Below are 144,179 nucleotides of genomic sequence, written 5' to 3'. Positions count from 1 at the left end.
TCCATGTGAATCCAACGCTACTTCTGATGCATGTGTGGTCCATGTGAATTCAACGTTAACTCTGATGCATGTGTGGTCCATGTGAACGCAACCTTATCTCTGATGCATGTGTGGTCCATGTGAATCCAACGTTACTTCTGATGCATGTGTGGTCCATGTGAATCCAACGTTACCTCTGATGCATGTGTGGTCCATGTGAATCCAACGTTAACTCTGATGCATGTGTGGTCCATGTGAACCCAACGTTATCTCTGATGCATGTGTTGTACATGTGAATCCAACGTTACCTCTGATGCATGTGTGGTCCATGTGAACGCAACGTTATCTCTGATGCATGTGTGGTCCATGTGAACCCAACGTTATCTCTGATGCATGTGGGCGGTCGGGTAGCCTAGTGGTTAAAGCGTTCGCTCGTCACGCCGAAGACCCGGGTTCGAATCCCGACATGAGTACAATGCGTGAAGCCCATTTCTGGTGTCCCCCGCCGTGATATTGCTGGAATATTGCTAAAAGTGGCGTAAAACCAATCTAACTCACTCACTCTGATGCATGTGTGGTCCATGTGAATCCAACGTTATCTCTGATGCATGTGTGGTCCATGTGAATCCAACGTTAACTCTGATGCATGTGTGGTCCATGTGAATCCAACGTTACCTCTGATGCATGTGTGGTCCATGTGAATCCCACGTTATCTCTGATGCATGTGTGGTCCATGTGAATCCAACGTTAACTCTGATGCATGTGTGGTCCATGTGAATCCAACGTTAACTCTGATGCATGTGTGGTCCATGTGAATCCAACGTTACCTCTGATGCATGTGTGGTCCATGTGAATCCAACGTTATCTCTGATGCATGTGTGGTCCATGTGAATCCAACGTTAACTCTGATGCATGTGTTGTTCATGTAAGCTCAAGCCGAACTCTTATGCATGTTTGTCTCAATGTCAACTCTCGTCACGATATGGCTGAAATTCTGCCGATGTGACGTTAAATATATTAACTCACTCACTCACTCACCCATGTCAACTCAATGTTACTTCTGATGCATGTTTGTCTCTATGTGAACTCAATGTTACTTCTGATGCATGTTTGTCTCTATGTGAACTCAATGTTACTTCTGATGCATGTTTGTCTCCATGTGAACTCAATGTTACTTCTGATGCATGTTTGTCTCCATGTGAACTCAATGTTACTTCTGATGCATGTTTGTCTCCATGTGAACTCAATGTTACTTCTGATGCATGTTTGTCTCCATGTGAACTCAGTGTTACTTCCAATGCATGTTTGTCTCCATGTCAACTCAATGTTACTTCTGATGTATGTTTCTCTCCATGTCAACTCAATGTTACTTCTGATGCATGTTTGTCTCTATGTGAACTCAATGTTACTTCTGATGCATGTTTGTCTCTATGTGAACTCAATGTTACTTCTGATGCATGTTTGTCTCCATGTGAACTCAATGTTACTTCTGGTGCATGTTTGTCTCCATGTGAACTCAATGTTACGTCTGGTGCATGTTTGTCTCCATGTGAACTCAATGTTACTTCTGGTGCATGTTTGTCTCCATGTGAACTCAATGTTACTTCTGGTGCATGTTTGTCTCCATGTGAACTCAATGTTACTTCTGATGCATGTTTGTCTCCATGTGAACTCAATGTTACTTCTGGTGCATGTTTGTCTCCATGTGAACTCAATGTTACTTCTAATGCATACTTGACGCCTTGTGAACTCAAGGCTACCTCTGATGCATATTTGCCTTCATCTGAACTCACGTTTACTTCTAATGCATATTTGTCGTCATATACACTGAAGATTTCTTTTAGATTCAATGTTATCTCTGATGCATATTTATCATCATGTCAACTCAAGGTTATTTCGAAAGCCTATTTGGCTCGTTGTGATCTCAAGGTTTCCTCTATTGCAGATTTGTTTCCATGTGAACATGTGAACAAGGTTACATCCGATGTATATGTGCCTCCTTGTCAACCCATGGTTACCTCTGAAGAATCTATATGTCTTTGTCAACTCATGATTACTTCTAAAGCATATGTTTCTCCTTGTGAACTCAAGGTTACTCCTTATATATTTGTCCCCTTTGCACTCATAATGCATGTTTGTCTCGATATTCACAAGGTTAGCCCTGATGCATGTTTGTCACCTTGTGAACTCAATGTTATCCCTGATGCATGTTTGTTTCCATGGGAACTCAATGTTGTTTCTGATGCATAATCGTCCCTTTTGAACTCAAGGTTACCCCTTGTGCAAAGTCGTCTCCATGTGAACTCAAGCTAACGTCTGAGGCATAGGTGTGTCCATGTCAACTCAATGTTATTTCTGATGCATATTTGTCTCTTTTCGCCATGTAATGTAAAGGTTGCTTCTGATGCATATCTTTTCTACATGTGAACTCAAGGTTAGCCCTGATGAATATTTGTCTTCATGTGAACTCAATCTTACTTCTAATGAATATTTGTCTCCATTGGAACTCAAGGTTACTTTCTGATACATATTTGTCTCTATGTTAAATCAACGTTTCTTCTTATGCACAATTTTCTCCTTGTGAACTCAAGTTTACCTCCGATACATGTTTGTCTCAATGTAAACGCAAGGTTACTTCTGATGCATATTTGTGTTTACGTCAACTTAAGGTTACATATAATGCACATCTGTCTCCATGTCAACTTAAGGTTGTCTCTAATGCATGTTGTCTCCTTGTGAATATAGTTATCCCTCCTTGATACTGATAGTTGCTCATAATATCAACCACTGGTCTATTTACAGGTCATCGTCATATGGCTTGTTTATTGTTTCGAAGTGGTGCTAAACAACAAGAACACTTTCTTGTTAGTCTCGGACGCGTATTTAACTTCTTTGTGTCGTGGTTATCTCGGAGGCATGTTTACCTTCTTTGTGTCGTGGTTATCTCGGAGGCATGTTTACCTTCTTTGTGTCGTGGTTACTTTGGAGGCATGTTTACCTTCTTTGTGTCGTGGTTATCTCGGAGGCATGTTTACCTTCTTTGTGTCGTGGTTATCTCGGAGGCATGTTTACCTTCTTTGTGTCGTGGTTATCTCGGAGGCATGTTTACCTTCTTTGTGTCGTGGTTATCTCGGAGGCATGTTTACCTTCTTTGTGTCGTGGTTATCTCGGAGGCATGTTTACCTTCTTTGTGTCGTGGTTATCTCGGATGCATGTTTCATGTCCACGGGAACTCAAGGTTATCTTAAAAGTACGGGTCTTTTCATGGGAACTCAAGGTTATCTAGAATGTAGTTATGTTTTCATGTGTTATCTAGAGAATGCGTGTCATATTTCCTTGTGAATTTAAGGTTATCTTGAAAGGATGTTTTATTTCCTTGTGAACTCAAAGTTATCTAGAATGCGTGCTGTTTTTTTCTTGTGAACTCAAGGTCATCTATGATGTTTTATTTATTTTTCATGTAAAATCATGGTTGCCTAGTGAATGCATGTCACATTTCCTTTTGAACTCAAAGTTATCTCGAATGAATGTTTTATTTCATTTTGAATTCACTGTTATGATTCATGAGAATGGTTGTTGTTTTTCCTTGTGAACTCAGTGCCATGTTAACTCAGGGTTATCTAGAATGCATGTTTTATTTCCTTGTTAATTCAGGATTATCTCGAATGAGTTTTTTACTTCCTTGTCAACTCAAGGTTATCTCGAATGAGTGTTTTATTTCCTTGTGAACTCAAGGTTATCAGGATTTCATATTTTTTCGCCATGTGAACTCAAGGTTATATCGAATGCATGTTTTATTTCCTTGTGAACTCAAAGTTATCTAGAATGCGTGTTGCATTTCCTTGTGAACTCAATATTATCTCGAATGAATGTTCTATTGCCATGTTAACTCAGGGTTATCTAGAATGCATGTTTTATTTCCTTGTTAATTCAGGGTTATGCGGAATGAGTTTTTTACTTCCTTGTCAACTCAAGGTTATCTCGAATGAGTGTATTATTTCCTTGTGAACTCAATGTTATCAGGATTTCATATTTTTCCGCCACGTGAACTCAAGGTTATATCGAATGCATGTTTTATTTCCTTGTGAACACAAAGTTATTTGGCATGCATGTTTGTCTCCACGTGAACACAAGGTTTATCAGTATATAAGAAAACCCAATTACCATGGGACCCTTACAATCAATGGGAGTCGACTTCAGAAGACCAAAAGCTCATTGCTACAAAGGTATCTATTACTGATATGAGGTCAAAGCTTTATGGGTCAACAAAACAATAAACTCTTATAAATAATTTAACAATGTATATTGCATTTTTTCACTTCTGCATCGATATTTCCCACCTAAATATGCCCGCGAATACAATGTTAGTCTTAATATCATAAACAACCTACTCTGGCCCACATACTGGTCTTATTATCCCCGTGATGTCTTGCCGCACGATAACCAGTCCAACATATATTGGCTTTTTATCGCTCAATTGCCATAGCAAAAGACATGAAAAAACGAAATTCTCTGCAATAACAAGCCAGACTAAACCGCTCGAGGGCTCGTCTGAAGCAAACATCGCACTCAACAAGCTTACATGATAGGCCTTCGTTCTATGTCTTCTCAACGTCTGAGGTGTTATTTCCTGAAACCTGACACCCTCTCATGCAGAAAACCAAAGTCCAGTGTGCTGAAAAAATCATATAAGAAGCACCCAACGACCTTAATTCGACAGAAATTAATTTTATGACCGACCGAGCCTTTGGTACGCTTTGCCTTTCTATAGTGTTCTCCTTGTAGGTCTCAACAACACGTTGCTGTAACGTTCAGGCTTGTTCCAGCAAGCGTCATTTCTCATATACACACGACTTTATCGCTGAATGCAGGAGACAAATTCAATTTTCCGAGCCTCGACTTCGATACGAATTGGACTGAAATTATTTTACTGGGTGAATTTCGTTTCGTTTCCCTGGTCCAATCGGGGTTTTTATAGGATATTAATTAAATGAACGCAACATTAACCGCGGGGTATGAATCGGCGATCAGAGTTAGTTGATTCGGGAGTAACTGGTGATGTATCTCATGAAGAAATTTGTAAAAAAAATAACGTTTCTTTAGCAGAAACAAGTGACTGGTTTTCTGAGCATAACACTGTCTGAAAGCCGTCAAGGCGGTGATCGCGGGAAAGCAATGGGTCCTGGGCTTCAAAGCGATTTGTTTTCAATCACACGAAACCCTGAAATGGATCTAAGTCGAAAAGAGATTTTTTCAGAGTGGTGAGGGTTTTCGTAGCAGATTAGTTGAGCGACAGAAAGATTGATTCGAATATCGAGGTTAAAATAAACCGACACTAATCCAGATCAGTTCGTTTTTGTTCGTAATTTTTATTCACTGATGAACAGAAAGAGGTCAAGGGAGGTAATACTTGTTCTTCCCGATCCTTGATTTGACTTCTGAAATCAAACGGATTGTTATTTTAACCTGAGGGTGTGAGCATGGTAATATATTCGTGTTTCGGAAAGAACATGTAGAAAGAATTCACACTGGCGTTAACAATAACAATGAATGGTGGCTGACACAACGCATGACTATATAAAGAATTCATTGTGTTTGCAATATAACAACTCGGTTTCATGAATTTTTTTTGAAAACATTTGAATGAGTGAGTGAGTGAGTGAGTGAGTGAGTTATGTTTAACGCCGCAGTCAGTGTTATTTAAGCTCTATCGGTGGCCTGTAAATTATCGACCCTGGGCCAAACAAACTAGTAATTGAAAACAGCAGGAAACACACGACCGTGGTGCGATGACATGCCCTCAAACGTGCCACGGAGCTCGATCAGCAATCACCATAATAATCGATTTAATTCTTTCGACCGACATTTGAAATATTTCAGGATCTATTTTAACCAAGAATTACGGAAGCCGTTTAGGGCCATTTGTTTTGGGGGTTTTTTTTCGATAATATCTTGAAATTTCAAGATACTAAGTTGAAATTTCAAGAAACTAAGTTGAAATTTCAAGATACAGAAGTTGAAATTTCTAGATACTATCTTGAAATTTCTAGATACAGAAGTTGAAATTCCAAGATACTAACTTGAAATTTCAAGATAGTATCAACTTCTGTATCTTGAAATTTCAAGATAGTATCTTGAAATTTCAACTTAGCTTCTTGAAATTTCAACTTAGTATGTTGATATTTCAAGTTAGTATCGTAAAACAATTATAAAACAAATGGCCCTAAAAGGCTTCCGTATGTTGTAGACAACCCATGTTTCATATTTTGAACCTCTCCCTTTTATAAAGGCTGGATCCGCCCTTGGATTACTGGCTGTTAATAATATTACAGTAATACAGTAATACAGTGACAGTGGTTATTTCAAAAGACGTCAGGCTCGTTAGCACTGTGCGTCCTAAAGTACTATTGGGTTTATTAGAAACCCCTAAGGTAAACATCCACGTGGTTGTGTCCCCGACAACTCTCCACTTTGTGAATACAAATACTTTATTCTTTATATCGACTTCCCACGGTCCCTTCATTAGATGACCCGTATTAAATTACTAGTATATCATTTCTTTGTCATTTGATATAATATTTAAAAAATCGTTTTTATCCCCATGATCATGAGAGGTACACAATCATTAATCACTGCAAGTTCTACATTTAGTTTCTTAATTGATCATTGTAACTAATTTCCATCATACTGGTGCAATTTACACTGCTAAACATGTTATATATATGGTGGTAAGGAATGTAGTCTGGCATTTTGTGAGATGCACTATCACAATCAGGGACATGCTTTTGTCTGTAGTTTTGAGTCATCATGGATAATGATCATAACATTTCTTGGAACAAAGGAGCGCAAATCAATAACTAACTGGAAACATGATAAATTAATAACCAAAAATAAATATTACCGTGTTGAGGGGCAAATGAGTGTCTCAGGAAAATGGTGTGACTTTGTAGTTTCCGTTTTTGTTTTACTGTTGTAAGAATTAGTTGGAGGAGGTTTGGTGGATGTCTTTTCAGAATACGTTCTAATCCATTGTTCAAACAAGCTAGTTTTTAAGCTGAGCAGAGATGTTAATACACATGACTGTATAAACTAGAGATCAATGCAATTAACATTAGAGACTGAGTAAAATGGGTCAATGTATGCCACTTACTTTGAAAAGATTAAACCAGATGTTGGCAAGTCATTGTATCACATCATGGCAAATATTCAGCGAGCAGAGTATTTTACATCATTTACAGACAGGCGGCCAGCAGGTGTTCCATGGAGGTTACCCGTACCGGCTCAACGTCAGGCTGCAACGCACTGCTTGTGTGTGCATTCAGGGTGCAAAAGGTAGGTCGGTGCATCAACGGTTGGCGATTTCATCAGATCAACTTCAGAACACAACCATCCTCCAGCAGAGTCACAAGAGCAGCTTCATCTCTCGGGCAGCCTGAGACAACGTGTGCAAGTGGATGTAACACCAATTTATTCGTGACTTTCATTATGTGTTATGGTTTTATTTTATTTCATAAGTGTTTCCCATTGTGCCTACACTGTTGTGTTGTCTCAGTATGGACCAGTTTCTCTCATGTCACAGGTGAAACAGATGACAGTCATGTTCACTCATCCATCACTTTCTGAGCATCAGACCGTATCATTTCATAATTGTACTGAAGGCAGATTGGGACTGAAGGCATATTGGGAATAAACCACGTTAACAGTTTACTATAAGAGGAAATTGACAGTGAATACGAATGAACACCATTTAGATAGGGTGTCTTAAGGATTTTTAATCCTTTCTTTCTCTATGGGAGTCACTCAAACAGTTCAAAGACGACAGGACTTGGCTAGAATCCGTGTTTATTTGTGCAAAGTTGTGTGAGATATTTTCGTGTACTTCACCAGTGACGGATTTTAATATTCATTAATATTATAGTTCGTCAAATTGTAAATAAACCTGTCAAATGCATTATTTATATATTGAATAGGGGGAAATGTCCATGTGGGATAATGTTTTTCGAAGAATGTATTTTGTTTTCATGTCAACATGGTGGGTAAGTATTGATTGAAATAAAATTTTAATTCATTTGTCATATTCGTCCTCACTGAAGGTGATGATGAACAGGTTTATAATTTCAAATTCAGTTTTCTATTTCCTTTATTGTAACGTGAGGTGCCTGCAAACTGGACAAATAACAACATATTTAACCGAGGACCTTGTTACTGTATATTCAGTCTTTATTCATTCGGTATCACGTCATGAGAGTTCTTTACAAACTGCACAAACAAAAACAGAATTAATGGAATATCTTCTTAATGTAAATTCAGTCTTTATTCATTCATGCACACTTTGTAATGTGAGATGGTTGCAAAATGCACAAATAACAACAAACGTTAAATACTTTGTCAATCGGTAACACAACAGTACTGTGTATCACTCGTGACACACCGAAAGGGTATTTTGCATCGGTGAACTTCGACACGGACAGTCCAAAAGAAGGGATAACAAGAGAAACGGCGGTAACTCACATATTAAATATCAGTTACATGTGATCCAACAGGTGAATGTCTTTAAGGGGCATTTAGAGCTTGGAACTGTAATGTGTGTATGTTTATATATTATCTGGTAAAAACAAAACTTGGTCAAGATAAAAAAACATAAAAAACTCAAATTCACTGAGAACTGTCATGGACTTAGCTGTGTGCTGGACCATTTTGTTATTTAAAGCTGTAATGTTGGCAGGTAACAGTCAGATAATTTATTTAAATCAAACATTAGGTGCAGCTGTTATATAAAGAGGTTAAAAAACATATACAAATGAACACAGATCTAGACAGAGACTAGTATATGATAGATTGGTTTTGCAACGTTAAAACACATGTTTCATTTGACATTATAAACCTGCTGCTTAGTGCATGCGAATCAAGGACAAATAAGTATGTTTCTAATATACCCCACTGCTGTCCAGGATATGCTTACCCTTTGCGGGAACACCTGGTGTCATCACTGATTTTCAGTGACACATTCATATCATTTTCAACACTATTTTCCTCGTACGCGCAATGGAATCTGTTTCTTTGGAGAATCGAAACTGGTTGTTCTTTGACGTTTTATATTTTTATTGACATGTGCAGACCGCTGTCGACTGAGTGTCAACATACAGCTCCACCTTCTCCGATAGTTAAAGGGTTAAACGTGTTGATTCATGTGTGTTTGCATTGTTAGATCAATATAACAAAACATCTACTGGAACACATTTCAAGTCTTCCAAACACAAACCCTATCAACCAAAGTTAAACGTAACTATTCTAAAATGACACGGATTGCAAATGTATGTCCAAGGGTCATGAGATATGAGTAGTATGAAAGATTCCACAGATTATAGATAACATGTAGAATGAACACCTCTCCAGAGTGCATTGAGAACTTCAGGCAGCGTTTTGTTTGCGGCAGCTTGTACACTTGTTAAAACACACATCCACTGGTGTTGGATCTTATCTGTTCCCCAAATCCCCAAAGTGACTTTCTTCGAGCTGAGAGTACAATGTCCAGTAACAGGTTGAAAGTATTCAGTGTGTGTTGCTGGTGCTGTTTACTTAAACTAATGGTGTGATTTCGAAGGACAGTGCTTGCGAATAATAGGCACAATCGGAAGTGATTCGATCCTTGACTTGTAAATCTCTCGCAATCCACTATCGTCCCATTTCAACCCCAAATCTAAATCTTTCAATTAAGGTCGATATCCGAAGCCATCCCAAGTGGGACTTTTGTCACGGATATGACCCCGTTCTGGGCGAACCAGCCATTGTCGACTTGCGCCATTTACCACATCCTGAAACGATTGTTAACGGATCCTTACATTTCATTTCAACATGGTCACTGTGAGCTGCGGACGTAGTCTTTGCTTTGGCGATACTTATCACTGTAAAAGATACACGCCATGCCACGTTTCAGCGTCAACTGTGTTTAAATGAGAGTTTATGCAAATAGATGATACAACCTAGCCGTGTGTATCATTACACGTACTGCATTAAGAATAGTTTGCTTGATGTGTCAGCTCACAATGTTTAAGAGACGTACGTCGACGCAAGAGACAAACATGTATATTTGTCAAATGGAAAATGCTGTCTTAGCAACCTTAATGTATGCACGATAACGAGAGACATGGAATTAAACATGGTACACTTTCGCCATCACTAACGAAACATCCCCAATGTATCTTTGGTGTACGAAACATTGCAAGGAACTAAGATACATTATACGAAAGATTGCAAGAAACTAAGATACATTATACGAAACATTGGAAGAAACTGACATACATTATACGAAACATTGGAAAATAATTGAGATACATTATACGAAACCTTGGAAGAAACTAAGATTCATTATACGAAACATTGGAAGAAACTAAGATACAGTATTCGAAACATTGGAAGAAACTAAGATACATTATTCGAAAGATTGCAAGAAACTAAGATACATTATTCGAAACATTGGAAGAAACTAAGATACATTATTCGAAACATTGGAAGAAACTAAGATATACGAAACATTGGATGAAACAGATATACATTATACGAAACATTGGAAGAAACTAAGATACATTATACGAAACATTGCAAGAAACTAAGATACATTATACGAAACATTGGAAGAAACTGATATACATTATTCGAAACATTGGAAAATAATTGAGATACATTATACGAAACCTTGGAAGAAACTAAGATTCATTATACGAAACATTGGAAGAAACTAAGATACAGTATTCGAAACATTGGAAGAAACTAAGATACATTATTCGAAAGATTGCAAGAAACTAAGATACATTATTCGAAACATTGGAAGAAACGGATATACATTATTCGAAACATTGGAAGAAACTAAGATACATTATTCGAAACATTGGAAGAAACTAAGATATACTAAACTTTGGAAGAAACTGATATACATTATTCGAAACATTGGAAGAAACTAAGATATACGAAACATTGGAAGAAACTAAGATACAGTATTCGAAACATTGGAAGAAACTAAGATATACGAAACATTGGAAGAAATTGATATACATTATACGAAACATTGCAAGAAACTAAGATTCATTATTCGAAACCTTGCAAGAAACTAAGACACATTATTCGACACATTGGAAGAAACTAAGATACATTATTCGAAACATTGGAAGAAACTAAGATATACGAAACATTGGATGAAACAGATATACATTATACGAAACATTGGAAGAAACTAAGATACATTATACGAAACATTGCAAGAAACTAAGATACATTATACGAAACATTGGAAGAAACTAAGATACATCATTCGGAACATTGGAAGAAACTAAGATACATTATTCGAAACATTGGAAGAAACTAAGATATACGAAACATTGGAAGAAACTGAGATACATTATACGAAATACTGCAAGAAACTAAGATACATCATTCGAAACATTGGAAGAAACTAAGATACATTATTCGAAACATTTGAAGAAACTAAGATATACGAAACATTGGCAGAAACTGATATACATTATTCGAAACATTGGAAGAAACTAAGATATACGAAACATTGGAAGAAACTAAGATATACGAAACATTGGAAGAAACTAAGATACATTATACGAAATACTGCAAGAAACTAAGATACATCATTCGAAACATTGGAAAAAACTAAGATACATTTTTCGAAACATTTGAAGAAACTAAGATATACGAAACATTGGAAGAAACTGATATACATTATTCGAAACATTGGAAGAAACTAAGATACATTATTCGAAACATTGGAAGAAACTAAGATACATTATACGAAACATTGCAAGAAACTAAGACACATTATTCGAAACATTGGAAGAAACTAAGATATACGAAACATTGAAAGAAACTAAGATACATTATACGAAATACTGCAAGAAACTAAGATACATTATACGAAACATTGGAAAAAACTAAGATTCATTATACGAATCATTGGAAGAAACTAAGATACATCATTCGAAACATTGGAAGAAACTAAGATACATTATTCGAAACATCTGAAGAAACTAAGATATACGAAACATTGGAAGAAACTGATATACATTATACGTATCATAGAAAAAAACTAAGATACATTATACGAAACATTGCAAGAAACTAAGACACATTATTCGAAACAGTGCAAGAAACTAAGATATACGAAACATTGAAAGAAACTAAGATACATTATACGAAATATTGCTAGAAACTAAGATACATAATACAAACATTGCCAAGAACTGAACAATGGTTTAAACATAAAATGCACTGGCACATAACAGACCTCGATGTCTGTTTACTCAATTTCCATCCACATAGAATTTTAGTTCCAGGCACCAGGCACCTTTGGAAATGGAACTATGGTCAAGGTGGCACAATACACAGACACAGGTAAACCCCTTGACAGTCATCTTAGCATTTAAAACAGCAAAGTCACAGAAACACTGAACTGCACTTTTAACCCGCCTAAACTAACCCTTATAGGATTAGACCACAGAGGAGGCAGGCTAACAGTTTCAAATGGATGTTAAAGCATTCGAAACTCACCAGTGACACAAACGCAGTAAGCACCTTATATATTAAATTTTACATATTAGTAGAAAAATCTTGATGAATCATCATGCATCTGTTTTCCAACTGGAAGATGAATCAGTTCTGCTGTGGTTTGATTGTTGTGATACCTAGATGTTTCATATACTTAACAACATGGCAGTTGCCAATGAGCATTTTCCATGGATAATAATTTGCATATCTGATTGCAGACTATACATGTTGTAACCTCATCATCCATCCAGCTGAAACCACAATAACCTCATCATTCATCCCGCTGAAACCACAATAACCTCATCACACTTCCAACTCAAACAACAACAGCCTCATCACCATTCCAACTCAAACCACACCATCACCCACCCATCTCACACTACACTAAACGTATTATCCATCCAGCTCAAACCACACTAACCTCATCACATATCAAGAACACGACGTGACGGCTCTTGGTGTGCTCCCACGACATCCTGATGGTGTAGCATAGAAACAAAGCGTCAGATGACACCAGGGTGAAGTATGAAGTAACAGAGCAACTCTAAAACTGACAATTTCGAATAGCTTAAAGTTTAGTGGGTTAATGATAGAGATATGACCGACTGAGAATGAAGACCTTGTTGGCAGAGGGCCAAGGCACAACGAATTGGCTTGACTGAAGTGGCTGCGATAGGTTGTGTGGACATTGGCACCATGGTCCCAAACGCGGCTATCTGTAATAGGGTTTTGTCTAGAACCTCAACAACTGTATTATCTGTAGTTGTAACAAGATTTGCGAGGATAACAACAGACCCATTATTCAGCTATGCAAGTGCAAAAGTACTTAGTCAGTTGGTACTATTTTCCTGTTTAGATGTATAGGGACATTACCATACCGAAACTACTGAATGTAATTATTATTAAACTCCTTGGTAGCGTGATAAGAACTTTATTTCTGTTAACCGAAGAGGCACAACATCTTACATTATGCTTTAGAAACATCATCGCCTGTCAGAGAATGGTAGTTTTTATGGTTATTAGAGTTGTCGACAGTTAGGATCATTGTCAAAACCGTGTGAACTATATAGCACTGCCAAATTCGCTACGAGTGTATAAACGGTCTTCTGTCACATGTCCCGTCATTGTCGTTCTGCTGTGCTTTATTCATTTCAATCAATGAATGTTCAACCCGAAGCGACAAATGGGATTAATTGCGACCTCTGTACATGTTTCAACACATTCTTACCTGAACACTACCAATAATTGATGGGCAGATTTAACAGATTTGCGTTCCCCAGCGCAAGGCTACATTTGCACTCGGGTCCACTCGGGACCACTCGGGACCACTCGGTATCTTTCGATACCAACCTACACCTCGTGCAATGGAGTAGTGATATTGCACGAAGTCACCGTAAACCGTGTAACACAAGATCACGATGCATAAATAGTTCCTTTAACGTGACGGTCGTTTTAGAAGACTATTCTGTGCTTAAAAGGAATTAGGTATATACTTTGACTTGATGACAAAAGCAAACGATAACAATTCGAACAGTCATATTTGGTACACGTTGTGTCGTGTTGTGTTGTGTTGTGTTGTGTTGTGTCATAAGACAGACACACGCACGAGTGCATATATGGGACGTCCGTGTAAAAGTGAAAAATGATTCATTTGCGATTTTGTTGAGAATGTCAATTTTTGTTGATACATTTAGTCCATTTCCGAGAGAGAGAAAAAATCATAATATTTGTTGAAAGTATTTAAATGTTCAAGTGAAAGTGCTACAATCACACCGTAAGCGGCTTTCAAAACAGACCTTTTTGGGGGCGTGTCCTAAAGCTACAGCCTCAGCGCTGACAACTGCTTTCTTTGGCTGATACAGTAAACTACGGTTATAACGAACACGCTTATAACGAACTGACGGATATAACGAACTAACTTTTTTGGTCCCCACTATTTGCTGTAGTTATGCTGTATATATGCTTATAACGAACTACGGTTATAACGAACTAAAATTAGTAGTCCCCTTGAGTTCGTTATAACCGTACTTTACTGTATGTTTGCTGTGGTTATCTATCTAGTGATTATCAGCCGTTAGACATATGATGTTATGCTACTCAATTAAACCTACAAAAATAACAACATTGCAAACATGCAATGTGTGAAACGAACTTTGATCTTGACATTGTGAATAATTGAATCAACTAGTGTTTAATTACTAACATCCTGTTTGGGTAATAAAACATCAGCTGCCCTCGGCCCTATTCCACACAATAAATTCAGGGATTAATCCCCGAGTAAATAACTGAAGGCAACTTCAGTTGTGTGACTTAGGTGACATAAGTTGTCTACACGATTATCAAATGGATGAGAAGTCAGAAAAAGACGTACTGTACAAAAACGAATCTGGGCAAGAAACAGAAGGACTGGGCGTCGGCCCGATTATCATGTTTTTTTTATCGTCAAAAGTGCACAGCGCGTCAAACAGCGGAACCCGTTTTAACCCCAGTACGGGGAATCCCCTCATTGGCGGAATGTGTCGTTTGTGGGACAATTTCGCCTTCGCTTTTTATTTTCTGTTTTACGCCATTCCCCTTTTCCAAATTTAATTTTGGTCAAACATTTTATGTTAAGTTGCTATGTTGACTTTAATTGCTCTTTGACTTGTGGGGGCGGTCGCGTAGCCTAGTGATTAAAGCGTTCGCTCGTCACGCCGAAGACCCGGGTTCGATTCCCGACATGGGTACAATGTGTGAAGCCCATTTCTGGTGTCCCCCGCCGTGATAGTGCTGGAATATTGCAAAAAGCGGCGTAAAACCATACTCACTCACTCACTCACTCACTTTGACTTGTAAATGCATGCACATATAATTGAATGTTGTCTGTCCACATATATCTTTGAACGGGTATATTTATTATGAAGTATATGTTTCATGGCGTTTGTTCTGACTTAAGATGCATATAACGCCTCATTATACTAAACCTGTGCCTTACCTATGTACTACCCTGGTTATATTTGTAGGGATCCATGCATTGTTTCACGGAAGTGATATATTAATAATTCTACGTCATTATTTAGCCTTCTTCGCTTAGGTATAACAGAAATACTTTTTAAGTTACTATAAGTCCAACCTGCAAACTTGAAAAGGCTTAAGACACATTGTCAGTTACGGAGGCAGGACCTTGTTCCTGTCACTGCATATACTTATACTTTGCACAAAATCCATTCATCTAAATGGGAGTGGGGGAAGGAGGCACGGGTGGCACTGTCGTTTTGGGCGCCGCAATTAGCTGTGCAGAGTTGCGTCCCTTGTATACGCCAGAAACCTATGGTGGTGGGTTCGAATCCCTGTTCGTTCCGATTATGTATCTACCATACCCGTGCTCGCTTGTTTCACCAAGATAGTGAACGTCTGAGACCTGTCTCACTTCGGGCGTTCTTTCCATTTTCAGCTGACACGCCGTGATATATCTGGAATAGTTTTCAAAGCAGCGTTAAACCGAAATTACTCACTCATAAAAACTTGGACTGATGCTATAGTAACAAATATTTACAGTTTGTAATATGTCAAAACCGAAATATTGATTACTGGTATACAAGTGGTACCAAGGTCTCTGACAAAGTAATTATTGTCACTAACAGTGTGTGACATCCCTTTATATTCAACCACAAACAAACTTAGTCGTCACGTACGTCGAATTGGCATCTTCGCTTTCTATTGAACGGAACAGGAGATCTACGTCTAACAATGCTTTATCATTAGAATTTTCGTCCTGTTATCTCATATAATTTATAGCTCTTGTATCACAACTGTCGCGTCCAAAGGACTCCCGGTTCTGCTATACAATATTACCTTTTAATACTACCGTATAATCCCTACTCAGACCACATTACAGTACCCCTGTCTATTGGTCAACTCACATATTTAATCACTGATTGGACCTCATCAAATATCCAGCCCTGATTGGTCAGCTGGACCTCCACAAAGGGTTTGCCAACATCCGCGTCTGGCTTCTGTTTGGAAAAGGGTTACTTGATGATAGGTCAATTAAGGTCCACTCTGCTTGTCACAAGAGGGACTTGTAGCGTTGCTTCTAACAAACATACAAATGGGTACACACTGTGCCATGCTTAGACCTCTTTCCGCAATGTTTGGTAAAACCCTTTGAGTTATCGTATTTGGTGTACTGGTAGAGCAGGGTCGTGATCGTGGTCGTGGGTTCTTGGTATCGATTTGTTGGGAAGCTCAATGGATACGCTTCTCGCCCTCTGTGTGCTTTGGGAAATTGTTAGCGACCGCCAATTGAGAACGTTATGAGAAGTCGAGATGTAGATTGTGTGTAGTATTGGACAATTTTGTGTGGAAATAGACCCTTGTCGTACTTTATTGTAGGCTTGGGAGACTTAGTTTTGAAGGCTCGTGGTTATCGTTTCTTTAGTGGTGTACGGCGGGCTGTTATAGATCTTGCCGCAGAAATAAAGATGTGAAGGTTTAATGAATTTTGTTTATATGCAAATGTTTGGATTAATTATAATGCTGTTTTTCTTCTCAGTGAGATCTGCCACAGATAAGGCAAGTCATAAAACACCGGTTCAAAAGAACGTTTGGATAGTAAAATCAGAACTATAATGAGTGTGGTTTGTTTGACGAAATCGGCCTTACAATACAGGGGACATTTGTTTTAAGGTAAAGTCCGTTTTGATTTTTAAAATCCCGAAAAACGAAATGTAAAATCTGATAGTTGAAATAGTTGGATTTAAAACGTCCCCGATATTATCTTGGGAATTAATCATATCTTTCTTAGGAACCTCGTCAGGAGATTAATCATCATGATAGCTATTCGGTGGCATAGGTGGCTATGTCGTCTAATTTTCCGTAATCCATTATGTGAGGTTGTGTCCCTTTGGCGTGCCAGAATCCTATGATCCTACATTCGACCCAATAATGGGTGACTCACCCAATCACTGACGTCCAGTGCATCCTCTTTTAATGCATTCGTCCAATGTTCGGAGACAGGTCTTTGTACAGTGAAGCTCTCTTAGTCTGGAAACCCTGATTTGCGGGCAATGACATTTTGAATATTTACATATTTACGACATATTACTTAATACCAGTGCTTTGAATATTCGGACATTTGGTAATCAGGACAATTCATATTTCACTTACCATCCGGATAGAAGGGTTACAATTTACTGAAATAATGACCCATATTCCATTTTGACAAACTGCCAAAACTGCATATTCACACAAGGAAAAAGCCTACATTGTGACAAATTATTGTAGCTTTGAAAAAACAGTTTTCGTCTATTCTAATGCTTTTAACTATTGGTGTCGAACCATCGTTGCAGTAGCGGAACATGCATGCCTCAGTCTTAACTCTTTGAAGCCATTTTGGCAGTACAAAAACCGCACAGCGGGGCTTTAACTTGAATTGAAATCGTGGTATCGTGAAGTTTGAGTCGAGTAGGCAGAGACAGACAGTGATCAGAGGTTTCTGGTCGATGAGGTCATGCACTGCGCATCTTCGTAATGTCAGGGCCGGGATGAATGCTCAGCTATAAGGACCGGGCATGTGTGAAAAAGAACTACCATACAATAACGGCCTTGAATTATGCATTCCTTCCTCCTAAAGTTCAGATGTTCCCGTCTAGTTCATGGAATTGATCTTCCTGGACCGGAAGGTAGTTGGAGACCTTGTGTTTGATCAGAGCGGGAGCGCTTTCGAGGTACATCACTCACACCTCTCGCCAAATCCCATAATCTCATTACACGCAAAGGAACGGGATTTGATAAAACCATGCCTTCCCCGCAATTACGGATTCTAGCACCTGGGAATTGTCAGTATAAAAGCCGGCGAGATGCAATGATGAGAGAAGTGGTATCGGTTATTGACCTGTGATTGTTAGAAACGCAGGATCTGGCTTTATACACAGGCATGCGGTAAATGGGAGGGTTATTGAATAAGCGTGTTCCCGTTTTCAATAATGATACCACAAATGAGAAATTAATCTGAGGTTTGGTGTGCTTCTGTTAAATATCTGAATAGCCAGGCGGCATCATTGCACAAATGTATACATTGGTCCTATACAGGTGATCAACTAAACCGCAGTTTGATCAGTGAATTGAATCAGACAGGAGCCCTACGTCTGAAGTTTGATCCACAAGCTATGTCCACAAGTTGCGCAAAAGTGATTGAGTATGGTTTTAAGCCGCTTTTGGCAATATTTCTGCAATATCACGGCGGGGGACAACAGAAATGGGCTTCACACATTGTACCCATTTGGGGAATCGAACCCGGGTCTTCGGCGTGACGAGCCACTAGGCTACCTGACCGCCACAATTTGCGCAAGAAGACATTGGCGACATTGTGTCTACGTTGTAGCACTTACACTCTACAAAAATGTTAAGATCCTAAACACAAACCTTGGCCCATCTGTTTGACATGTTTAGGTTTAAATATGTTTAGCTGAACGTGTTTAGGGGCCAAATGTGGTATGTCCCCCTTGACATTCATTGTAGATGTTTTAAAAAGGGTCGCTTTCTAAGTATGGATGGGCGGGAGTGGGGGTGGGGGGTTTCTACGATAGACCCTCAACCTTTTTCTTAAAAAGGTTAAGGGTCTATCGTAGAAACCAGATATACTTTCATTGTCAGCTGCCGTTTCTGAGAGTCATACTATTAGTCGTAAGGCAAATACTTTTAAACCTATGCTGGATACGAACCTGCAATCTTCTGATTTGTAGTCCTTTGCGCCACGACTGTGCTACAGAGACTCATGACTCAAGATGTCAATTTTCCTGGCCACCATTAACATGGCCTGGTTTATTTGTACATGTTAATCTTGTAGTATTAGCTCATTCCATGTGTTGAGATCCTAACGTGTTTAGATAGAACACACCAAATGCGTACTCCGCTTAGGATTTAAACATATCCCAAAACATGTTTATATCTAAACATGTCTTGTATGTGTTTACTTTCGAAACACATTTTAACAGTGTTGGTTAGATTTCGTGAAAATGAATATTCCGGTACAGAAAGATAAATTAAGTTCCACGCGTCAATGAAATACGTGTTCGTGCATCCGTGACTTACCCGTATAATGTCTTTCAGAGTGGGTTAGGTCAGTTTGTGATGTTCCTTCCTTCCCTGGTCCATGGTGTATTTGTCACTGGGCGTGATGACCACATATATAGGTATTTCTCTATCTTCACAAATTCAGGACAATATGTACAGCAAACGTCATCTGAAGTTTACTGAGGAAACAACTGCTACAAATGATGTGCTGGACTTCCTCAATGATAACGTCTATTTGAAATTGGGGAAAAGACATTCAGGCAAGAAAACGGCAACAGACAGACCTTGCTGATCTGTTTTTCGATCGTATAAATCGGAATTTGATAAAATCGAAAAAACGGGATTATGCCCAAGAAGCTTAGATTATAATAAGCTTCAGCAATATCGATGATCTGATATTGTTTAGTAATGGTCAAATCCCCCTTCCCAGATTTACCTATCTGAACCAGGAACCAAAGAGACAAGAGAAACAGACTCATTTGTTTCATATTTAAATCTTTTTAAAAAGATTGAAGAGTGACAGAAACTATTCGCAAAAAATGTTTGACAAGAGAGATGACGCTCACTTTCCAACAGTCAACTTTCCCTTTAAGTCGAGCAATATCCTAGCAGCTTCAGACTTTGATGTCTACATATCGCCACTTTTGAGGTACAATTGCGTATGCCCTTTCTACAAAGATTTAACAAGCGTCATACGACTTCTGCTCAGAACTTGTTTGATCAGGGTTGCAACATTCAATGCCTCAATATAGTATTTAAAAGGTTTTTAGAGTAGACGCGTCGAGGACATTTCCAAATTTGACGCATCAGTGACGAAAACGACCAAAATGTTTATCGCTTTGATGAAGACCACAAAATGGGGATGCATCATAGACACCAAGGTTTACCAGAGGGGTGAGCGCAAACCTGGCTGCCGAAGAACACAACTCCACCCTTCCAGTCGTTGCACCGCAGATATCAGTTATCCACCCTAACCCCCGAAAAAACCCTGCAAACCCCTGCAAACCCCTGCAAACCTATCATCATCTCCTCAAGCTCCAATGTTTACAATGTGTACCATCAAAACTAACAGTCAGTCAATCAGTTCATCTTGAGTCATGGACCTAGCACGTCACATGTGATGCGTTCATGAACGTCGATTCCAGCAAAACACCAGTATGTTCGTTTGTGCATCGAAACAATCTCATATTTATTTTTAATATGAGTAGTTCTTCATAAATATACCAACTTGTATGGTATTCGCGTTTCCTTTATCCATGAGTACATTGGGGCTGTGGTTAAAGCGTTGATTTGCCTCTATGAAGATCTGGATTCGATTCCCGACATGAGTACAATTGGTGAAAACCATTTCTGGCGACTGACCCCAATCCCGTCGCCTCTTTCACACATAAACATAAAGTACATATATCATTTCTATTGCTCTGTGACGTAGACAGCTGTAGATGCCTTGATGACACACATTGTCAAAGACAAAACCTAATGGGTGGCTGGGAAGCCATAACGCGATAACACCAATGCTGACATTCGTTTCACGCGGAGAGAGTTTAACCAAACCACCCTACATTGTCTCCCTCTAACAGCATGAACATTAACTTTGCAATTAACCACTATCGTTTTATTCCTTTGCGCAAAATCACATTATTCCGTGTTAATGTCCATCTTAATAACTGTTTATACATAAATTGATGGTTCTAATAGGGTTTTATGTCTTATTGCCATACCAAACATTCAATATCTGAAATCGATACTTCTATAATTATCCATCACTGCTGCTGAAAGTCAACGAAATGGACCTGTCATCTCCCTTCAACCGAGAAATGACAGGAAAGTGTCAAAATTTCGTACTCCTCTCACGATAATAGCATCGGCCAGTATGTCGATGTGAATAGACCTCACCTAGTTTATCTGGACATTGACTGGGAAATGCTACTGAACGATACTGCCCTAAGCTATGATACAGAGAGAGAGTATCAGAAACTAGTTGTTGTTGTGATAAATAATTTATTATTGTGAAATTAGAGTTCTGATTAGAATAACAAAAATATAACACGGGCTAGAGGGGGATTCAGAATAAGCATAATTTGATCAAACATACCTGCACGTTGATAGTTAATGGTCTGGATTGATGGGTAGCGGAAAGCATCATTTAAATGAAATGAACATCCTTTGAACACAGCAATGTCCAGTAAGCATGTCCATAGACACTTGTAATAATTATTCAGTAGGTATTGTTGAATGCATAGATACATACATATATGGGTAGATACATAATTCATAGGTGAAAAAAATGAATTTCTCGATCTATGACAGAAATTGAGATGGGTAAACAGAACATTGTAGTGTGAAGAATGCATCGGTGCCTTCATTCGAAGCCGTACAGACAGACGGACAGACAGATATATGCCGATAGAACGACTGATATGAACTTATATGTTGATGGATAGGATGACAGATTGATATGCAGACATAGAACAATAGATGCAGATGGAGGGAGGCTGGGGATGATACATGATACATGTAGGACAGAAGGACGTATGACACATTAATAGATCAGATGGAAAGATGGAGCGTAATGAATCAAATGGAGACACAATATCAAACAACTCAATTGAATTGTGTTGTTTTTCTTGTTCTAACCAAAACAATAATAGTTTGAGGGAGGCTAATAGATTATTGGTATATGTATGACTTAGATGGATTAAGGATACAATTAGGAGGGTGCCTAGCTTTCTGTAATCAGAAGTTTAGATTCTCAAAGTAATTTACTAAATCCAAATATCCCTTAACGAGAATAGTAACCCTCATAATGTTTAAACACACATCCCCTTTCTGCCAGCTCTATCACGCCTTGCTTCAGCAACCACTATGATTAATGCTTTCCGACTCAAAGATGATAACTTTATTTCAAAGCCAGAGGAGGCATTTTGCTCAAATAAGAGTTTATCCTCTATCAAATGACTGGAGAGTGTGAAGAAAAAGCTCAACACCTTAAATAAACCACTGAAAATACTCCAGTCTTTTTTCGAAAATGGAAATCGGTCCACGGACCGTTCTCATTATTTGAAAATTAGAACGCCACGGTCCTTTAAATTGATTTCGTCTGCCTCGTGGACACTCATTCACACCGTTCAAGCGAAGGCAGAGTCCTTTTTTACCCTTGATTTTAGCCTAAGGCAAAGTTGTTTAAGCTCACCGTGTTTAATGACCGATCCCTGTCGTTTGGGCTTGCCATCGTGTTATTATTTGTTGTAAGCCCCATACAAGAAAATTACTTTATGTGGCTTTAAATTGGATCCTGTGTCCGAGTAAGGATGTTTAAGATTGCCTTGCTGGAGAGGAAAACTTTGATGTTATTTGTCAGGCTAAATGACATGAGCACCCCCAGTAATGGAAGACCCAACTACAAATATGACGGTGTCAACTATTAGAGATAGAGTTCATTTAATTCCAAATGAAAGGATATTACTTATACAAATGTATTGGTTATTGCATATTGCTTCATTAATCTAAATATTGATAATTCTCATTCCGTAAACAAGACAATTATTTGTTCTGCCCATAAATTGTGTTATGCCAGTTCAAATCAATAATACTTCATTGACAGTGTAACATAGCATTTGCATTTTCTTTGAAGATGGGTAGGATATCACATTTGCCAATTATTTCTGTTTTCTTTGTAATTTGTATGCATATTTTCATAGTTTAACGCAAGCATGTGCATCAATGGTTTGAAAAGAAGATGTGATTTTCACATTTATGGATTTCACTGGGAGTGTTTATGTATGCTTCGAAATCTTTGATGTGGAAGTGGTCGTGGGAGTGGATGTGGAAGTAGTCATGGAGGTGGAAATGGAAATGGAAGTGGAGTGGTCGTGGTCGTGGTCGTCGTGGAAGTGGAAGTAGTCTTGAAGGTGGAAATGGAAATGTAGAAGCGGAGTGGTCGTGGGAGCAGACGTTGAAGTGGATTTGGTCGTAGACGTGGTTGAAGAAGTGGAAGTGGATGTGGTCCTGGAAGTGGAAGTGGATGTGGATGTGGTCGTGGAAGTGGGGGGTCGTGGAAGTGGTTGACGAAGTGGATGTGGTCGTGGTAGTGGATGTGGTCGTGGAAGTGGATGTGGTCGTGGAAGTGGTTGAAGAAGTGGAAGTGGATGTGGTCGTACACGTAGAAGTGGAAATGGTCGTGGAAGTGAAAGTTGAAGTAGTCGTGAAGGTGGAAAAGGAAGTGGAAGGAGTCGTTAAGGTGGGAGTAAAAGTGGAAGAAGGAGTGGTCGTAGAAGTGAAAGTTGAAGTAGTGATAGTTGCAGTTGATACTGGCAATGGCAGTGATGGTAGCAGGGCGGCAGTTACTGTAGTGGCAGTGGTAGTGACGATTTAAGTTGCAGGAGCAATGATTATTATATTATCAGAGTGGTCGATGAATTTATATGGTTACGGTTGTAGTAATGCGGTTGTAGAGTGTTATGACTTTGAACGTTTTAGTGGTTGTTGTATCACTATTGGTCGTGGGCATTTGTTACGATAGTGGAAGAGTCAATAGTTATCTGATTGCAGTAGTGGTTGTTGTTGCGGTAGTTGATCATGACAGCAATAGCCCATTAACTCTGATAGAGGCAGTGAGTATGGTAGTAGCTGTGACGAAGGTGCTGGAAGTGGTAGTAGCCGTAGTTTGTCGGAACAGTTCTGGCACCAGTTTTGGTTGCAGTGATTATGATAGAGGAAAAATATTGCATGGCATGGCACTTCATATGTACAAAAGTGCCATTGTGTCCACAGAAGCTGACTGGTCCTGGTATGACGGCGGTACTTGCGAAGCAACGGAAGCAGCGGGATAATTGTGATTGAAATGTCTTATTTTTACAAAATTCATATCAAACACTTTACAGATCAGTTCTCAAGGTAATAATTAGGAGATAAACATACTGTGTTTTCAATGTAGAGCTAGGTTACCTGTAGATTTAACCCCGCTAAATTGAATTTGGAACCGAACGCGCAGCGTGAGGGTTCAAATGTTAAATTTAGCGGGGTTAAATCTACAGGTTACCTAGCTCTACATTGAAAACACAGTATGTTTATCTCCATTTTACCATGACTAAATAAAATGCGAACTCTTTGGTGTTAGCAAATATACTGAGTGAAGCGTCATGGGTTGAGTTCAGTGTTTTGAGTGCGTTATCGATCTGAATTACGGAATCACCGAAAAAAAAATATGGTGCTGTATATCCTCAAGCAGTTTGTTTATACCGTAATACTTCAATCGAACATATGACAGGCATTGAAAGCATATAAGCACGGCAACTTGGTAAGCAAACATGAGGTGGGCATCCGTAAAGAAAACAAAGCAAGCTTTGCAAGGCTTTCGCTCTACATCGCACGTCACCTTTATGACGTCATGCCGCTCATTGTGACGCAAAAGATATGACGTCACAGTCATATATAGAAAAACGCCAAAATTCCAAGCTCTCTGTTGTCTCCAAAACGTAAATACATTCCCTTTGTTGATTTCTGTCGTGTTTTTATGCACAAAATGTATTGCCACACATCCTTTGTAAATTGTATTAACCGCATCTGTGCATTTTGTAACCTGTAATTGCAGATATAATTATTTTTATACGCCTACCGACAATGACTGAAAATAGTACCATTCTACGAATATTAGCTTCCGCGGTGAAGCGGCCGTCAAACCAGCTGTTTCAATCAGAGGGGGTTTATTGTGATTTAATAGCCTCTGATTGACCAATCAGAATCGAGTAAATTCCAAATTCATGGTAGAATGAATAATAAAGCGACAAAACCTTTTGCATATCCAATAGAAATCTCTGCATAAAGCAGAGTCGATTGTACGATTCCGACTATATCATGAGCATGTATTTATGAATCATTGTCAAATAGTAATGATACCAGGTGTTCGCGAAAAGGTGAGCGTATCCTGCCTCATCGGTTGCACCCGTCACAAACACATGCAAAGGCAAGTCACTTGTTTACCTGAAAAAATATGGGAACATATGTCACAAGTCAAAATAGGGAATTGCATCGGACATAGTTTTTGTCACTGATGCGTCAAATTTGGAAATGTCCTCCACATGTCCACCATAAAACTTTTTGAAACCTTTACTGAGGCGTTGTATGTTGTAACCGTGATCAAACAACTTCTGAGCAAGAGTCGCATGAGCTCTTTGAAATCTTGGGAGAAAGAGCATGCTTGATTGTATCTCAAAAGTTGTGAAATGTAAACACCAAAGGCTGGAGCAGCTGGAATATTGCCCGACATGAAGGGAAAGTTGACTGTTGGAAACTTGAAGTCATCCCTCTTGTCATACAGTCTTGTGGAGAATCGTTATCTTATGACCAGATATCTGGTTCCTAGTACACGTGTTACTGCTAAAATGAGTTCTACGAATAATCTAACTATGTAAGTATTTGTGCACCATACAATAATGAACAGAGTCACTGATCTAAAGGTCACTTCAGTGATTTAACACCGGACCAGCGATAATTATAGTGTATGCTGAAGTTCGGGTAGTAGCCTCCCCAATAGTACAAAACTTTTATTTGTTCATCGGATTGATATCTGAGCAAACCCACAAGCTCGTCGCTCCTTTATTCCCTAATAGAATTTGATAAAACTCACCCAATCATTTCCCCTTCAAATCAGCCGCCTCTTCCCCAGTGGGACAACCTTATCTTCAAGCAATTGACCTACTGGACATTGGTGGTGGACACTGGCCAGACATTGGAGGAACGCCAGTTTGGCCCTGACAACTCTTAGTCCAGTACTGGGAGGGGTGATTAATTTATTTTCTAACTCCTATCCAAGCGGTCAATAAACTTTGGGCGTGAACAGAAAGAGAAATCGTGCAGACAGTGGCATCAAATCTATTCTGACGAAATATATTTACTTTCAAGAGACTTTAAGCGACAGGTGGCCTTCTCTGGAGCGTTTTATAAGTGTCACTCTTTATGCCTTCGCCTCATCTGACTTACGTTCCACAGAAGGCAATTATAAAAAGGTTCATCATTCCAACGCTGCCACCCCAGGGGGATTTCAGGCGGAGTAGTCCTCCGGCCAATTCCAATTTTGTGTCATTAATGGTTAAAATGAGTGGGGTGATTGCTGAGTGTGAGGGTAGAATGACGGGTATATCTGGACTTTGACCGTGTCGATTACATGTTTTGTCCTGCACCAGGGTTATGTATACACCTGGATACTGATGGGCTCTGCATGATCAAACTGACCAGTGTGTCTAAAACTATGCGAAACTGACCAACAGAACCATTTGCTACACAACGCTAAAAAATTGATCAATCTTAAGTTACCTGAATAATATCACTCGTACATGAGGGCACTAATAGCTTATATTAGTTGTTTGTTTGGGGACAGGACATGTATGCAATAGGTATGCGTTCCCCATGGGCACCTATTCTGCTGATCCGCTTATTTATATATACGAGTCAGAATTTCGTCTCGGGTCGGCAAAATCAAAGCAAGGAAATTTTGCCAAGAAGTTTAACCAAACTGATTCATATATTTTATATTTATTTCTATGCATATATATAGTGATGTCTTAAACTTTCTATCTGTCAACTTTCCGTTTATGGTGAGCAATATTCCAGCAGCTGCACAGGTACAATCGAGCATTCGCTTTCAACTTTAAAAACTCACACGATTCTTGCACAAACGTTGTTTAATAAGGGTTATAACATTCAAGGTCTAAGTTAAGCTTTCAATAGGTTTGATGGCAGTAGACATGTGGAGATGACACATTAGTGACATGATGTTCGAGACAATTCCCTATTTTGACAATTACCGTTATTTTTCAGCTGAACAATTGACTTGCCTTTGCAAGTGTTTGTGATGATTACCTGTTCGCGAACACCAGGTATCATCACTATTTAATGGTGATTTATTTACACATTCAAGGTCATGATTTACTCGGAATCATACAGTGGACTATGCTTTTAGTAGATATTTCTTATTTTGCTTTTATTTATAGATAAGCGCCAAAGAAAAGTATAGTTATTGGGAGGAGAAAGTAAATTTTGTTTAACGTAAATTTAAGTTATATCACGGCGTGTCAGCTTGATGTGGGAGGGTAGCCCAAAGTGAAGCAGGTGTTAGGCATGCACTGCTTGGGTAGGTTGCCAGCGAAACTAGAAACATACTCAGGGAGAAACTGGGATTCCAGTACCTGAAAATAGGTTCCTGACATGCCAAGGGGACGCAACACTGCAACACGTAGTGGCCCTGAATTCTACGGAGCCTTCGCAAATAGGTCAAACTCTATTGTGAGTGAGTTCGGTTCAACGTCATTGTGAACAGCATCCCACCTACGTCACGGCTTGGCCGCTGACTGTGGGAGAAGTGAAATGGCCCTGTCTTTTGCTGCTCTAAACCCATATAGATGTGATACATTGAACATTTGACATCTGAGACATCTTGAGATATGCCACATCTACACCCACATCCACACCCATCATCATAAATGTCCTATAACGGTGACTGATATGGTAGCCGATTAGCACGTTCGTCACGACACGGACTCAAGCTCGATTCCCAGTTTAGTATCTATTCCTCAAGGTATTCTTGAATATTACTAAAATCAACGTGCCGGAAACGCTAAACTCTTCATTTAACATAATATTGAGTTTTATCAAATGTAGCTTAATGAAATAGCATGAACGTTAGTTCCTAACACCATGTTTCATTGTGATTACGCTTTGAAAAACCTATCTAAAAAACTACCCCGACAATACCGAAATACGTTAACGTAACAATTCCTTTTAGAGCCAAAAACAATAACTTTCCCACTGTCTGCTGATTGTACCGCCAAAGGAGGGAAAGAAACCTTTCGCGTCTATATGCTTGATCCGTTTTTCATTTATCTTTTACTATTAGCTAAGACGCTTTATCTACGAAGTCTCCTCTTAATCGATAGATTCGTTTGGATTTCATGAGTCGTTGCATCGTCTTATCAGTCCTTGGTAAAAGTACCGAGAGCGGGAGAGTTGTGGTCATTCTCGCCAACTCGAAGTAAGACAATAATAAACGAGCAATGGGGAGTTACGGATTATTTCTCGCGAGCGATTCAATCTCGTAAGTCTCTAGCCTTCGCCAAAGGGCTTACAGTCATATTTCACGAGGGTCACACACTATGTAAGTCAGAGTAGGAGTGGGGTGTTTATCAAACCAGTCATAGTCATCTTTAGTAAGAAGATGTAGGAAAGGATCGCGAATGACGCCCTCACACTGGACATTCACCAGCTGATCATCTGATAATGTAATCTTCTATCACACACCATCAACCATTATGTGACTTCACGTAGCCAACATGTCTGACAAGCACACCCTTTGAACACTAATAATAGGCGTCGCTTGTCAAGTAAGCGTAAACTAGTTGTTTTTCAGATATAACAACGTTTGGTATAGTCGTTGTTCCTGTGGTCAATGATTCATTGTTGCATTCGTAAGTTCCTATGACACGTAAGTGTCATGTTTGACCTAATAGTGGCCATAGAAACTGCTATGTATAGCAGACGGTCAGAGACAAAAATGGCACTGTTACAAGAAAACATTTCGGACTATGTCCTGGTCATGAAATTACTTTTGGCTTTTTACATGCATTCTGCAGAATTTTATAGCCACTCTACCTTTGACTCAAAACAAGTTGGACATTGTTCAGCTCGCTGTTGAACAAGGAAGTGATAGGCGAGATGTCGAACAGGACGTTTCTATGCTAGCTGTTGGACAAGGAAGTGATAGGCGAGATGTCGAACAGGACGTTTCTATGCTAGCTGTTGAACAAGGAAGTGATAGGCGAGATGTCGAACAGGACGTTTCTATGCTAGCTGTTGAACAAGGAAGTGATAGGCGAGATGTCGAACAGGACGTTTCTATGCTAGCTGTTGGACAAGGAAGTGATAGGCGAGATGTCGAACAGGACGTTTCTATGCTAGCTGTTGGACAAGGAAGTGATAGGCGAGATGTCGAACAGGACGTTTCTATGCTAGCTGTTGGACAAGGCATTTTCAGGCTAGCTGTGGGACAGACCATTTCTTGATATTGGATAGGATATTTCTATCTTATGGACAGATCATTGCTTTGCTAGCTGTTGGACACGACATTGCTAGCTGTTGGACAAGAAAAGACTACCTGTTGGACACGACATTGCTAGCTGTTGGACAAGAAAAGACTACCTGCTGGACACGACATTGCTAGCTGTTGGACAAGAAAAGACTACCTGCTGGACACGACATTGCTAACTGTTGGACAGGACATTGCTAACTGTTGGACAAGACATCGCTAACTATTGGACAGGACATCGCTAACTGTTGGACAGGACATCCCTCACTGTTGGACAGGACATCGCTAACTGTTGGAGAGGACATCCCTCACTGTTGCACAGGACATCGCTCACTGTTGGACAGGACATCGCTAACTGTTGGACAGGACATCGCTAACTGTTGGACAGGACATTACTCACTGTTGGACAGGGCATCGCTAACTGTTGGACAGGACATCACTCACTGTTGGACAGGACATCGCTAACTGTTGGACAGGACATCGCTAACTGTTGGACAGGACATCGCTAACTGTTAGACAGGACCTCGCTCACTGTTGGACAGGACATTGCTAACTGTTGGACAGGATATTGCTAACTATTGGACAGGATATTGCTAACTGTTGAACACGATATTGCTACCTGTTGGACAGGACATCGCTAACTATTGGACAGGATATTGCTAACTGTTGGACAGGACATTGCTAACTGTTGGACAGGACATTGTAAACTTTAGGACAGGACATTTCTGGGCTTGCTCTTGGACAGGACCTTTCTAGGCTAGCTGTTGGACAGGGTATTACTAGGCTAGCCGATGAACAGGACATTACTAAGCCAGCTTTTAGACAGGACATTTCTAGTGTCGCTGTTGGATAGGATATTACTAGCTGTTGGTCAGGACATTGCTACGGGTCGGTCAGGGCAATGCGAGCTGTTGGTCAGGACATTGCTACCGGTCGGTCAGGGCAATGCGAGCTGTTGGTCAGGACATTGCTACCGGTTGGTCAGGGCAATGCGAGCTGTTGGTCAGGACATTGCTAGCTGTTGGTCAGGGCGATGCGAGCTGTGGGACAGGATATTCTTGGCTAGCTGTTAGGGACAGGACATTTCTAGCGAGCTGTTGGAAAGGGCATTTCAAGGCTAGCTGTTGGTCAGGACATTGCCAGCTGGTGGACAGTGCCAGGCTAGCTGTTGGGCAAATCAGCCTTGATCAAGGAGGTGCTCACGTTCAAAGATTTAACACCAAACGCTTCATCAAAACCTCTGTTGAAATGTCCCTTGATCTTATTCGCAGGAACATGTCTTTCACAAGAATTTCTAAACGTTTTTCCCATTTCGTAATTAATCCAGATCCTGTGAACCATAAAAGGGTAATAAATTACTCTTTTAACATATTTTTTAAATGTGTTAAACTAAATGCTAATGGGTACTGTGTATCCATAAAGAGATCGTGTTAACTGGAATATCTACTACAGAAGCCCATAACGTTGATTTTCTATGAGGTTCAAGGCAAGCTAGTTGACAAAACTCCGTATAGCTGCCATAATGAATTCTCACGCTCCACGGCATTTTCTGATGCACTTCAAATATCATTAACGTAATATAGACAGCATTGCTGACGTAATGTCTCATGACGTCATGTTAGTAATCACGTTACTTCGTATCAACATTCCACTGTTCTAAAAACAGAAGAAACTCCCCCACAACGCGCGTTCATAGTGTGTATATTGGGTATGTACCTTCGTGTGTGAATTCGACTGACTTTACTGCCATCGTGTCAGCATTGATTCATTTCGTGATCTGGAGATCTAAAAGTGTTGATTAAACTTTAATAAAATCAGTCGAAGACAAACCCCCATGTTGTACTCTCTCTATATATATTACCAACACAGACACGGATATCAGTTCATTTATCTCCATTATTCTCACGGAGCCTATTGTTCTTTACTGATTTGATATCTCGCGCTAGTTGTGTAGACTGGTTTTCTGTGTGAAGTTAGATAACGTAACGTCATAATAACGCACATGTGTACATAGTTTGTGACGTCGTTCCAACAATCGATTTTTTTAGGACAAGACTTTTTTTTATAATTTCGTCGAAACATTTGCGTCAGGACAATCTTAATTCACACAGGCCGGATAATCAGTGATTCCTCTTTATATCAATCTCGTAGTTTATGCTGATATTAGGTATTATATATTGATTATGTCACAGTGTGGAAATGACGTGGGTGGAAATGACGCAATGTCCACAAAATATGACGTCACATACCACATCGACTTTTTATCTACGCTGCTCACAGAATTAGCAGTTCTTACTGTCTTGGATAGCTTCATATAGAGAATTCAAAAATAGAAGGTTTTCTTAGGAAACCTTATTAAGTAAGAATCGACGAGTTTGTGCCGCAGTTCGATTGAATGACAAAACGTTATTGAATGGAATTTGATACCCGGGATGTTTCTTGACTATTCACTGCGTATTAATGCTTTATCTTACAGATATATTTTCTTTAACCTCCTGATATTGATATAATTATCATAGTTTCACAAATATTGGCAACAGAAGAAATACGTACTATTTAAAGTTTTCAGTAGCATAATTATATTGAGTCCACGATGACGCTAAAGCTTCCCAGTGTGACGACAGGACTGTACATAGCAGTACCACTGAAAAATTCCGATAAATAGTACGATGAGTTTGGACGTGACGCATTTCAAAATGAAGCTTCGAATACTCAATAGACTTAATGAAGTCCTTTGTATTCTACGCGAGAACAGTTTGATATTTAACACCCTCGGCTGACACTGTCAGTTCTGCGGAAATTTCAGTGTATAAATAGTCAATAACAACCGCAAATCGAAAGAAATCATGATTTATCTCCATATTGCATGCGATTGTACAGTAAACCAAATCTATAAAAAAAATTAATATGTGAACTTGTTGTCAGATAAACATGTCACATTATCACTAGTCACCACTCTGTCACCGTTATCTGTTGTTTAAACAAGAAGACATATGCGTGTATGTTATCTGCCAGACGGTTTTCAGTGAAATCAAGGATGCTTTAAATTTATTATCAAGGATGCTTTAAAATTATTAATACAGATCCTTTTTAACAGAAAAATCGATTTCCGTCACAACCGCGTGATCCCGAGTATCGTCCTCGACTCGGTGCTCGTATCGCGTCAGGAAACAGCCGGCTTTAAACCGATTTCTAGTACAATTAACTGGCACACAAGAGCATTCGAGACAATTGGTCGCCTGCAACTATGACGTGAAGCTACTAATGACGTTTATTAACTTTATGCTTGACAGTTTGTCTTGACTTGGGCACGAGCTTCCTCGCTCAACACACGTGTCTTCGACGTAGGCCGAGAGACACGCTCAGAGAAATGATTGCATCTCATTGGCTGATTGAAGTGTCATGGAAAGGTCACGGAGGTCAGCACACCCGGTGTCCTGTCAAAGCTGTACATGTGTTACGTCTATCAGCTGAGGGAAATCGTGTCGGAGATCCATTTATTATTGCTAATGTGGTTTTGATTATAACTAATTTTCACTTTTATGTTGATATGAGACTACGAAATCGTGATATTCCTGAAATATTACAACAGTCAATAAGAGAATGTACGTGATCATTTGCAACACGAATAATTCATGTTTCCCTAACTGTAACATATTTATTCTCTTTTATCATGTTTTATCACAACAGAATAACATGTTTCACGCATTTTCCACAAATAATGCTGCACATGTTCGTATTCCGTAAATTAATTTTGTTGTAAATGCAAAGATGTTTTGACGATATTGACAAAATTCGGTTTGAATGGTATCATCTGACATTTCTATTAAGATAAACACACAGTTATTTTTCATTGTCACTCCTTTCTTCTATACCGACACTTTTCCAAATCGTACCTGAAGATGGTATTGATGTATATGTTTCATCAAGTTTATCAAATATATGCCACAGCGGAATTGACATACTATTTAGCAACTTTGGCCCCCGAAATTCATTTCTATACTAACGATTAAATTGCATTGTCCATTAGTACTTTTCAAAGAGTATTATGGTTAAATGTGATGTCATATGGCAGTGAGAAAGTACTAGGGTTGTTGAATTCTATGCCGCTTTTAGTAATATTCCAGTGGCATCATGACAAGACAAATTCAGAAACCAGAAGCTCTGGCGTGAACCTTTTAACCACACGGGTATCTCGGCGCTCCAAGTAGGTGAAGTGAAAACAGGATTTGACGTCGCGTCACTTGATTGGGGCGTGCATGCACGTGTATGTGTGTCTGTGGTCGTTGTGTATACACCATTCAGACACTGTATACTCCGAGCCGACCAGTTCTTGTTTTTTTCCAATCAATAACGAGCCATAGGCAGGGTAACAACAAGTACTATATTTCGAAATCATTGGGTATGACGCGTCCCGGGTTTGAACTATCGAACTCTCTCCATGCATATGTTCTTATCCACAAGATCACACAGGTGGCCGCTAAAAACATATGAATACCTATATACGGATGACGCTTTTCCCCCTCAAAGAACAGTGATATACAGATGGTGGTTCGAAAACAAAAATGATTAATCTACAGTATCCATTTGTACGTACCTTAAACATATCCGTTGCCGTAACATAAATGGGATCGTCCTTTGGCAGCCGTATTGTTGACATCAATGATTCAGACAGCTCGGAAAACACTTTAATTTAACACCGAAACATAAGTATCAAATTATTGCCTTTTCTACCATGTTGAATCTCAACGCTCATCAGTCATCATCTAAAATTGAAACATGGAGATTATTTCACAGGAGCCAAAACGAGCATGTTGAAGACAAAGGGAAAATAGTAAAATAAAGAACTTAACAACGCATATTTTGTCGTTTTTATGTAACAGTTGTAACCCTGACCCAGCATGCCTGGTATAGGCTCCCATCACGTGTATAGATAGATCCAGTCACAATTACATACAAACCCTTTCATTCAATTTAACGTAGCGGATAGCTTGTCACGTAGCGCGACTGAAGCAATTGACGATGTTGTTGCAGCCCACGTTGCGCTATCCAATGGCGTTGATAACTGTCCATGTCGACTACAATTCTAACGGTTAATTCGTGACAATCCCAATTTTCAGGCAATAACAATTTACATAATCGTGAGCTATAATGCAGAAATCAAGGAAGGAGAACTTTCGTAATTCAAGTTTTTCCTCCCCTGCAAACAATACAACCATGTTGGAACGTGTTGCCCACGCAAATAATGCGCACGCATTACCTTAAAGGTCGTAATGGGCCTAGAAGTAGACTCGAGAGTATTTCTTTAGTGTGGTTGTTAATTTTAGTACCACGTACACGGAGAGAAATGGTATTATCATATTGGAGATCTAGACATGTATTGAAGAAGCGTTTCTGTCCATAGACTATCCGGCTTAGGCTATCTTGCAGCTGCAGATGATAGATCAAAATAATATTTTCAAATTTATTTTCTGTAAAACGGCATCGACAGATTGTAAATATTTCTATTTTGTTTCATACAGGGTAACCTTTGCACATTTTAGTAATACTATCATTTAATAGTTGCACACATGTATCATTTGTCGGTTGCATTATGGGATTACACAAGTATACGTAATATTGTCAGAATCCATTTTAATTTCATTAAAATCAACTCAAATCTTTTTCTGAGATTTTCTTTCTTTCCACAAAACCGATGCAGACCAACTAAAACGCCAACAGGAAAATTCCCAAAGAGTAATTGATTCAGTGACAGATTCCAATACTTGACAATCTTGAAAAATAATTAGTACTTTCAGAGGTGTCAATTCCAGCATTAATCCCGTGCTTCTGATAAACCATTATTGATTGTCAGCATTCCTAATGAAAAGTCACACCTAACTCTAACTCTGCCTTCACCAACAGCACGGCTGAAGCACGCGTGTTTATAAAAATGACAATAACGTTAGATACGACGAAAGGCATTCGCCATAGAAAAATCCTTAATGTGTTTGTCAATAATTGTTTATAACGTTCTCCGTCATCCCCATATTTCTGAAGCCAACAGATCCTTCTCCCAGCGCTGTATAAAGTGTGTATGGCACAATTACCGACCCATTACGCGACTAGAAGGTCGAGAGCGCCTAATTTGGACGTTACAATGAGGGAGTCTTGCAACAAACTTCGAATCTCAGAGGACTTTGAAGCTAATTCCCGCGCATGCGTGCATATGCAATAAGGCCCGGCCATGCCTTCCGCTGGGGCCGACTTGTAATGGTTTTCACGCCGACACAGCCGATGTTGGCGATCTTTTCTCGAACGGAGTATGGCGTCAATCCCTACTGTTAGGATTACACCGGCTGGAAATGTTCGACCGGGAGATAGAGTGATTTGCGTTTAGCTGGAATGAACGTCGATTTATAGTTAGCCTCCATTCTCCTTTGCCGTGATGTCTGCAGTCGAACTCGCCATGAGCTGGGGCCCTGTCTATTAGATGCCTGACTATCTCTGCCAACAGTATTCTACCACCGTTACTATGCTGACGACAAATTCCTCGTCTTGGTGTATGCAAAGGCACGGATCAAAACGTTGAAGCTAACCCGTTGGGAGATTCATCGAGTGGTACTATTTCACATATGAACAAGAGGTAAGGCCCTACCCCTTTGTTTCAAGATACACCGATGTATTGGCTTCTGTGGATCGTAAGTGGCCAAATTCGAACGGATATAGGGATATGCATTTCCCCGGTATCTGAGGTGTGTCTAGAGATATCGCTACTTAGACGATGGACTGTTGTTCTAAGAAAAGACTACTAACCGTCATGACGAGCATTTGTGCGTGTGCGGCATTCGGCTTACTTTGCATCGCCGTTGCCACAGATTACTGGCTATATACTGAAGAGAAGAAAAAGGAATCCGAATTTAACACAACTACCCCCTTGTACCGGAAAGTTTACTCAGGACTGTGGAGAAAGTGCGAAGGTAAAGGTAGGTTCTAACGCCTTCTGTGGCCTCGTTATTTCTTCTTTCCACTCTGAGGTGTCTATGTGTAATTTCCACGTCTCCTTAACTCAGTACCAGTCATTTCGACTCGCTGCCAGCAGTAATTCCTGCCGCGGCTGCATCCTCTCATCCCTCGATTCATCATCTTTAGTACAGATAAAGACTTGTAAACCATGATCAATCATCTTCAACATACATCTTCTCACGCATTAAGGCATTAGTTTTTTTAAACCAGCCTCCAGTAGAATGAAAATGTTACCACCTTCTCTGAGAAAATGTTAAACGGTTTCTTTAGGATTCAATTACCCACTGTTCGGTCTTTCGCTACTGCTGAAGAGCCTGTGATTCTTATCTATCTAGTTGGGCGTAAAATTAGACCATTCGTGCTTTGCTGAGAGCTCTACAGAAGCGGTAATCACTCTATCAAATGTCGTGAGATGGTTGGGGGTGGTTAGGAAAAGCGAGAGCATGACCTGCTCTTGTTTGTAACCAGAGTCGTAGAGGATGGTTGACAATGTTTGCCTTACATCAATCATTAATGCAGAGACTTGCAAGCGTTTCACACAGACGAACCGGTCTATCTGAAGCAAACGCCTCAGCGCCGTCAGTGCGATGAATCTTTTCAAATGATCACGTGACCATTCTGATTTATCTTCTGTGAATGGAGAGGCAACATTCCAGTTTCGTGTACCCGAATGGTTTCTTGATAATCGCACCGAGGGCGTTAATATATATGTAAATGGTTGGTTTTATGTAATGATGGAATAGTATCGAAGAAACAGCACCGATGAAATTACCACATCTTCGAAACATTCGCCTTCGCCGAACATAATAAGGATATACGTTTTGACACACGAGACTCGTAGCATTATTGATTGGAGTTCTTTCTCCATTCACGACTATATGTTCGCACCTGCAACTAACCATTCGCATATAATTATCATCAAGTAAATCCTGCTTCCTGCAGTCAATTTAAATAAAGACTTCACCACCAGAGTATAATCAGCCTCGATTAACCTCTGAAGCAGATTCCACAGGGCGTAAAAGCTAAAATATTGTTGAAAATGATATGAATGGGTCACCGAAAATCAGTGATGACACCAGGTTTTTCGCAAAAAGGAAACACATGTCCTGCTCTACCGGTAGTTCAAGTTCAACCGAACACTACATATAAAAGAAACCCAACACCCCTCTCCGGAATCCCTCTGGTTTGCAGAATTTCTGTAAAAAAAGTCATTTTTAAATGCTAAAGCCTTGTAATGATGAAATGCATTCAACATCATCAGCAATTTTGTTGACTAATTAACCAATGTGGTAACACAACCAATGCATACACACACAATGAAGGTGAGTTCCAATCAGGAACTACAATAACTGAGTTATAAATCATATTCATGATATGCATGCGACTCAAAGATATCGGGAGGCTGCTGATGGATTCCCACCAGAATCCCTGATCACGCCGGTTGGAAAGGTGAACGACCTGCAGACTATCCAAGTTACTGGGGAATCTTCGTCAATGACCAGAGCGTCGAAGAGGGCATTGATGAAGTGTTCGTCTCAGCTGCAGTGTATGAAGATTGACAATGGATGACCACAGAGCCTTCATTAAAACAACACTCACTGGCATGTACTGTGGTTTAATAACGATAACGAATATTTTATGTCCAGAATTATTGGATCTTATAATGGATGTTTTAGCAAGACGTCATATCAACGTATATTGACTTGTGCGTGATTACTTTGGAGTATATAATGTTACATGTATTTAGGTATGCTAATGAACCCTGTAACATTAGAATGGATAACATGAGTATATGATTAAATCATATTTCATAATTAATAAACACACATGATTACTATAACTACAAGTCAAAATCATGACGGTTAGGTAAAAAAGGGACAGAAAGTATTGATATTTTATTTAAGGAACCATTTTAGACGCCAATGTCTTAAAATATTCACTTCAATCACTGTCTGCAGCACAGGACCACCTGGCCCCAGAATCATAGTCTTGCGGTATGTATATGGGTTATGTGATGGTGGGGTTATATAAATGGACATACTACAGCGTAAGGAGAGTTACATATATTGCCTAGTATAAGCATGGCAAGATAATGGTTAGATATACTAATATCTACACTTACCGGAAATTCTTACAGGGGATATAAGGGAGTCAAATGATAAATATATATCATATATATCAGGTGAAATACAGCCAGTCGGGTCTAGGTAAAGGTAGTTGGTGAGTTGGGTTTAACGCCGTTTTGAAAAGTATTCCAGTATCACTGCGTGTCAACTTAATGATGGAGGAAAGCCCGAAGTAATGCAAGCCTTCGACGTTCACCAATTTGGTGAAACCCACGGGTATGGTGGTGACAAATCAAGAAATATAATCGGAGTAAATCGGGATTTGAACCCACAATCATAGGTTTCGGGCGTTCCCAATGGAAAACAGCTAATTGCGACTTGGTCACCCGTGCCATCAGCTTATAGTAATACATCACTACAATGATTGTGACACCCTTGTTTATTCCTCAGGTGCGAGGGGCGCTTGGGTAGCGTTATGGTGTAGCCTAATGGATTAAGCGTTCGCTCGTCACGCCGTAGGACGAGTTCGATTCAACATACACATACGATGTGTACAGGCAATTTCTGTTGTCCTCGCTGTAATATTGTTGGAATATTTGCTAAATAGCGGCATAAAACCATACTCACTTAATTGCGACTACATCAAGTTCAGATTTAGACATATTTGTCGTGTACCTGTCGTACGCTCGACTTTGTATTTGATAAATACAGAGCTGCATTGAGCGTCCGTAAAACTGTCTCTCGTGAAATCTGTACTGTAAATTATATTAGGGTATTAAGGCGACTGCTTGTCGTAAGAGGCGACTAACGGGATCGGTTGGTCAGGCTCGCTGGCTTGGTTGATGCATGTCATCGTATCCCATTTGCTTGGATCGATGCTCATCACATCAGTCACTGGATTGTCCAGACTTTATTATTTACAGACCGCCGTCGTATAGCTGGAATATTGCCGAGTGCGGCGTTAAACAACAAACAAACAAACAAGTTAACCTTATTTTATAATAGTTCCATAGTATAGTAAGACAAGCATTATACAACACACATTGTGCACGAAGCAAGTAACCTGATGACGCAAAAGGAACTTATAACGTGATGGAAGAACTGACCCATATTTTGTGAATCAATATAATAATATAGTGCTAAGAGGTGCCCATATACATACTCCTAATATGCATTGTACATGACTTCACATGGGGTACGATATGGGAATACATTTCACAAAGGTGCTGTACACATGGGATGTCTTGTTAAAGCCTCGATGACTAGCTATATTAATAGATAAAGGGGAAAGGCAATTAAAGGAAAAATACGGATGAAGTTTGTTTAATTATTTCATGTGCATTAAGACGTGAACCACCATCCAACACATAACGCTGTAAGACAAAAAATACCTGCATCTTAGCTGGCTATTGTACGATTTGGATTTACGGGTGGCACAATTGTCTAAGATGTAGTGTACGTTAGGGATATATGTGTCCCCAGCTGTGCAAGTGTCTCTAGTGGTGTGTTCGAGACAAGATTCACCCCGATTACAATCCAGTGTTTCTCAGCATCTTGTGGATTAAAACCGTCACGTTTTAGATACCTACAGTCTTAGTTTTCTAACGACATGACGCTGATATGTACAAACATGGTGGAATACTGTTAGCACCTACCTTAAGACCACAGTCCTGTACTGTGAAATAATCACTGAATGACACCTAACAATAAGAACCGCTTAAAATAAATTGTTACGGACTACCTGAACGTTCAGGAATAGAATCTCATCAGAGACAACAGTCCAGTGGATACCGAACAACGTCTTCATTGGACTGAAGAGAGTGCAATGTCCCAAGAATGGAGCATGGCATACATTAGTATCTTTCAAATGTGAACCAGAATAAACCAAAGACTGTCACGACAATCAGTTTTATTCAGCAGGTTAATGTGTTTTGTTTTCCTGTAATGGCCAGGTTGTTTTGTTAAGTAGCATGGTGTCCTAATGTTACATTCTGCCTTAATTATCCTTTAATCGTATATAGACGATAATGTATATACAGCATAACATCTATTTTAACATATATTATGTAAGGAAGAAAATTTATGGATGTCTACGTCTTTATCATGAGGAACAGAACGTGTCGGAGTTCTTACTCCTTCAATGAAAAACGGTCATGCTCACAGGATGTCATGAATATTACTAATGACGTCCCTAAAATATACAAAAGTAGTGATAATAATTAGGACCATTTGATACGTAAAGGCCGCGGACAATTGTACTAATACCAGCTGCTCAGCAGATGTATTGAATCCATTTGAGTGTGTGTGGCATGTGCAGTGTGACCTTCGTGGTGTAGTTACCTTTGCACAGTAGTGTTTGTTTGTTTGTAACGCCTCCGGGCCGCACAGTAGTGGATTTGGGACAGAGGAAGGGGTGATCATGGAACCTTAATGGCGAATATGTGGCATGGATTTGTTTGCAAATGGCAAGATGCATACTGGTTTGATTGATTAATATGTTTGAACATACCAGTGGTGTATTTCGATCAGACAATACAAATAATGTCTTTGAAATGGGTGAAATGGACTTGACATCCAAATAGTACAAACGAAACTTGTTTATTATTAAAACATGAAACATATTTTAAACATGAAATAATTGACCTTTGAAAGTTCGACAGCAGTTACCATCTGCACTGTACATTTCTAAATGCTTTCTATTAAGTTAAGCATGAATGGATCTGGCGGAATACTTGTTAAGATTTGGCGATAGCGTAGCCTTAGAGATGTTCTGTGATTAACGAGCAACTACTTAATGGGACCGAGGGTAACGTGGACTATGTGATTTACAACTCTGAACACGATCGTGATTAATCTCTGCTGATCCCACTCACTGCCATCGACACAATGTCAGTTGCATGTCAATTGCACGTTTGGTGCAGGAGTTAAACAAGTCATGTGATGTATATATCATTTATCACAGACTGCATTTCACAGTTCTTGTACCTACACAGTAACGTAACATTAAACTTAATATAATATTAATTTTCATTCATGATAATGACAACAGGCGATGAATATCTAGATTAGCTAAATCGGCATGACCTTTGGACAACCTGTCGTCTTAACTAGAGATACCAGAGCACAATTACATCCAGTCATTTATGTTGACATAGTGATTGAAATGGCGGTATTGTGGCACATGCATACATTATACATGGATGGTGATGTTATGTCTACATGATTGGGAACCACTTTTACAATATTTATTCTATTCGTAACATTTGTAACCACACGTTAATTCAATCCCTAAAGTGAGCATCCGAACGTCGGTGTCTGCACAACGTTGATCTGTGTGTCAATCCTTAGAGACATGTTGTAGGTACGATTAACGGGCCCACATTACCTCCCTTCAATAAGATGCTGGGTTCAAGACGTAGTTTATGCTTAAACGCATGTATGGTAATGCTAATCCTGGTCTTCTTAATGGCATCGATTTTGGAAGAACTATAAGACTGAGTGTTTATAACCGATAACAGTATTTGTAGCAGATTTCTATCGGCTTCATTAAAATGGTTCAACATTCAATTTATTGGATAGCCTCAAGGCAAGTCAAGGGTTCAATCGATTTAGGACAAAAATAAATAATCATGCCAAAAACAGCCTTTGAATGGGTTTTATCATTCTTCAGCGATGATAGGCCCAATTCAGAATAATGCGCTATGATAATACATGAATTCTGAAGAACTAATTATTTGTACGTGTCATAAATCATATATCACACGTCCCATGCAAAATTATATTGACTTAAGCCTTCCTGTGCCGACGTAAATACACTGTGATAATGTGTCTTGATAGAAACATGGAACCTTGCAGCGTGTTAAGGTGAACATGACCTACAGTACGCTTGGACTGACGAATTCAAGGAAATAATGTTTTCAGAGCCATCGACAGGTTTGGTCTGGAATATATGAATAGTTAACCGGAAGCTGACGACAACGAAAACCAATTCAACAGACTTTGTGTGTATGTTAATGCAAACAATATCGTTGCATTAACACGTGTAATTTAATACGGAACCGATATTTGGAATATCAGTAGCAATGATTACATCTCCTTGCCAATGTCATTACGGATGTATATTGTCTGATTTTATTCAAGAAACATCGATAAAAAGATAATTTTTCGGAACATTGTATAGTCATTTGTGTGCTTGTTTGTTTTACTTGAAAAGACGCATTTGGTTTTATCAAGATAAATGACAACAGATGGCAAACACCAAACTGTACTTAATTGTTTAGTTATATTAACATATCAAATTGAATCAGCTATTGAATGAAATCCATTCAGCCTCCAAAGCATTACTTCAGATGAATTATGGACAATAAAGTGTAATGTTATCGGAGATCGATCGATGTTCACCACGCCAAGGTGAATTTATGATATAATGAATCGAAACTTGGTGTTATATCGATAATGATGTTTATTCAATAATTCAGTTATATTCTGTCCATTACCATTTGACAGAGTGAAATATGTCCCAGATACCACGTGTGTGTCGTTACACACATGTATGTCACACCATGATAGTACCATGTCCATATTAGGTTAAAACTAACGTAATATGCATTTCGTCATTTCGTATAGTATTAACACCATATTTGGGTATTACAATTTTGCAATTAAGGACTCAAATGCGTCAGAGAGCTTCACTGGTGCCTTATACGGTTATTGCATAGAACGTTTAGAGTGCAGGGAAATATACAAACGAAATTAACAAGATACGTCGATGGTCGAAGTGTGACGTCAGTTTAAGGCTACGACACGACAGCGTACAGCTAAACCGCTTGCAGATTTGTCTCATTTAGACACAGATGCAAAAATACCTGTCACATATTGATAGCGAAGAGTCGTCGCCCACGAGCTCTTTGATAAAGCAGCCACTGGCTTTGTTCCAGAAGAACACTTACAAAGCAATTTGTTCATATTGGTATGAACGTGAAGTGGAACACTGACAAAACTCTTTCTGTTTGTTTAGCGTCCTTACAAAGCGTTCTTTTTGTGTTTAATGTAAATACATTTTATTTTATTATTTTGAGGTAAGCCTGGTGTTCTGGTGGAACACGTGCAGAGTAAATCTGTTAACATGGCAATAAGCCTGCTTTTCCAATGGAACCCTCCGAATTATGAAGTGTAAATGAGTATTGTTTTACGCCGCTTTTAGCAATATTCCAGCAATATCACGGCGGGGGACACGAGAAATGGGCTTCACACATTGTAACCATGTGGGGGACCGAACCGGGTCTTCGGCGTGACGAGCGAACACTTTAACCACTGGCTACTCCACCACCTCTTATTAATTGTGATTAGCCTAAAGGTGTAATCTAGTCAAACACAAACAAGACACATTGCGATATATTTGTCACTCAACTGATTGGTGTACATTATAGTAACGATTAAAGTTTAAAAAAAAATTGCATGAGTTTTTCAGGTAAAATATGTTGTGTATCTTGTATGTAATGTCAGCTGGTGGGCACTTATCCATAAAGAGTGTGGGATTGAGTGAGTGAGGTTTTACGCCGCTTTGAGCTATATTCCAGAAGTATCACGACGGGGGACACCATAAATGGTCTTCATGCATTTTACTCATGTGGGGAATCTAACCGGGGTCTTCGAGCGCTTTAACCACTAAGCTATCCCACGTCCATTATTCATAAAGAAGCCTATCTGATCTACAAACCCCTATCTACAGTATTATGCACCAAAAGCATAAATCAACGAACCATAATATAAGATAAAATATCTGGTTTGAAAAACAAGACGAAAATTGATAAAATAAATTTGTTTAATAATTATTCAAATTAAGGAACCTTTTCTTACATTTTTATAGAAAGAGCAAGTGCACCAGTATGACGTGTTACAGTATAAAAATAATATGATTGAGTCATATTGAAGTTATATATTTGTATAGGTATTCATCAATGTGTTTTTTTCTTTTCTGAGATTCAGCCATGTTTCTGCTCAGAGCAATATGCAGCGTCTGAGCCCTACAAATATACTTCCTTCTGCATTACAGATTCAATTTAGCAAACAAATGTTACAGCTACATTGAATTAGGAGAACAATGATTCCAAACCCTTGTACACATCTAAGCGACGTTTCAGTATCCAGTAGCAAAATAATGATTCCAGTGGAATGGTCATTGGACACACGTCGAAATTGAAGCAATCTCCCTGATAAATGAAATAGGTTTTTGTCTGAATATAAAAGCCAAGGCAATCACGGGCCAAGTGGAATCCGTCACGAACGAACAGAACGCGAACATAACCGGCACTAAGGCATGGTACACTGGGACTCTTTATAGCGGTACTATACCGAGCGAGTGTACCAGTGCTATACATCCAGTACTGATTGATTCAAATACAATGCCTTCGTGCAAGACAATCTTTTATCGTTTTCCTCGTCTGAACTGGTTCGTTACCAAATATACACTGTTCCCGAGTGCGCTCGAGACTGAAACCTTAACTGACCTTTCCGTTACATCCGGGTTGTATTGCTCAGGGTTAATTTGCATATCATTGACTAAGCGTATTGTCTCGCCATTCTATTGTCTAAAGACAGACTAGTGGGAAAAACGCTTACGACCACAAGAGCTGCATTTGGGACAATAGTTGACCATGAGGTCCTTTGACCTTAGGAAATGGTTGGTTGAAATAACGGTTATGTACGCATAGCTTCTGCCGTCGGTGTCTGCTGTCTGTTACATGTTTGGAATGTGTCTGTTACGTGTCTGTTGCGTGTCTGGGAAATATGAACAAAGATCATCTCATTCTTAGCGATCTTGTAGAGTTTCCCTGGGGAGTTGTGGTTGCATATACGAGAGTGAAACGTGACGTAAATACATAAGTATGTTAGCATGCCACCATGAGACGGGGTATATGTCTCTTCATATCCACGTCGCTTTTGAGTTAAAATACGTGGGAGTAAACAATATTGTTATCTGGACGTTTTCGTTTCCGTGCAGTAAAAAAAGACACACACACGCGTCATTGTGTATGTAGAAATCCAAATTGAGTTCATTGTGAAATTTTGAAGTCTTGTAATTTTAGTGTTTTTTTCTTCTGATACAGAGATAAAGTGACAAAACACGTTTCAATAATCATAAGAAATATTGACTCAACACACAGTCGATTGTACGATTAAGATAATATCATAAGCATGTGTTTATGAATCACGATTAATTAGTGATACCAGATATTCGCGAAAATATCAACGTTTCCTGTCCCACTGACGGCCCCGTCACCAATACATGCAAAGGCAAGGCAATTGTAAATATGAAAAAACAAAGGGAGAATAAACCTTTATATCCAGATACCCCACCTCAAGTTACTGATTAGCTCGTCTACATATTTCACTGCATTTTACTAGGTATCAATTATTCGGCAATCCGAAACGTTGCTAATCCAGGCTATGTCACTGTCTCATACCAATTCGTGTTTACGTATTAATGTTTGTCACATAGCTCTGCAAAAATAAAGGTATTTCTTTCAAGTCAAAGATTCTTCGACAATGCTCTTCAATAAATAATATGACTTGTATTATATAACATATTTAGAGAGATCTTGAACATTGAAGTACATATATCACTGCTTTAACCACAAGCATCGCGTATGTCTTTGTTAAACGGGCGACGGTTATCTAGATGTGTACTTTAAATGTACATTAGTAATCTATGGAACCCATTCACATTCACTACCCACGGGAAGATACAACATATTAGGTCAATGGGACACACCAAGGCACGTTGGCCTTGCTAGACGTCATCGCAGGGTAAACTTCGATTTTTTTTCAGAAAACAAGAGTCTTCACATCATACCGTCATAGTTTGATATTTAATAAAAACACTACCAACAATCACAACACAGCACAACCATAAATAAATATTGCATTGAACGTGACCTCATTCCCTACCGAATTTCCAGTCGAACACCCAATTTTTGTAATTTCATCTGTCTAGGAAGATATTGATTATTTGAGGGTACATCTTAAATGAATAATATCCAATTTCTGTTGATACATTTCTTAAACATATCAAACCAAACCGATGATATTATAACCGCGCCTTTATCTAATCTTAAGCATTGGTGGGATATTCATTTCTGAGATTGTAAATTGCCGACCGCGTGGCCTCATGTGTATCCTGGATGTGCCTCCGCTCAGTGGCGTTGCTTAATTACCCTGATCAAGGTGATCTAGTGGTGTTCCTTCCTTGATGGGCCCGAACACAGCTCCTATCGATCGCTTAGTAAGGGTGAGTGTGTGCCTCCACCACCTGGAGAGGCAAAGGATAGAAATTGGCACTGGCTTGTTGGATGACGATAGAGATGGCGGTAGGGGCATTATTCCTTCCCGACGGTGCCTGTGTGTCAGCCATTGTAGATCCAGCATTTAGCCTTGCAGCCTTGGTGCTATACGATCAGTAAGGGCGATGCGTATGTAGCATGGAGATGGAGCATGTGCAATAATAACATATGCAATACCCGTGTGAATAAACAAAATGAGAAACATAATAAATGTAAGAGTGTTATGGAGAATGTGTTTGTTTCTATCAACAATAGTTTTTCAAGGATAGGCTACCTGAACGACCTTTGCATCGAGTTTATGTGCAGTGTGTTGAGATGATAAGCAACCCTGCAGAGTCCTTCGCTTGGATGAAGTCGTCTGACCTGAAAAGTGAAACAGACGGCTTTCTGTTTGCTGCACAGGACAAGTCACTTCCCACTCGAAACCGTTAATGTGTGATTTTGTATCAAAATGTACACATGAAATGTAGATTATGCAAATGAATATAATGAGACTGTCCAACACATTGTCGGTGGACGCCGGGCTTTGAAACAAACACAGCATCTTAAGCGACATGATGGTGTAGGGCCGTCATTTTATAACCGTCTTCGCCATGCTTGTGGTTTTGACACACAGATCCATCCATGGTACGACCCGGAATATGTAGGGGGCGTCATGGAAAATGATAAGTACAAAATTCTTTGGAATAGGCCCGTTTACAGCCTCATACCTGTCCTTTGTAATAAATCCAATGAAATCATTTATATCAATGAATTTTCTGTCCCTTTCGACACTAATGTGAATGGCAAGATTCAGGAAAAACATGGCAAATGTACAGCCCTTTTGACAATCTGGGTAATGCAGAAGGCTGCAGGGTTGGAGAGTCTTCACATTCTCCGAAAAGTTCCGGGTAGGTTCAACTGGGCAGCGCTTCCTGGAAGAAGCCCCATTCGCTGTCTGGGCTGTGTGTAGAGGGGGCTAGGGCCCTGAGCTGATGATGAGCCTAACCAGCCTGACTGTGCCAGGATCACTCCAACCCTCTTTGCTGCATTTATTTTTTATTTTAAACTGTACATAATAGTAATAATAAAAGCGACAAAACCTTTTCCATATCTAAAAGATTCCTCTGCTAAAACCAGAGTCGATTGTTTGATTCCGATTATACCATGAGCATGTGTTATTAATCACTATCATGAGGTCTCGAGGCCATTTTGAGAGTTTGAGTGTAACTAAGTTGCCTTTTCACGGCTATGTATTTTATGAGCTACTGCCAGGTGTGTTACAGTTCAGATTAGTGTATGTTCTATACACAAGAAGTATATTTTTTCACACCGCAGTGTGTATTTCATCACATATATGACGTAAAAACTACAGGACGCTAATTGGGAACCATAATTGTCATTGCTCTACCATGAGAAACCGTAAGTGGAACTGAATGAGTACAACAGAAGAATTCAAAGTAATTTCATAAACCAATTGTGTGAATTTGAATGCCTTTCTTCTGGAATAAACGATGGATGTTTTTCGGATTTCGAGGAGATTTCGAGGCCATTCGCTGAGCGAGGACTCCCGATTAAGAAATTGAAGTGCGGTTCGTGTATGTAGTTAGTTCCGTGTACCACGAAGAACTGGGACAGAGGGTGTCAAGGGTGTTGCGTGTCACAAGTGGCTTATAAGCAGTTATTAGCCATATGATCAAAATAGAAGTTATCTCGGCTCGGAAGTAGTGCCATGCATACTTGAGACGCTGTGACCTCAGATACAAACGGTGCGATGTTAATATAACGTTGCAGAGACACATACATAATGACCTCTTTGACGCAGATGTATTGACCCTTTATGGCGTGATTTATACAGACTTCAGCTGTGTCTGATGTCTGATATGTGTCTGTCATTCTGAGGAGTTCGACATCTGATAGCCATGGCATTCTGATTTTGTCTTATTATCTTTGTCGTCCGATATATATGATATTGCGACATTCGACACAAATATATAATCATATTCATCAACAGAAATATTAGTATGTATCAACACACAAATATATACTCATATTCATCAATAGAACTATTAGTATGTATCAACACAAATATATACTCATATTCATCAATGGAAATATTAGTATGTATCAACATAAATATATACAAATATTCATCAATAGAAATATTAGTTTGTATCAACACAAATATATACACAAATTCTTCAGCAGAAATATTAGTATGTATCAACACAAATATATACACAAATTCATCAACAGAAATTTTAGTATATATCAACACACAAATATATACTCAAATTCATCAATGGAATTATTAGTATGTATCAACACAAATATATACACAAATTCATCAACAGATATATTAGTATGTATCCACATACACATAGATAAATATCCATCAATGAATATAATTTATAAATAGTATAATCAACATACCAATAGATACAGGTATTCATCTCTGGATATATTAATACCATCAACACACAAATAGAAACAGATATTCATCTATGGCAATAGAGCCATTCGTTATCAGGATAAGCATGAATTGCACAAATTGTAAACAGAAAGTTGCCATTTTCCTTGTATGTAGGGTAATGTTCCTGCTCATTGTTCCCTGTTAAGACACAAATAGAGGAAGCCGATAGCCTGAGCTATGTGCAACACGTTGCCTGCCTGAAGACCTCGTCCTTGACATTTCCTCGAGTGATACTTAAGATCCTTAGCAATGCAACGTGGCAAAGAACACCTTCAGCTAGAAAAATAGCCGAACAAATGAATGGGGCGTCTCGATTCTAGTCAATTACCTGCGTCCCCTGTGGACTAGATAAGCCAAGTCACTGATACAGATAACGCAGAGATAGCAAAGTCAGATTCACCCTGATAATAAGCTAATACACTATCAAATGCTACTGGAACTGTTTGGTTCGAGCAATCGCTTGTGAACACGGCCATTGGCGAAATGATCCGCAAGTTTGCATGGGTTTGGCTAGGCTCATCGATTTTAAGCATTCTTCTTCTGTCAAAACTGTCAATTTCTTTCCAGCGGTTTCAGAAATGAGAAGCCACCAGTTCTCTAGAGATAAGGTCGAACCTTGGGAATTTAGGTTGCATGTAGTGGTCAGACTCTAAAAGCAACACCGTCGACTGAAGTCTAATTACCATTGACCGGCTAAAGAAGCTTGGCCGTTACTACTAGACGTTAAAACCATCTGCGCTGCAGCAGAAAGAGGGCTTGAGAAGCGAATTATACCATTCTTTACTGACGGAGCATCTAGTGAAAGCCTATGTTTCTATAGTGATCAAGAAGATAGGTGGTTGTCAGTTGGCAATGTCGTGAACCGTTGGTTGAGGCACATCGACCATGTTGGGCGTCTTTAGGCCTACATTTCACTTTACAGGACTTGAACCTTTGTGGAATTGGGTTAAGTCAAAGAGCAAAGGTGAAAGGGTCCCTCTTCGACACAGAGATGTGGTGAATACTAATTTAGCCATCCTGTAAACCATCGCCGTTTTATCTGAAACTATTGTTGTCTTCTTTCTCCAGTGAGAAAACTGAATTTAATCAATCTTGTGTTGAATTTGCACCAATTGTGCTTACCTCCTTGCTTATACGTTTCTTTATGCATAAAAGTAAGAATTTCTTCACGGATTTGCACAATCAAAATAAGGGAATATGGCCAAGACGTTTGTCTCAGGTTTCAGGTATATCAGAAGAATTCCACGAGCGTCATACTACTCTTGGGCTTATTAAAGCTTTCAAAGCGGTTTATGGAAGACAAGTGGAGCATGAGTAATGCACTTACCTACTTTGACTTGTACAAATGGTAACCGTCTTTTTTCAGGTGAACATTTGAATTGCATTTGCATGTGTTTGTGTCACTGGTTGGGCAGGAACACGTCTACCTGTTGGTAAGCACCTGTTACCATCATTATGTTAATATAGTGATTCATGAACACATATCTATGATAGAGTCTGAATCGCACTATGGATTTATCATTGCGTAAATGTCTTAGCGCTTTCATATATCAATGAGGATCATGACCATTTATTTATTTATTCATTTGCATTTTAAGGGACGTCTTGTACTAGTCTTGTACTAGTCCAGACCAATGTCGGTTTAAAGTGCTAGCCCACTGGGATACCGTGCCAAAGTTTAACATAGATACCAACTCAAACATAGTATACTGACAAACGAATCAGTGATTGTTATATTCCCTTAATACCAAGTACCAGCGAGGGTAACAATAAATACCATCCCCTAACGTCTTTTGGTATAACGCGGCCAGAAATCGAAAAACCGGCCTTCCGCACCCCGGTTTGACACTGTCAACAAGTCCACGGAGGCCTTTCTAACCGTATGAAAGTGAAGTGCAGGTCATATTTGTATTCCTAAATTGCCCCACATAGTTGGTGTGTGTCATGTTGGATCTTAGTAATTCCCATTCCAACATTAATCAAGGTTCACTTTGAAGTTCGTTCATTTAACTCAGAAAACACCAACATTCATATTTGAAACTATTGTTCATATCTGCGTAATACGCCGCAGACCATGACGCCTTCATGTACTTAATCCCCAGTAAAGGGGTGTCAAAATGTTGTCTGAAACCGTAGCAATTATACATTAGCGGATCTGACAAGCTTGCTGTGACCAGCTGAGAAGAGCGTTACTTCGACCAGAGAGTGAATTACAAAATATCGAATTTATCACCATTTAGCCGGACTCCGGGCAATGATGACGAGAACCGTCAGAACCATGGACCCCATAGTGTTAGACTGATTTGGAGGGCCCTGTGAGATGTGGAATTGATTTCAAAGTCGGCTTGCTAGTTTGCACTGTCTTAAAATTAGCTGGATCTCTGTGAGTCTTGAGGGTTGGTGATCAACTCCTTGTCTTAAGCCTGCAGTGTGTGTCTTGTATTCTACTAATGAATTTTACATTATGTAATTTGGATATTCATATTTCAAGATGGTTACAGGGAACACTTCATTAAAATTCTGTGCATAGCGTTTGGTGGTGCGCACCAACTGAAAATCAAGTTATTACCTAGGACATCATATGAACTTTACCAAGTATCTAATTGCAATATGAAGAACTTTGCCAAATGAACTTGGTAGTGCACATTATACAGAAAATGTGTTCAAATGTGTTGCACTTCCATCAAACGATAAAGATTCTTCAAAATGCTAGATAACATTATATGGCTTAAATGTAAGAAGGCGTTTGCTTCTACTAAGTGATATTGAACTGGTGTACACTTTCCATTAACCAGCCACATAGACACCTATAAAATACAACATAATACAACAGTACAACATACATTAAGTCCCAGTCGGTACATGTCCAGACAACTAACCCATAGACTATCATCACGGAACACAATTGTAGAATAAACAACGTCATTTGACAAACGTAGCAGACAAATACTTTATCCAATATCTTAGTACAACACACAAGCTATGTAATAATTTGATTAAAGTACCAAATCAGTAAGTAAGGAAAATGAAGCCGTATCCTTTGAGTTGGGAAAACTGGTTTTATCCCGCAGAATCGATAACACGAGGGACCTTTTCAAAATTGTCAAAATTTGAGAAATGCGGTAGTATGTCTTAACCAGCCCTACTCTGAGGATGACCTTAGATGGATGGCAAAGTCTGGCGAACTTAAATCAATATCCTCATAGTGAGAACTATAGCTTGTTCTGGAAATGTACAATGGCTAGGTGTCTAGAAATTGTCAACGTGTTATGTGGGTATGGAGTCGAATAAAGTCAATTCTCGTTATCTCGAATATTGCGCCTGTATCGAGTTATCCGATGGTTGGGACAAGTTTTGGGGAACATAAATGATGGTTCCATCTGCCAGGTATATCACAATACGTTCACTCTTCATGAGTACGGATGTGTGGCGTCGGCCAACAAACACCTACTTTTTTATGCAAATTATGTGGGTGGCGGGTGCCCCGTAAGGACAGGTCATGCTTACCTTTGTCACGAACATCTTGTGTCATCACTGATATTCAGTGATCCATTCATATAATTTTCACTGCTATTTTGTCCTTTTGCGCCCAATGGAATCTGTTTTGACGGATAGTCGAGAATGGTTAAACGCTTGCGTTGACTTTATATATTTAAGGATATCTCGGTTTAATGAAAATTGTATACTGGATAATTTATTGTTTAATTACATCATAAGATCAGTGAATATCTGCATAACGAAAGTAAAGTTCAGTTGCCGTTTCACGCTTGATGTCGGGTAACTCAAAAGGAGAGACAACTTTCAGAGCTTGACTACACAGACTTAGTTATTTCGACTTAAAGGAAAGGTGGGGGGGGGGGGGGGGGGGGGGGGGGAACCTTGTAATCTTGGGATGCATCTTTAAATCTTCTAAAGCTCATTTCACTTTTTTAGCTATTGGTTTGTATTTCCGGGTTACCAAGGACATATGACTGTCACACGTACTAGAGACCTTTTATCAAGCCAGAAATGCTTTCACTGTGTACGTAGATCGGCCTCACACAATGGTGACCATCAGAGTGAGTGAGTTGGTCACAACGCCGCTTTTAACACAATTCCAGTTGTAGCGCGGGGTGTCAGATTAATGTGGGATGAAAGCCCGGAGTGATGCAAGTCTCAGACGTTTACCACTTTGGTCAAACCCTAGAGCACGGGTATGGTGCTGACAAACCTAGAAATATAATCGGGGCGAACCGGGAGTCGAACCCACAACCATAGGTTTCTGGAGTGCCAAAGGGTCGTAACTTGGACGACTGGGCCACCCGTGCCCCTGGTGACCATCAGAACTTCCGCAATTCTAATTGGCAACTTCTGTCAAAGCATCAAATTCCGGCAATGCCACGTAGTTCTTCTATTACCATTTCACGTGTGTATAATATGTGAATGCTAACACTCCCAGTTTCAAACTGAATTATTCGATATCAATCAATGAAAACATGCCTCTGTTTTCAAAACACAGTCAATTTACCTCCACTTTTGATCATTCCTAGAACACACCATACATCAGAGAAAACAAAGGGACACTTGATATGCTCGTATTTCGCACTGTACGGCCTCCTTCGGGGCTCGGCGTTGTGAGGGCTGGGATAGCTTAGTGGATAAAGTTTTCGTTGGTAATCTTGAAAGCCTAGGGTCGACCGATAATGTGCACGAAGCCCGTATTTATGTCCGGGCAAGTTGTTGCCCAACTGCTAAAACCGGCGTCAAACCTCACTGATCTGATCTGTCCACAAATTCATGGTTTTGCGAGGACAAGAACACTACTTCGCCTGAAACGATCTCTCGACTTAATGGAACTTGTAGTTCGGACAATGTATTGTTGAATTAGATCGTATGATCACTGATTACATGTGTTGGTACAACTAAAGTTCATATCCGGCTGCGGGGTCACCGGTGACCCAGTCGTCTAAGGCGCCGCGATTCGCTGTGCAGAGTAACGTCCCTTGGGCACGCCAGAAACCGATGGTTGTGGGTTCGAATCCCGGTTCGCCCCGATTATGTTTCTAGGTTTGTCAGCACCATATCCGTGCTCGTGGTAAACGTCTAAGACCTGCATCACTTCGGGCTTTCCTCCCACATTAAGCTGACACACCGCGATATAACTGAAATACTGTTCAAAGCGGCGTTAATGAATACTCACTTACTGATTAGATCCGGTTTCCGACTCGACTACGGGTAACACTGGGAGTTCCAGTTTGAACAAAGACTTTAGGTTTGCCCATTTACATAATATTTAAGAGGATATGTATGAAACAATATTGGTCGTCTAGAGGTACATCTCAACGTTATTGATGTTTCAAGTTTTAAGGTTATTGAAGCTTTATTTCAAGGAACCAGTATGGAATGTGCAATTAATCTCATGCCTTATCATCGGCGGTCATATTATACGCCATACGGTAAACTAAGAGAATAAACTAACCATGTTTCTCCTAATATGGTGAGTTGGATCATGTAGGTTCTTATCTTTCACTGGAACTTATAACGGAGGATGTTTCCATTCTTCACGTCGGAAATATTGAAACTTCAATATGCCAGTACATTACGCATCTTTTAAGCATCCTATGCCACAAGGAGTCATTTAGTCCCATTCTAATCCGAACTCGAGGACTAGATGACTACCAAGAGGATACGAAGAGCGGGCTACTATTTCATAATCGGGCCAGACATGTTATTTGATTACAGCGCGATGGAGAGAGGACTCACCAAGTTATTGGGCATCGCTTTCACGCGTAAATAAAGTGCCTCATCTATTATTCTTATATGATTAAACACTTACTTGCAAACGCATTAGAGTGCAGTATTGCATTACCTACGTGGCGCATCAGAGGGTAATAGGGGTCACTCTTCTTCGTGAATTTCCACAACTAGAACTGTCTTATGATGTTACAGTATGTCACGTGGGACACTTGTTGGTGTATTTATGAATGTTAACTGTAACCCGTGTGTGACTGTATTCTGTAACTTTGTAACCCGTGTGTGACTGTATTCTGCAACTTCAAACGCGTGTCTGACTGTATTCTGTGAAATTGATTACCCGTGTCTGACTGCATTCTGTAACTTTGTAACCCGTGTGTGACTGTATTCTGCAACTTCAAACGCAAGTCTGACGGTATTCTGTGAAATTGATAACCCGTGTCTGACTGCATTCTGTAACTTTGTAACCCGTGTATAACTGCATTTCGTAACTTGATAACCCATGTCTGACCGTATTCTGTAACTTTATGACTGTTTTGTTTAACTTTGTAACCCGTGTATGACTGTCTTCTGTGAAATTGATAACCAGTTATGACTGTATCCTGTGACTTGATAACCCGTGTATGACTGTAATATGTAACTTGAAAATTTGGACTGTGTAATGTTTAGTGTGTGTGCGATCGATTTAGTTGAGATATGCACCCAATGATTCTAAGTTCAGCTTGACCATCCCTTGACAACACGGGTGTACAACTGAACTTCGGTTTGTAAAACGTTTATACAAGATTGGACATTGTTATTGCCATGTTCATGGTCTTGTATAAAGCTATCAAATTAATGTACAGAAATGAAGACCTGGTCTAATTAAGTCACTTATGGTACCCAATGTACAATGTTCTTGACGGCATTGCGATTTACAACAAGCAGAACGGAGAAACCAATATAGTTTTATTACCCACAAATTGAGACATAAATCTCAACAGCTTAAAATATGATGAATTAACATTGGTCCAACCACATACACTTGCGAACGTTCCTCTCGCCTTTCTTCCTGATTAAACCCGTCTATGGAAAGAAATAATTCAGTGCCATGCCAAGCAGAAATTCCATTATCCTGCTACAAACCATGGCACCGGCAGGTCTGTAGACGACACGAATTGAGCCTTGCCGTGCACGTGCCAACACAGGCGGGTGCCAAGGCAACCGAGGACCAACTGACCACGAGAATGAACTGACCACTGGGGATTTCGACATGATTTGTAATTTTGTTGTAATGTCACTCGCCATATTGATAAATGAACGGACAAAGGCTTTGAGGAGTAAAATGGGGTTCGCTCTCATTTATAGGGCCTGTCCAAACGTTTCAGAATTCTGAGCTTGGCGGCGTAGCTCCGAGTTGATTAAGTCCCTGGGATTAGTAATTGTGCTATGGGTTCATGCGACTCTATTAGCATGGATTACATTGACAAATTGCTATTGTTGGTGTGTTTAACATCTAAACTAAATCTCGAGAAGACGCAGCAATGGTCGTTAATATCAGCTGAGACGTTAGATCAGTCATGCGCACAACATAAACGCTATCCCCCTTTGTCCGGGTACAGAGACAGAATCCTATCAACGCCTTCTAGCGTTCATAAACAAGCGTCATCAATGGGGCAGGTTCTATTTGTTCCTACATTTGGAAATCAGATTGGTTTGATGTACATAATGTATTCTTGTAGCGTCTGTTTAGTTCATTCTGAACCAATACACATTGTTTATAACAATACGCTCATGGGCTATTTTTACGGTTACCTTGATGTAAAGATTTGACGTTTATCAATTGTTGTTAATACCGACATGCATATATTATTACAGCGCATGTGGTAATCCTGATCGGGATAACGGTAGAATATTGCCACGACGTTTAATTCGATGTCATATTATATCTAGTCAATATTTCAGCATGAAACTATACCTGTGCAATGACCACATGCTCAACTATTGCCTATTTATATTTTTTCAATTCATTTTTTTAATTTCTTTTCTTTCCATGGAAACAATGTAGCCATACTCTCAAACAAATAACATTTGTTTTCAGCCAAAACTGTCCAGGAATACGAATTTCTCCAAGGAAACATGATCCCTCCAGGCTAGTATTTGCTATTATTGTTTTTCGGATTTACATGCCAATATAGTAAGAACATGAACTAAAGTATTGAAGAAGAGGTGGAGACATTTATGAGCAACATCACATTCTAGTTGTTCATGCACTTCCTCCCTCAGGGAGTACCTTCCTCCCTTTTCCCCACTCTTCGCCTGTTCTTCTCCATCGTCGCACTATATATTTGCATGCCTCTATTTTGTATCGTAAAGAATACGGTCATTGGTTCCTGTTGGTCTAAGAAATACTCTCACTTCATTTGCACAGTGATATTAAACGTCACTCGATACAAACCCTCAAGTAATGCAATGGATCATATTTCGGTCCTACCATTACGAACGGCCGTGGCTGTGGTCGAGATGATTTGCCGTTCACAATTACCAGTCCCTAGATGCTACATACAGCCTGTGTGAAGGTCGAGGTCATTACAGGGCAAAGTCTCGTAATGAGTATTGTCTGTGTGTCTCGCCAAGGATTGGAATGACATATCACAGAAAAAGATAAACCTACTAGATATATTATGTTTTCTTTGAAAACGCCACTGTTTTTATAGCCCTACGCTCAAATCTTAGGACCGGTAGTGTTCGCCACATACAATAAGACAGGTGCTATGTCTTATATATATATATTGGTTATCTTTACAAAATGCAACTGTCCGTAAGGTATTAACGAAATCATTACGGCTGTCCTCTGACACCAACGTAAAGCCAAGTATTCTCATCAATTTGAAACAAAAGTGTCCATTTGAAACGTAAACGCGTTTGTCGTGATTTGGACATGGACGTAACACGTCAGGTAAAACTATAATTCTTCTGGTTGCCTACTCTGTCTTACAGACCCTGATACAAATATATATCAAATACAGCCCATTCAAGTCTATAATGTTAGGCAAGTCTAGATCACTGCAGTATCTGAAAATGAAGAGAGTCACTGGGCTCCTTTTTATTATATTTTTATTAAGATAACTGAACAACTGTTTTTTTATGTACGATATGTTCATTTCAGAGACTAGATGTTAGTCTACTGGTTGCCTTACAATCATTAAAGTGTTCTTTACTTCAAAATACAATGGAAGTGAATATGCTTTAACGTATTTATGTTTCTTCTGATTTAGACATCATATCAATGTTAATAAACTAGCGTCCAACATCCAAATTTGAAAACATATTATAATATTGTATACTTAACAATTCGTGTCGCAAAGGACCCTAAATTCTATTGAAAGGGGAAAAGGCTTATGTCAATCGCAATCGCGGTAAATTTGAACCCATTTAATGTGTATATCAGTCGAATTTTTGTGAAAACCTTAAGTACACACAGACAGATTAAAACAAGTGATTATGTACAACGTCTACACCTAGATCGACAACAGGCACCAGATAGCAGAGCATGGTCTACCTTGAAGGAAGTATCCACTCTTAAACAAAGAGTCCAAATGATGAGTATGATAATCTTGAGATGCCAATACGGCGAGGTCTGGGAATTCCCCCGAACTATAGTCCTCTGTCAGTCTCCACGTGGTGTAGGACATGCGACACTATTGGTCTCCAACCCAGCTAAAGCACGTTATTTTAATAAACAGGAAGATGCGATTCCATTGTAACCCCCAAGTCGTGATGGAGGCGCTGATGAATCGGCTTAAACTCACGTTCAATGGCTGCCGATAATGTCTAGTCTCTGATTGACGATCTCTCACAATTGGAAATTTGGTGAACGAGTAACCATTTCGTTGAACGAGATCATGCGCACGTGCTGTGTCTTGCAAACGGGGAAACCGCCTGGGCCAACTTTTAGAAACGTTAGCTTACTCAACCATTGTGAAAAAAAAGTTATTCAATTAACGCTCCAAATTCAATGTTTCTATAACGTTTTCTTGCTATTTATTCTTGTTCACAGGTCAGACTTTCCTGTTTCTCACGAAGCTCGGTATAAGAACACTTTCCTGTATAAAAAGCCAAGGTGCATCAGAATATGATTTACCATTCACATATGTGAATCACGTTGATCCGGCCTGATCGGTTAATCCCGCAAAAAAAGAAACATCGATTATTTCTGTGGAAGCATTGGTTAATCGGTGGAAACGTAAAAAGTACAGTTTTATGTAGCCATCCACTACCCACATCCCAAACATCGCCACCCTAAAGCCATCCCCCCCCCCCCCCCCCCTTCACACACACACACATCCACAACTCTCACCCCTATTATCGCCACCCTAAAGCCGCCACCACCACCCCCCACACACAATTACACACACACAGATCCACAAGCCTCACCCTTAACATCGCCACCCTAAAGCCACCCCCCCCCCCCCCCTCCACATACACACACATCCACAACTCTCACCCCTAACATCGCCACCCCAAAGCCATCCTCCCCCCCCACCCACCCCCTCCACACACACACACACACACATCCATCAACAACCCTCATCCCTAACATCGCCATCCTAAAGCCACCACCCCTCAACACACAAACACACACACACACACTAAACACACATCACACACAAAGAGACACGCACGCACACACACACACACACACACACACACACAGACATCCATCCACTACCCTCACCCCTAACATGGCCACCCTAAAGCCATCCAACACACACAAACACACACACGCACTCACACACAAACACACACACATACACAAATTCATCCACTACCCTCACCCCTAAAATCGCCATCATAAAGCCATCACAGACACACACACACACACACACACACACACACACACACACACACACACCCGCGCGAATATATTTATGCAAAGGTACATTTGTAATAAAATGTAATTCTTTTATGCTTCTGAGGCACGTCTTGACTCGGAACCTTCTACAGTTGTGGATTGAGACAATATTGAATTGTTTCCACGTCCTATACGTCACCTTCGCTAGCGACTCCTTGTCTGCACAACCCAACTGTATATTTTAATCCAACAGTGACAGTGCCCAATCCTTGATCTCTTGCCAACCCTTTTTTTCACCAATCAATGTCCATTTCGAGACTCCGCGATGCCTCTTAGCCTAATTTTTCACTTATTATCCTTGGTGTCATGTTGTATAACTTGTTCCCTATCGATTTTCCTGGTCTGCTGTCTTTATAATGGCACCAGATTCGGAGACCTTTGCGTTTACCTCTGTGCAGTCAATATTATATAATGGACTTCGGTGCATGATTTGATTTATATCAATAGATTAGGAATTATGGATGGGTGACCGTAAATTCTCACGTCTATATTAACTGACGGATCGCATTGCCTTAATTCTGAAGATATACTTGTACATAATTATGTCATCTGATTATTGCTTGCCGTCTTGTTCGGTTATATAATGATGGACAGGTCTATAGTAATGTAGCATGTGCTTTTAAACATTTAGATCTAATACCTAATTTTGTTTGTGATGAAATCCATTTCTGACAACGGCGATAAATCTTGCTTTTGCATCAATATGTACCAATGTATCCGTGAACCTTTGCTCCAGTGCACAGGACCATTGCGTTAGTGTACCAGAGTGAATGTACTGCAGCGAACCGGTACACCAGTGCATTAGTTTATCAGGGTGAAAGTACTACAGTGCACCGGTACACCATTGCGTTAGTGTACCAGAGTGAAAGTACTACAGTGCACCAGTACACCAGTGCATTAGTGTACCAGGGTGAAAGTACTATAGTGCACCAGTACACCAGTGCATTAGTGTATCCAGGTGAAAGTACTACAGTGAATCGGTACACCAGTGCATTAGTGTATCAGAGTGAAAGTACTACAGTGCACCAGTACACCAGTGCATTAGTGTATCCAGGTGAAAGTACTACAGTGAATCGGTACACCAGTGCATTAGTGTATCCGGGTGAAAGTACTACAGTGCACCAGTACACCAGTGCATGAGTGTATCAGAGTGAAAGTACTACAGTGCACCAGTACACCAGTGCCTTAGTGTATCCGGGTGAAAGTACTACAGTGAACCAGTACACCAGTGCATGAGTGTATTAGAGTGAAAGTACTACAGTGCACCAGTACACCAGTGCATTAGTGTATCCGGGTGAAAGTACTACAGTGCACCAGTACACCAGTGCATTAGTGTATCAGAGTGAAATTACTACAGTGCACCAGTACACCAGTGCATTAGTGTACCAGGGTGAAAGTACTACAGTGAACCGGTACACCAGTGCAGTATTGTACCAGAGTGAAAGTACCACAGTGAACCGGTACACCAGTGCATTAGTGTACCAGAGTGAAAGTACTACAGTGCACCAGTACACAAGTGCATTAGTGTATCCGGGTGAAAGTACTACTGTGAACCGGTACACCAGTGCATGAGTGTATCAGAGTGAAATTACTACACTGAACCGGTACACCAGTGCATTAGTGTACGAGGGTGAAAGTACTACAGTGAACCGGTACACCAGTGCATTATTGTACCAGAGTGAAAGTACCACAGTGAACCGGTACACCAGTGCATTAGTGTACCAGAGTGAAAGTACTACAGTGAACCGGTACACCAGTGCATTATTGTACCAGGGTGAAAGTACTACAGTGCACCAGTACACAAGTGCATTAGTGTATCAGGGTGAAAGTACTACAGTGAACCGGTACGTAAGAGCATTAGTTTATCAGGGTGAAAGTACTACAGTGAACCAGTGCATATGTGTACCAGGGTGAAAGTACTACTGTGAACCGGTACTTAGGTGCATTATTGTATTAGGGTGAAAGTACTACAGTGAACCGGTACTTAAATGCGTTAGTGTACCAGGGTGAAAGTACTACAGTTCACCAGTACACCAGTGCATTAGTGTATCAGGGTGAAAGTACTCCAGTGAACCGGTACTTAAATGCGTTATTGTACCAGTGTGAAAGTACTACAGTGAACCGGTACACCAGTGCATTAGTGTATCAGGGTGTAAAAATACTACAGTGAACCGGTACACCAATGCATTAGTGTATCAGGGTGAAAGTACTCCAGTGAACCGGTACTTAAATGCGTTAGTGTACCAGTGTGAAAGTACTACAGTGAACCGGTACACCAGTGCATTAGTGTATCAGGGTGTAAAAATACTCCAGTGAACCGGTACACCAGTGCATTAGTGTATCAGGGTGAAAGTACTACAGTGAACAGGTACGTAAGAGCATTAGTTTATCAGGGTGAAAGTGCTACAGTGCACCAGTACAGCAGGGTATTAGTGGCCCAGAGTGAAACCATCCCAGTGAACAAATGCACCAGTGCATCACGGAAGACAATACACCGGTACCAGTGAAGCAGTGTACTAATGAACCAGTTTACCAGTGAACCAATAACAGGTTCATACACATACCCTTGATGTGACAGGCGGACGAATGTTACATCAGAGATGTTATAATATGCTTCTTCGGGGAAGACAAATAAGCAAATTACAGTCTATAGGGCCCTTCAAGAGGAAGCGGGTCGTTTGCAATGATCTTGTTCTTGTTGCAAATCTTCTTCTACCTTACTTGAGGCGATATTAATGTGATGAATCCGATTATCTTCATCACAGCGTCAGAATTGTTTGTTTGACTGAGTAAGTGTCATAAAACACGGTATTTTCATTTCGACTGCCTGGCACTTCCAACTGTAACTGATTTAGAATACAGAAATAATTGTGCTTCCATGTCACGAAATATGGGACGGATACTTTAAAGGTATGATAAAAAAAATGAAAGTAAATGTCTCTCGATTGTGTGTGTGTATGTATAAATATGAAGAATGATATATATGTTGTACAACATATATGAATGCGTCGTCATTTTGTTGATTTAAGATAATATCATATATACATTAATGAGATGAACGGTACAGTTGAGGGGCGGTGGGATAGCCTAGTGGTTAAAGTGTTCGCTCGTTACGCCGAAGACCTGTGTTCGCTTCCCCACATGGATACAATGTGTGAAACCTATTTCTGGTCTCCCCCGCCGTGGTATTGCTGAAATATTGCTAAAAGCGGCGTAAAACCACACTCACTCACTGCACAGATGATAATCAATTTCATTACATATCAGAGCAAACTGTCTCCCAACGAACAGGTTTCGTCTGTTTGGCTCCGCGTCCAATTTTCTAAATTTGTTAGGTTTCCAATTTGAACATAATTAAGTATATGTCACAGAAAGCAATGGCCTGGTATTGGACATGACGTTACTTACCGTGTTAATAGCACTGAACAATGGAATGGTCAATTATATAGATGAAAGTATTTTTGCACAACTCAAGCACCATCTCATGACAGCGTTGTTACAGGATCCGCTGACCCTAGGTTCGAATCCCATATGATCCCTAGGTTATCGGCGCCACCGTTATGTTGATTGGGTTTTTTTGTTATCGAAAGGGTTAAGAGGGCTTCTGAAACATATCTGAATAACTGTTCAATGCGGTGTTCTACCCAACTGCCACCCACTCTTGCCGTAGTTGACACTCACTAACTGCATCTCGCTAGAATAAGCTGTGATGCGTTACCACTAACAAATGTCAGGTAATTGTCAGATTATTGATTGCGCCCGGTTAACGTTCCCGCTTTCACGAGGCCATAAGCACATTTTACAACCGTTCATAGTTTCGAGATGTTCATAGGAGACCGTATGGTTGGCGATAGATGCTTACTTTTACACTACAAACAATATATATGTATATATATATTGTTTGTAGTGTAAAAGTAAGTATATATATATGTCCTTAAATAAAATGTTGAACGACAGTTGTGATTAATCGTATTATATGTTTGCAAAATGCGTCAACAGCGTATTTGTAGTATATCATTGACACGAAGGAGTGCTGCCAGAGAAAGCACCGGTTGATGTAAGTGGGCGTTTATATTACGCACAAGGGAAACTTATTGGTGTTTGTACAGCTATATGTCAGATCAGGTTGCGTGGAAGGGAGCAATTACATCCGTTCCTTTACGGAGACATGTAATTAGTGCTGACGTGACGTATGTTTCAACGTCATCGGCGATGATGTCACATAGAGACAAACACAGTGTGACAAGTGCATTTATAAATTTTCTTTTATATTATATCTGGTTCATGTTTCCTCATTTGGAGTTGTACACATGGCGTTTTCTTGTAACACGTGGCCATTTCAGTGTACTCTTTGATGATATACGTTGTGTATAAACCGTACTTACAGATATCATTTCATGATAAAGCGGTCAAGGGGTGTCTAACATTTTCGGTACTAGACAAAGAAATATCACCCGCCATTCATACAATTTGCATAAAAAGGTAGGTATATATTGCCTGACGCGGCACAGCAGTACTCCATCCATGCTACGTCAGCCTGTCAACAAACCAGACAATCAAGTGATCAATGAACCAGAAAATCCAGTCACATGAGATTACCATAACTGATTTGATAAAAACGGAATGTTAATATTGAATTACGTCTGCTGTGATTTGGCTGCATATCAGTAATGAAAAACGTTAATATTCGTTTAGAAACCCAGTGGGGAACAGGTTTAAAATCTCGGCCCAAGTTACCAGTGACGATGTTATCAATATACAAATATATTTTGTTTGTTTGTTTGTTGTTTGTTTGTTTGATGTTTAACACCTCCCTCAGCAATATTCCAGCTTTATGACGACAGTCTGTACATAATCGAGTCTGGGCCAGACAATCCAGTGATTGATATCATGAGCATCGATCTACGCAATTGGGATACAATGACATGCACCAACCAAGTACAAATATATACCGCATTGATATTTATTATATTAAATCTTTTAAACGCATAGAAAGTTTCAATTATTGCCTTGTCGAAGAGAACTATAAAGTTAAGTATGTACATATCCCACACATATTTGTATTTCTTGCAAAGTCAACTCCTTATCAGATCAATGCTTTTACACTTATCAGTGTTCCTGGATGATCATGTCAGGGCCTATAGTATTAGCAAATCTTTATCGCATCAGAAGCGCCCATTTCTGGAATTCCTTGACCTTCAAATCCGACTGTAAAACCAGACAGGCACGACTTGATCATATCGTTTCCACGTTTCCATTGATTTTGTCTCGAATAGTCTCATTAGTACATATCAGTTGAGAATGAGTCCTGTTTTCACTTGGCTACGTGTAGGAGATGTAATCAATTGACTAGTTTGGACTCAAACCTACCTAATAATTATTATTCAGCCAGAGTGCAAATATAAACCTTATAGATATCAAATTCGGTCAGTCTCCTTCATAGAATATAGGACAATTCCAATAACTAACTCAGACATCGTGATATTACCAACAGTCTGTGTGTATATATGAAAAATTAGGTTTCGTAATTAACTCATACATTTGATGTTCATGAGGATTGCTATTGCAAAAATTCGAAGGTAATCATTTTAGGATATATTTTCAATATTCATTGTTGTAAATGAACACTGTCGTCAGATAGAAAACCTTTATGTCTTGAATTAAGGAGAAATCATACTTAAATGGTCCTTATAGTGTGTCAGTGGTGGTGTATTTAGCCTATATAGAACACAAATAACATCAAAGACAGAGAACAACCAGTCTCGATTATACGACAAACAGATTCCAAGCGGCGTAAAACTAAAAACAGTGGTGAAATTATATGAATTGGTTATTGAAAATCAGTGATGACACCAGGTATTCACCAAAACTTTAAGATACGTGTTATTTAAGAAGAATACAATAAATAAAAGCAACACGTTATTTCAAAAGAATAAAATCACTTAGTTTGTAGAAATTACTTTAAGTACACGACGCAGTTTCACGTTATACGTTACAACACCGAACACGAAGCCATGGCTCAATCATCGACGCGTGGTCTCTAGAAAGAACCCTGGATCCCAGTACTATTATTCTATTTATTCTGTTTGAGCGACAGCCAAAGATACAATTATACAAATCGTGATCGACTGTTAGCTGTATTCCGTGATTTGACGATGATATGTCAAGAGGTATGCAGAACTTCACTATTCTTCATCTCAAAGTGATTTCAGTGTCTCCATCTAATTTATCACCACGTAGCTTTATGACTTGCATGGACATTCTGATCCTGAAGAAGATAAGGGACTTGGTGATTATCAGTGGTTTTATACTGAGGTCTTGTTTGTAGTCTTTGACCCACTTCTAACACGCATCTCGCCAAGGGACATTTAGAATTAATGTTCTCGGATGAATCCACATTAACACTGACGACGGCAGGATGAAGCTTTGTCAAATCAACACGCACATTGTATATCATGACAAACTAGGATATCTGGTTTAACCATATTTCACCGAGGAAGCAATCACCTAACTGAAACCCAAACGTCGAGAAAACATTTATCACTGCTTTGAGCTGGTGGCAAATTCCGACAAGCAATCAAACGTGTCTTTAATCCACACACCCTTCCCCGTTGTTTCACAAACAGACGGCTGTGATTGTTTGCAGACCAAATGCTGTCAGGGCTACTTCGAAAGCGTTAAAATTGAAGTATTCAGCGACATGGAGTGGTTTTTATTTCCCTTACAAACTAGAACATCAACCCGTAGGAGGGTTAAATACCATGCCGATATTATCTGTTTCTGACAGCAAGGACCTCCAATTGACAGATTCCGCGAGCCTTGGCAGTAACAGGCGAAGCGCTGGGAGTTGTCTGGTATTATGTATTTGATTAGGAGGGAGAGAGTAGCGAAGAAATGACGATTGTTGATGCGATCCCCGAGCGCTGACCTTTGGAATTGTCCAAGATATTGAAGAACCGCGTCCAAGTTAAGTTAAATGTGAAGGGAATATCGCGGTTCTTGACAGAAGCACATTAGACCTTTCAAAATGCATCTAGAAACAAGAATTGACTGGAAGCAACTAGCCGAATAGGTGTTGACCTCTCTCTGCGCAAGATCTTTCGAACTTGCGTGCAGACACTTACGTCGGGTGTTGTTAAATCGAAACTTGATGGCTGGGCTAAGTCTCTAACACACACGATAGAAGGAATACGCTGCACTCGCAGTTTCTTTGATAGACTTCACGGAAATTGGAAAGTAGAGTTGGGATTTGCTGAATTTGACTAAGCATTAATATGCATGTCATTTGGATAGTTTGACTTAGATCACTTTTAGACGTCTTAACTCATATTAGAGCGAGACTGAGTTCTTTATATCTACCATACATTGTAGGCAGCAGAATCTCCATGCGTGTAGACAGACAAACCTCAAGTCTCTTCGTGATATTATGTTAATCACTTCAGGCTGGCTCAGTATGTGTCCATGTTATTAGTTCTCTCCAGCCTCTTCTTCTCTATTGAAATAGCATAGCCCCATTCTTCTCCTGTTCTGCATTCGTACACTAGACATTCATGCATGTCTCTCTCTTTTGTTGAGTTTTGTCTATGTTCTTTCAATTCTCCTAATTTCTCAATCGGTTCTACGTGTCTTTTTTCTGTTATGTTCTCTCTATTTACATTTTCCTTCTTTTTCTCCCTAGAGTCTGTGCGTGTTGTCAATTGTGTCCTCTTGGAATATCTTCCAGATTCCCCCTTCCCTTTAATCCTCGCGACTATTTACATCCTCCGTCGTGACCCTTGGAATATGCAAACCATTGTGTCGACTCACCTTTTCCCTTGTCACCTCTCTCCCTCTCTCTCTCTCTCTCTCTCTCTGCCTCTCTCTCTGTCTGTCTCTCTCTCTCCGCCCCTTCTCACTTTCTCACTGTCTGTCGTTCTCTCTCTCTACCACTTCTCACTTTCTCACTGTCTGTCGCTCTCTCTCTTTCTCTCTCTCTCTCTGCCCCTTCTCACCTCTCACTGTCTGTCCCCCCTCTCTCTCTCTCTCTCTCTGTGTACTCTTCTCACTTTCTCACTGTCTGTCTCTCACTCTCTCTCTTTGTGCCCTTCTCATTTTCACACTGTCTGTCGCTCTCTCTGTGTCTCTCTGCCCCTTCTCACTTTCTCACTGTCTGTTGCTCTCTCTCTCTCTGCCCCTTCTCACTTTCTCACTGTCTGTTGCTCTCTCTCTCCCCCTCTCTCTCGTTATCTCTCTCTCCGCCCCTTCTCACTCTCTGTCTCTCTCTGTGTGTGCCCCTTCTCACTTTCTCAGTCTGTCGCTCTCTCTCTCTCTCTCCCTCTCTCTCTCGTAATCTCTCTCCGCCCTTCTCACTCTCTGTCGCTTTCTCGCTCTCTCTCTCTCTCGTTATCCCTCTCTCCTCCCCTTCTCACTCTCTGTCTCTCTCTGTCTCTCTCTCTCTCTCTCTCTCTCTCTCTTTTCTTTTCTCCTTTATTCCCTTTACGTTACGGTCTTGGCTCATCTCCTTTCTCTCCCCACGTCCACTCTTCCCGGCCATTCACCGCTTAACATCTTCACTTCTTTTTCTTATCTCCTCATATTCACTCTGTAATCATTACCTCAAATCCTGCCACGCCCACTTCCGTCCTTCATCGTTACTCCTGTCCTCTCTTTCTTCTTCATTACAACACTTTCTTTCTATCATTTCTTCTCCACGCTCCTCAGCAGTTTCTTCTCCGCCTTCAGCACACGTTACGGCTAAATCAGCTAGGCATGCAATCGTTGTCAACACATCGCGTGCACGGGAGATGCAGCTCCTTTGTACTTTCTGTTAAGTTAAGAGGATGATAGAAGCGCGGGAGATCATTTATAAGGGGGATGATTGTCCTTTCAAACAAAACAGGACATTTCCCAATAAATACACAGCATTGTAATCACTGATAGTATTAAACTGAAGGTTTCCTGATTTAATTACCTCAAATAAAATGTAATCCATGACATTCATCTATTGGACTTGAATTGCAGAAACACATACTTCTTATGTTAAGGCATATTTATTCATTGTATTAAGAGATGAGAATCACTGTGTTTTTCCACTACAGATATGTTACCTGTGCATGTGACGGCGCTCAATTAAATTAACAACCGAACCCTCTACATTGGAATGTATATTCATCTTCATTCTTTCATGAGGAAATTAAGCGATCTCTTAGGTGTTAGCGGAGATAATGACAAGTGGATGGGTTGAGTAAAAATATAGATTTAAGATTTGAACGTAGGATTACATTTAATCCCTTTGGTCCAAGAACGTTTCGGTATATGTCAATTCCTTTATCGATGTACTGTCCGTGTCCCCGTGAAGATCCGAGTTAAAATTAGTCCCAGCAACGCATGCCTGTCATTAGAGGCGACTAAATGGATCGGGTGGTCACACTCTGTGACAGTACATACTGTGCTTTCGTACCCCAACGGCTTAGATCGTTGCTCATAATATCAATCACTGGTTTGTCTTGTCCAGACTCAATTATTACAGCCGCCGTCACTTAGATGGGATATTGCTGAGTGAAACGTTAAATAAAACAAACACACACTACAGTTTTGTGTCTATATGTGCCTAAATACCACAAATGTCTACAATTGTTTTTATTTTCTATAATTTGAAATAGTATTTAATGAATACTGTAAAGCAGGACATGAAAACGGCATCATATTAATGTCGACCCCCAGACATGCGTCATCTCATTACTCGTCAAACATAAGCACGATTGTAAACAAACACAAGCACGATTGTAAACAAACACAAGCACGATTGTAAACAAACACTATAGCACGATTGTAAACAAACACAAGCACGATTGTAAACAAACACTATAGCACGATTACAAAGAATTCGTTTAATATAGCGTTCTTTTCTCACAAAAAAAGATTATCACGCTTATCTTACCATTTTGACATCAGGAGCAGAAAATAGCAAATAAAGCATAATGATATTAGGTCAACCGAGGAAGACACTGACTTCAAAGTGTGGACCTTTTGAGAGTAAAGATACAAGCATGTGTTTCTTTAGCAGGGCTAGGTTTTGTGGTACCGTACCGGACATGTTCACTGCCTGGATGAGCCGTGTTTGACTTGGATCATGAAATCCTTGACCTGGAGTGTGTTTGGTTTACACCGCTTTTAGCAATATTCCAGCAATATCACGGCAGGGGACACCGGAATGGGTTTCACATATGTAACCATGAAGTGAATCGCATCCGGGTCTTCTGCGTGACGAGCAAACGCTTTAACCACGATGCTACCCCATTGGCCCTTATTGACCTGCTGATGAAGAACGCCTCTATGGCTACTGTTGTACCCGTGTTATTCTCTTGTGTAAATTAAGCGACAAAACCATTTCCATGATCATAAGAAAATCCGAGTTCGTTGTAAGATTCAGATTTAATCATAAATATGTAACCGCATTCTGACCGATCCTGAGGCAGTACCCTGTCACACACACACCGACAAGCGCTTCATTGTTTATCGGGTACTTTGTTGTTTGACAAATGTCAGCATGTGCATAGAAACGGAAATAGCAATATCCATGGAACACATCCAGTTGCACATGTGTCACTATTTGTGAATGGTCGCTCGCATTTTCGCATTAATTTCATGATTGCTTTGTTTTACCCGTTTCAACACACTGGTAAGCTTTGGGATAACGTGAATAATCCATTCTCATTAATATGCATTAATACCATATACAACGACAATAGCTACGATGCCCTTTGAGACAGAAGCTATGTGTCTTTTTACCATTCTCTCTGAAGTCCACAAATATCAGAAACATGGAGACACCTTCAAAGGAAGCTGTCATATATTCACATTGGAAACATGGAAACACATTCAAAGGAAGCTGTCATAAAGAGTGCCTTTAAAAAACTGCTCCTGGCTTCCTGTTTATGTTTGGTCTAAAACACATACTACACATAATTCCAAGAGGATATTTAGAATGTTTGCCTTGGCTTTCACGTATAAATGCTAACAGGGCAAACTTTCTCAAACCTTTCATGAAGACTCGTGTGTAGCGGTGTTTGAAACACCCGGAGACATCTTGCGCGTGTTAAGGATTTCGGACATCTTGGTCACGTGTGTGCTCATATATGCTCGAGCAACCTGTTAGTTAATCTTCAGTCGAATAAGCCAAACCCGTAGACGTTCGTCTTTAACGTACGACAGATTTTAAAAATATAAAAAATTAAATATTTTTAATTTAATCCAGAAAGAATCTTGGTACATGTAGTTTCCAGGGTCATCATACTCGACCATTAACGTTAGTGATGGCGATACTTTAGCACAACATTGTTGGTAATATATTGAAGAATCTACATAATTGGGCGTCCAGAGACACCACCATTCCGTACGATTCCTACCTGCCTTTCAAAATGAAATGCAAATTGATTAGATTTTTGAGGAATGAGGATCTCCAAATGATAGACATGGCCGAGATTTGCGACTATACATTTCACCGAATTTATTCACCTATACACGGCCACTATGAACTAGCTATGTTTATCTAAAATATGTTATGACACTAGCGTATTTTTTTATATGAACTTTTAAGGCGAACGCGTTTTGTATCCTTGTTTGTAGATTCTTTTCTCAGATTTGGTGGTGTTTTGTTTCTATTTCATGCATGTATGTTCCATTGTTTGTATTACTATGTTACTTGCAAAATTCAACATTCATGAAAAATTATATATGAACGTACGACCGTTTTATTCAGTTTCGTTGACGTAAGGATAACAGTCGTATTTCTCGGGTTTCCACGGAGGGAACGTTAGTTTCTTAAGGATTTACCTTTCGTTACCTTTATTTACATTAAACTGTTCACTGTTATATCAGTTATATTTTCAAATCATTATATCATTCAAATAACACCTCCAGATCACGTTTTCCTACAAATACTCAGAAATAAATTAATTTAGTCTCCTATTGTTTCCGAACCATATCACTTAATTTGGTCTGAGAACATTAACTAGAATCATACTGAAGTCAGTTCCACTCCCAATGGATAATACTTACCGGGCATATACAAATCAAATTTGCAGCCCTTCACACGGAGACGTGTGCACAACATTAAATGTGTTCATCACCATCTTCTAGTTGTCAAGGCACCGTCGGGGAAATGAAAAACCAAGCAAATATTGTTTTATTTGATATATGGCACGTGCCAAGGTTTGTGTGGTCACCCTGGCAACGTTTTTACTGTACAAGGACGACAATGTCCGCGGCTCTAGTGGACAATTACTTGTGTAATACACTGTGACGTGAAGGTAATGCCATGCCTGCGCAGGTCCGTTATCAAATTAAACGAAGATGGCTCGTGAAAACTGCGTAGCTGCAACGCCATGTCGTTTCTTGTTCAGACAGTGATCAGACACCATACTGCCCTATAACGGCCCTGATACCGTTTAACAAGCTACATGTCTAGAACAGCTGACCTTTCAGTGACGGTATTAGGACGCTGTGAGATTGCCAAGAGTCACGGTCACACTGGGCTGTTTTCCTCACAAACTGTCCTCGTCTTTTCCTTTAGTTTACAATTTTAGGGTATTATTATTTACAGATGAACATTAATAAATGCAGCAAAGAGGGTTTTGGTGATCCTGGCACAGTCAGGCTGGTTAGGCTCATCATCAGCTCAGGGCCCTTGCCCCCTCTACACGCAGCCCAGACAGCGAATGGGACTTCTCCCAGCATGCGCTGCCTAGTCAAACCCGCCCAGAACTTTTCGGAGCATGTGAAGACTCCCCAACACTGCAGCCTTCTCTATTACCCAGATTAACAGAAGGGCAGTATTCCTGGTAGCAAACCCGCTACTCTCCCAATTTCAAACAACAGATTGGGAGGTAAATAAACTAAGGCACCGAGAACAATTGGGAGTCGGACAACTTGGTATTTAGGATGCAAGCGTGACATTTCGAAAGCGAGGTCTGCATATTTGCCATATTTTTCCCGAATCTTGTCAATCACATTAGTGTCAAAAGGGAGGAAAATTCAATAACATAAATGATTTCATTGGATTTATAAAAATAGGACAAGGTTTCAGGTTTCAGGCCTGAATATGTCTGAGGCTGTATACAGATTTACACCCAAAAGATGCATCAAAGTGTGTTTGGGTGAACCTGGCACAGTCAGGCTTGTTTGGATCATCATTGGCTCAGGGCCCCTGCCCCCTCTATACGCAGCCCAGACAGCGCATGGGACTTCTCCCAGTCAACGCTGCCCAGTGGAACCAACCCATTATTGTTATTACTGTTATTGATAATATACGATTACCATCATATTAGAAACGGAGGGGCGACCGGGTAGCCTAGTGGTTAACGCGTTCGCTCGTCATGCCGAAGACCCGGGTGCCATTCCCGACATGGGTAAAATGTGTGAAGCCCATTTCTGGTATGCCCCGCCGTGATATTACTGGAATTTTGCTAAAAGCGGCGTAACACCATACTCACTCACTCACTATTAGAAGCGGCGCAAAGCAATATACACTCATTCATTGTCTTGTACCCGTGAAAATCCGGGTAAGAATTGGTCTTAAGGGACTCCTGCTTGTCGTAGGAAGCGACTAACGGGATCGTGTAGTCAGGCTCCCTAACTTGGTTGATTCATGTCATCGTATCCTATTTGTGTAGATCGATGCTCAAGATTATTCATAGACCTCCGTCGTATAACTGCAATATTGCTGAGTGCGGCGTCAAATAACAGACAAACAAACAAACAAACATCACCATCCTCATCATCATCATCATCATCATCATCGCCATCATTAAGATCATGTAATGAAAAGCATCGAAAAGCTTGTTTGTTTGTTAGTCAAGCTTGTCACTTAAGATAAGCATCGGTTGCTGAAGACCTATCTAACCCGGATCTTCACGGGTATGGTTGTTAGAAGTAGTCCTGGTAGTTGTAGTAGAGTTTTTTCGGCCATATAGCGACGACGTAGTTGTAGTAGAAGTAGTTATAGGAGGTACTGTATACAGTCGCCACCGTCTTCGTCATCACCACTTTGCTAAAGTCCGCGAAAGACCATACTCACTCACTCAGAATATTACTGAGTGAGCGTTGTCAAAACAGTCCGTTTCAAAACTTGAAAAACACATGTCAAGAGTGTCAGGGCGTACGAGTCAACATCAGCTGCATGATTTGCACGTGCACAATCAGTTATGATCAAGTGTTCATCCTGCATGTGAGTGACAGATCGGGTTTTCTTACATTTGTTCTTGCATGGGTTCGACGCTCCTTTGTACAATACCTCAGTTTGAATAATGGCTTGTCAGTTTCGTGGAGAACACCCCGCGGTGACCCACGTTATAACTGTTTACCACTGCAGTGTCACGTGTAGTGCATGACTCTGACAAACCACGGATCATAAATGGAGCGAAACTGGGATTCGAACCAGCTACCCACATATCATGGCACGCCCATCCCACGCTCCGATGCACCGGAAGTCATGCACTAGATCACTCGTGAACCTTGAGATGTGGATAAAGAATACACTCAGCAATGAGTATCAAATCAATCTTAATCTAGATGTTTAACACTCCAAGCACAGTTTATCATAAATTTAAATGTAACGTTGCTACAACAGACACTTTGTGCAGCCCCGCTGGCCTATCACACTCACACTTGTGCTACCACCAAGTACCGACGCCCTTCCTTCTACAGCAACCGAGGACGTTAAGCCGTGTGCCACTCTTGCCAGATGAACTCTGCAATTGTGAGCCTGGGCAGTTGTTTTCTCTTGGGATTCCAATAAAACTTTCCCCTATAAATCGTTTTGCTAGAATCTCGTAGTGATAACAGCCGAAACGGACAAAGTTTATTTCTCTTAATGCACATACACTAACCGACAGTCGGTGAAGTGAAAAATTAATCGTGAGATTACTTTAAGGATTTGCTACCGAGTAGTTCAAATATATGCTTTTCTCATGTGAATTGAATCGAATTGGCTAGGCCTTCTGGATGATTGCCGCAAATCGATGCTTATGTCATTTGTTTAAAGAAACGCTGATTTAACTATACATTAATTTAGTATCACTGTGTCAAAATAAATGAGTAAGTGATTTAGGACAGTTTTATTAAATTGTCTGAATCTTATCCATATTGTAATTATTGTTTTCATGGACAAATATACAATAATTATCGTCAATATGAAGCGGTGTTTGAATGGCAAGATCTACATCCACACGAAACCCATAATAATGGTTATACATCATAACCACTCTCTGTTACATACCACAAACATTCGCTTCTTGTAGATCATGCCTCTTAAACATCGTTTGTTCAAATAACCGTTTTACATTTGCTGAAAGTGATGGTGCCGCTCAAAAGTAGGCCATCATATCCAGCTCTTCTCCCAGTCTCGTCCCAAATCAATAAATATCGTTTGACTTCTGTACCCATTCTGTCAGAAGGCACTGCAAGTTAAATTCATGGGTAACTATCTATATGAAACTTTTTTTATAATTTGTTTCATTCGGATTTTTATATTTCCACCATGCACTTTACATTGTAAGGGTGCCAGGAAAGGGTTCCGAACATTGGAAGGGGATATTGGTATTTGATGAACAAGTTTCGCGATGGTTCAAAAGCCGTCAATTTCAACAGCCCAGGCATAAAACCGGGAATATTATGGGCATTGGCGTGTTAATAGGACCTTTCAGGGCCCATTATGTAGCATATATGAAATAGTTACTGGTGGCATGGGACATAGTTTTATCTTACTTCATTTCCGACCAGTCGACAACCAGTATTTGCCTAGACTGGGCATGTGGGTGGAGGGGAACGGTAAGGGGTAATCACACACGTAAATGCATTAGAGAGATACTTTGTTCTGGGGGATGATGAAGAGGCACGTGTTTCCAATACTCGATTTGTATGGCGAATTGGCACTCTATATTTAGGCACTGTTGATCCCCGTAGTAGGATGATAACCTGGCGTGGTGTGTAATTGTTTTGACACTTAATTTGCAGCTACTATACAATGTCATTTAATGTGCTGAAAAAAAACTTTAGTAGAAAACGATAATACCAGTTGAATGCTTAAAGTAACTGTTTCGATGATTCTATTATGAAATAGCAATTAGGCATTTGTTCAGATGTTAGTATAGTAACATGAATTGTAAGACACTGTTTCAGAGGTTATACAGTCATATATGGACACAGATTTTTCTAAAAACAAAGAACAAAATTTCTCATTTTTTAAAGTTGTTGAAGATTGACAGTTAGTGTGTGGCCGAACAGATCCCGAATAAAATTTATCCTTGATCGTTTTAATGACAAATATATTAAAATAATATCATATTTCAAAGAAATGATAACTTAGGGCTAGACGTATGACAAAACATTTATGCATATGTTGTATGTAACTTCCGAGGAACCTTGGGTAGATACTGTACATGGCTTCATGTAGAGTAACTGTAGAAGCATTTGTGCTTTGTTTATTTGTGGGAGTTTTTTTCTACGCCGCACTCTGCAATATCCCAGCTATCAGGGAGGTTTGAAAATGATCGAGACTGGAAAGACAATCTAGTGATTGATATCAGGGAGCATGACCACCCGATCCATTCACTCACCTCTTACGACAAACATAGTTTGCTGGGGACCTGCATGCTTACCCGAAATCCCCACGGGTCTGAGATCTGTATAATCGATTTGTAAATATATGTATGAACACAGTCCACTGACCTTGGGAGGTTGAGAAGCCTGGTGGTTAAAGCGTTCGCACTTCACGCCAAAGTCCCGGATTCGTATCCCCACATGGGTACAGTGTGTGAAGCAAATTCCTGGTGTACCCCGACATGATAATGCTTAAATATAGCTTAAAGCGGTTTCAAACCATACTCACTAACCCACGATGTCATCGCGTTGTAGTTTGAAAACTATAGTCTCAGTGACAAACGAACAAACAGTTTTGGTTTGCAAATGACCATCCGTTTGGACAGATAAACATAGATCCTTAAAAGAATGTTTGATTTTTCTCACCAAAACGACCTTCTGCATATTGAACAGACATCAGAAGTTCATTGTAAATGGACCATCTACAAGCGTGGCATCATTGACAATTAAATTCCATATTTCATCAATCAGGGGAGTACAAATTGTGACCTGCTTAGCCTCCCTGCCGTGGAAATCTCCAAGATTTCTTCCAATTACAAGGGAAGGCTGACGACCTGTCATATATGATATATTTGATGTGGTGAAAAAATCAGATAACGGCTAACTATTTGAAGGATGCGCCTAACGGTGAATATTGACAAGCCAGAGTCTAACAAGCAACACACAGAAACTCTGCTATTCATCACCATGGTTATCAAAGGTACTGTTACAATCATTCGTGCTGTAATCCTGATGTGTTTGACTTGCTTGACTGTTGGGAGGCGAAGAACTTCAAATTTCATATTTATAAGAAAAATGTGGAAAAGATGAAAGGAGCTTAAGAAACGGAGCTGCATGATTCCCATTCCGATTTCATGTCAGTTTGCAATTTTTGATTTAGTCTGTCAGAATCACTTTGTAAACTTGCAAATTTAGCTCTTTGTGAAGTAAACCCTTGGCCTTTAAGGATGTATTTATGCAAGAAAAACATGTTAATTTGTTGCCAAACCTGTTTTCTGTTTTCACTATTTACTGTCTGGCTACTGATCCAATCAATTGATCTTTGGCATGGCAACATGCGTAGCAATAAGCAGTAGGGGAGACTAATGCTGCTTTGAAACCATTTAGTGTCAGAATGTTTCTTCGAAATCGGTAACCCCTCCTTCTGAAAGGTTGTGTGTTAATCCTTGATTTTGTTAACATGTACCGCATCATCAAAATACTCAGGCATGTGTAAAAGCTATGAACCTACGATGTCACTGTTTTGGGAAGTATAAGGAAAGGGACGGGAATGTATATGTAGAAACACCGAATATATGGTGACCGCACCGCAACGGATTTGGTGAGTCTGTGAGTCGCGTTTAACGCCACTTTGAACATCATTTTTATGTTATATCGGCATGATGAGGGAGGAAAGGCCGAAGTGATGTAAGTTTTAAAAGTTTGCCATTTTGGTGAAATCTACGAGCACGGGTATGGCGTTGGCAAATCGAGAAACGTATTCGAATCCTCAAGGTGTCTGACACACCAACGGCACGCAGCCCTTGATGTATATTAGCCAAGAGACAATTTGATAAGAAAAACAACGATGAAATAATCCACGTTCCCAAGAGCTTCGACTGACGCAGGATCGGCGGTTTATCAGTATGATGTTGGATCCAATGTAGCAACTTTATATCGGAAATTAATTGTTTGTAGCGAATCACATATGGGTTTAATATAGGCTTAATTCGAGATAAACGATCTGTTGGTAGACAAATCTACAATACACTTGGGATGAATAAACAGGCGTAGGTTTCGGTAATTCCATGCTCGATTGCATGGTCAAAGGGCCAATATTTAAACGAATATATGCTATTAAAAATCTAATTAAATATGTTCCAACAGAGGTGGCTGAAATGTTCTGATCCTAACCATGATGGACAGCGCAGATGGAGGTGACTGCTAATTAGTTTTCAACTTAATCCCCTCCAAGGTCCACATACTTCTGCCAACGATGCTGGTGTGCCTGGATCCCACTGGTGTAGAAGGATCTCTGGTGGTGGTGTATGCAGTCACAGCAGAAATGATGTGTAATGTCCTGGAGGAACAACACACCTTTAGTGGGCATTGGCATTCACACGCAGTTGCCTAAGCAGATTAGCATAATATTGGCCATTAATGATCTGACCTTTCGGATGGTAGTCCACAGTAGGTTTCCTTTGGCATCCCAGAAAACCGAAGCCATCACCTCGCCAGCTGATGGACCACACTTTGCATCTTCAGAGGTGGAGATATTAGATGTTCCCAATGCTTTGACTGTTGTGTGTGTAGTCTTTGGCTGATAGTGGTGAACTCAAGACTCATTCATGGTTACAAATCGCTGTACAAAATCACCTGGGTCTGCGCCAAAACGACGTAAATTCTCACGAGAGATGGTGAATCTGGAGCGTTTATTTTATCAAAAGTCATGGTCCTTGGAAACCTTTGTCATGCCCAGTCACAGAAAGTGTTCAACTCCCTCATTGGATATGCCTACTGTTTTGATTAGGTGACGTGTGGCGAGTCGTCAATCGTCCATAATAATATTATGTATTTAATAACGTTTTCCTTAGTGGTGGCAGCTGAATCCTTACATATCTTCGATCATCTTCGCGGCTCTCTATCCCCCTCTTTGACTCAGCTGCACATCTCGTAACAGTGACATAGGAAGGAGCATCATCCCTAAAGTTGAAACCATGTCTACATGGATGCTGTTTAAGCTAATCCTTTCGGTGGAGATTCGTGATGATAGTGCGGTAACCAATTTTGTCCATTTTCAACAGAGAATACCTAGTTACATATGCCTCCAGACATAAGCTGGTTGTGCATTTGGTTCAATGCAGCCTGTTAGCATAGAAAGTATTGTACTTAATACATGCAAACTGTTCTATACATCCTTCATGGTTTGGCTCAGAACTTGTCACCCACCATCATACATGTCAATACGAAACATCTTGTGGTAAAGAGAACTAAACGAAAATAACTTGTTCAATCATTAAAACACTGTTTGCTCTTACAAAACACGCGTTGTATATAGCTTACTTGAAGATGCATATAAACGGATGCTGTCTGGTTCTACAAATAGGTATCATGTCTAGGTTTACAATGGTTACACATTCTTGAAATGCATCCTTCCATTTCACTTTTGCAATCTGGATTTGAACTCTGAGAGATGACAAATCAGGATAATGGGATCTTTTTTGACATCCTTCACAAGCTTTTCAAGGTTAATAAAAACGAGAAAACCCTTTCCATCATCAAAAGAAATATCTGCTAAAAACAGGGTCTGACATGAGGATGACTATATCATTAGCATGAGTTCATGAATAACTGTCAAATAATGATGATACCAGATGTTCGCCAAAAGGTGAGCGTATCCTGGCTCACCAGTGGCAGCCATCACAAATACATGCAGAGGCAGGTCAATTGTTCACCTGACAAAACATGGAAAGATATGGTACAAGTCAAAATAGGAAATTGCGTCAGATATAAATTTTGTCCATATGTCTGCCATAAACATTTTGAAGGCTTTACTAGGGGCTTGAATGTTGCAATCCTGGAGTTAACATGAACCAAAGGTAATGTCAGCTTGTGTATGCCCCTAACCCTTTCCGCGAACACCTGGTGTCATCCCCGAGTTTCAGTGACCCATTGATATAATAACTTCTTTGGGAGGCATTTAGTAGTTGGAGTACTAAGTAAGGATACGATATATGGATGAACAACTTCTTGAGGTAATATTCACCGCTGTTTGGCCTTATGCGCCATGTGGAATCTTTGAAGTAGAAAACTCAGAGACCATGGCCCACTTGCACAAAACGATCTTAGCGCTAAGACTATTGTAAACCTATGTTAAAGTATGAGTTAAGATCATCTTAGCGCTAAGATCGCTTTGTGCAAGTGGGCCCAGGTGTGTAATCGTCTATAGCTTGTCAAGAATGAGTTCGAATTTGTATCTAAGTAATTTAAGAATTATATAATATACTTGAAAGGGTCCGTGCACAGCTTGGCTCAGTTTATAAGAATGATTTTCTGGTAGCCTTCGCGTTCAAAGTATTAAGACTGATTTTTATTTTTGTGTACATGCGTTTTACGCCGCTGTTATATATCAATTCCACAAATTGTAACCATGTGAGGAATCGAACTCAAGACTTAAAGACTCAGGCCCAACGATTTAACCACTAGGTTACCCATCGCCGCTCAATTTCATGTGACATTCCAAGATTCGTAGAGAAATGGCACCATGTAAATACACAATAATTTAAAAAATAACTACATCTTAATCAAATTGGTTCATGTACCACGTGATGACAGAGCCGTAACTCTGTTTTGTATAGTCATCATTTAACAAATAGTGATACCATACTATTATGCATACAAGGAGACGATCCACTGTTATAATCTACTCCGAATTCATTTCAACGTCAAACAGATAATGTAAATACACATTGGGATATTCAGTTCGTTGACAAGCAATGGGCATTGCAACAAGGCTTTGTAATGAACTACATTAAGGACGCATTCCTCTTGTTCTTCGGTTGTTCAATAACGTAGAATGTGCCCAAATCTCTTTTCCCAAAGATAAGTCACCCGGCACGGCCAATAGTCATTTGATTACTCACGTGGTCAATTTCCAGAACACGACAAGACAAATATGAAATCCGATGGTTAATAAAACCCAGTTTCTCATTAATAACATTAGCACCAAGAAAGGCGTTGAATGGCAATTTGCATCTCGTGTCGGTAGCCTAAAACACAGTCCAAAGCATTGAGCAGAGAACAGTCATCCATTGAAGAATTGCTGTTTTATTGGAGAAGTGACCATATTTTCTCGCATCACAAATCGTTTGGATTACTTGTCCATGTGACGAAGCTCAGGGGAGTAAGCCTGACAGTTTGGAAACGAAGTTGTTAATAATCAATAGACGCTGGTTTGACTTCACTTGAGGACGGAATGGGTGGCTTTTTGCCGCGATCCGTCTCTTCGCAGACACTGTGGCCGTGCGTTAAACACAGGGTTAAACCGGTATCAAATGCAAAATACCTATGTTAATCCGATACCAAATTAATTTGCGTGTTATTAGAAAAAAAGGTTCGCGAAACGAGAACATTTTCTGAGCACGGACACGAGGCAGTAATTATCTCGATGTAACCTACGATCCTCACGAAGGTATACTGCCGGGGAAAAGAAACGCAACATGTAGCATGTACAGAGAGGGTCTTAAAGTTTGAAACTTAAGTTAATTGTATCCCACACTAAACAGAGATAGATGACTTGTGTCTGTGACAATACTGTCACCATTGCATGGCATCCCATTCGATTCTGACACCGTACTGTGATACCCATAACCTGGAAACTCGGGGGGGGGGGGACAATCGATGTTTGCGTTGTTCGCGACGGACAGCATACCACCGACAACGATTCTCAGTTCGTCAACGCTACATCGTTATCATCGTGTAGGGGTGTTGGTTGCGGGGTGTTCCCGCTTTGGGAGAATTTGTGCTTTTGTTCATATTATTTATTCAAATGGTTGCTCGTGTATACTAAACAACACAGTTAGGGATCATGCATATTCCATGATATATTTGTGAAATTATCTGTTCAGTTTTCACTTCATAAATATCTCAAACACTATTTATGATCCCTAACATCTTTTGTTCAGTATATAAAGGATGCTGTGTTCTCGTACATATATCAATTTCTTGCAACTATGTCTTTCGCCGCTGTTATGCCTATCGCGCCCAGTCGGGTCCGTTGCTGTGGGTGTTTCGAGTTGAATGTCCCTTGCGTTGGCGTTTTATATTTGGATTTTGTACTACCATATTTTAATGTTTTTTATTGAAAACATCATGTAATATGAAATTATTTGAAATTAATACAACAGAATTTGTCAACGACTCAAATAAGGTTCAAACACCGTATCATGGCTTGTAATGTGATATACTTCTTTCAAAATGTCTTTCTTTAATAACGGAATTCCAATATTTGTAATCAATGGAAATTTTTCAGTTTAACCAAAACACTTATTTTGTTTTGCGTCACCAAACTCCCGGTATTTCACGTGTCTGGTCCGCCTAAGTAGAAATGAATTAACATGGCCTATCACCTTTCGTTCGACAACGCCTGATGAGCAACATGAGCGTTTTCTCTACAATGTTTAAAAGCTCTCTCGTCTCCCGTACACAATCACATTGAACCACTGCCTTTTAAAGCACGTCGCTAGGTCAATAAAACCAGAGTCACTAGAGATTGAAAGATTTTAAGTTAAAAGCGAATAAAAATCCCATTGAAAATTTGAAATCACGAGCATGCATTATAATCAGCCACTGAGTGCAATCGGTGTTAGTCTGGAATATAAAATCGAAACAGTTTTACCTTGTAGCACACTGTCAGTAATTCTCAAATTTGTCGATTCCTTTTTTTTAAAGAAGTGGTTGGCCTTAACACAACTGGGCCAAGCAGGCTTTTAGAGAACAGAGACTCCTGCCCTCGTCAGGTTCATGGTTAAGTGAAGACATCGTGTATCTAACCATCAGGGCATTGATGTATTGTGATTAACAGTTAATGTGTATGTCCCTTGATTGATATCAATATATTTGAATTCAGTTTAGGGCCCGCTTCGCTCTCAGTTTTAATTTCTCGAAAAATGTAAATTGTGTACTTAAATGAGTTTTCATGTGAGGGTCGAATGTGGATATCTGAATGATGGGCAATGAACAGCGATCTACGCCATTGGGATACGCGGACATGCATCAACCAATCAGCAAGCCTCACCACTGATCTCGTTTGTTGCCTCTTACGACAAACATGGGTTGCTGAAGACCAATTCTAACCCGGATCTTCAAGGGTTTCTTGATGCTATGGATACGGAGGTCATTTATGAAAAGCCAGCCGACAAATACGTGTTTACAAATCCAAAAAGCTGGGGTGGTCAAACAGGGTTTAATATGTTTAGTTGTTGGGGTGGCTCAGTGGTAGTAGTGTTCTCCTCTTTCACCGTGACTACTGGTTCGAATTTCACGAAATGATCTTAGGCCTAATAATCCTTGGTATAGCTGGACTATTGCACAAAGCGTCATAAAATTATACTCATTTATTTGGTTAAACCAGCTGAGAAATATGACGACAGGGGTGACTTAATACAAAAGTTGAAATCGTTGGGTCATTCCCTCTTCATGGGTATTACAGCTTCTAAGTTGAGAATAGGGTCCCTGGAAGGTCTTCTACACCACCCTTCCTGGTCCCGTCAGCAGTATTTATCATATGCCCTCCCAAAGCTTCACAAGACGCATATAGATTGTTTTTAAATTTCGTTGAATTTCGGATGACGTACATCTTTGTCTGATTCTCGGTACTAACGAACTCTCCCTAACAAACGATGCACATACAGTTTATAGAACAGAGGGGGCACAGATGGCCCAGTCGTCTGAGGCCCCGCGATTCGCTGTGCAGAGTTGCGTCCCTTGGGCACGCCAGAAATCTATGATTGTGGGTTCGAATCCCGGTTCGCTCCGATTATGTTTCTAGGTTTGTCAGCACCATACCCGTGCTCGTGGGTTTAACCGAAGTGGTAAACGTCTGGGACCTGCATCACTTCGGGCTTTCATCCCATGTTAAGCTGACACGCCGTGATTCACTCACTCATGGAACAGAAGCGTAATGCATTATTGACAGGCTAAATTGGAGTGATAATAAGTTGATGGGCTGTATGGCCTCTGTCCATCGCACTCTATCTTAAGATAATTCAATCCACCTCCACCATTTACGCTCGAGGACAAAGCATGGGGAGAACCTTTCATTTCAGCCTTGTAATTACGCCAAGTAAATTTCAGTCGTCTTAAAAATACCAGTTATTTTAAGAAAATAGTAAATGCTATTAGACGATGACCAAAGAGAAGAGAGAGAAAAAAAAATAATATTAACTTAATTTTAAGAATTTACACATAAAATCGTTATGTTGGGTATCCTCATAGGATACGCCGAAGAAAGATTTAAGATCGTTATATAATGTTCTTTTTAGCACATTAGGACTGTCGTGGTAAAAACGTTATTTCCGAGTTTGAAAACCTCCACGACTTATGATATACACATAACGTGATATGTACATGGATGTTGCCAGTATTGATTATAACAAAACCGACGGAACCATTTCCATAATAATAAGAAACCTAATTTAAAAGCAGAGTTTATTCTACGATTCCGATTATGTCATAAGTATGTGTTTATGAATCATTATGAATGATGAAAAGTGTTCGCGAAAACGTAAGCGTATCCTACACCAGCGGTGGCACCTGTCACAAACACATGCAGAACCAAATCAATTGTTCGCCTGAAAAACACGGAACTTATGGTACAAGTCAAAATAGAAATATGCATCGGACATGATTTTTGTCACTGATACGTCAAATTTGGAATTTGTCTACCATAATACTTTTTTTCACTAATGCCTTACATGTTGTTACCCAGATCGAAGATTTCTTGATCAATAAATATTCATACGAGACGCTCTTTGACATTTCATTTAAAGAGAATGTTCTATTGTTTATATTTAACGTATTTAATTTTCTCGAAAAATGACATTTGTATCTGAAATATGAGTGTTGTGTTGTGCATGAGGCCATGGTGGCTCTAGTACATCCATACAGAATGTCTTACAAGGTATTATAACGATTGTTATAATTATTATATTATCATACTATACATTTATATACCGCAGGTATCCAGGTACTAGTATCTGCTCAAATGTCGTTTTTATTTGTTCCCCGAACCAGTGAGTCCGTGTGTGCATTCCAGTTTACATTCTCTGTGGTTGTGTCAAGATGTAATTCACACTTTGTTGATTGACTGTGCATGTGTTTACTGGGCACTGCAATAGTATATGAATGTGTAATACTATGTAAACGCAGCTCTAGCGAGGCAAATGAAACAGCGATGGTCCAATTCATGTATGAATTCCTTTTAAGACAACAAATAATTGAACATTATAAAAGCGATAAGACCTTTCCATATTCATAAGAAATTTCTGAAACACATCACATTTTTGTTTACAAAGTCACATGCTCATTTCAAAATACACAAATCGAAATCGATTATTAAATGACATGTCTTGTAACTGTTTCGAGACAATATTGTTATCTGATTTCCCTTTTAATTGTTTTATCATATGGAAGGACCATCTGAAGAAACATATAGTGTTTCTTGTACCAGTGTCCAAGGCACCAATGGTATAATGGACATAAATCTCATATGTAGATACCAAAATGCAATTCATATGAAAATATAGAAGCGACGGTGCCTATGTTTATATGTGCCCTAGTTGTTCAATTGATTGTTCTATTATTAGATGCATTCAATGATTCAGGCCTGACCTTTGTCCCATATGACGTGGGTTGATGAAGGGTCAGCGACCCCCAACGTCCTGAAATATATCTTGATTTGGTTTCTATTGGCAGATCAGAATTACGGAGTGCCAAGATGTAGCTATATCAAGTACTTCACGGGGGACGACGATCGGGAAGGACTAGGACCTACTGACGCTATACTGTGTAAGTTCATCACTCTAACACGAACACCTACTGAGCCAAATCGAAAGTAGATCTAGAGGCTGATGGTCTGAGGTGACTCTCAGTTGCTGTACTATGCTTAATTAATGGAGAATGTCAATCAAAAGGACCTGTAGTCCGTATGTGAATGACGTATGAACATGTTTATGAATATTCAAAATACGTCATATCCAAAAATATGTGTTTGTAACCTGAAATGGCTTTCTATGTCTGGCATTGCATCTGTCTATGTTTCTTTACTTCACTAGTAGCCTGTATTTGGGAATAGACACTAACAAACGCTTGTAAAATATGTTATTATTTTATCATATTATACTTAGAAAAAGGTAACGAACTTCGGATTATTTTAGAGAGAGAGAGAGGGAGTAGTTGGTTCTTTTGGTGTATTCGTGCTTAACCTGCGCTTGTAATTCTTAAAAACATAAGTCACATTTGAAAACGTTTATACAGATAAAGTACAAAACACGTTATTTTAATTCACTAATTACATAACATGAGTACGTGTGTAATTATTTTAATTCATTAATTACACAACATGAGTAAGTGAGTAAGTTGTATTTGAAGTAGCTTTGAATAGTATTGGGTATAGTGAATAGTGATGAAGGTCTTTGACCTTTGCCATATGGTGAAACGATCCACAGAATATGTGCTGATGCATTATCATTCAAATGGGATATAGGTATGTGATAAAATATGGTCGCACTATCGATATAAATTTCTTTGTGTGGTCAAATATTTTCTTATATTTGATAAGGGGTTAACATTTCGTGTACTAAAAAAATCATTTTGTGTTCGTCTCAAAAGTGTTTGAACTCATCTGTTATGACGGGAAGAAGTCCCAGCACATCCTCGTTACTTCTTTCAGTGTGAATATTCATGTCTTGTCAGCAAAGGACACCCAATGCATTATCATTCTTTTCCCCAAATACGATAAACCCAAGAACATTTTCCCACTGGTGGTTATGTCCTCATGATTAATAGTGACACTTTGGCATGCACATTTCGTTTAGTTAAGCCGGTGGGGACTCCGGTTGAGAACATGGTCCCTCAGCAACCTGTGCTTGTCCTACGAGGCGACTAAATGGATCGGGTGGTCAGGCTCGGTGACCTGGTTGACCGCATGTAATCTATTCCAATTTGGACAGCTTGATGCTCGTGATGTCAATCACTGGTTTGACTGGTCCATATTCCATCATTTACAGATGGCCTTGATATAGCTTGAAATATTGCTGAATCAAGTGTGAAATAGCAAACAGTTTCGATAAGTACATAAGAGGTGACAATGTACGCTGTCGTCTAAGTGTGACACCATTACACCACAAAGTTATAAAAGTTGAAGGAAACTCAATCAACCCAGTTATATGATTTGAAATTCTCCTTTTGCCATTTTGCGATATTAAATTCAGACTTCATTTTATGGACCATGACAAAATATTCATGTTTTATTAAATGATTATATTTTGTGGACTTGGAAGATTATAAACACAGTTATGGAACAATTACTTTTTTTCATATTATCATTAACAATATTCTTCATAAAAGGTCACGTCAGAAGTTCTTACATCAATCCTTAAGTATAATTGCCACAGTTCGTTCTTCATCCAAACATGACAGAGGTATTTCAGAAATAGACATGTCTTAAAAGCAGCTTGTCAAATAGTGCTTAGGATAGGAAAAGGTAAGGTGACAATAGAAACATTGAATATAAAAGCCATTGCATTACCATATAGGCCAAACCATTAAGTAACACTTTTAAAAGGCCCAATAGCTTCATCCATAAGTCTCCAATGAATAGGGCTTCGTGTGATTGAACATCCAACATATATGCCTCTGCGGCTAAATCTCCGAATATATTTGTTCATGTTCTAACCACTCAGTAAATGTACTTTTAAAAGTAGACAATTATTCAAGTCAGCTGAATCTGAAACCAGTTGTTAGATGTAATGCACCCATGTCTCTTTTGGCCTTCATCATTATCTAAGTAAAGTGTACTTAAAAGGCAGACACAGTATCCAGGTCAACCAAATCAGAAAAGGGCTTTAGATCGATACAGGCACTTAGGATGCACAAAGCGTTATTATAATGAACGACGTCTAATGCAAAACCTGCGCGACAAGACACCCCAGCCTTCGGTATAATTACAAAGCAGATTTCTCTCTAATTACCCTACTACAATTCCCCTGTCCGTCACAGCTGTCAGACATTTCAGAAACGGGGTATATCTACAACGTCGTCTCTGGAAAAGACTATACAGATCGATAGAAGTGCACTAATTTAACGAGGAGACACTGTAAGAGAGGAAGAGGACAAAGAGTAACTGCTTTTGACAAATTACCATTAGGATGACAAGATGTTCGCAACGAGAGAGCAGCATAGCTGGGGACCCTGCAAGCATCCTTCTTGCATGAACTAGAACATGCATATATGCATCATATGAATGCAGCTTTATTCTGTTCTTGTTATCAGCAGTTTGGCATCTTAGGGCATTATCATAGTGTTGCTTTGGTCTTGAACTGAACACTGTGGTCATATGCTAAAATTATTTGAAATAATCAACACTGTCAAACGTTAATATGATATGTTTTAATGATAAAATATAAACACCGTGTATAAACTTATGCAAACAAACAATGTTGAGGAATAACGTGGCTATAATAGGAATATTATGTATAAATGTGTCGAAATAAACCGCATGAGGTTCTTGTAAATAACGTTTACATAATTTAATGAAATTTGATAACATTCAGTTTAACACGTGGTGATATGTTCATTATTCTTAATATCATTATTTTTATTTTTGGGGAAATAATTACAAAAATATCAAAAATTTGTTATTGTATATGTAAATGTATAGATTTATTCATGTTTTTAAATATTTCGCTGCAAATGTGGGTGTTCATCAAAATCATATGAGTTTTATATGATATATATGTTTCCAACAAAGATGCAAGTTGAGCGTTCTATGTTTTTTATTGATACAGAGGTATATCCCATGTAAACAGGTGAAAGCATTAGATTGACTGCAGTTTATACCTGATGGACTTTCTTTTACAAGTGTTTCAGTTGATTGTACTGATGTGAAATGATGAGTATTAATAGCCGATTTGAGTGTTTAAATGTATATACCATTTCATATATGTACGCCAATTGGGAATATCGTCTGTGGAGATACTAGTGAATTATAACATGTCTCTTTAATAAATATACATTCTTTAGAGCACGCATGTATTTTGAAGATAATGAAGTATATATTAAAGAAAAACCATAGAATATTGCCCATATATGTATATCAATTAAGCACAGTTGTAATACAGTATTACATATAGCTAAATTCATGTAACTAATTTTTGAGTATGTAACATTAGGTAATCATTAATCACAATGTAGGATTAGTATCATTTATGTATTGCTGATCATTTAAGTAATCTTGGGGAGCATCAATTTGATTTGTATGGGGTGGGAATCGTTTTTGAGAACGATCTATTTTGCATCCATCAAACTATTTATTTACTGAGCACCATTAGACAATCTATTCATTTTCACTAGTAACACAAAAATTTTGACGTTTGGGTATTTTCAACAAAAAAACACTATTCATTTTCTTTCACCACTGCCAACAAACTATTGATTTACTGAGCACCATTAGACAATCTATTCATTTTCACTAGTAACACAAAACTTTTGACGTTTGGGTATTTTCCACACAAAAAAAACTGTTCATTTTCTTTCACCACTGCCAACAAACTATTTATTCTGGACATATTTCCGAACGAACTATTCATTAAGACATTTTTCCCACCCCCTCACCCACAGAAATCAAAAGGATGCTCCTTTCGTGCTATTTCAGTAAAACATTTGGAAGGCGCATCACACAGCAACTAAACTTATAGTCCGGTCAGGATGACCTGGTCCCGTTTGAAAAAACGTAGAACAATCAACTATCATAATACCTATTGCATCATTCGTACTGCCATAACCTTCCGAAAAGACATCTTTAACTTAAAGTGATTAGTTATCAGAAATATTAGATCAACCGGAGATCGTATGTTTATTCATGCATGAAGAATCCCAAAACATGAGCGTCAATGGCATCAATCAAGTAATCCAAGATGGCTCCGCACAATATATTTGGTTCCATTATATAATTTGATTGGTGAATCTACCAAACGTATCGACGCATTAAGTATGTGATGCATTTAAGGAGTGTAAGAAATAAACCCGGCGTATTTATGTCATGCCTCCTACTACAAATACAAGCAATGAGCAAACTAACGTCTCTCGGTCTTACTGGTGTTCTTGTTTCTCCGTCTTGCACGCACAAATCGTGCCCATGGACATAAGATCAATCATAAACTCTCTAGGGAATAAATGAGTTGAACTGGAGTCGAAAAGATAATAATTTTATAAAGAGCGCAGTACATCATTCAGAAGAATTAGCTAGGGACTGTTCTTACTGATTGAACAGCGGAGTGCCTGAACGCTTGCACTTCACTATGCCTGATTATGCCTGATTATGCCTGATTTCTGAATGGGAAATGTGCAGTCAGTTTCCGTCACAAGGCCTCGGTTAATTTAGGCAGACCTTGAGAGTAGAAGAACCCTATTACCGCCTTTATTACTCAGCACAGCATCCTGGCTTGCGATTCACTGTAGCTATTATAAACCAGCTGTAGAAGGAATTTAATAACCGTCTATGAATTTATACGAGAATTGCCTTTTATTCATACAACATTTAGATTTTTTGAGTAAATGCAATAATGCTGTTTTGATTTCATTCAGAAGTTTGAACAATGCAATAAAACTCGAACTGTAATTATGAATATTGATTTACACTTTCTTTGAGCATATTTGCATTGAGAATAATCATGTTTCGTAAGAAAGCTATACATACACTCGTGTTATTTACGTTTACATAAATACTCCTTGCCTGTGTTTATGTATAATCATTTTGCCTGGAATATCGTTCATTGCTTCTTTGGCTTTATTCTAATGATTTATTTTCTTTTTTTATTTCATTTTCAGTAAACATACGACGGGCGACGATGTTCCCCCTTGTCAGCCTATTAATTCTACTGATCGGAGGAATAATGTGTTTTGTCGGACATTGTAATTCGGGCAGAAAAATTTTAACATTCGTATGTGGAATTCTATTTGTTTTAGCTGGTAAGTAATTTGTGTTGTACGTTGCATACGAATCCTGCATTTCCTGCATTACTGTGAATGTTTAGGGACACGTAATATGAACGTATACTATATATATAATAGAAAATAATAAAGTCCACGTTAGTCCATCTTCTTCTTTATATCAGTTTCCGACATAGTACTTTCGCTGTCTCATGACAGCTCTTCACTGTAACTGACAATGACATATAATATGACGTCATACTTATGACATATATTATATGTCATTGTCAGTTACACTGAAGAGCTGTCATGAGATATCGAAAGTACTATGTCGGAAACTGATATAAAGAAGATGATGGACTAACGTGGACCTTATTATTTTATTATATATTACATGTACACCGAGTGAACATATACCTCATTTTTGTATATATAGTATATATAGATAATATAAAGTCACATGTCAACACATTTCATTTATTTCACAAGGATTATGTATTTATGCATTTATTTCACATATGGACGTGTTCATGTGGTCAATCAATCATTTCATGATAAAAAGGTAAGACTTAGGATTCCATACATACATTTATACATTGTGACGTATATAATATACATACAATTCACGAGACAATCAGAATGGCATCTTCTCTATGAAAACGTAGTACTTACAATTTTGAAAGCAAGCAATCATTAGCTAAACATGTATCATTATTCATAACGTAATTGTTACAATCAGACCGTTGTTTTTTGGTACCCTTGTTTACTCTTACCACTTATTCTCACGATAAGGGTTTTACATAGTAAATACCATGCATGATACTATACCATATACCCTGGTCCATGACAAGTAACAATTCTAAAACTAATCACAGGAATCCAATGGAACGGTTTAGTTAGTAATAGTATGGTGTGGATCATATTTAGTATATCTGCTAGTACACTCACACAAGAAGTACTCGTTTAATCTCATTGCCGTGTGGAGCAAAGTGAACTTCATATTATACCATATGAATTATTTCCTTAATATCTAATTATTTTGTGTATGTTAATTATGCAAAAACATAGCAAATATATGGTTGTTATACAATTATCATGTTTACAACTCCCATTCCATCATTTGATCCTTGATGACTAGCATATACCACCATAACCTTATTGTATTTCAGTTTACTGAAACGGTTGTTAGGTGACCTATTGCAAATATGAGCCACACAACGTCTGGACTTAGAACCTGTTATGTCAGTATATGTAAATAAGTTGGTTCTGTATTTGGATCTGAGATGAATCCCCAAATAGGACAGTTCCACCTTAAAGATCTCAGGGGGTTCTATTGAGTGATGAACTGAACGCCGTCTGCATAAAGGCCAATATATATTATAAGTCGAATGAAATTCATAACCCCGAACATAGAGAGCATTACTTGTGGTCATCTGGCAGTATCATTGCTTTGCTATCATTCTCGAGCCTACTTTGCATGGGAAGGTAGTTTTTTGTCATATACAGTACGTCCCTATGGATTATACGAGTTATCCGAGACACGGTGAGTGTGGATGATCGAGGATTTTGTCTGCACTATACAATTACATCGTCTTAGACGATATATCGCGCTAATTGATTTCGAATTAACGTGTTGCTAACATATGTTATACTTGGGATTACACTTTCTTAGTCTAATACAATTCTAGAATTTGGGGGAGTGGGGGAGTTTGGAGTCCCATCGAACCACACTGTCAGGGTAAGACACCTACTCGCAAGTACACTTGTTGTATGAATGAATGTTGTATTCTAATTAAATCTGTAACATAAAAATTGAAAACGGTAATTTCGGGTTCACATACGTTTGTGATTTACACAAAAATCCAATTATCGATTATTACAGATTTCAACTGCTTTTCAACAACAGTCTTCACCGACGAGGCATCAAATGTGTTTTATATATCCCAATGTGTTGTGAAAGATTGACCGCCCTGACATGTGAACAAATATAATATCATGTATGATATATGAGATATGACTTGATATATGACATGACACGACGTAACATAATATGATTCTCGTTCATTTTTCCCTCACAATATATATTGCAAAAACCGTATACTTTTGAACCACCAAATGAATAATTCTATGATCCATATTTGTGTTTTTTCTTAATTATTGAATTTTAAACAAATACAATGACTAAGAAGAAACACAAATATGGATTATAGAATTATTCATTCACACACATATCTTTGAGCAAACAAATGTTTAATTCAGAAAAAACATGACATTCCAATTCAGAAAACAGCATATCAATCACCATAAATACATAATTGACAATGAATTTTACATTTTGACATAATATATAAAACAATCAAACTGCCTGAACATCAGTTCGTTTTTCAAACATTTAAACTATTCAAGTAGCTATATGATTAGAAGGATTAGTATAGCCCTTCACACTGGAACAGTACGTGTATACTCTGTGGTTTGTCCTGTAGTATTACAACGTACGTTAACACGATGATAAATCACCCCAATACCAAATATCCCTGACACGTGCGTTGTGATAGCGACAAAGTAATTACACGAATGTCATAAAGGTCCGTCCGTGGTCACTACTTACTCATTGTGGGCAGTATGTCGGCAAAGATCAAAAGCCAGTGTGTACTGAGAAAGAAGCCAAGCAGGCTACCGACAACCTTCACATCTAATCTCCTATTGGCCAGCTCTTCGCCGTTGTCATGATAACAGTACGAGCTTAACGGTGACTGACAAATAATTTTCCTAGCAATTTTTCTATGTCGATTGCCAAGTCTTTTTGGTGGTCTACGTTGAACGAGATCGACTGCGTTATTGAGTTTTCGTCTGAGGGTATTTTCAATTTGTTTTGTGCTTTCGACCGTGTTTTTTATCTTCATGTTTATTCATCAACATCCCACGCGCAAAGGTTTAGACATGTGCTTTTAAGGCTTGTACGTATAAGACAAACGTTTTTTTACGAAAGAAACATGTAACGTTGATATGTGTTGAAAGTTTGATTGTAAAATCGTTTTTTGTTCATTTGAGTTCAACTACTACCCCCTGTCTTATCATTTCGATCACAACTGAAAAATTAAACATTTTTAACGCGTTGGAATAATATTGATTTGTGTTGCTATTCAATAATACAATACAGCTAATCGCTTCAAATACAAACATGGTTAAATCCTACAACAGTTGGCATAAGCCAACGATGTCATCACGGATTCGAAATAACCGGAGCATAGATAAAGGCGCGATATGATTAATTCGATTGAACAGCCTTAACCATTGAGATAAGCACGAACGAAGAGATTCCAGACAGAAACATAGTATGTTTATACGCACATCCGGGTAACACAGACCATCTAGACTTAAATGGAATATTGTTCAAAGAGGCGTTAAAACTCAACAAACTCTCTCACTCACCTTACATATAAATTGCATGGTGTTAATGAACTGATATCTTTGCCGGATAATATATATACTCGCGCATCTTACACAGGAGATAGATGTCGTACCATTCCATATTATCACGTGTGCGGGCAAATAGATCAATGTCCTTTATGCCTAAAATCACCTGACACAAAATACATTTAAAAAGAAACTCGGGATGGTATTTCAAATTGCCCTGATTACCAAAATTGAAGATTAACGAACCTTTGTTGTCATATAAAATGTTTTTATGTCTTGGAATGCCTGATTTACCAATCCACCGACCTCACATAATAATGACAATAATTATGACAAAAGGACCAAAGAAGGTCAATATGGGAAGTTGTATAACCATCTGACTTCTCCTGACCCCAAAACAAAATGTTTTCCTTTTATTGACTGCACCTATTCACCTCACAAATATTATTAGACATCAAAACTTTTTTGTCAATTATATTTTCAGGCGACAAATGTTATACTTATATCGTTCTTAGTAAAGCACAAAATCAAGTACTTTTTCTAATTGAGTCCAAACGGATTCGAACCCATACCTAATCGCTAGCACAAAAAGTAATATTTTATTATGTGTTAATTTATCTCCATGTCGACCCTAAAACCTTTCTTGGAATAAAATACGTACACCAAATGATTCAAACAGAGGCATTAGGTAGGTAAGCCCTAGTCTAATAGTGTGAATCTACATGATGTCGTCAGTTGAGTTAATAATATGTTACACACATGCACCGGATGCATTCAGTGAATATCTTTCACATTGTGTTATTGTTGTTGTTGTTGTTTTTTGTCTTTTGTTTTTTGTTGTTGTTTTTTTGTGGTTTTTTGTTTTTTTTTGGGGGGGGGGGGGGGGCTTTTTTGGGGGGGTATTTTATTTTATTTTTTCGTTCACAATGTTATATGTAAATAATATTGATACAGTGAACATGAACAGCATTTTTTTGTTTTATTTCCAGGCCTCTGCACCCTCGTCGGGATTATCCTCTACATCGGCAGCATTACAGAAGAGGTAGGCAATAAGCCCCGGGCCAGTATAGAAGAGCCTAAGTTTAAATACTATTATGGATCATCCTTCATCATGGCAGTCGGTTCGTTCGTTTTAACTGAATTATCAGGCGTGTTTTCAGTGTACTTGTATATTACAAAGCACAAACAATCACAAAGGAAAAAGCTACAACAAGCATTGAAAACTGAAACAAACGACAATAGATCGAACAACTGGCGGTATAGGCGACCTAGGTCTCAGTCTCGCGACCGGTCTCAGTCACGTGACCGATCTCGAGATCCTTCAGTAAGTCGCTCTGAAAGCTACTTCACCTATACGCCAATCTCCGATACTTCTCATGAATTGTCGAACTACACATTTCAAAGGGATGTATCTAGAAATACTATATCCACAACAGCGGAAATGCACGCTCATGCGCAGCATGCGCAGAAGGAGGCCGCTGCAGCGCCCTCTATTGATATTGTAAGGAGGACAACTCCAGTGTGACGGATTTCACCCTGCAACAGCACAGGCTCATGTCAATTGTAGAGAGGTATCAATATCTGTTTTGTTGGATTTGATGTGTTACGTCTCGGTATACGGGACCTGGTGTATTTGTGAGTGAGTGCCGTAGGCATTTTGTGAAGAAATGGACGAGAATTCATTGTGGTTTTTCAAGACGGCAAACCTAATGTTGTGGAATATGATATTCATTGAGTGTGTTTGTCGTCTGCGCCAGGACAAAGCCTGTTGATGGTGGTGTATCTGGTCCCTCCAACGAGACCGGATGTGTATGCGCCCACGACAAAGCGATAACATCGAGGGGAGGAATGTGGACTCTGGTTCTGCCACCAGAGGTCGCGCGGAGAAGGTCAGTATCAGGCCACGTGCTGGGAAAAGCAGGTTGACCTTGTGGCAGGTCAAGGTGAAGGTCAGGGTCAAGGTCGACCCTTCAAGATGGCGCCGCACCCCGTGTCGGTATGCCAATATCATCATTGGATTCCTTTTTTTCTTTTTGATTTTCCAAATAAAGGGATGTATTGGTTTCGTGTTCATATGTATAATGTTTAATATGAAGAAAAGTATAATGTTTTGGTCGAATGTGTACTAGATATCACAACTGCTCACAAATGTTGTTTAATTTTGCTGAGCGCTTTTTGGGAAACTAAGTCATGTTTTGTTCTCATATAGGGTCGCACAAGTTTTCTGTTCTGTCTGTACAAAAGTCAAAAACTTTTGTATGTCCAATTTTGTACAATAAAAGAGAAAACTACACTTATTATTTTCATGTAGTACTTCTTCACATAGAGAGACACAACACTCAACTGACGGATCGCCATAACAAACTGTCCTCTGAAGCTAGACCTTAACGATAGTACATCCTAATATTTAACTTGATCGCGAACAGCCACACTCAAGGATATGAGCACCACCCGCGTTCGTGATGTTCGTTTCGTTGCTGAACCGCAATTTCTACAACTGTACCTGTTGTACTCATCTTCCCGAGGCAAGAGAGTTAACTGACTATAAAAGTCCAGTTTCCACCAAGGGTGGAAACTGGTCTTTTAAAGTCATTTAACTCCCTTGCCTCGGGAAGATGGTTGTACGAGGCTAAAGACACAGCGTTGGGTATCCGACTCATGGGTTCCAGTCCCGTATTCGCCCAATTGTGATCCTTGTCCATAACACGACATATATATCGTCCTTCCACCTCAAGCTGATGCGCCCTGATATACGTGCAATAAATCACTCCTTCACTCACAAAATATATAATTATAACGTGTAGCAGTGTAGAATGCTGCTTGGTATCCTTGTAGTTAAAACATTCGCTTGTCACCCAGAAGACCCGGGTTCCATTCCCCATATGGGTACAATGTTTGAAGCTAATCTCTGGTGTACCACGTGATATTAATATTGCTAAAAGCGGCGTTAAACCATAATCACTCACTATGCCACCAGGGTATCATACCTACATCATTATCAAGTGATAAATGCCATTTTTAAGTGTATCAGGTGGCATAGACAGACAGGTAACTAAATATCAACATTAAACTGGATGATACAAAAGATAGTTAGTTCACTTGCACTGGACTCTTGCCCTGGATATGATACAGTCCTGTGTCCATTTGTCCACGTGCTTCCAATCAAACTGCTGATGAATATTAACATCATTTCCCCAAGGCCAGCCATTATATAGCTTATTAGCTTAGATAACCGGAGGCTATGAGGGCTATCGTTCTCCACTGTTCCTAATATGGGCAATGAGACCCTCTGCACGTTTGGGGCTATTTAGTCACACTCTAGGTCACAATGAGGACTGCAATAATTGAACACCATTTTGCTTCTACACGAGCGAATTTTTTTCCAATTCTCTTGGAATCAAAATAAAGCATTGAGTTATCGTTATCAGCCAGTTCGTCACAGGCGCTGTTTGGGCTTAACGATTCCTTGGTCGTTATTGATGACTATGGACGTCAGGAATTATGAGATTTCCACGAACATGGAAAAATGTTTGTTTAATTTTTGCAATGTTTGGCTTCAAGTGTTTGTTCTCATTAAGGCGAATCATGTTTTTATTGAAGAAATTAAAGTTCAAACGAAAGTATTAAAAGCAATTGGTTATAAAACGTGCTGAGGCTTTCAAGTGGCTTATTTGTTATTAAATAATGAAAATCAAGATTTGCTCTTCACGAGGTAGTATTTTCAATCATGCGAGTAATTAAACATTTAAGCTTTCTGTGAAAGAAAACAGATAGCCAATGCCCTTTGACAATGATTATTATCATGTCGAACGGATTTTACAAGAGCAATAATTCAGCAAGCTTTCAATCCTCTGCATAAATTGTCCCGTTTACACATTTTAATGTCACGATTTAAGAGGCGACGTACTGGGAACCAATGAGAAAGTCCTGGCTTATCATCACAACACTGTTGACGGAATCAATTGATATAAATGATTGCTTATTTTACATTAATGCATTTTCACATAAATGAAATTATCGCTTTCGCTGGTGTATAATATAATGACACTTCATTTCCAAACATATGGAACATTCTGAACGAATAATCTGCAGTATGTCCTAAAACCTCGTTAACCATTGTCCTCAAAGGAGTCATCTCTGTTATGGCGTAGTTTTTTAACTATCATCATACTTGTATTATTATATTACAGTACAATTATACAATATGTCCAGGTAATCGATTATCTAATGTTGGATAGGGGGCATAGGTGGCCCAGTCGTCTGAGGCGCCGCAATTCGCTGTCCAGGGTTGCGTCCCTTGGACACTCCAGGAACCCATGATTGTGGATCGAATTCCAGTTCGCCCATATCCCCATATAACCACATCCTATAACCATCATTCGTTAATTCCGAAATATCTTCATCCGGACAAATTCGGATAATGGAATATGACCGGTTACTTCCACATAACTGAGACTTCCAGATACCAAATAGTGAGAACGAGCCGACCAAGTATGATCCTACATGTCGAAACCTTCATCGACCGCCAGCTGTTGATTCCGATTGTCCTTATCAAGGACATAAGTGGAATGAGCAATCACCATGGTACTTATTCAACACACAATGGTATGTACGTACAATCATTCTAATATAACCAGGTAGGTGGGTACAATATAATATATCTCACACATGTACCTACAGTATAATATATCTAACACATGTAGCTACAGTAAAATACATCTCACACATGTAGCTACAGTATAATAGATCTAACACCTGTAGCTACAGTAAAATATATCTCACACATGTAGCTACAGTATAATACATCTCACACATGTAGCTACAGTAAAATACATCTCACACATGTAGCTACAGTATAATACATCTCACACATGTAGCTACAGTATAATACATCTCACACCTGTAGCTACAGTATAATATATCTCACACCTGTAGCTACAGTAAAATACATCTCACACATGTAGCTACAGAATAAAACATCTCACACATGTAGCTACAGTAAATATATCTCACACATGTAGCTACAGTATAATATATCTCACACATGTAGCTACAGTATAACATATCTAACACCGTAGCTACAGGATAATATAGCTCACACATGTAGCTACAGTATAATACATCTGACACATGTAGCTACAGTATAATACATCTCACACCTGTAGCTACAGTATAATATATCTCACACATGTAGCTACAGTAAAATCAATCTCACACATGTAGCTACAGTATAATATGTCTCACACATATAGCTACAGTATAATATGTCTCACACATGTAGCCACCGTATTATATATCTCACACATTTAGCTACAGTATACTATATCTCAAACATGTAGCTACTGTATAATATATCTCACACATATAGCTACAATAATATATATCTAACACATGTAGCTACAGTATACTATATATCCTACATGTAGCTACAGTATAACATATCTAACACAGTAGCTACAGTATAATATATCTCACACATGTAGCTACTGTATAATATATCTCACACATGCAGCTACAGTATGATATATCTTACACATGTAGCTACAGTATAATATATCTAACACTGTAGCTACAGTATAATAAATATTGCACATGAAGCTACAGTATACTATATCTAACACCGTAGCTACAGTATAATATAGCTCACACATGTAGCTACTGCAAAATATATCTCTCATATGTTGCTACAGTAAGATATATCTTACACATGTAGCTACAGTATACTATATCTCACACATGTAGCTACAGTATAACATATCTAACACCGTAGCTACAGTATACTATATCTCACACATGTAGCTACAGTATAATATATCTCACACATGTAGCTACAGTATACTATATTTCACACATGTAGCTACAGTAAGATATCCCTACACATGTAGCTACAGTATAATATATCTAACCCTGTAGCTACATTATAATATGTCTCACACATGTAGCTACAGTATAATATACCTCACACATGAAGCCACAGAATAATATATCTCACACATGTTGCCACCGTATAATATATCTCACACCTGTAGCTACAGTATAATACATCTCAAACATGTAGCTACAGTATAATATATCTCACACATGTAGCTACAGTATAATACATCTCACACATGTAGCTAAAGTATAATACATCTTACACCTGCAGCTACAATATAATATATCTCACACATGTAGCTACATTAAAATATATCTTCCACATGTAGCTACAGTATACTATCTTTCACACACGTAGTTACAGTATAATATACCTAACACCGTAGTTACAGTATACTATATCTAACATCGTAGCTACAGTATAATATATCTCACACATGTAGTCACAGTATAATATATCTCACACATGTAGCTACAGTATGATATATCTAACACTGTAACTACAGTATAATAAATCTCAAACATGTAGCTAAAGTATAATATATCTAACACTGTAGCTACAGTATAATATATCTAACATCGTAGCTACAGTATACTATATCTAACATCGTAGCTACAGTATAATATATCTCACACATGTAATCACAGTATAATATATCTCACACATGTAGCTACAGTATGATATATCTTACACTTGAAGCTACAGTATAATATATCTAACACTGTAGCTACAGTATCTCAGCCTGCGATCACAGTACACTATATGACGCTCTGTGAGAACATTAGAATTTATCTCACCCTTTGACTATGTATACAGTACACACTATCACACTCAGTAGGCACAGTATAATTCAACTCACACTGTAACTACGTATACAGTACACACTATCACGCTCTGTAGGCACAGAATAAGTGACCTCACCCTGTAACTATGTATACAGTACACACTATCACGCTCTGTAGGCACAGTATAATTCAACTCACCCTGTAACTATGTATACAGTACACGCTATCACACTCTGTAGGCACAGTATAATTCAACTCACCCTGTAACTACGTATACAGTACACACTATCACGCTCTGTAGGCACAGAATAAGTGACCTTACCCTGTAACTATGTATACAGTACACGCTATCACGCTCTGTAGGCACAGTATAATTCAACTCACCATGTAACTATGTATACAGTACACACTATCACACTCTGTAGGCACAGAATAATTCAACTCGACCTGTTACTTTGTATACAGTACACACTATCACGCTCTGTAGGCACAGAATAAGTGACCTCACCCTGTAACTATGTATACAGTACACGCTATCACGCTCTGTAGGCACAGTATAATTCAACTCACCCTGTAACTATGTATACAGTACACACTATCACACTCTGTAGGCACAGAATAATTCAACTCACCCTGTTACTATGTATACAGTACACGCTATCACGCTCTGTAGGCACAGTATAATTCATTTCACCCTGCGATCACAGTACACTATACGTCACTCTGTGAGAACAGTATAATTCAACTCACCCTGTAACTACGTATACAGTACACACTATCACGCTCTGTAGGCACAGAATAAGTGACCTCACCCTGTAACTATGTATACAGTACACGCTATCACGCTCTGTAGGCACAGTATAATTCAACTCACCATGTAACTATGTATACAGTACACACTATCACACTCTGTAGGCACAGTATAATTCAACTCAACCTGTAACTATGTATACAGTACACACTATCACACTCTGTAGGCACAGAATAATTCAACTCACCATGTAACTATGTATACAGTACACACTATCACACTCTGTAGGCACAGTATAATTCAACTCACCATGTAACTATGTATACAGTACACACTATCAAACTCTGTAGGCACAGTGTAATTCAACTCACCCTGTAACTATGTATACAGTACACACTATCACACTCTGTAGGCACAGTATAATTCAACTCAACCTGTAACTATGTAAACAGTACACACTATCACGCTATGTAGGCACAGAATAAGTGACCTTACCCTGTAACTACGTATACAGTACACACTATCACACTCTGTAGGCACAGTATAATTCAACTCAACCTGTAACTATGTATACAGTACACACTATCAAACTCTGTAGGCACAGTATAATTCAACTCAACCTGTAACTATGTATACAGTACACACTATCACACTCTGTAGGCACAGAATAAGTGACCTTACCCTGTAACTATGTATACAGTACACACTATCAAACTCTGTAGGCACAGTATAATTCAACTCAACCTGTAACTATGTATACAGTACACACTATCACACTCTGTAGGCACAGTATAATTCAACTCAACCTGTAACTATGTATACAGTACACACTATCAAACTCTGTAGGCACAGTATAATTCAACTCACCATGTAACTACGTATACAGTACACACTATCACGCTCTGTAGGCACAGTATAATTCAACTCAACCTGTAACTATGTATACAGTACACACTATCACACTCTGTAGGCACAGTATAATTCAACTCACCCTGTAACTATGTATACAGTACACACTATCACGCTCTGTAGGCACAGTATAATTCAACTCACCCTGTAACTATGTATACAGTACACACTATCACACTTTGTAGGCACAGTATAATTCATCTCACCCTGTAACTACGTATACAGTACACACTATCACACTCTGTAGGCACAGTATAATTCAACTCACCATGTAACTACGTATACAGTACACACTATCACACTCTGTAGGCACAGTATAATTCAACTCACCATGTAACTATGTATACAGTACACACTATCACACTCTGTAGGCACAGAATAATTCAACTCAGCCTGTAACTATGTATACAGTACACACTATCACACTCTGTCGGCACAGAATAATTCAACTCATCCTGTGAATACAGCACACTATATGACACTCTGTAGGCACAGTATAATTCATTTCATCCTGTGAATACAGTACACTATATGACGCTCTGTAGGCACAGTATAATTCATTTCATCCTGTGAATACAGTACACTATATGACGCTCTGTAGGCACAGTATAATTCATTTCATCCTGTGAATACAGTACACTATACGACACTCTGTAGGCACAGTATAATTCATCTCAACCTGTGAATACAGTACACTATATGACGCTCTGTAGGCACAGTATAATTCATCTCACCCTGTGAATACAGTACATTATATATGAAACTCTGTAGGCACAGTATAATTCATCTCACCCTGTGAATACAGTACACTATATGACGCTCTGTAGGCACAGTATAATTCATTTTATCCTGTGAATACACTACACTATATGGCGCTCTGTAGGCACAGTATAATTCATCTCACCCTGTGAATACAGTACACTATATGACGCTCTGTAGGCACAGTATAATTCATTTTATCCTGTGAATACACTACACTATATGACGCTCTGTAAGAACAATATTATTCATCTCAACCTGTGAATACAGTACACTATATGGCGCGCTGTAGGCACAGTATAATTCATTTCATCCTGTGAATACAGTACACTATATGACGCTCTGTAGGCACAGTATAATTCATTTCATCCTGTGAATACAGTACACTATATGACACTCTGTAGGCACAGTATAATTCATCTCAACCTGTGAATACAGTATACTATATGACACTCTTTAGGCACAGTATAATTCATCTCACCCTTTGATCACAGTAAACTATACCATACAACACGCACGTCGACTGAGACGCTGCAATGTCGTAGAATGGAGTTGCGTCCATTAATCTATGATCAAAAGTACGTGGGTTCGAATCCATCCCTGACACGCCCTTATTTGATTTCTTCATAATTGATTTCTTAGCCCCAGGCCCCTGGTCGTGGGTATCACCGAAGAGATCATGTCTACGTTCCGCCACTCTCTGCACGGTGTAATGTATCACACTATGTAGGCGTACGTTTCGAATATCGTGCGAAGTAAGTCACTCACTCATGCTGGTAGACAACACTATCATGAAACAACATCAACAGCAACAACACAAGTTATCCCGGAAGCTCCATGGTGCAAGTATTACATTCTACATGTTTCAGTCCCTACACACTGCAGCTGTATCAAAAGCAAAAATGCTATATCATGCAAGTACTGGCAATTATATCATAGAAGCACTACACATTATAGCATGCAAGCACCCCACATTACATTAGTACTTCACATTATATCATACAAGAAAATCACTACACATTATATCATACAAGTTCTACACATTATATTAAACAAGTTCTACACATTATATTACACAAGTTCTACATATTATGTCATACAAGTACTAAACATTGTATCATGCAGCACTACACACTACAGCATACAAGAACTAAACATTGTATCATGCAGCACTACACACTACAGCATACAAGTACTAAACATTGTATCATGCAGCACTTCTCACTATAGCATACAAGTAGTACACAGTATATCATACAAGTACTATACATTATATCATCCAAGTACTAAACATTGTATCAAACAGCACACCACACTATAGCTCACAAGTATCACACATATCATATAAGTACTATACATTATATCATACAAGTACTACACATTGTATCAAACAGCACAACACACTGTAACATACAAGTACTACACATTATATCATACAAGTAAACATTGTATCATACAGCGCTGCACACTATAGCATACAAATACTACACTTTATATCATACAAGGAGTAAACATTGTATCACACAGCACAACACACTATAGCATACAAGTACTATACATTATATCATACAAGTACTATACACTATATAATACAATTACTACACATTATATCAAACAGGCACTACATACTATATTCTGAAAATAACACAAACCATATTATGAAATTCATTATACCATGCAAACACTACACAACATGTGACACAAGCACTGCATGCTATATATGTAAGCACTACTCACTATATCATACACGCACCAGACACTACATCATGCAAGCACCACACACTTCTTGTACACAGCCAGGTGCCATGCATCTATTATGCTGTTATGTCGGATCAAATCTACAGGCCAAACCAACCAGGAATCGAGAAGACCAAACATATAACATAGTAGATCAAAGACGAAAAGCGTAGAGTAATGTCATGTTTCTCTGAAGGCGATATTTGCATTTCCAATACCTACATGTATATATGCGCAAAATCCTGGCTTAAGATATGTGGTCAGTGTCTATGCCGCTATTTCAAATTCAGTACACATGTACTTCTGCCAAGTGTGCGCTGAAAAGCAGGCTTTTCCCGGATGAGGTTGTCGATGGTCTTGTGAAATGGCCCCGAGCTCTGACACCAGCATTGACTGGTGTGGATTCGGCAGGTGGTATTCGGGTCACAGTCGATACAGACGTGATGCCCACTCCAGTGAGTGAAACACGAAGACATACGTCTGTCCAGCACCAGATAACAAACAGTAATTAGTTTTCACTACCGAGTATATTCCCTCGCCTTCCAATGTGTGATGGGTTTACGACCGTACCCCAGAAACCTCTGGCCCCGGTCCGTGCAAAGTACGAGTTTCCTTAAATTGAATTAGGTACTAATACCAAACATGAGTGAGTGACGAGGGTTTTGACCATTCTAACAGCTTGTTCAGCCATACAGCGTGTAAGAACATCATGCCCTTTCACACTCTATCATCCTCAGGGAGCTGAGAAGCAACATAAATGCAGTGGCAAAATAATATAGCAGCGCACGGATACATTTGAATGTGCCAAATACGTCGTTAACATTATTATTAATATAACAGATTAAAATATTTTAAAATAGGCAGTGGGTGATCCTGGCACAGTCAGGCTGGTTAGTCTCATCATCAGCTCAGGGCCCTTGCTCCCTCAACACACAGTCCAGAAGGCGAATAGGGCTTCTCCCAGGAATCGCTGCCTAATCTCAACACACTGCAGTGGTCGATTTGATATGACACGTCGCTTGGTTGACACTCATTTCTGTACCGTCCAAACCATCAACAAAATCAACACTGACATTGAGATTATGTTCCGGATCCTTGGCTCGTTTAAGGAAACTGTGGAATGATTTGTTTTTATCATGAGTCTTGACATGCCTTACAAGAGGATCATCAGACAAATAAATGTTTGCAAAAGTGCACAATGCGATTCATGAAGAGCCTCCACATTATTCAAACCACGCCTTCCCATTATGATTGGTAAATATAAGCGATTGATGGAAGAGCGAGGGTGGCGGGATCTATTGTCTGATGTGTCAGTACCGTGAATTTCTTGTTTCGTTCAGTCAACGATACCAAAAGAATACGAAAGGACGGGCACAGCATTATAATTTGTGTCTTTAACTTTCTTGCAAGCATTCAGCTCTGAACTCCAGATGTTCTTAAGTCTACATTTGTACTCTTCCCTTAGTTTGTCTTTGATATGGGCATTCTGGAGTTTGTCCCTAACCTGTATCCCTAAGTACGTACAGGCCTGACCTTCCACCTTCCATAACTCCCACCTAAACTGGCTGATCCTCCCTCTTCTAACTTCCCATTATTAGTATTAGTATTAGTATTAGTATTGGTGGTGGTGGCGGTGCCACAACATGCTGCTTCTAAATGTTTACGACATGCCGAACATGATACCGGTATCACAAGAGCATCGTTTAATGTACACATCACTTTCAAACTTTAACACAACCATAAAATACACATCTTATAAACGTCAGAGATGTGTCCAATCATGTTTCTGTCCGGTCCCCTGTTATTGGAACACCAACAATATCTGCGGGGTTTCTGGTCACCATCAGCAGCTACAAAGTTACAAGTAAAGTGGTTGGTGCCAAGAGATAGCATACGAGGCCGGCGCTTCCTGTGTAGGTTTAGGTAGGGCCTGTGATTACTCCTGCGCGGAGGTATTGATTCCTAGGCTCCACTTGCATGTTGAGTCTGCCCTTTCGTTAGATACTTTAATACAGTGCCAAGGTCCGGTAACGTTCACCTCCCTTGCTTGGATCAATGGTGTGAATATCCTTTCAGTGTGCTTGAAGCCCGGCAAATAAAAACATATTTGAATTCTTTTTGAATTCATCTTTGAATATTTCCTTTCGAAAAAGGAAGCGATATTTAAATCTCACATATTCTTTTCCTTTATTACTTTTGACAACGTCCATTGTCCTCTCTGCTTCTATCAACTTCTGCTTCTGAATGTGCTGTATATGTCAAATAAGAATTGATGTTGGAGCCAGTGCTCAGACCCTGTGGAAGTTGTCTTTTTTAAATTTTTCATTGCTGATTAAACACGAGGAATCCTCTAAAAGAAGTCTTCTTTCTCAGCAGTCGCATTCCTTCATGAGTGAGTGGCCCCGTGAAGATTTGGGTCAGAATTTATCTTCAGAACCCATACTTGTCGGAAGATGCGACCAACGGGATCGGGTGGTCAGGTTCGCTGACTTGGTTGATGCATGCCATCGGATCCCAATTGCGTAGATCGATGTTCATGGTGTCAATTACTGGATTGTCTTGTCCAGACTCGATTATCTTCAGACCGCCATCATACAGCTGGAATATTGCGTTAAACCAGAAACGAACAAACAAACATGAGTGAATGAATTGGGATTACCGCCACTTGAAACAGCATTTCATTTGTATCACGTCCTGTGGTGGTGGGATGTCTAAAGTTGTAGTGAGGTGAGGTGTGGTGAAATTGGGTTTAACGTCGCGTCCAAGATTATTACACTTATATAGCGACGTGAATGCACGTGTATGTGTGTGTGTGGCTGCTTGTACTAGTCCGGACTGATGCCGATTTATAGTGCTAGCTCACTGAGATACCATGCCGCAGTTTAACATACATACCCCACTCAGACACAGTATGCTGACTCTGAGCCGTCCAGTCCTTGTTTTAGCCATTTAATGCCGAGCGCCAGACAGGGTAACAACAAGTACAATCTTTTAACGTCTTTTTGTATGACGCGGCCCGGGATCGAACCCTGGACCTTCCGCTCTCCGGGCGGACGCTCTACCACTAGACCACGGAGGCGGTCTGAAGTTGTAGTGGAAGTGGCGGTAATGGACGTTGTTTCCACAATGACGTTAGTGACGCCCTTAGTAATGACGAACCAAGGATGTATGACTATTTGTTACTCTGTTACATGAAATGTTGTTTCATTTTTATTTGAACAAAAACGTAGGGTTACTTCAGCCTGTATCCCATGTCAACTTTGAACTTAAAACTTAAACATATAACAATGTGACACGCAAACTTGGTTTGATTATGTGTTGCCTCAGTGGCATTTCTACGTACCTAATATAATATATATAACTTTACAAACCAGTGTAAGTGGTTTCGGGGCGGTATAGGCCACAGACTGCGTGGTTGTAACAAGCGATTTATGAGTGAGTGAGTATGGTTTTACGCCGCTTTTAGCTTTATTCCAGCACTATCACGGCGGGGGACACCGGAAAATGGGCTTCACACATTGTACCCATGTGGGGGATCGAACCTGGGTCTTCTGCGTGACGAACCAACGCTATAACCACGAGGCTACCCGACCTGCCCAATGAGGGTCGGGAGGCTGCAATGTCTGACTTTACTGATGCTCATTAGCTCAACCATTGGATTGTCTGGTCCTGACTATTTACAGGTAGTCGTGCTTTAGCTAGAATAATGCTGATTTACTGACCCGTTAAAAACATTGCCTAATTGTTCTCCATAATCCGAAAAGTCACACACCATAATTCAAAGAGTAAAAACTATTTAATCCCTAATTCGTGATACACGTGGAGTGACTGAGAGGGGATGGTTTTATGTCGCGTTTAGCAATATGGGCTTCACACGCTGCACACGAGGAGAATCGAACCCGGGCCTTCGGCGTGACGAGCGAACGCTTTAACCACTATGCTCCTTAATCCCCGCTTTCTGTGACAGAAGATCTCTCACTGTCACTGACTTCTTTACAACTGATGTAATCACAGTACCGACTCTTGTATCGATCTACTTCGTATGTAAAGATGAGGACCCCCTGTTTCCTCAACTCAACATTCAAATAGATATACAGTAAACTACGGTTATAACGAACTCAAAGGGACCACTGATTTTAGTTCGATGTAACCGTAGTTCGTTATAAGGATATATACAGCAAATGGCTGGGACCAAAATATGTTCGTTATATCTGTCAGTTCGTTATAAGCGTGTTCGTTATAAACGTAGTTTACTGTATTATCAATGCGTATACACAGTCGTCGTTTTCATGTTTAATATGCTAATGTTATTAGGTCAAACGTATCATGCATGAAGTTTCCTTATACAGATATGAAGATCCGGGGTAGAATAGGTCTTCAGCAACCCATGCTTGCCGTAAAAGGCGACAATGCTTGTCGTAAGAGGCGACTAACAGGATCGGGTGGTCAGGCTCGCTGACTTTGTTGATGCATGTCATCGTATCCCAATTGCGTAGATCGATGCTCATGATGTCAATCACTAGATTGTCTGGTCCAGACTCGATTATTTACAGACCACCGTCATATAGCTGGAACATTGCTGAGTGCGGCGTTTAACAAACCAACCAAAACCAACATCACCAGCTGACAATGATTAAGATGTATCTGAGTATCTTCCGCCACTTAAAATACATAGAGGTAAGACTTGCGATTTCCACTCATGGTTACGCCACTCGATAACTTACAGACCGCCGTCATATAGCTGGAATATTGCTGAGTGCGGCGTTAAACAACAAATAAACAAACAAACAAACCTTATACAGATATATATCCCCGCACAACAACGGTTTCTCAAAACTATGGACACGTGGGGCACAGTTCTGTAAGACGTCGCAATTTGCTGAGCTGACATGGGTGTGATAGAACCTACAATGTATGATCGTGGGTTCGAATCCCAGATTCGCCCCGATTGTGTTTCTAGCAAATGTGATCGTGGTTAGACCTCAGTGGTAAAGGTTTAAGATCGGCATGACTTCAGACTTTCCCGTCAAGCTGACACGGTGTAGAATAACTTAAATACTGTTCAAAGCGGCGTTTAAAGAAACTCCCTCACTTACCCACTCCTCCGACTAAAGACACGTTTTGTGCTTAATCTAACGCAATGTACCACGTGTTATATGATGTACCTTCCACATTCTCTAATAGTGACTCATTCTTCTTTCAATATATATGCCGTTTTCAGAAGCCTAACGCCATTCAGGCTGATAGAACTTATTTTAAATCACATTCGTGGAAGTCAAAAATACATTGCATTATATTTTTATACCATGTGACTATATTTAGTTACTTGATGACCCAGCTGTCTAAAACCGAATGGCAAAAAACTATTGGGCCAAAATTAAGTCAATGCCAAGACTCGGAGAGGGAAAAACTAAAGCCTAAAATCAATAATTTCTAATCATTGATATCCTATTAGTTGATGGGATATGAACACCTGCCCAGAGGACATATCGAAATCGCCAAGTCTTCAAAAACAATTAATACCATTTAATTCTCATTGCGCCCCACCCCCATCCCACAATCGCCTCACCCCACCCCACACGGATCTCCACACCAAAGTGACTCTTATTGGCCCATCATACGACCTTTATTCGATTTCCCACAAGGGCGATGTTTATTCCTTACCCCCATAATCCGCAAATGTTCCATTCTGGCTGATAACTGTTGAGAACAGTTATTAAAAAACATTCAGTGATTTAACGTTGCGTTATCTGCCCTTAGACCTTGGGCCTAGTGCCGTGCGATTTTTGTGGTAACTGCTTCAGATTCAGATCCCTTGTGATTTTGGGGGGATTCTGGTCCCTGGTTCTTGATTTATCTCGGGTATAAAAAATATTAATAAACAAAACGATTACAATTGGGATCTCAGCCTTTAAGGCTTGGGGCCATGTGAAGGAGAAGTGATTCAATACCTATGTGTCTTAATCGGCGTAAAATCATATCACCCGGACTGAAAATGGTGATTAATGGTGTTTCACTCAACATAATTCATTTATCTGTTACCTGTGAGTACTGTTACATACGATGGCATATGCTGGACAGCGTTAGGTTGAAGACAAGCGTATCGCTTTCAATACAAGCTCCATGAATTCTAATTCGTCTGAGAAATACAATTACGACCCATAAAAACATCAACGTTCTTCGTTAATTTTACCATCAATATTTTACATCGCACAAGCCACGCTTGACACGTGACCTTTAAGCCTCGTTTTCATTTTGACCTAAATCACACATTTGCCGTAAGGGGAAGCCATTAAGCATATCGGCACTTCACCGGCTAGTCAACGGTTGCCGTGGCAACGTAATTGTAACCCACCGGAGTGTGACCAGATCTCGGGGATATACACCGAGCGAGACTGCGTCTCTTGGCGACGATTCTTGGTAAATGGCGAGCCGTTTAAATTAGTTCTGTCAAATATGTGACTGTCTTATCATCGATTTCAAGCCCCTACTACCTTGGATGCTGGGTAATCTCGGAAATCAAAATGCCACTGGCAATACCACATATTTAGAGGCACCTTGCATTACTGATTCCGTATTTTAAGTTAGATCACAGATCATGACGAGATTTGTTGAAAATTGATTTGGATGTAGAGTATTAAGCGCTGAAATGATCTCTTATACTCTTCTGTCTGGCAATGTGTTGGGGCAATTTGGGATGCGTTAATTCTACTAAATCACTACTACAATTACTGGCTGTGACGCAATGTGAAAACACAGGGAAAAATCCATATTTCATTCAAACAAAGGTTTGTAGTCCTGAATACACCACAGGCTTAGCGCGTCAACAGTCTTCAGCCGGATCGATGTGGCGACGAACGTGCGTTCCTACTGGCCTTTACGTATTTGCAGACTTTAACATATAGCATAAGTAACTATTACGAACATTAATTTTGTGGAGACACATTGATCATTGCAATAAAGTCTTTCTTGAGGCATTTGTTGAATTGATATATGTAGAGCTGACATTTTTATATACATTTTTTTTCCCGTCGTGACTCTTGATGTTCAACAAAATTAATGACAAAATGGTATTCATCTTTAATTTCATTTAAATCACATTTGTCACATATAAACGTTTTTGGTAGAAGAAACTTTTTTACAGACCTTAACACCAGGTGGTTACGAAACGAGCAGCATACCTTGTCTTAAATCTAGCCTTAGGATCATTAGTCATAAATAAGTTCAGTTTCTTTGGGGCTTTTTTTTATTTTACGCCGCAATAAATAAATTGCAAGTGATTCTATGGTATTTGATTGGCTCACCAAGCGATGTACCGTGCGTTCTTGTTACCATAAACCTAAACTAACTTTTGCCACACACCCTAGCGGACTACTTTCTTAGGCTCTGTTGTATTATTGCGCCGCACGATGTCACTGCTTCCGTATATGATTACTGCCTACTTATCATTTATAAGAGTTGACTTCAATTTTCAATATTTATGGAGGTATAGACAAAAATCATTTGAAGTCAAGTCCCAATAGTACTCAACGTTTGATGAATCAGACATGTCATTCTGTTGAAATATACACTTGTTATATCATGAGAATCAGTTATATATCTGATGGAATAATATAAATATCGCTACTGTCTGTGGAGCAGTAATTTTCACGGCGGTCTGCAAATAGAATCTTGACCAAAGAAACCAGTGATTGATCTTGTGAACACGGTTCCACGCCACCGGAGTGCCACGACACGCAATAAACCCAGTCACCAAGCCTGACCACCTGATCCCATAAGACACCTCTTACGCCAAGCATTGGTTTTTGGAGATATATTTTAACCTCGGGAGTCATCCCAACGGTTACAATGTGTGAAGCCCATTTCTGGTGTCCCCCGTCGTTATATTGCTGGAATATTGCTAAAAGCGGCGTAAAACCATACTCATTCACACACTTCCCAACAGAAGAAACATTTTATGAAATTTGTAAATTCACTGTGCAGAATGGTCTATCGGTAATGCATGTTATGTTCACCTGAAGCCTAGTATCGACGACTGACAGATAAAACATGTAACATTATACGTAGGCTACCTACAGTGAGTGACTATAATTTTACGCCGCGTTTAGCAATAGTTCAACAATATCACGACGGGGACATTAGAAATGGGTTTCACACATTATACCCATGTCAGGTAATTGAACCTGGGCCTTCGGCGTAACCACACGGCTACACCGACTCCTTCATTATACACACTGTCGGAATTGCCAGCAGGCTCCGTTCCAATTCGTAAAGTCCTCAAATCGTACTGGGATGAACTGACCAGATTCGTCCACATTATTATCCTTGCTCCTGTTGGAGGTCTTCAGCGATACCTCCGCATGAGATGCGGGCTCGAGAATGTTGATCAATGCCAGCTCATGTCTCCAACAGGCTCTCAGCAGGTGTCTCCAGTGTGTCACCGGTGTATCTCCAGCAGGTGTCTCCAGCAGGTGTCTCCAGTGTGTCTCCAGTGTGTCTCCGGTGTATCTCCAGCAGGTGTCTCCAGCAGGTGTCTCCAGTGTGTCTCCAGCAGGTGTCTCCAATGTGTCTCCAGTGTGTCTCCAGCAGGTGTCTCCAGTGTGTCTCTAGTGTCTCTCCAGTGTGTCTCCAGTGTGTCTCCAGCATGTGTCTCCAGCGTGTCTCCAGTGTGTCTCCAGCGTGTCTTCAGTGTGTCTCCAGTGTGTCTCTAGTGTCTCTCCAGTGTGTCTCCAGCATGTGTCTCCAGCAGGTGTCTCAAGTGTGTCTCCAGCGTGTCTCCAGTGTGTCTCCAGCGTGTCTCCAGTGTGTCTCCAGTTTGTCTCCTGTGTGTCTCCAGTGTGTCTCCAGCAGGTGTCTCCAGCAGGTGTCTCCAGTATGTCCCCAGTGTGTCTCCAGCGTATGTCTCCAGCAGGTGTCTCCAGCAGGTGTCTCCAGCAGGTGTCTCCAGTATGTCTCCAGTATGTCTCCAGTGTGTCTCCAGTGTGTCTCCAGCAGGTGTCTCCAGTGTGTCTCCAATGTGTCTCCAGCGTGTCTCCAGTGTGTCTCTCCAGTGTGTCTCCAGCAGGTGTCTCCAGCAGGTGTCTCTTGTTTGTCTCCTGTGTGTCTCCAGTGTGTCTCCAGTGTGTCTCCAGTATGTCTCCAGCAGTTGTCTCAAGCGTGTCTCCAGTGTGTCTTTCCAGTGTGTCTCCAGCAGGTGTCTCCAGCAGGTGTCTCCAGTTTGTCTCCTGTGTGTCTCCAGTGTGTCTCCAGTGTGTCTCTCCAGTGTGTCTCTCCAGTGTGTCTCCAGCAGGTGTCTCCAGTGTGCCTCCAGTATGTCTCTCCAGTGTGTCTCTCCAGTGTCTCTCCAGCAGGTGTCTCCAGTTTGTCTCCTGTGTGTCTCCAGTGTGTCTCCAGTGTGTCTCTCCAGTGTGTCTCTCAAGTGAGTCTCCAGTATGTCTCCAGCAGGTGTCTCCAGTTTGTCTCCTGTGTGTCTCCAGTGTGTCTCCAGTATGTCTCCAGCAGGTGTCTCCAGTGTGTATCCAGCATGTGTCTCCAGCATGTGTCCAGCAGGTGTCTCCAGCAGGTGTCTCCAGTATGTCTCCAGTATGTCTCCAGTATGTCTCCAATGTGTCTCCAGTGTGTCTCCAGTGTGTCTCCAGCAGGTGTCTCCAGTGTGTCTCCAGTGTGTCTCCAGTGTGTCTCCAGCAGGTGTCTCCAGTGTGTCTCCAGTGTGTCTCCAGCAGGTGTCTCCAGTGTGTCTCCAGTGTGTCTCCAGTGTGTCTCCGTATGTCTCCAGCAGGTGTCTCCAGTGTGTCTCCAGCAGGTGTATCAAGCACGTCTCCAGCAGGTGTCTACAGTGTGTTTCTCCAGCAGGTGTCCACAGGGTGTGTGTCCAGCAGGTGTCTCCAGTGTGTGTTTCCAGCAGGCGTCTCCAGCATGTGTCTCCAGCAGGTGTCTCCAGTGTTTGTCTCAAGCATGTCTCAAGGAGGTGTCTCCTCAGGTTGTGTCTCCTCAGGTGTCTCCAGTGTGTGTTTCCAGCAGGTGTCTTCAATAGCGATCTCCAGCAGGCGTCTTCAGCATGAGTCTCCAGCAGGTGTCTCCAGTGTTTGTCTCAAGCATGTGTCCACACTAGGTGTCTCCAGCAGGTGTCTCATGTAAGTGTCTCCAGCAGGTGTCTCCAGTAGGTGTCTCCAGCAAGTGTCTCCAGCAGGTGTCTCCAGCAGGTGTCTACAATGTGTTTCCAGCAAGTGTCTTCAGTATGTCTCCAGCAGGTGTCTCCAGCAGGTGTCTTCAATGTGTGTCTCCAGCAGGTGTCTCCAGCATGTGTCCCATGCAGGTGTCACCAGTAGGTGTCTCCAGCAGGGTCTCTTGTAGGTGTCTCTAGCACGTGTCCCAAGCAGGTGCCTCCAGTAGGTGTCTCCTCATGTGTCTCCAGCAGGTTCTCAGCAGGTGTCTTCAGCATGTGTCCCAAGCAGGTGTCTCCAGCACGTGTCCCAAGCAGGTGTCTCCAGTGAGTGTCACCTCAGGTTCTCAGCAGGTGTCTCCAGTAGGTGTCTCCAGTAGGTGTCTCCAGTAGGTGTCTCCAGTAGGTGTCTCCAGCAGGTGTCTCCAGCAGGATCTCACCAGGTGTCTCCATTGTGTGTCTCCAGCAGGTGTCTCCACTTGTTGTCTCCAGCATGTGCCTCCTGGTGCTGCTGTAGGAATCTAACCTTTACGCCTCCTCCAGTTCTGACAACAGTTCCACCTTCGTGTTTGTGAAGCTTTGCGATCTGGCGATGTTCATATGCATATTCCGATGTGGCATTTTCGCTCTCAATGTCAATTCTTATGAAATATGTATCGACAGAGGCCTCTTGTAAATTATGCAACTGCCACTATCAGTTAACCATCGCGACATATGAATGCCCTTTCAAAATTCACATTGATGTCTTCTTGTCACATATTAGCTTATGACCTTTCGATCCAACTGCGTTTTCTCACAAAAAGCGTTAATTTCACTTTTACAGGAATGTACACCTAACACACTGACATGAACATAGCAAGTGGTCAATTTCACCCAATTTACGCCAATACTCTACACGAGGAGCGAATACATTTCTCACAAAGTGATGTTTGTGCAATCTTCGTTTTGAATTTAAATGCTCAAAGTGCGCATTTTTATGAGCAGATCGAAATGGTATTTGGAAAAAAGAAACCAGAACAGATTCTACATAACACCCAACATATAAACGCTATTCTAGTCACTTAGGTATTGAAAGCTGCAAATGGTAGAATATCCAAAATATGATGGAGCATGGTAATCAATTCACTCAGTGCAGGATCCATGAGCAATTGCAATGAGTGTCACAATTATGCTTGCATGCAATGTAGGATTGAGTGCCCATTACGCAGTTGCTGCATTATTTAGTTTAGTTTCATGAATGCCGATCGCACGGTGTATGACACACCATAGATAGATGTAATCATGCTTTTATAAGCCATACGGACATCAGACACCTGGTGTCATTAGCCACAGATAATCATTTTCACATGAATATTACAGCACAGCTGAAAATTCTGTAAACTGATTTCACCCAATCGAATTTAATCTTCGATTCACAAAGAATGTATGATCAAAATGCAGAGTAACCTGATACATACATTTTACAACATTTTCATCGTTCTGTTCACATTGTATATCTCTGGAAACGCTGGGAATTATGCCGAATCATCAATTCCGACTTTTACATACTTCCACACTTTATTTCCTCGGACACACTGCCACACTTTAATTCCTCGGACACACTGCCACACTTTATTTCCTCGGACACACTGACACACTTTATTTCCTCGGACACACTGCCACACTTTATTTCCTCGGACACACTGACACACTTTATTTCCTCGGACACACTGCCACACTTTAATTCCTCGGACACACTGCCACACATTATTTCCTCGGACACACTGCCACACTTTATTTCCTCGAATTTCGCTCACTTGGTCGGTCTTCTGATGTCTCTGATCCAGGTCAACGTTTGCGTTGCAATTAAATAGATATACCTTGTAGCAGTGTCTTTGTGGACAGTTTGTGGCAGTCATCGGTTGCACAACATTTACCTCAATGTAGTGCTTGTGTATCATCATGATGTAGTGCTTAAGTGCTATTACCGTGTAGTGTTTGTGTATCATCATGATGTAGTGCTTCTGTATTATCATGATGTAGTGCTTGTGTATCACCATGATGTAGTGCTTGTGTATTATTACCGTGTAGTGCTTGTGCATTATCATGATTTAGTGCTTGTGTATTATCATGATGTAGTGCTTGTGTATCACCATGATGTAGTGCTTGTGTATTATTACCGTGTAGTGCTTCTGTATCATCATGATGTAGTGCTTGTGTATTATCATGATGTAGTGCTTGTGTATTATCATGATGTAGTGCTTAAGTGCTATTACCGTGTAGTGCTTCTGTATCATCATGATGTAGTGCTTGTGTATTATTACCGTGTAGTGCTTCTGTATCATCGTGATCTAGTGCTTGTGTATTAGTACCGTGTAGTGCTTGTGTATCATCATGATGTAGTGCTTGTGTATTATCATGATGTAGTGCTTAAGTGCTATTACCGTGTAGTGCTTCTGTATTATCATGATGTAGTGCTTGTGTATTATTACCATGTAGTGCTTCTGTATCATCATGATGTAGTGCTTGTGTATTATTACCGTGTAGTGCTTCTGTATCATCATGATGTAGTGCTTGTGTATTATTACCGTGTAGTGCTTGTGTATCATCATGACGCAGGGCTTGTGTATTATCATGATGTAGTGCTTGTGTATCATCATGATGTAGTGCTTGTGTATCATCAGCATGTAACAATGTGTGGTGTTTGTGTAGCATGTAACAGTGTGTGGTGTTTGTGTAGCATGTAACAGTGTGTGATGTTTGTGTAGCATGTAACAGTGTGTGGTGTTTGTGTAGCATGTAACAGTGTGTGATGTTTGTGTAGCATGTAACAGTGTGTAGTGTTTGTGTAGCATGTAAAAGTGTGTGGTGTTTGTGTAGCATGTACAAGTGTGTGATGTTTGTGTAGCATGTAACAGTGTGTGATGCTTGTGTAGCATGTAACAGTGTGTGATGTTTGTGTAGCATGTAACAGTGTGTTGTGTTTGTGTAGCATGTAACAGTGTGTGATGTTTGTGTTGCATGTAACAGTGTGTGGTGTTTGTGTAGCATGTAAGAGTGTGTGGTGTTTGTGTAGCATGTAACAGTGTGTGATGTTTGTGTAGCATGTAACAGTGTGTGATGTTTGTGTAGCATGTAACAGTGTGTGGTGTTTGTGTAGCATGAAACAGTGTGAGTGGTGTTTGTGTAGCATGTAACAGAGTGTGGTGTTTGTGAAGCATGTAACAGTGTGTTGTGTTTGTGTAGCATGTAACAGTGTGTGATGTGTGTGTAGCATGTAACAGTGTGTGTGATGTTTGTGTAGCATGTAACTGTGTGTGATGTGTGTGTTGTATGTAACAGTGTGTAGTGTTTGTATAGCATGTAACAGTGTCTGTGATGTTTGTGTAGCATGTAACAGTGTGTGCGGTGTTTGTGTAGCATATAACAGTGTGTGCTGTTTGTGTAGTATGTAACAGTGTATGCTGTTTGTGTAGCATGTAACAGTGTGTGCTGTTTGTGTAGTATGTAACAGTGTGTGCGGTGTTTGTGTAGCATGTAACAGTGTGTGCTGTTTGTGTAGTATGTAACAGTGTATGCTGTTTGTGTAGCATGTAACAGTGTGTTGTGTTTGTGTAGCATGTAACAGTGTGTGCTGTTTGTGTAGTATGTAACAGTGTATGCTGTTTGTGTAGCATGTAAGAGTGTGTGATGTTTGTGTAGTATGTAACAGTGCGTGCTCTTTGTGTAGCATGTAACAGTGTGTAGTGTTTGTGTAGTATGTAACAGTGTGTGATGTTTGTATAGCATGAAACAGTGTGAGTGGTGTTTATGTAGCATGTAACAGAGTGTGGTGTTTGTGAAGCATGTAACAGTGTGTTGTGTTTGTGTAGCATGTAACAGTGTGTGATGTGTGTGTAGCATGTAACAGTGTGTGTGATGTTTGTGTAGCATGTAACTGTGTGTGATGTGTGTGTTGTATGTAACAGTGTGTAGTGTTTGTATAGCATGTAACAGTGTGTGTGATGTTTGTGTAGCATGTAACAGTGTGTGCGGTGTTTGTGTAGCATGTAACAGTGGGTGGTATTTGTGTAGCACGTAACAGTGTGTGGTGTCTGTGTAGCATGTAACAGTGTGTGGTGTTTGTGTAGCATGTAACAGTGTGTGGTGTCTGTGTAGCATGTAACAGTGTGTGATGTGTGTGTAGCATGTAACAGTGTGTGTGATGTTTGTGTAGCATGTAACTGTGTGTGATGTGTGTGTTGTATGTAACAGTGTGTAGTGTTTGTATAGCATGTAACAGTGTGTGTGATGTTTGTGTAGCATGTAACAGTGTGTGCGGTGTTTGTGTTGCATGTAACATTGTGTGGTATTTGTGTAGCACGTAACAGTGTGTGGTGTCTGTGTAGCATGTAACAGTGTGTGGTATTTGTGTAGCATGTAACAGTGTGTGGTGTTTGTGTAGTATGTAACAGTGTGTGATGTTTGTGTAGCATGTAACAGTGTGTGGTGTTTGTGTAGTATGTAACAGTGTGTGCTGTTTGTGTAGCATGTAACAGTGTGTGATGTTTGTGTAGTATGTAACAGTGTGTGATGTTTGTGTAGCATGTAACAGTGTGTAGTGTTTGTGTAGCATGTAAAAGTGTGTGGTGTTTGTGTAGCATGTACAAGTGTGTGATGTTTGTGTAGCATGTAACAGTGTGTGATGCTTCTGTAGCATGTAACAGTGTGTGATGTTTGTGTAGCATGTAACAGTGTGTTGTGTTTGTGTAGCATGTAACAGTGTGTGATGTTTGTGTTGCATGTAACAGTGTGTTCTTTTTGTGTAGCATGTAACAGTGTGTGGTGTTTGTGTAGCATGTAACAGTGTGTGATGTTTGTGTAGCATGTAACAGTGTGTGATGTTTGTGTCGCATGTAACAGTGTGTAGTGTTTGTGTAGCATGAAACAGTGTGAGTGGTGTTTGTGTAGCATGTAACAGAGTGTGGTGTTTGTGAAGCATGTAACAGTGTGTTGTGTTTGTGTAACATGTAACAGTGTGTGATGTGTGTGTAGCATGTAACAGTGTGTGTGATGTTTGTGTAGCATGTAACTGTGTGTGATGTGTGTGTTGTATGTAACAGTGTGTAGTGTTTGTATAGCATGTAACAGTGTCTGTGATGTTTGTGTAGCATGTAACAGTGTGTGCGGTGTTTGTGTAGCATGTAACAGTGTGTGCTGTTTGTGTAGTATGTAACAGTGTATGCTGTTTGTGTAGCATGTAACAGTGTGTGCTGTTTGTGTAGTATGTAACAGTGTGTGCGGTGTTTGTGTAGCATGTAACAGTGTGTGCTGTTTGTGTAGTATGTAACAGTGTATGCTGTTTGTGTAGCATGTAACAGTGTGTAGTGTTTGTGTAGCATGTAACAGTGTGTGCTGTTTGTGTAGTATGTAACAGTGTATGCTGTTTGTGTAGCATGTAACAGTGTGTGATGTTTGTGTAGTATGTAACAGTGCGTGCTCTTTGTGTAGCATGTAACAGTGTGTAGTGTTTGTGTAGTATGTAACAGTGTGTGATGTTTGTATAGCATGAAACAGTGTGAGTGGTGTTTGTGTAGCATGTAACAGAGTGTGGTGTTTGTGAAGCATGTAACAGTGTGTTGTGTTTGTGTAGCATGTAACAGTGTGTGATGTGTGTGTAGCATGTAACAGTGTGTGTGATGTTTGTGTAGCATGTAACTGTGTGTGATGTGTGTGTTGTATGTAACAGTGTGTAGTGTTTGTATAGCATGTAACAGTGTGTGTGATGTTTGTGTAGCATGTAACAGTGTGTGCGGTGTTTGTGTAGCATGTAACAGTGTGTGGTATTTGTGTAGCACGTAACAGTGTGTGGTGTCTGTGTAGCATATAACAGTGTGTGGTGTTTGTGTAGCATGTAACAGTGTGTGGTGTCTGTGTAGCATGTAACAGTGTGTGATGTGTGTGTAGCATGTAACAGTGTGTGTGATGTTTGTGTAGCATGTAACTGTGTGTGATGTGTGTGTTGTATGTAACAGTGTGTAGTGTTTGTATAGCATGTAACAGTGTGTGTGATGTTTGTGTAGCATGTAACAGTGTGTGCGGTGTTTGTGTAGCATGTAACAGTGGGTGGTATTTGTGTAGCACGTAACAGTGTGTGGTGTCTGTGTAGCATGTAACAGTGTGTGGTATTTGTGTAGCATGTAACAGTGTGTGGTGTTAGTGTAGTATGTAACAGTGTGTGATGTTTGTGTAGCATGTAACAGTGTGTGGTGTTTGTGTAGTATGTAACAGTGTGTGCTGTTTGTGTAGCATGTAACAGTGTGTGCTGTTTGTGTAGTATGTAACAGTGTGCGGTGTTTGTGTAGCATGTAACAGTGTGTGGTATTTGTGTAGCATGTAACAGTGTGTGGTGTTTGTGTAGTATGTAACAGTGTGTGCTGTTTGTGTAGTATGTAACAGTGTGCGGTGTTTGTGTAGCATGTAACAGTGTATGATGTTTGTGTAGCATGTAACAGTGTGTGGTGTTTGTGTAGCATGTAACAGTGTGTGATGTTTGTGTAGTATGTAACAGTGTGTGCTGTTTGTGTAGCATGTAACAGTGTGTGCTGTTTGTGTAGTATGTAACAGTGTGTGGTGTTAGTGTAGCATGTAACAGTGTGTGATGTTTGTGTAGTATGTTACAGTGTGTGCTGTTTGTGTAGTATGTAACAGTGTGTGCTGTTTGTGTAGTATGTAACAGTGTGTTGTGTTTGTGTAGCATGTAACAGTGTGTGCTGTTTGTGTAGTATGTAACAGTGTGTGGTACTTGTGTAGCATGTAACAGTGTGTGATGTTTGTGTAGCATGTAACAGTGTGTGATGTTTGTGTAGCATGTAACAGTGTGTGGTATTTGTGTAGCATGTAACAGTGTGTTGTGTTTGTGTAGTATGTAACAGTGTGTGGTATTTGTGTAGCATGTAACAGTGTGTGATGTTTGTGTAGTATGTAACAGTGTGTGGTGTTTGTGTAGTATGTAACAGTGTGTTGTGTTAGTGTAGCATGTAACAGTGTGTGCTGTTTGTGTAGCATGTAACAGTGTGTGGTATTTGTGTAGTATGTAACAGTGTGTGGTGTTAGTGTAGTATGTAACAGTGTGTGGTATTTGTGTAGCATGTAACAGTGTGTGGTGTTTGTGTAGTATGTAACAGAGTGTGGTATTTGTGTAGTATGTAACAGTGTGTGGTGTTAGTGTAGTATGTAACAGTGTGTGGTATTTGTGTAGCATGTAACTGTGTGTGATGTTTGTGTAGCATGTAACAGTGTGTGGTATTTGTGTAGTATGTAACAGTGTGTGGTGTTAGTGTAGTATGTAACAGTGTGTGGTATTTGTGTAGCATGTAACAGTGTGTGGTATTTGTGTAGTATGTAACAGTGTGTGATGTTTGTGTAGTATGTAACAGTGTGTGATGTTTGTGTAGTATGTAACAGTGTGTGGTGTTTGTGTAGTATGTAACAGTGTGTGCTGTTTGTGTAGTATGTAACAGTGTGTTGTGTTTGTGTAGCATGTAACAGTGTGTGGTGTTTGTGTAGTATGTAACAGTGTGTGGTGTTTGTGTAGTATGTAACAGTGTGTGCAGTTTGTGTAGCATGTAACAGTGTATGGTGTTAGTGTAGTATGTAACAGTGTGTGCAGTTTGTGTAGCATGTAACAGTGCGTGATGTTTGTGTAGTACGTAACAGTGTATGCTGTTTGTGTAGCATGTAACAGTGTGTGGTGTTTGTGTAGTATGTAACAGTGTGTGCTGTTTGTGTAGCATGTAACAGTGTGTTGTGTTGGTGTAGCATGTAACAGTGTGTGGTGTTAGTGTAGTATGTAACAGTGTGCGGTGTTTGTGTAGCATGTAACAGTGTATGATGTTTGTGTAGCATGTAACAGTGTGTGGTGTTTGTGTAGCATGTAACAGTGTGTGGTGGTTGTGTAGTATGTAACAGTGTGTGCTGTTTGTGTAGCATGTAACAGTGTGTGCTGTTTGTGTAGTATGTAACAGTGTGTGGTGTTAGTGTAGCATGTAACAGTGTGTGATGTTTGTGTAGCATGTAACAGTGTGTGCTGTTTGTGTAGTATGTAACAGTGTGTGGTGTTAGTGTAGCATGTAACAGTGTGTGATGTTTGTGTAGTATGTAACAGTGTGTGGTGTTAGTGTAGTATGTAACAGTGTGTGCTGTTTGTGTAGTATGTAACAGTGTGTTGTGTTTGTGTAGCATGTAACAGTGTGTGGTATTTGTGTAGTATGTAACAGTGTGTGGTATTTGTGTAGCATGTAACAGTGTGTGGTGTTTGTGTAGTATGTAACAGTGTGTGGTGTTTGTGTAGCATGTAACAGTGTGTGGTGTTTGTGTAGCATGTAACAGTGTGTGATGTTTGTGTAGCATGTAACAGTGTGTGATGTTTGTGTAGCATGTAACAGTGTGTGATGTTTGTGTAGCATGTAACAGTGTGTGGTGTTTGTGTAGCATGTAACAGTGTGTGCTGTTTGTGTAGTATGTAACAGTGTGTGCTGTTTGTGTAGTATGTAACAGTGTGTGATGTTTGTGTAGCATGTAACAGTGTGTGATGTTTGTGTAGCATGTAACAGTGTGTGATGTTTGTGTAGTATGTAACAGTGTGTGATGTTTGTGTAGCATGTAACAGTGTGTGGTGTTAGTGTAGTATGTAACAGTGTGTGATGTTTGTGTAGTATGTAACAGTGTGTGCTGTTTGTGTAGTATGTAACAGTGTGTGATGTTTGTGTAGCATGTAACAGTGTGTGCGGTGTTTGTGTAGTATGTAACAGTGTGCGGTGTCTGTGTAGTATGTAACAGTGTGTGGTGTCTGTGTAGCATGTAACAGTGTGTGCTGTTTGTGTAGTATGTAACAGTGTGTGGTGTTTGTGTAGTATGTAACAGTGTGTGCTGTTTGTGTAGCATGTAACAGTGTGTGGTATTTGTGTAGCACGTAACAGTGTGTGGTGTCTGTGTAGCATGTAACAGTGTGTGGTGTTTGTGTAGCATGTAACAGTGTATGCTGTTTGTGTAGGATGTAACAGTGTGTGGTGTTTGTGTAGTATGTAACAGTGTGTGCTGTTTGTGTAGCATGTAACAGTGTGTGGTATTTGTGTAGCATGTAACAGTGTGTGGTGTCTGTGTAGCATGTAAATTGTGTGTGGTATTTGTGTAGCATGTAACTGTGTGTGATGTTTGTGTAGCATGTAACAGTGTGTGATGTTTGTGTAGCATGTAACAGTGTGTGGTGTTTGTGTAGTATGTAACAGTGTGTGCTGTTTGTGTAGCATGTAACAGTGTGTGGTATTTGTGTAGCATGTAACAGTGTGTGGTGTTTGTGTAGTATGTAACAGTGTGTGGTGTTTGTGTAGTATGTAACAGTGTGTGCTGTTTGTGTAGTATGTAACAGTGTGTGATGTTTGTGTAGTATGTAACAGTGTGTGGTATTTGTGTAGCATGTAACAGTGTGTGGTGTTTGTGTAGCATGTAACAGTGTGTGGTGTTTGTGTAGCATGTAACAGTGTGTGCTGTTTGTGTAGTATGTAACAGTGTGTGATGTTTGTGTAGTATGTAACAGTGTATGATGTCTGTGTAGCATGTAACAGTGTGTTGTGTTTGTGTAGCATGTAACAGTGTGTGATGTTTGTGTAGTATGTAACAGTGTGTTGTGTTTGTGTAGCATGTAACAGTGTGTGATGTTTGTGTAGTATGTAACAGTGTGTGATGTTTGTGTAGTATGTAACAGTGTGTGGTATTTGTGTAGCATGTAACAGTGTGTGCTGTTTGTGTAGTATGTAACAGTGTGTGATGTTTGTGTAATATGTAACAGTGTGTGATGTTTGTGTAGTATGTAACAGTGTGTTGTGTTTGTGTAGCATGTAACAGTGTGTGCTGTTTGTGTAGTATGTAACAGTGTGTGATGTTTGTGTAGTATGTAACAGTGTGTTGTGTTTGTGTAGCATGTAACAGTGTGTGCTGTTTGTGTAGCATGTAACAGTGTGTGATGTTTGTGTAGTATGTAACTGTGTGTGCTGTTTGTGTAGTATGTAACAGTGCGTGCTCTTTGTGTAGCATGTAACAGTGTGTGCTGTTTGTGTAGCATGTAACAGTGTGTGCTGTTTGTGTAGTATGTAACAGTGCGTGCTCTTTGTGTAGCATGTAACAGTGTGTGATGTTTGTGTAGTATGTAACAGTGTGTGCTGTTTGTGTAGTATGTAACAGTGCGTGCTCTTTGTGTAGCATGTAACAGTGTGTGCTGTTTGTGTAGCATGTAACAGTGTGTGCTGTTTGTGTAGCATGTAACAGTGTGTAGTGTTTGTGTAGTATGTAACAGTGTGTGATGTTTGTGTAGCATGTAACAGTGTGTGCAGTTTGTGTAGCATGTAACTGTGTGTGCAGTTTGTGTAGCATGTAAAAGTGTGTTCTTTTTGTGTAGCATGTAACAGTGTGTAGTGTTTGTGTAGCATGTAACAGTTTGTAGTCCTTTGTAGTGGTGTGTGACATTGTTAAGTTTTTATGGAGCTTGTAACAGTGTGTATTATTTGTGTTTGTTTTGCAAGGTATATGTGCGTGGGTGTTGAAAATGTAACAGAGGTTGTTGTTTTGGAAAGAATACATGTATTTCTTTTCTGCTGTGATAACTTGGCAGTAAGACCACAAAATGGTATCTATCTTCAATTTACTTTTGCCCACATCAAACACCATTGATTAGGAAGCTACAGTCGTTAACATATTTAAGATACATTGACACCAGATGTGTGTATACGGTAAGCACAGCGTGAATAGGATGAGCCACTGAATTGTTGTTGTTGTTGTTGTTGTTGTTGTTGTCGATATTCCAGCTATATCACGTCGGCCTGCATTGAGTCTGGATCAGACAAGCCATTGGTTGATATTATGAGCAACGGCCAATGCCGGGGTATGACGACACGCAACCATCCAAGTCGCCAAGTCTGACCACCCGATCCATTCTTATCTCCCATTCCGACCAGCAATAAAGTCCTGAGATTAGCCATGAAGTGATCGGTACAGGTGAACAGCTCGATGTCAGCTTAATGTGGGAGGAAACTCCGAAGTGACGTGAAACTCAGGTTCAAGGGTATCGGATTCGAACCCTCAATCATAGCTTTCTGATGCAACTCTGCACAGCCTCTGTCGACTGGGCCAACCGTATCTCCTAATGCGTCCCCTGAAATGATGCCGACATGTTTGATGCAGAATATATCTTTGTAAGTAATAGTACAGTCTTTAAAAGTATTTTAATAGTTATAAGTAACTTAAACTAAGATTTCATTATATCAACATGTATATATCCAAATATTCGTAAGCAATGATATCACAACGCCTTACCACTATGATTTATATTTATATTTTCATGCACTTTGATTTTACTAGTTTTTTGTCTCTTATATGACAAATTGACAAAAAAAGATACGTTGGCAAATTTTGTATGCCCCATAACCTATGAACACAATGTCGTAGGGTTATATGAACATGCTTACCTTGAAATACAACATATCAAACATTCTCCTTTACAAGTTCATTTGATGCGGAAAACATGTTTTGCAATGAATGAAACGTCGAACGAAAAACGAATTTGAAGACCTAAGTAAAAAATAACAGGACAATTTTCATGATATTCCTGTTCAAGTTTTTCATCCGTATCGATCGAGCAAATAAATGCAAAATGGAAAAAGCAAATGATAAAAATCTTTACGTGAATGTTCCGTTGAGATTGCTCCCGTTGTTAATTCGCAGAAGAAAAGTGTTTTTACGTCGAGTTTGCCCTCCTATTAACAATATGTGCTGCTTGAGCGACACAAAGACTCCCTCCATCTCATACAAAACAAGACCGATCGCTCTGGTAACTTCTAACCCGAAATGCATTCAATAATAGTCGGGCTTATCATTCAGTTTCAAGTGAAACTATTTTCCATAAATGCAATCGGACACTTGGAAACAAACTAATACTTGATGCTGCGGTACTGGCTCCCGTGTGCTCTTGGGATTTAACTGACGGTGACACGTATAAACAGATTTGACCTGTAGATTTCGCACCAGTCATTGAATTTTCTCGCAAATCATCCTGCGAGCTTGTTGCGGTCTCTATCACGGTCATATACCAATGTATTTACAATTTGGTCGGAACGCAATTCTGAAGTCGATGTTTTTGCGAAGTTTTGTCGATTACTTCAATTGCTCACATTCAGAGTAAGCCAAGCCGCGGGCATATGCATTAATACTGTGATTTGATTTTGACGGAATCTACAGAAGCTATTTCCTCTGTGGAAGCCTGTCCGTGGCATTGATATATGTAATTGTTATTTACATGCAAAAGACAAGGGTCGCAGATGACGTGTCAAGTGTTAGGCACTGGTGCTGACTATAGTTATTCACAAAACAGTGCCATCAACTTTGACAATGCATTTATTTCAAAGATCACTGGTTTTGTGTCTTGAACGGAAACTTGAGATTGTTAGTACAGTAAACTACGGTTATAACAAACTTACTCAAAAGGACCACTAATTTTAGTTCGTAATAACCGTAGTTTTTTTATAAGCGTATATACAGCATATATACAACAAATAGCCGGGACTAAAAAAATAGTTCGATATATCGATCAGTTCGTTATAAGCGTGTTCGTTTTAAACGTAGTTTACCTACACATACGGCAGAACCTATTACATTTCGATTTTGCACTGTCTAAATCTTTGGATTTAATATTTATGTAGCAATTTAGTAACATGCGATTTCGTCATCACTTACAAGACGATTGATTCCATACTTCTACCTCTGAAATTATTTTGAATTGGATCCCATTCATAAATTATTCCTTGTACATTATAAGTGCAAAGAAAACATTTATATTTGTCTTTGTTGTCGCCACAATTTCTGTAATCAATTACTTAAAACAAATATAAAATATATAGTATATTTATAACACGTATGACAGCATCATTGACCCGCAATTTGACAATTAGCCTGCATGTCCAACTTCATGATTAGGCCAAGGATATAACATTAGGTCAACGGCAGTTCGTGATAATCTGAGGCCAGTTTTATAAGGCACAAATTTGTGTACCTTGAGTGGGTGAGTTGGGTTTAACGCCGCTTTGAACGTTATTCCAGTTATAATGCAGTATGTGAGCTTAGTGTGGGAGGAAACACCGAAGTGATACAGGTCTCAGATGTTTACCACTTTGGTGAAACCCACGAGCATGGATATGGTGCTAGAAACAATCGAGCCAAACCGGGATTCCAACCCACAATCTTAGGTTCCTGGCATGCCCAAGGGATGCAACTCTGCAAAGCGAATTTAGGATTTGACGACTGAGCCACCCTTATTGAACTTGAATGGATACTAACGCATAACCTGTGCCCACTGTTTTTAAAGTCTAGCAACATACAATCCACTCCGGACATAACGAACTCCTTGTGAGCTAAGGACAATTCGTTAAATCCGAAGTTCGTTATTCTTTAGTAAACACCTTCTTTGATACGTAATATGGCTCTTTATAGTCACATGTGAACCATCTACCTTCAGAAACACGAAAGGTAAAACTGAATATTCAATCATGTTCAAAGTTGATATCGTCAACCGGATCGTTGACTTCGGTTTATTCAATTACGTAGATAGATGCTCATTGTGTCAATCACAGGATTTTCTGGTCCAGAATTGACTATTTACAGACCACCGACATGTAGCTAGAACATTGCTGAGTGCGGCATACAACAACAAACAAACACATTTTCATTTTAAGGGAAGCAACCCCTGCGACCACGCTTGGCGTGGCTAAAGTGAAAGTTGTGAGGATCTACCTTAACAATGTATGACAGAGCTAACGTGAAGCTTGTGTGGATCTACCTTAACGACGTATGACTGAGCTAACGTGAAGCCTATGGGGATCTACCTTAACGACGTATGACTAAGCTAACGTTGAAGCCTATGAGGATCTACCTTAAAGACGTATAACTAAGCTAACGTGAAGCCTATGATGATCTACCTTAACGACGTATAACTAAGCTAACGTTGGAGCCTATGAGGATCTACCTTAACGACGTATAACTGAGCTAACGTTGAAGCCTATGAGGATCTACCTTAACGACGTATAACTGAGCTAACGTGAAGCCTATGAGGATCTACCTAAATGACGTATAACTGAGCTTACGTTGAAGCCTATGAGGATCTACCTTAACGACGTATAACTGAGCTAACGTGAAGCCTATGAGGCTCTACCTTAACGACGTATAACTGAGCTAACGTGAAGATTGTGAGGATCTACCTTAACGACGTATGACTGAGCTAACGTGTAGCCTATGGGGATCTACCTTAACGACGTATGACTGAGGTACGCGCACACTATTTTAGTATGAACATTGTCTCCTGGTTGATGGGGGAAGATAGGTTAGCCTGGTGGTTAAATCATTTACTCGTCACGCCGAAAACCCGGGTTCGATTCCCCACATGGGTACAATGTGTGAAGCCCATTTCTGGTGCCCCCTCTGTGATATTGCTGGAATATTGCTAAAAAGGCGTAAAATCATACTTACTTACTCACTCTTCTGGTTGATGGCACAAACATGTACATTTTGTTGTTTTAACTGCTTTATTTCAATTAGCCTGAAACCTCGTGAGCATGATAACAACCCACTGTATTATCAGTCAGCTTCATTCCGGGAATCGTCATCAACATTTAGTTTCCTGTATGTCACCGCCGTCGTCATAGGCATCACCGAGGTACACACGTGTGAATCAGTGAGTGAATATAGCTTTATGTTCCATCTACATTACAGAGCACGTTGCCCTAAAACAGACTTCTACCTTTGAAGTATCACACCTGAGATGACGAGCACAATGACCACAAGGGTGCTCCTTCGTTGCCAATATTGACATGACTTCACACCACCTTCATAAAATACCGTCAAACACAGTCGTCACACACAACCGTCACACACCACCGTCACGCACTAGCGTCACTCACCACCGCTATACAATACCGTCACACAACACCGTCACCAACCACCATCACACACAACCGTCACACACCACCGTCACGCTCGAGCATCACTCACCACCGTTACACACCACCGTCACACACCACCGTTACACCACCATCACGTACCACCGTCACACACTACCGTCACTTACCACCATCACACACAACCGTCACACACCACCATCACACACAACCGTCACACACCACCGTCACGCACTAGCGTCACTCACCACCATCACACACCACTGTCACTCACCACCATCACACCCAACCGTCACGCATCGCCATCACACACCACCGCCACACACCACCGTCACACAACACCGTCACGCACCACTGTCACGTACCACCGTCACACACCACCGTCACACACCACCACAACACACCACCACAACACACCACCACAACACACCACCATCACACACCACCGTCACACACTATCGTAGCAAACAGACCGGTATATTTTCCGTATATTTTCCGCCAACGAATAAAGAGTTTTGTTATCTCATGCAGCTGTAATTGTTCAACTACACTCAGAATGAAAACAAATCCGATCCACACACGACTGGCCTACAAGTCCATATATAAAACACCTCCAAGCATTATCTAAAACCCAATCCATCACTGTGCCATGCAAAACCTTACTGAATAGACTGGCGGTACGACATTGAGCGATGACTTCGATTTACCATTCAAAAGGAGAAGACAAATATCAGTTATTTATATCTATCAGAGTACTCTCATTGTTTACCATTTACATTTGCATGAGGCAAACAACATATTTGGCAAAAGAAAAATATTTGTGAGAAATTAAAAAAAGGTACAGATTTGGATCCATTATGAAACAAAATGAGTTCTGAGTGAATGTTGTGAAGCAACGATCCAGGCTTACAGGTATTGTTGAAACCGTCACATAACATCATCACGTGACGCCGTCAGATCACACCATCACATATCACCATCACATATCATCATCACATAACACCGTCACATAACACCGTCACGTAACACCGTCACATAACACCGTCACAAAACACCGTCACACACCACCGTCACATACCACCGTCACATACCTCCTTTACTTAACACCGTCACATAACACCGTCATATACCACAGTCATATACCACAGTCACATACTACTGTCACATGACACCGTCACATAACACCGTCACATATCACCGTCACATATCACCGTCACGTATCACCGTCATATTACCCCGTCACAAAACACCGTCACACACCACCGTCACATACCTCCGTTACATAACACCGTCACAAAACACCCTCAGATACCACAGTCACATACCACAGTCACATACTACTGTCACATACCACCGTCACGCATCCACCGTCACATACCACTGTCACATAACACCATCACATGACACCGTCACATAACAGTGACGTGACACCGTCACACACAACAGTCAAACACCACCATCACACACAACAGTCAAACACCACCGTCATACACAACAGTCAAACACCACCGTCACACACAACAGTCAAACACCACCATCACACACAACAGTCAAACACCACCGTCACACACAACAGTCAAACACCACCGTCACACACAACAGTCAAACACCACCGTCACACACAACAGTCAAACACCACCGTCACACACAACAGTCAAACACCACCGTCACACACAACAGTCAAACACCACCGTCACACATCACCGAGCAAGTGAAACACAAATACAATGTGTACGTGCAGACCCTTCAAATATGGGCTTCAACCTGCTGAGTCTTTCAATCTCCAGGACACCTAACCACGAGCATGTTTTAGTGTGTTACACCACCCACTGTTATAGTTATCACCGATTATTCAATTTCAAATGTACAAATCACAACGTTGGACTGTATTTTGCAAACTGATTGGTTGAAAAATTTGGTTACATGGGAAGGCCGGATATTTTCCGACATTTCAAAGCATACGAACACTTCATGATAAATATAGGATATTCCATGTGTCGAGTGAAATATCATGTTACTCTCATCTCGTGAAAATATCTTCTCTTCCCCCCCCCCCCCCCCCCCCCCCCCCCCGTCACTCGATGAGAGACATGATATTTCACTCGACACATGGAATATCCTAGTTATTATAAACTTTTTGTGTAGTTGTCTACCGGAAAATCAATTATTTCATTACAAATGTAAAACCTTTAAACTTAAATTCTGCCTACCTGACACCCAGTGACGGTTCAACACCCCTTGCATTTGCGACTTAAAAAGTAGTTTCGTGGTTGCAAAATCTACAAATTTATAAACAAAAGTATCCACAAATATTTAAGGTCACGAAAAATTCTTTATCATAGTATTACATTAAGTTATGATTCACTACAAAATCAACTTGAACAATAAATATTCTTAAAAACTACGAAACCGCTGTTGGAATCGAAAGAATACACGCTGGTCGAGTAAAGAAAATCGCGCTTTGCGAAACGAACAGTCTCGAATGACCAGTTAAATTTACAAATTATAACGAAACATTTTCAAGAGAATAACTAATGGCAAGAACTGACATTAACTCCATAAATGACCATCTTTCATTATTTTGCCTGGTCAATGTGGAACCAACGTAAAAAGGACGTCAGCAGTTTGTTTACGGGCTAGAAACTTACGTTAAAGGGAGACAATTTGAGGGGAGTTAACTCTTGTATTAATTTTTTTCAGTAAAAGTGTTATTTTCACTGCAATGAAAATATCACTTTTCTCAACTGCAGAAAACTCAGTCTTTCACATTGAAGTATATAATAAGTAATATATGTTCTTTTTATCAAACCCAAAGTTTAAAAACGTGCCCACCTTACTAAATGGATAGCACGCTACTTAGCCCCCGTTACACTATCAAAACCTTTGATCAAAAGGTTTTATTGGTCCAAGTTGGGCTGTTTACACTCATCAAAGTTTTTCAGAGGCCGTCAAAGTTTTTGATGGGAATTATCTTGCCAAGATGATTGCTACTGACGTAGAATGTTTTGCTGTTGTCATATGTATTTTGTGTATTGCCATGTTGAGAAGGCGGCGTCGGGGTAGGCAAATGCATATTTGGTCCCGAGAATAGCTGCTCGTTGTTAAACCAAATTAATTAATTCTTCCAACAACTCGTCAGTCCAAAATAGTTGGCTCATTTTGACTTGACTCTATGTACTTCCGGTTGAAAAGGGGTAAATGTTCCTTGCATTGTGATTGGTGATAAATTAAATTGACGTCATTGGTCAAGTTTTTTTATCAGAGTTTTTGATAGTGTACCGGGGGCTTTACGGGTACAGTTGGATAAATATTTATCAGAACACATCCCACCTTTGTTCCACTTTCTGCTAACCAGGACAGTTCAGTGACGGCAATCATTGTATGACGTCATCGCATTCCAGATTGACGTCATAGACGTTATATCTGTCTCACAAGTGTGAACGTTCATGTAAAGGGAGGATGGTTCTGAAAATCTGTTTATCATCCAAAACTGGCTCCCACGGGAGATATCGCTTGGATTAGATCAAGCGATATCTACACAGTAGATATCGCTGCAATGAAATTACATCACAATGCTGTGCAGACCATTGTGACGTCACTGGTTACCATGGCGTCACAATCAAATGACATCACTAATGGCTCTGCTACTGAAGCTGTCAGCAGTACTTTTTACACTGGAGTCCCTGCTAATTACTGTCTACAAATTGAAAAAGTTGGATAAATAAAATCTCAACCTCGTGTCTTTTGGTATCATATATATCAACACTCGTTGATAAAAGTGGAAAAAATCCTCGGCAAGCCTCTGAATTTTTCAACTTTTATCAACTCGTGTTCATATATTTGATATCAAAAGACACTCGGGTGCGATACTCTATATCTTACAATGTCGATAAACAATATTTCGTTTGGAACCAATGGCGCTAGCCGAAGGTTTCGAGTGTTTAAAAAGGAAAATACATAATATTTATCTCCTAATTCTAGAATAATTTATTGTAAATACCCTCGACCCTTTAGCATAAATATTAGGCTAGTTATTGAAATAGAATGGAGATATATTACACTGGATCAACGAGGATGGCTTGAAGGTAGTTTATACACGTATTTCAGTCGTGTTACTTGTATATATATAAGAAATAACATAACCATTAGTTTTTTTATTGATTTCATTTCGTCTTGGATGTCCATTGCCGGAATATAACTATAACCAACAACGGGTTGCAGCCATCGCTACAAGCGGCCAGCTATACTCTTAGGTATATCATTGATAACGGAAAGTGGAGCTCAACGTCGCTATAAAACAAATAGAGTTTCTGATTGCTCTCCCCACAGCACCATCTCAACGTGTTTCTCTTCTGGACATAACCAGGCCATTGGTCAGCAAGGTCATTTTGGTAGCTGATGACCCAGCAAACAATATAGACAATCATAATAAATTCTCCTACTCAATATAAACCGTCCACTGACAGGGGTCACGTTGGTTGGGGAACTCTGAAACCCCGTACTAACATAGTCTCCTGGTTAATTCATCTTCAGCTTAGCTATAGTCCGTTTGTTGCAATATCATCCCGATGAAATGCAAAATAGATATAAATGCAAAAGAAACAATTCGTCTTAAATTGCATGAAAGTTGTTTATTTATCTATACCAACTCGTGACTCTAATTTCAGATATTATCATAAAGTAGAGGAAAAAGGAATGAACAAACGCTAATTTAACTGTTGGTGTATTAATACCTGTAAACAATACTACATTCGCACGTGGAATTCGCGCATGTCGGGCCAACCCATAACTGTTTTTTCTGTAATAGAATCATCTCAAATGAAAAGTTCAAAAAAATCAGAACCATATCTTACTGCAGTAGTTAATAAACGTAATATATAATGAGAATCTATGAAGTATTTTCAAAGCAATGTTAGTGATGTTCTTGGTATTACTATTCAACTAATTTAATAATAAAAAATAAAATAATAAAATAAAAAAATCTAACAGAACGAGCTCAATATATTATTACAATACGGTACTTGAATGAAATTCACAGGTGATTTGAAAACCTTGGGTTTTTTACTTTCATGCTTATTGCAAGTCGGCGGGGGTGCACTGACAATGTTAAGACGGTAATTAAGCTTCATATTTTAAAAGAGAGGGAGGAATTATAGAAGTTTTGAGACAACCCCTGTATTCCGCGATGCCCTTCAGCTATTATGTTTATTGCGCAGAACCCCCTGTAACAACAGGCATTGAAACACCAACAATTACATGAAAGTTTGTTAAACAATATTTTCTCTACTTCATGACAATGTCTGAAATTATGGTGACGATTTGGACAAATAAACAACTTTCATGCCACTGAAGACGAATTGTTGTTTTCGGATTTATATCTATATTGCATTTCATCGGTACGATTTTGCAGCAAACGGACTGTAGTTCCAGTAGAATGGCATCCGTGATGCATTCTGGGAAGCAACTGGTTGGATCGGCCAAATTTGTAATGGTTCATGCATTGATTGATTAATATCGGGATACAATGGACAGGTCTGGCTCTGATTTGTGGTCCAATTGATGGTTATAAAATCAGTCAGTGAAATTCATCTGAGGGAGCAGCCATATAGTTGGGGTTACTGGTGCAAACATTACGACACGACAATAACTGCTGGAGGTCGAAATATTTGAGTGAATGAGAGTGAGTTGGGTTTAACGTCGCATTGATGTAGATATAGGTCTTAGACGTTTACCACTTTGCTGATATCCACCAGCATGGGTATAGTGCTGACAAACTTAGAAACAGAATCAGGACGAAAACAGATTCGAAACCCATGAGCATAGGTTTCTGGCATACCCGAGGAACGCGACTCTTTATTATGAAATGCATCGTTTCAGACGACTGGACACCTGTGCTCATTGCATTGACATTTACAAAAGTTGTGAAGTAACCAGTTTCATATTTGCCTCGATCATCATCCATGGTCTCTCATCGCCGTCGTCACCACTGCCGCCATCGTTACCACTGTCGTCATCACCGTACTCTTTGGTCAAAACAAAGCGGCAATGATTTTAGACTTTCACCGTATTGGACTTTCTTCCCATATAATGCTGACACGGTGGGATATGAATGAGGTGAGGTGAAATGGGGTTTAACGTCGCGTCCAGGGTTATTGCACTTACATAGAGACGTGCATGTACGTGTGTGTGGCTGCTTGTACTAGTCCGGACTGATGCCGATTTCCATAGTCCGAGCCAACTATACCATGCTGCACTTTAACATGAATTCGCCACTCAGACACAGTATACTGCCAGGCAGGGTAACAACATGTGCCATCTTTTAACTTCATTTGGTATGACGCGGACGGGGATCGAACCCCCGATTTTCGCCCCGATTTTCCGCTCTTCGCTCTATCAACAGACCACGGAGGCGGTCCTCAATACAACAACCGGTATATGATACAACATTGTCTTTGAGACAATTTTCTCAGTCTAATCGACAACCTTTTTGTCGAGCATGCATTATTGGGGACATTAACACAGTTCGTAACTTAATGAAGATTAATTAGTAACCAAATAGTAATTATTACTTATAAATTGATCAATTCGTACTTATTACAATGCACTGTTTGGATGCAGGTTGCTTCATGGGAGTCCCCCCACCCCCCACCCCCCATCCCCCACACCCAACTCCCCAATCCCACCACCCCTCCTTCTTTATAACCCCTCAAGTCGCTGATCATCTTCCCGTAAGTACACATGACGACTGATCAATTCCATATGTATAATGAACTATCATTATCTCGCAACTAGCTTAGAGGATGGAATAAAAAGAGATGCTACTTACATAATAAAATATACGAATTCCTTTGTATTTACAGAATAGGCAGTAGATGTGAATGAATATGAGCCTATCTATTCTGAAATCAGTAGACAAAGTATTCCTCAAGCTTCACCCCTGTAGCCATAAGCCGTCAATATCGTAACAGACAATTCCGTATAATCAAGCCACGAATGATCCGCTACAATGCTTTCGTCGGTAGGATTTGGATTCGTGAAAGGATAGGCAGCCGAAATTGGCAATAATTTCTCTTCTAAGCCAAATTCCATTGAAAAAGGCCATGGTTCCTTGTAAAAATTACCCCACTATCACCTAGGGCAAAATTGGACAGACAAAGCTGAATGCAAGCAGTGGTAGTATCTCAGAAATTTGTCCATTCATTGACAAGAGACAAAATGCCTAAAAGCCAATAACAGTTCTTGTGCGAATCTAGGAGAATTGTCGGTCCCCCCAATACCCAGTGACAAAGGGTTATCGATTAGAGTGAGCAATTGTCAGGCTCAACCAAGCCAACCTTTGCTTCGTACTGTATTACAACGCACGGCTTGAATGCCACCGGGCGGCTTTAGGGGAGTTACTCCCCTTTTATAACTCTTCACGTCGGGGTATTTTCTCCCCGTTAGTGCACATGACGACTGATCTTTGCATTTGTGAATGCATATGGCTTTGCAAAATGGGGCACTAGTTATTGACGTGATAGAATCTTATTATTTATCATTTATTCTTAGAATCGTATTTGAATCCATACGTTTAATGTCATCAATAGCTTTAATATGTAAATGGTTATGTATATAGGTTAAAGACTCGGATCCGATGTCTAATCGTTGAGCACATCCCTGTTGAACTTACCATTTCAACATCGGAACCGAGTGGTCTAACCTATTTTAACCATGGCCAACATTCATTCAAAGAACCCTACACCTAAAATGTTTAAACAATATTGTTTTGGTAACCTTATTCAAGACATTCAAGATCTCTATGAGCTCCATGAGAACTCCATAAGAATCCCCACCCCAAAAATCCCTTATTAAAGTCTTTGATAGGCATTTTAAAGACGTTGGGATAACATGAATGTATGACACTTTTTTATGGATAGCCATTTCTTATATTCATTCGTGACCAACTCGTGTTATTCCGGGACAAGCCGAATAGCGACTCGTACCCCGTCGCGTTATGGTTCACATATATTTCCCCATATATTATATATATTTGAGATGCAATTTAAAGCACATCTGGACATGCGGAATTATACAGTATGACTGAACACATTTAACTGTGTCTTGGGTATATTTTGTAAAATCAAAAATTATTTCTGAGGGATTCTTTGACGAAGAACTTGAAATCATACGCGCATTCCGATTGGTTTGTCGTATTTTCGCACATAACATTCATCGATAGGGGGACGAGTCTTCTTGCAGGTTACGGAAAGGGGCGAGTGATGACGAATGTTCTTATATTCTTTGTAAGACGCTACTTCTTGCTCCTTCATCGGGTGAATGATGAAGAAGCAAAAAGTAGCTCTGAAACGTCGTTAAAAGAATAAAAGAAGTTGCTATCCATAAAAGGTCTCATGCATTCATCCCTTATTAAAGTGTACCGCAGTACCAGTTGTGACCGTAGGCCAGCATCTGCCCTCAGGTAACGCGTGGCAATCCAATGTCGGAACATGTTATCAGTATTATTATTACTGGCTGTTGCTAATTGCTTGTGCAGATAGCCAGTCTCCACAGATGCTATCAATTCTACTCTGAAGCGTCTCCACTAATGAACAACATCTCCCACGGCATTAACCACGGTTCAGCGACTGTTCAATTCACTTGGTGGTGGAGCCTAGTGGTTACAGCGTTCGCTCGTCATGCACGCCGAAGACCCGGGTTCGAATGTGTGAAGCCCATTTCTGGTGTCTTCGCCGTGATATTGCTGGAATATTGCTAAAAGTGGCGTAAAACCATACTCTCACTCATACGAATACTCGACGAATGGACTTCACGTCATGCATTTTGGGGAAGGAATAATCCCGAACACATTTCACCTGTCAAAACCTGTTCAACACATTCATTAACGAGTTCATCACGATACATTATACATGATAAATGACATGAGTGAGTGTAGTTTTACACCGCATTCAGAGACAATCCAGCAACACTCCTGCAGGCACCAAAAAGGGTTAGATTTCTTGTATTTGACCCTTCTTCACGATAGGCTTTCACGACTAGTTTACCGTTCGCCATCATGCACTGGGCCGAAGAACATGTTTTTCCTTCGTCCGTTGCATTCGTCTTTCATAAGCCACAAACTCCTTGTAGATTGAATACTGCGGTGTTATTGAAAGCTTCAGCCTCCATTCACATAAATCTCTTTGACATGTGGCCACACATATGAAGTTAACATGACATCTATACCGTTATAGTGAGAGTGTTAATCCCTCGGAGAAACTTCATCACCCTTTCTATCGTTTCTAATATTCCTACCATCAAAAGAACTCCGTCCCCAAAGACGTTTAGCCCTCTGCAAGTATCCCCCTGCAAGGCCCCCGGTTCCTGGCTTTCATCACCGGTTGACAACGTAAACCTATCGCCAGGGGGTTTGGGATAACCCACGATTTCTTCACGTGAGTTGACATTTTAATCAGCTCTTATTGACACGAGAGTGACAATCGCAAAAGTTTCTTTTTCCGTGGAATTAACCGGGCGTTAGTGTTGCTAATGGAAACACCTCGACGTTAGATGCACACGAGGTGCGGGGAGTTTCGAGACAAATATATTTTATGACCTACAAAAACGAAAACGTTCACGAAATAATCAATACTGGTGTTTTAAGCTTGATCGGAGCCGAACTGTGCTTCCCCTGCATAGCGAGGTGGCCGTGTTGCGTTTTGAGATCCGCTGCAATTTGTCGCTTTATAATGTGCAGTTCCTTTTAGCAATTTGAATTTTGGAAAAGGTTGGGTTTTTTTGGACATTTCTTAAAAAGCGACGTCCCTCTGCAATGATTACTGTTATTCGTGAAATCAGCTGTGTGTTGTGGGGTCCGTTCTGTCCAATAGCGGAAGAAATTGTCGTGTCCGGATCAAGAAAAAGCATTACTGAATATCGTTGTTTATGTTTAGATGTGACAATACCCATGAATCTTGTGTTGTTTTTATTGCGCTGTACGAGAACTGTAGGAGATCCATTAAGTGTTCGCATATTGTCCACTCCGGTTGTTCCGATGTTGCAATTAGCCAATATCCGGCTATACCGAAACAGGTCGGATAAATAGTATTTCTATTTATCAAGCAAATAATACACTTTGGATAAAATGAACTTTTATACATCCGGAGTTTATTTACAAAGATTTAGAAAGACCTAAAAGCTTTACAGAGATGGGGTGAAATGGGGTTTATCGTCGCGTTCGAGACTATTGCAGTTATAAAGTGCTTATATATAGGGTTGGGGTAGCCTTGTACTGGTCCAGGCAAATGACGATTGTATAGTATTTGACCAATGAGACATCTTGCGCCAGTTTTAATGTGAATAACCCATTCACACACACAGTATACTGACTCTGAGTCGGCCAATCCTTGTTTAACCCATCAATGCCGAACGCCAGGCAGGGTAACAATAAATACCATTTGCTAAGGTCACGTGGTATGACGTGGCCGGGGATCGAACCACCGACATTCCTCTCTCCGGGCAGACGATCTGTCCACTAGACCATGTACCATAGACTAGACGGTTTACAAAGAACCTACACAGTTTTACAAAGATGATCAGTGATTTACACAGACGTAACGCCGTACAAGCTGTGGCAGGTCTCTCATTCCACGATCCTGCGATCGTGGGTTCGAGTGCCACGGATTACGACATTAATATTGTCAGCACCATACCCGTAAAATGTCGGCGAATTTCCTCCAAACATGAGTGAGTGAGTTTGGTTCGGGGGGGGGGGGGGGGCACAAGAAATGGGCTTCACACATTGTACACATGAGGGGATTCGAGCATGGGCCTGCGGTGTAACGAGCGAACGCTTTAACCAATAGGCCACCCCACGGTGTCGGCCCGGGAGCGCCAAATTTGATTACTGCGGAAGAAAACTCCTCGTGGCGTTCCCGGGACATGTACACATGTATGTGCTCACTGACACGACATTTGGCGCACCCGGCACCAGGCAAATAAAACGAGAACAAAGGCGTACGGCTCGTCAATTTCATTACCGTATTTATGCATGTTAAGTTAAAATGTTTAAAATGTTAAACTGTACATATATATATATATATCAATGTCCAGGTGATGACGTTCCGACACATGGTCTGCATATTCAATGTCAGACAGGTGGTTGACGAGGTCGTCCTTCAATGATCTGAGGCGGGCGTCGATCCACGTCGCTTACGTGGCGGTGCACAGGGCTTGCTGTCCATCCTCAGGATGCTGACCTCGGTGTTGAACTGCTCTCTCTAGAACAGCAACACCACCTCGTAGATGTTAGGCTTCCTGGCTAGCTGTTTGATCTTGTGGTGCCACCCTTCAAGTTTGTTAGTCCGGTGACCAGAGTTGCCAAAATGGTTCAAGATGCATCCTTGCAACCTAAGATGTTGTAACAGTTTATGAAGGCAGTGATCTTAGGTTCTGGACGGGCTATCGTCAATAGTCCAGCCACACATCTACTACCTTGTCAAGTGGCACAAGGGGTAGGGCAGCGGCGCACCTAACTACCTCCTTCAGCTCAGGGTCTTCAAATTCCTGGGGGCACGGGAGGCCCAGTTGTCTAAGGCGCCGCGATTCGCTGTGCAGAGTTGCGTCCCTTGGGCACGCCAGAAACCTATGATTGTGGGTTCGTATCCCGGTTCATCCCGATTATGTTTCTAGGTTTTTCAGCACCATACCCGTGCTCGTGGGTTTCACCGAAGTGGTAAACGTCTGAGACCTGCATCACTTCTGGCTTTCCTCCCACATTAAGCTGACACGCCGCGATATAACTGGAATACTGTTAAAAGCGGCGTTAAACCCAACTCACTCACCCACTTCAAATTCCTTGTAGTGGGTATCCATCCCTTCTTTCTGTACACGTGTCCAGATACATGGGTGTAACGTGGACAAATAAGGTGGACAAATGGATGGAGAAGCTGGCTCAAAGTCACGGCTATCCAAGTCTACTGAAACCAACTGTTTCAAACCACGCACACGGATCGCCGTAAGGTTTCATTGAGTTTACTAAATGCTAGTCATGTAATATTGTCAGCAAGGAAACTCCATTAGCCAGATTTATTAGCCACAGTGTTAGAAATAAAAGTTCATAAAAGTCGTATGTGCACTGATACAAATATTATTAACGTCATGTGGACGGCATTGTTCTCGTCCTTCGAATCTTATTGTGACGTAAGGTCGGAATGACGTCATACTAGAAACGACGTCATAGCTGTCATTGTCGACGTCATTCGACAATTGTGGTTTTCTGAGACGGCAGTCGTGATCAGCGCATTTTTCAAAAGGCGAACTCAAAAGATTTAAGAATTAAGTAATAATGGGTAGAACGAAATTATTATAATCGCATGTGTGTTTCACTAATTTACGAAACTCGCGTAAGAATTCATGAATTACCCACGCTCGGGAAATACAAAAAAATATGACACTCGTTTCGTAAAATCAGTATGACACATATGCTCATATAATAGTCTCTATATATTATTACATTACGACGACGAACTTCCATGCAGAAGTGCGGGTAATACGATGAATTATGACTAGAAATATGGATGACTCGATATATTTTTTCTAGTGATCATCTCCACAATGACTGGTATTTCAGTTATCTAACCGTTTAGTGCCTGTTTAATATTTAGGACAGCCGTGAAACACTTATACCTTGCTGATGCGTCTTTAATCCAATATTCATTCACAAATTCTGAATCGTCTTTGATGCAGACCCTAAGGATATTCCATCAATGAAGTAATTTAGCGTACATGTCTCCAAACACCGAAAAACGTAAGCCACGCCCACTATCGAACTGCTGTTTCCTGATGGTAAGACAATGATGTCACTCATTCGTATTGTGTCAACAGTGTCTTGTGTTGATGATAAATAAGCAGTGAAGATAGTTTTGGTGACTTGTACATTTATAAGAAATTAATTCAATATGAATTTAGCGTTTATAACGGGGTAAAAAACGTAAATCCGGTATGCATACTGTGTAAACACGCGCAATGTATTTCGAAAAATAATATTGGAATATATTTTCTATATTTGTCAGTCACGGCCCCGGATGGCACGGGATGAAGATGTTTACAGCTTTGGATGAAGATGTTTACAGCTTTGGATGAAGATGTTTAAAACCCACAGACACGGTCACGATGTTGATAACCCAATAAATTAAATTATCGGGCGAATTTGGGGTTCGAACCCACATCATGTGGGCCATGGCACGGCACTGACGTGTAGCGATAAAGATAAGGTTAAAGGCATACTAGTTTGTCGGCTCGCAGCTGTGGTTGGCAAGGATGGAGTAGGGGAGATAACTCATTAATACACAGCTGTTTCCGATAATATTG

The 144,179-nt window shown here is 39.9% G+C and overlaps 1 protein-coding gene across 4 annotated transcripts; it reads left to right on the top strand.

The window, feature by feature from the left end:
- The first annotated feature begins 35,859 nt into the window (after positions 1-35,859).
- On the top strand, positions 35,860-97,190 carry LOC124149378 (voltage-dependent calcium channel gamma-7 subunit-like). Of its 4 annotated transcripts, none has more exons than XM_046520916.2 (5): positions 35,860-36,621; positions 57,341-57,391; positions 86,246-86,338; positions 91,379-91,519; positions 95,887-97,190. In XM_046520916.2, exons 1-5 carry the CDS (start codon positions 36,426-36,428, stop codon positions 96,420-96,422), a joined length of 1,017 nt encoding a protein of 338 aa, XP_046376872.1. In that variant the 5' UTR covers positions 35,860-36,425; the 3' UTR covers positions 96,423-97,190. The 4 variants fall into 4 exon arrangements, with proteins under 4 accessions (XP_046376872.1, XP_046376871.1, XP_046376874.1 ...); XM_046520915.2 differs by having other exon boundaries at positions 35,860-36,627; XM_046520918.2 differs by lacking the exon at positions 57,341-57,391.
- The last annotated feature ends 46,989 nt before the right edge of the window (positions 97,191-144,179 follow it).

The sequence above is a fragment of the Haliotis rufescens genome, unplaced genomic scaffold (genome assembly GCF_023055435.1).
Source record: "Haliotis rufescens isolate VD_foot unplaced genomic scaffold, xgHalRufe1.0.p SCAF_11, whole genome shotgun sequence".
Classification (NCBI taxonomy): domain Eukaryota; kingdom Metazoa; phylum Mollusca; class Gastropoda; order Lepetellida; family Haliotidae; genus Haliotis; species Haliotis rufescens.
This window is presented reverse-complemented; position numbering and strand designations above follow the sequence as displayed.

Excerpts from the sequence above, each read along its gene's own strand:
- LOC124149378 (XM_046520915.2), top strand. The coding sequence starts at position 36,426 with ATGGACTGTTGTTCTAAGAAAAGACTACTAACCGTCATGACGAGCATT. Across the intron at positions 36,628-57,340 it reads GAGAAAGTGCGAAGGTAAAG|CCAAAACTGTCCAGGAATAC; the intron begins GTAGGTTCTAAC and ends ATTTGTTTTCAG. Across the intron at positions 57,392-86,245 it reads AGGAAACATGATCCCTCCAG|ATCAGAATTACGGAGTGCCA; the intron begins GCTAGTATTTGC and ends TTCTATTGGCAG.